The 121,896-nt window shown below is 29.4% G+C and overlaps 5 protein-coding genes and 1 long non-coding RNA gene across 7 annotated transcripts in view; 1 reads left to right on the top strand and 5 right to left on the bottom strand.

Annotated features, from left to right (window-relative positions):
- The window catches only part of LOC107443870 (protein O-mannosyl-transferase Tmtc3), a 41,422-nt gene extending 40,673 nt beyond the window's left edge, over window positions 1–749 (bottom strand). The window contains exon 1 of the mRNA XM_016057875.4: window positions 610–749. The gene's annotated coding sequence lies outside the window, so the exon portion shown is untranslated. The remainder of the gene's footprint in view (window positions 1–609) is intronic.
- Window positions 750–34,528: 33,779 nt separating this feature from the next.
- Window positions 34,529–56,490, bottom strand: LOC107443869 (galactosylceramide sulfotransferase-like). Its single transcript, XM_071184322.2, has 5 exons — window positions 56,184–56,490; window positions 50,556–50,704; window positions 39,725–40,167; window positions 37,685–37,949; window positions 34,529–35,324 (listed from the first exon to the last, which is right to left on the bottom strand). The coding sequence occupies exons 1-5, from the start codon at window positions 56,265–56,267 to the stop codon at window positions 34,913–34,915; spliced, it is 1,353 nt and encodes a 450-aa protein (XP_071040423.2). The 5' UTR covers window positions 56,268–56,490; the 3' UTR covers window positions 34,529–34,912.
- A 6,516-nt stretch (window positions 56,491–63,006) lies between these two features.
- On the bottom strand, window positions 63,007–71,111 carry LOC107439497 (uncharacterized). Its single transcript, XM_016052127.4, has 2 exons — window positions 70,888–71,111; window positions 63,007–64,536 (listed from the first exon to the last, which is right to left on the bottom strand). Exons 1-2 carry the CDS (start codon window positions 70,913–70,915, stop codon window positions 64,016–64,018), a joined length of 549 nt encoding a protein of 182 aa, XP_015907613.2. The 5' UTR covers window positions 70,916–71,111; the 3' UTR covers window positions 63,007–64,015.
- Window positions 71,112–89,109: 17,998 nt separating this feature from the next.
- On the top strand, window positions 89,110–94,844 carry LOC107439486 (uncharacterized). Its single transcript, XM_016052116.5, has 2 exons — window positions 89,110–89,280; window positions 92,474–94,844. Exons 1-2 carry the CDS (start codon window positions 89,277–89,279, stop codon window positions 92,965–92,967), a joined length of 498 nt encoding a protein of 165 aa, XP_015907602.3. The 5' UTR covers window positions 89,110–89,276; the 3' UTR covers window positions 92,968–94,844.
- Window positions 94,845–95,550: 706 nt separating this feature from the next.
- On the bottom strand, window positions 95,551–105,600 carry LOC107439472 (uncharacterized). 2 transcript variants are annotated; one of them, XM_016052098.4, is made up of 7 exons: window positions 105,437–105,600; window positions 103,600–103,710; window positions 101,647–101,713; window positions 99,659–99,757; window positions 98,082–98,168; window positions 97,549–97,602; window positions 95,551–95,689 (listed from the first exon to the last, which is right to left on the bottom strand). In XM_016052098.4, exons 1-7 carry the CDS (start codon window positions 105,457–105,459, stop codon window positions 95,654–95,656), a joined length of 477 nt encoding a protein of 158 aa, XP_015907584.3. In that variant the 5' UTR covers window positions 105,460–105,600; the 3' UTR covers window positions 95,551–95,653. The 2 variants fall into 2 exon arrangements, with proteins under 2 accessions (XP_015907584.3, XP_015907592.3); XM_016052106.4 differs by lacking the exon at window positions 97,549–97,602 and having other exon boundaries at window positions 105,437–105,599.
- A 5,720-nt stretch (window positions 105,601–111,320) lies between these two features.
- LOC147803138 (uncharacterized) lies at window positions 111,321–114,803 on the bottom strand. Its single transcript, XR_015429791.1, has 3 exons — window positions 114,776–114,803; window positions 113,790–114,028; window positions 111,321–111,439 (listed from the first exon to the last, which is right to left on the bottom strand). It is a non-coding gene; the product is annotated as an uncharacterized LOC147803138 (long non-coding RNA).
- Between the last annotated feature and the right edge of the window lie 7,093 nt (window positions 114,804–121,896).

The raw sequence follows: 121,896 nt of genomic DNA on the forward strand, positions 1-121,896 counted from the left end.
ATGTAGAATACAAGAAGTTGAAGGGTCAGTTTTCAGTTTAACTTTTTTTAATATGTTAGTAACAATATAAAAAATCTTAACTGCAAACATTTTAATAACTTAATGAATTAAACATCCTTTGCAAACATTTTAATAACCTAATGAATTAAACATCCTTTGAATCCATTTTCGCATCCCCTGAATTTAAATCACTAAAAATTTAAGATTTCAGATGTAAGATAACAATCAATTTTTTTGAACTGTGAAACTGAATTTTATTGTCATGAAAAAATAATAGATAACTTTTATAGTATGGTTCTTTGTTCTGTAAACTAAAATCAATAAAAGATATAAAAAATGTTACAACAGAGAATAAATATTCATGAAATAAATCATATTGATTTCTACACAAGAACAAATGATTTATTGCAAAATCAAAACACGATGTAAAGTTTCAATAATTCTTTCTATCTTATTGTATATATATATATAGATGTTTTTACACCAATCGCAAACACACAAAAGCAAAATAAAAAAGCATTTATTATGCATATTAAATAATGAGCTCTAAAAAGTTAACTAAAAATTTAGGAAAAAAAGAAATAATCAAAAATATTCATCTTATCTTACCTTTAAAAAATTAATAACCTATCACGGAAAATTGACTAAGGCACGTATAGGACACAACCAAAATATAATTTAGTATCATTTAGAAAGTAAACATAATTTGACAGCCATTAAATTTACTTGGCGATAGCGATGATTTTAATATATCGGTTATCGAGTATGGAAGATAAAGTAGACACTAAAGAACCATTTACACTGCAACCAGCATTTCAATGTGATCGTGCGACGAAATGAACTGATCGTTAAGAAACGGTTCCCAGTAGAACACTGAAGTCAAACATCACTGGCTGCTGTTAGTGTGAGAGTGAGAGATATGTGATCAGCCTGCAAAGGGACCAAGAGTGTGTGGTATCGATCCTCAATAAACTGTTCTATTGTGAAGTGCTCGACTTCACGCGTAGGTCATTGGGCTACCGCAGCAAAGGAGTCATCCCCTCTGCAGAGGATTAAAATTGTGATGGCATGTTTTCAGATCATCCTCAGAAAGGTTTTTAGACCATCAACAATAACCTATTGGCGACAGTCTGCTTAGTTTAGTGGGACGTAAACAAGCAACTACTATGTGATGGTATACAGTTCGAATGCTCCGTTAAAAAGCCATTCTCACTGAATACATTTTCCGTACTTCCGATCACCGTCGAGGGCAAATGCGAGCCAGTCGATTCGCGATCGCAACGCTCGAGTACGTCCTCTAGCGGGAGCCTGTAAATATCAGACATTAATTTATCACGTTTTCATTTAGTTCCATCAAAATCATTGGCAGAATCAGACGCCATTTTCTTAGCAGCAAATAAAAATAAAAATTTCCCTGAAGAAAAGCCGAATAACTTGAAAAAACTCTCCAGAATATTGGGATATCTTTCAGACGCAGAACACGCCGAATATTTGAAGAAAAATGTCTCAATAATTTTTAACTTCTATTATCAACAAACTTGCAACTGATAACTTCCGATTTCGCTATCGCATACTGTTACAGACGTGTGTATTAAGATAAAATGCATTTCTTCTGTCTTCAATTCATTACAAATTAAAGTGAAGTCAACGTTGTTTTCATTCCAATAAATAAATGTGAATTCAGAACGTACAGAACTGTAATAGTTATAAAATATTCTTCTTCGTTATAGAATATATATAATTCTTTATCCATATAATTCTAAATTAATATGATTCCATATAATTCTATAATTAATATGATTCCATATAATAATTCCATATGATTCTAAATTAATTTTTATCGTTTTCTTGGTAAGTATTTTTTAGTTTTGAAAGAATAATTTCAACTAGAATTCAGCTATTCTGTTTTTAGCTAAATATTCAAATTCATATCAAGATCTTACAATTGGGTATAATATAGCCTACGTCACAGGTTGTGTTGTTCCTACTAAATTTAACCCATGAACGGCATTTTCTGCGAGCCTAACTTCAAGCCACAAATAAACAAACGAAGTGTTCGATCGTTTAAATAGCTGCTCGCCAGATTTTATTGCATTATAAAGAAAAGTTACTGAAACTAAATACAACTAAATAAACAACAACAACAACTAAAACAAATAACAACAACTACTAATAACAATAACTATATGAACAACAACTAAATTCCATTCGTTTAGCATTGAGTCATATGTTGTTCCTACTAAATCGAAGTAGTTGTGTTTTTTTCATATTATACCCAATTATAAAATTTTGATGTGTAGTATGTTATCTAAAAGTAATGAAGGGATAATCTATGCATGTATTATTTGAAAGTAAAATTTTCAAACGAAGAACATTTCATTTGGAATTCTACGGATTTATAAAACAAGTGAGTGTTATGATTTTTATAATAAAAAATTTGCTTGTAAATATTTTTTTTTCTTATTTGATTATAGTTCTCTACAGAATGGTTTTTTACGTCTGATTAAGAACTATAAGAATAATAAAAAAAGAAACAATATGAAAGTTTTTATTTCAATGTGAAGAATTCTTAGAATTGTTTCTTATCCTAAGAATTCTTTATTTTCCGTTTTTTAGTTTATAATTTTTTGATAAAAAGTGTTGTCAAGAAACTTTTTTTGAAGAATTAAATGTTATAACATTATGTGTTTATGTATACTTTTTACATATTCTAATGTTTGAAGTAATATGATTCAGAAAAGTATGGAATAAAAATTCGGTACTTATGTGTTAGCGCCACCGCCGCTACAGATTTGGCGCTTTTTAAGTGCCGCCAGTCTACACTTAAATTTTTGCGACAAATCATAAAATAAAACGCTTTATTTAAAATCAAAGTAGTCAATCGGATTTCGGTGGAAAATGGCCGATATAGAGTTTAGCATAGATTCAAAACAATCATATCGCCATATGAACTCTGATAAATAGGATTCCAAATGAAATAACATTTCCAAAACGTACGTTTACCAAGATAAAGTTTCATGTCGTGGGAATTGGTACATTTTCGTTTTTTCGGTAAAATATTTCGCTCCTGAAAAAATAAAATTGCATTTTGTTTTGTTTTTGGCAAATCCCAAAGACGAATTTTCGTAGCACTAAAAAATGGCGACAAAAAAGAATTGTTTTTTTGTTTTTGTTTCGTCAAAATTCTTTATTTTACGTTTTTTAGTTTCTAAAGAATGATTTTTATTGAAACTTGAAATTTTTTGATAAAAATTGTTGTCAAGAAACTTTTTTTACAAAATTAAATCTCATAAAATTATGAGGCTATAGTATACTTTTTGTTCATTTTCATTTTTGAAGTAATATGATTCTTAAAACTATGGAATGTAAAGTTTAAATAGTCCTTTAATGTTACATCATTCAATTCAGTAAAATTATTTGTCGGGCATTAGGTTTTAACTCTTATAAAAATATACATATTTTTTTCTGTTCATGTACAAATATTTTTTCGATGTGTTTTGGATATTCCTTCTCTAATAAAAGGAGATACCATTTTGTTTTCGTTTGCCTAAGAAAGGATAAAAAACATTTTTCTTTTTTAAATTTAATAAGTCATATGATAAGGAAGGAACGTTACAATGTTACACGCTATATTAAAGACGCCTCCAGAGTAAATGAATGACTGTTCATATCAAAATCGCAGGTATTAGTCTCATACAACAACGCCCCCTATAGTTCGTTGCGATCGCGAATTCATTACAAATTAAAGTGAAGTCAATATTGCTTTCGTCGTTCCAATAAATAAATGTGAATTCAGAACGTACAGAACTGTAATAGTTATAGAATATTCTAATTTGTTATATAATAGTATATATTTCTGTATCCATATAATTCGGAAAACAACAATAAAAAATTATCCAAATTACTTGAAATAGTGCTTTTTGTGCTGATTCTTAATTAATTTTTATCGTTTTCTTGGTAAGTATTTTTTAGTTTTGAAAGAATAATTTCATCTCGAATTCATCTATTCTGTTTTTAGCTACATATTCAAATTCATATCAAGATCTTACAATTATAAAATTTTGCTGTGTAGTATGTTATCTAAATGTAATGAAGAGATAAAATATGTATCTATTATTAGAGAATAAAGTTTTCAAACAAAGAACATATCATTTTGGAATTCTCCGGAATTATAAATCAGGTAAGTGTTATGATTTTCATTATAAAAAATTTGCTTGTAAATATTTTTTTTTCTCATTTGATGATAGTTCTCTACAGAATGTTTTTACGTCTGATTAAGAACCCTAAGAATAAAAAGAAACACAATATGGAAGTTTTTTTATTTCAATATGAGGAATTTTTAAAATCGTTTTTTTATCCTAAAAATTCTTTATTTTAACGCTTTTTAGTTTATAATTTTTTGATAAAAATTGTTGTTGAAATAATTGTTTTGAAAAATTAAATGGTATAACAATATGTTCTAATGTATACTTCTTGCATATTCTAATGTTTGAAGTAATATGATTCAAAAAAGTATGGAATAAAAATTTGGTACTTACGTAATAACGCCACCGCAACTACAGATTTGGCGGTTTTTAAGTGTCATCAATCTACACCAAAATTTTTGCGATAAATCATAAAATAAAACACTTTATTTAAAATCAAAGTAGTTTATCGGATTTCGGAGGACAATGGGCAAAATATTTCGCTCCAGAGAAAATAAAATTGCATCTTGTTCTATTTTTGGCAAATCCCAAAGACGCATTTTCGTAGCACTAAAAAATGGTAACAAAAATCGAAGAACTAATCATTTTGGAATTCTTCTGATTTATAAAGCAGGTAAGTGTTAATTTTCATAAAATAAAAAAATTTACTTTTAAGTAGTAATTTTTTTCTTATTTGATGATATTTTTCTATAGAATGGTTTTCTGCGTCCGATTATAAATCAAAAAAGAAAAAACATGAAAGTTGTTTATTTTAATGTAAGGAATTTTTAGAATTGGTTTTTTCTTTTTTGCTTTGCATCGTAAGCATTCTTTATTTTACGTTTTTTAGTCTCTAAATAATGATTTTTCTTAAAACTTAAAAAATTTTTGATAAAAATTGTTGTCAAAGAACTTTTTTTACAAAATTAACTTATATAAAATTATGAAGTTTATGTATACTTTTTGCTTATTTTAATGTTTGAAGTAATATGATTCTTAAAATTATGGAATGTAAAGATTAAATAGGCCTTTCATGTTACATCATTAAATTTAGTAAAACTATTTCTCAGGCATTAGGTTTAACTCTTATAAGAATATACATATATTTTTCTGTTAATTTACAAATATTTCTCAGATGTGTTTTGTATGTTCTTTCTTTAAAAAAAAGAGATACTATCTTGTTTTTGGTTGCATAAGAAAGGATATCAAACATTTTTCTTTTTTAAATTTAATAAGCCACGATAAAGAAGGAACGTTACAATGTTACACGCTACATTAAAGACGTCTCGAGAGTAACTGAATGACTGCTCATATAGAAATCGCAGGTATTAGTCTCATACAACAACGCCCCCTATAGTTCGTTGCGATCGCGAATACCAATCATATTCTCCATTTTTCTCTGCCGCAATCAGTACGAGGGGCCCTGAAATGACCATTCTCACTGTATGAGAAAAAATTAATTATTCGAAAATGCAAGAGACAACAAACAAGTTTTTCGCAGGTAAATATATTTTACCATTCAAGTTTTGACTCGCATCGCCGAAATTTTACGAATTTGAACTGTCCCTTACAAGGCTTGTTCAAATTGCTTTATAATTAGGCATTCTCACAAAACATATCCATTTTTATTATCACCTCCATTTTTTTTAAGCCAATGAAGTTTTTATCTTTTCGTTTCACTTTCTTGGTATTATTCATTTAGTAACACAGTATTTAAAATTAAAATTCGTCCCGCGATATTAAAATAAATTTTACGTAAGATAACGGCATAAGCGACTTTCTAAGGAATCAATACTGTAAAATCTAACTTGATCTTTATCTAACTTGAAATTGTTTGAAAATTAATTATTTTCTTATGAATTCCAAAATTTATTCTAATATATTTCAGGGTATCTTTTAGACGCACTTCAATAGAGTTTATTTTTTAAGCCCATCATTTTTTTTTAATTTGCTTAAAATTTTTCAATGTGATTTCATGAATTCATACTACAATGGTAAGCGGGTTTAGCATTATATTATGCATTTCCTTATCTTCTTTGCCGCCATCAACACAAATAATTTAATAATTTTAAATTAATAATAATAGTTCAATTGTTTCCCGTTTTAGCTTTCAATAAAAGGTGTCGTTCAAATAGATTTCAATTCTGAGATTAACACAATTGTTCAACACAATTTGAGACAGTTCCTCGGAGTATTAGCCTTCTTTTGACAAAAAAAATTTACTAATTGTAAAAAGTATGTTACTCCTCTCCCTGCATAATTTTGGTTATTAAAATAGAAAAAGAAACATAATATAAATTTACATAAATTTAAGAATTAAAATGATACATTTTTTTTTTCGTAAAAGAGTTTAGATTATAAAAAAATGCTGTTGGAAAATGGAAATTGAAAAATAATCATATAAATGCAAATTTTAAAATCGTGGTCAAATTATGATTTATTTAATGAAATACAAGGGTAAAGCGTACATACTAATGAAAATATGCAAAATGCTCAGATAACATTTATTAGAAATAAAGTTTAGCACCGTAAACTTTTAAACAATGCTCGAAGCAAGGCCCTATCTTCTTCTCTTTGAAACTTGTGTTTCTTTACAAGTTTTCGAGTTTTCTTTTTTCTTAAAAAAATTATAAATAGCTCATTTTGAAAAGAGCCCTTAAAATGTGGCAAAACATGTATACTTAGCAAGGCTTATACTGCAGGCTTACATACTTGTATACTTAGCAAAAATATAGACAACTAGCATCATCGGTTACCTCAATTCAGAAAAGCCGAACAATGCAGAATTGCAGAGAAGCCGAAATGAAATTATGAACAAGAAAAGAGCGAGTTTTACAGTCAATAGGCGACGGAAATACATCGCCGTGAAAATCACGAGTTGCACCAATCTTGCTACTTTTACCTTGTATTTGGAAATCGCAGAATACGCAACGAGAGGGTTAAAGCTATTTACATACCTATTATGGATGGTGTTTTCTACACAAGGGAACGCTGCAAGCTCGGTACCGCATAAATTTCCGGGTTACTGTTTCCGTTGTATTTTAAAGCCACTTGGCATCATTGTGTTTTGAGATTCTACAAACAATGTATTTGATTACTTATTACTTGTGTTTACAATGCTAACAATACTGGTGTTTACAATGCTAAAAGTGTTAACACTAACGCAAGATGGTGCACAGCTTGCAACAAGAACAAACAGTAATAAACTTATAAAAAGAGGTCATATCAAGACTACCAAAAAAGCGAGTTATTCAAAATCTAGCAACCATGTCATCTTTTTTAACTATGTATGTCTAATAAACTAAGACAAATTTTCTCTTCAAACTCACCAGAATTACATATTGACATTAATATCTTATGAAATATGGCAGATTTGAGCTCAGAAATTATCTAATTTATTTCTTTTATTCAAAACAAAATTATCCGTTTGAAAACATCGCCTATCAGAATAACATGCAGTAAGCAGCTGCAAACTTTTTAACCGGAACTAGAGTAGGTGCCGAGCTCGAGATTGTTATTGTTTACATTTCTATTGAAAACACCATCCATAGCTATAGAATAGTTTTTTATCCAAAAATGTCTTAATATATCTTATTTTAGTAGGGGGGGGGCCTAAAAATAGAAAAAGAACAATTTTTCTGAAGTGATGATTCTGAAATTATCACGGCTTTGAAAGTTTTTTACAATTCTCTATTTTTAGATATTTGTGGCTTAACAAACTAAGGCACAGCAAGTCATTTTTCTGATAACGAACTATGCTTCTATAATATCTTTTGTATAGTGCTCAGGTTAAAAAATAATTATAACAGCTTTCTTAAGTAAATTTTTTTCACATCATCAAAATTTAAATGAACAGCTTTCTTAAAGTTAATGATGGAATAAAGGTAACCTCTGCGGTCAGTTCTGTGTCTTTAAAATGTTCAAGTTTAGCGAATCTCCCGCCGCGTATGAAGAACGGTCAGTGATGAGTTTTTAGTTGGCAAAAAACCTGTCTGCTGCATACATACACAGGCAGATTTGTGAAGTTAACGAAGCTTCCTACTAACATGTTGACAGGAAATTTTGCTACTCAATGACAATGACTCTCTTCAGAGCTCAGTCTCAAGTTTTATTGGAATCATTTGACAGGGAAGTTTTGGACCACCCCTCATACAGCCCAGACCTTTCGCTAAATGATTTTCCTCTTTTCCGATGATTCAAACATCATTTTGGCGGCAACAAGTGCAACGATGAAGAAGATGTGAAAACGATCGTGATTTCTTGGTTATAACCAAGAAGTCAAGTAACTTGTCGCCTACTATATAGTTCATAGTAACTTGTCGCCTACGATAGTAGGCGACAAGTTACTATGAAGAGGTTATTTTAAATCTATTTTTAAGGTATGATAAGTGTTTAAACAATCTTGGCAACGATTTTGAGAAGGAAAAAAAATGTATGTAGAAACAGAAAATAAATTCGCTTCGTAAAAATTTTCTTCCGTTTGGTTTTTATTTTCAAACAGCACTTACTTAAAAAGCAGTCCATGTATAATAAAATAATTGATTGAATAGCTTTACGAGACACGCGTAGAGGAAGGGAAAATGAAAAATACTGAAGATTTTCAAGAGCATCCACATGTTGCATGCGCAAATGGAAAGCCGAAGATCGGTAAGTGCAGTTCCTCTGGGCATAGGCGCCTTATCAACATGAAATTTTTTTCATTGATGAAGTTGATATTTGTTTAAGAATTTGTGCTTAAGAATTTGTTCCAGAGAAATAGTGCTTAAAAAATTTAATGAAGTTTGGAGATCTTTGAACAAAATACATACTCAATTGACCATTTGAATCAGATATTCTTACATCTTCACCCCCGATTTGCCCTCTTCGACCCTGCCGTTTTAACCAGCCGGCTTATGAAGCCGTTGTCGAGAGGTATGATAAAAACAGGTCTTAGACAGGGGAAGAGGACATCAATGTTTATTTAACCATAATTATCAGAGGACGATCATCAAAGTGACAGAAAATTGCTTCTGAATAAGAAATAGGGAAAATTTTACAAAGCAATCCCGATGATATCTTACATATCATGGAAAAAGGAAACACGAGTAATTATAATTAGTCCATTAAATAGGTCGAAAGAAAAATATAGTTCTCACACTTAGTAAAGCGAAAATATTAGAATGTTAATTCATGCATATTTGAACTGAAAATAGATTAAAAGACAGAATGTAAATATTAAAATGTGAGAAGGCACTTAGTTTTAAATAATGAATTAAAGAAAATTGGGAGATAGAAATAACATAAAAAGATTAGTTGAAGTTATTAATATATATATATATATATATATATATATATATATATATATATATACAGTGAACTCTCACTTATGCACCGGTGTAAGGGGCCAAGTGAAAAAAGCGCATAAGTGAAAAACTTCAAAATTCTAAAACGCAACGTAAATTGCAGCGACAATATGAATAAATATGTTTCTAAAGATTAAATGTTATTATTTATACTGTTTTGGTATTTACTATAATTATAAAAAGAAAATATTAAACATACCTTAAGACAATTTATTTTCTTACAAAATAATCTTAATAGATGTCTGTATTTGTTTTTGCCGACGTTATTCAAAAACAGTTTTTTCCTGTTCAAGTAAATGGGATAAGGGGGAGTTTCAGAAGCAAAATTAAATTGTAAATAGTCAGGAATAGCGTCTAAAGCTTTCAATACTGCTGTGTGATTTGGAGGAACTTTATCATCTCGTCAGTATCATCCACCACGTTCTCATCGTTCACAAGTTTTAGTTAGATATAAATAAACAGTTCTTCACAAAAAATTTGAATTTTATGGGAGGGGGTGAAACATCACATGATAAATTTCTAAGAAAAGTACTTGACGTTATAATACGCTGCACAATAAGTTGTTCAAGTACTTTTGTCACTAAACAGATCACTTCCTTTTATTTACTCATAATGTCCATCTGACTGCAAGTAAGTGATCGCGGTCTATATCATCTTATGTATTCCAGGTGTCTTTTTTTCTTTTTTAGAAAACAGCATGGGAGTAAAACTAACCTTTGGACAAGAGGAATGGTCATTTTTTAAAAGATGAATGGACCTCCATTGTTGTTGGTGTAACAGATAAGACACCCTATTCAAAATTCTAGAAAGAATGTCTTTCCAGAAACAGCAAAAAGGAAAAGGTCACAGGGGGAAGCAAATTCAATAGGATCTAACAACATATATTTCTTTTTATCTGTAACAAGGATTGCTTATTTGCTTCATTTTTAATTTAAAACATTTTATTTTAAAAAAGAAAAAGTATTTAAGGGATTAAAAAAATAAAATGTTGGCCTAAAATTTCGGCTCATAATTGAAAAATTTATTTTTAGATTGACGCATAAACGAAGGATGTTTATCATTCTTTTCCTGCTTAAGGTACTGGGACCTATAAAAAGCGTAGCGTCGTATAAATGAAAAAGGTGCATAAAAGAGGTGGTGCATAAGTGAGAGATCACTGTATATATATATATATTCAAAATGAAGAATAAAACAAAGACAAATAATAGACATAAGGGAAAAAAAGGGGGGGAAATAATAAGCAAAAAAATAACAAACAACAGTTTATTTAAAACGTAACGTCCTAAAGACAGGAAATTAGAAAAAGGAAATAAAAACGAAAACAGAAGAAGAATGAAAGAAATTTAATACTTGCAGCTTAAGCGCAATAAATGAAACTTATTGTTTTTCTTAACTTTCTTCGTGTTTTCTTGTATTTATATATATATATATATATATATATATATATATATATATATATATATATATATATATATATATATATATATATATATATATATATATATATATATATATATATATATATATATATATATATATATATATATATATATATATATATATATAATCCAGAGAAAGTACATTTTTGTGATTGATTTCGTAATTTAATTAATAATTGACACTAAATAGCACTAATTCATATTAATAATAGCATGCTATGTTCTGCAAGGTGCAACCCATAAATACTGGTGATATTTTACACAAATATTAGTCAAATAAAAGATAACACTCAAAATATGGCAAACCTTACACTTTATTTATTTAATTTCTGACATTTACTTCAGGTTCACAACAAGTTAGAATTTATAAATTACAGGAAACTCTTTCAAATGGTAAAATTACTCGCAAATTTAAACATAAATCACATTAATAAGACTTCCTAGAATATTAAGCCTGTACACACACATCGCCTTGTAAGTATAACATAAGTGGAGGGATACAACGGAAGTTTTCTAAATATCTTCCGGTTTGAAGTTTGTAATTGTTTCCATTCAGTCAACCATCCGTAACATTAGCCCATCCAACATTTTTCCATTTTCTGCAACTCTTCCCAAATATCGCTATCGTGCAAAGCGCTTGTTGCTTCTGTGTCGTTATGGCGCAGACATTTAAGTAAAAAAAAAAATTTCTTTAATTAATTACCACTTTATTTTTAAATTAAATATTATTAGCTAATTAAAGCTATTTAAGTTACCTCAATCACCAACCATTGACCATTCACCATTACCATGATTTTGGACTCTGCACTTGTGCGAGAAGGTTCATTAATATTTTTCTGTGCTCTCTGAGATAGTCGGACCCATCCGGGCCGGCAACTGCCTTGATACCGTGCCAGCCGGCACATTGGATTATAAAACAAAGGTCTTTTTCAAGACCAGAAATCATTCTGATTATTGTCTTCTTCTAGACATCTCATCTCATCATAAAACGTATGTTGTATTTTATATTTATTCGATTGCTCAATCTAATTAACTATTTATTTTTAATTATAATTTAAGCTATCACGGAGAAACTTTCCGCCACAAGGCTTTGCCTTCGAAGGCCCACTGGGCGCTGGAGTGACTGTGATCCAGGAGACTAGGCCTATCTTAAATAGGCGCGGAATATTATCTGCTCTCCCTTGTGATTAGCATATCATTTTCATTATTTTCACTCCCAACCCCATTAAATTGCAATATGGCCAATCTTAGTACCAATGAGCTGAAGGATTATTTTGGAGCAGATTCTCGTAGAGAAAAATATCTTAATGAGATAGCGGAAATACAACCGCAAATTGAAATGCTCAAAAGAGAAGAGCAATGCCCGTATGTCATATACCAAATTAAGCAGTTAATCGATAAGCGTGAATTTTTGCTAAACCTCACAAACAGCAAAAATGACACCCCTGAAATAACAAACCTCAAGAAATCCCAAATACCAAATATTTCAATGGGATTCTATGATGACTTAAACATCTGCAAAGCAGACAAAAACAACATGGCGACGAAAAAGACGCCATACGAATTAAATGCTACTCCCACGGGAGAGGATTTCACCCTAATCACCAAAGGAGCCAAACCAAAAACTCCAAAAATCCTATATCCTGTTGAATTAAATAATAAATTCAACAAATTAAAAGAGCATAATATCGAAATTCATCAAATTGAATCAAAAATTACTGAGAAAAATCCAACTCAGAAGCCCAGCCCACTAAAGATATTTTCGGCGAATCAGAGGTCCGAAACACCCAAGTCATCAACCAATGGCAATCAACCTCTGATCCCCAGAAAAGTTATGCTTGAAAATCTTAAAGAGAGAAATTCTAAACCTAAACGAAGAATTTCAGGGGAATATAATAGCTCCTCTAAGAAAATAAATGACAAAAATAGTGATAACGAAATAGAAAATGAGCAAAACGAATTCCCCCCACTCCCCCCAATGGGAAATGAGGAAATTATGGATATACTTACACCTGATAATACGGATTACCCTAACCCTACATCTTCCCAATACAACAATCAAAACTTTGATAATGGGACAAAATTTATACCAAAAAATAAAACCCCCCCAATCATCATTAAAGATACTGAATTTGTCTGGCTAAACTTTATCGAAGAACTAAAAAATATTGGAATCACAGACTCTAACTTTCACGGTAAATCATACCCTGAAAGTTTTAAAATCTACGCCCACGATAACGATACCTGTCAAAGGATCATTAACCTTCTTATAATTAAGCAAATTAAACATCATTCTTTCGTAATACCAGACAATAAAAAACTTAGAGTTGTTATCAGGGGAATACCCCGTAACATAGACATCATGAGAATCGAAAACGAACTTAAAGATATCCACGAATTTAATGTTACTGTCACTCAAATGACTAGGAGGAGAGAGGGTAACAAAATCTTACTCCCACTATTCCTTGTCACCCTCCCTGCTAGCGACTATTCGAAGAAAATCTACGAAATAAAAAGGATATTAAATCTCGATATAACAATTGAGAGATATCGTGGCAAACCAGGCCCATCGCAGTGTCACAGGTGCCAGCAGTACCATCATTCTGCATATTTTTGTCACCATGAGCCAAAATGCCTTAAATGTGCTGGAAGTCATTTTACATACGATTGTACTAAATCAACATCCACTAAGGCTACATGTGCTTTATGTAGCGGTGACCACACAGCCAACTATAGCAAATGCCCAAAACGGCCAACATTTATCCCTAAAAATATAAAAACGAACCCCCGCCCACAGTTCTACTCGAATAGAATCGTAACGGGTAAATCATACGCAGATACTCTTAAAAATCTCGAAAGAGAAGAAACTGAAACCCTTAAGAATCAGCTAGATGATACACTATCTGATGCAAAAACAATTATTAACCAACTTACAACACTGTTAAGCATCTTTAAAGATCTTAACATAGACCAAAAGTTATCACAACTAATATCTATCAGCAGCTCCATCCCCCATAATGTCTAATACATCCAACAAAACAAAAGCAATTACTATCACCCTGTGGAATGCAGACGGGCTAAAATTTAAAATTGATGAGCTAAATGATTTCTTGCTCGAATTGGACATAGATTTATGTCTAATAACTGAAACTCACCTCAACCCCCAAACAAAATTAAATATACCAAACTACGACAAATTTAGATGTGATCGCTCTAAATATAAAGGCGGCGGGGCCGCAATACTATCCAAAAGGCATCTAAACGCCAACTATTATAGCTCAAATAATAATAATGGCTTCGAACAAATAACATGTATTATCCAACTAAACAATAAACAACTTAAAATCACATCGTTGTATAATCCACCAAATAACACCCTGAAAGATATAGACATAAATAGCCTCTTTAATGATAACATTGAAACTATCATTGGAGGAGATTTCAATAGCAAGCATACCATATGGGGATGCCGAAATAACAATAGAAATGGCATAGCCCTACACAAAATAACAACTAAAAATAATCTAAAGGTGATAGCCCCCATATCAACCACATACTATCCTTGTTTTAATAATCACAGACCAGATATTCTCGACTTTTTTATCACAAACTCAAAAACCTCACTTATTGCGGATGTAATGAACGATCTATCATCTGATCGTAATTGCATCAATAAATGAAAATATCAACAACCCAGAACAAACCATAAAAATTACAGACTGGCAACTTTTTTCCAATATTCTCAAAATAACAGACCTGCCAGTGACCCAAATAAACAACCATATGGACGTCAATAACTCAATTTCAAATTTTAATCAAAAAATACTAGAGGCTCATAATGAGGCCACACATGAAAAAATAAAAATCCCACACTATATGAAGTTACCCACACATATAAGACAACTTATTCAATACAGAAATAAAATAAGGAAAAAATGGAGAAAATCCTATGATCCACAATTAAAAACTATCATCAATAATCTCAACAAACAAATCAAAAAACAATGCCAGGAGCACAGGAATGAAACCTGGGCAGAAAAATTGGAATCACTAAATACCGAAGACAAATCACTATATAAACTTACAAAAAATCTCAAAAATAATAAAATCATAAATAAACCCATTCACGGCAAACAAGGCCTAGTCTACACGGCCCTTGAAAAGGCCGAAGCCTTCGCAGACACGATGCAAGAACAATTCACTGATAACACTAATAACTGCGATGATGAATTTGAAAAAACTGTGCTTAATGAAAATAGAATTTTCTTTCATAATAATAAGCCCGACAATAGCCTTAAGCCCACAGATTTCAATGAAACAATTGCAATTATTAAAAAACTTAATACTAACAAAGCACCCGGGGGTGACTTGATAACAAACAAAATGATAAAAGCACTACCACAAAATTTCATAAACAAACTCATAATAATTTTCAATAAATGCCTAGCCCTCTGTTACTATCCAGATAAATGGAAAGAAGCAATTATAATTCTCTTTCCCAAACCACTTAAAGACCCAGTCATGCCACATAATCACAGGCCCATTAGTTTACTGCCCACACTTAGTAAAATTTTCGAAAAAATTATTTACAACAGACTCAGCGATAAACTGCATTTGCTTCCCGAAAAACAGTATGGATTTCGGAGCAAGCTAAATACTACAAAACAATTAACTAGAATCATAGACTTTATTGGACAAGGACTAAAAAATAAACAAAAATCTGCTTTTCTTATGCTAGACGTTACCAAGGCCTTCGATAGGGTCTGGCACGCTGGCCTTCTTAATAAATTAATTACCCTAAAGTTTAATCCAAATATTATTTTTCTACTTAAATCATACCTACAACATAGGTGCTTCAAAATCAGATTAAATAACAATACTCTCTCAACAAAAAGAATAATCAAAGCGGGTGTTCCCCAAGGTAGTATCCTGGGACCTATTCTATACCTTTTTTATACTGTTGATTTCCCACAGAGTTGGCCAAAAATGTAATCGATTACATTTTTTGATTACAGTAATCAATTACTTGTAATCATGATTACAATTTTCAAAAATTTTGATTACAGCTGTAATCATGATTACAATATTGATTACAGTAATCAATTACTTGTAATCATGATTACAAAGTTTGATTACAGCTGTAATCATGATTACATAGTCGATTACAGTAATCAATTACTTGTAATCATGATTACAATTTTCAAAAATTTTTGATTACAGCTGTAATCATGATTACAATTTTAATTACAGTAATCAATTACTTGTAATCATGATTCCAAGTAATTGCGATTACAAGTAATCACAACAAAAACGATTACAAGTAATTATGATTACAAGTAATCAAAATATATGATTACATGTAATTTGATTACATGTAATTTGATTACATGTAATTATGATTACATGTAATCTAATTACACGATTACAAGACTATTGTATTCTTTTAAATGATTATATTTTACAGTAGATAGTAGAATGTATTTTATAATGATACATTTTGCACGTATTAACATGTACTGCATTTTGTACGTATTTGTATACGTACAAATGAATGTAACTGGAATGTATGTACATATGATTTTATCTAGTGCATATGTTCAGACATTTTAGTATCACACACATGTACATACACTTATATTGTAGGTATAAAATATATGTACGTATGTATATAGATAATAATTACGTATGTATGTGCAAACAATGTAGGCATGTACATTTATACACAATGTATAAATGCATTTTATGCAAATATTTGTGTATGTAAAATGTATATCTATGTTCATGTACGCATGTATATACAAGTACTTGTGTTTGTACAAACATACATACATTGTCTGTACAATGTATGTCCCATGCATGTATGTGCAATTTATTTATGAACAGTACAATATATGTATGCATGTACAATATAGGTATATCTGTAGGATGTACAATATATGTACGTATACATGTTCATGATATGCATGTCCAGTGTATTTATGTACATGTACATAATATGTTCATGCTCAATGTAAGTATCCAAATATGCATAATACATTTGTGAACTATTGTACGTACATTGGGCGTATTTATATTTCACATATATTCATACATGCATTCGACATGCATAACGTACGTACATACACACATTTGAGATGCATATATTGTACAGATGTATATACATATAGCGTACAGATGTATATTCATATAATGTACATATGATGAAATGAACATATAATGTTCATATAATGTACACATGTGTGTACATATACAGTACGTATGAGCATAAATATATTGGGCATAATTCTTTCGTACAAATTTTACATGTGTACATGCATGCTATCCCTATCTGTGCATATGGTGCAATGTATATGTGTACAATGAATGTATCCACACATGTACAATACACGTATGTTCCATGTATGAATATACATATGTACCATATATGCACGTACAATACATGAATGTATGTACATACATTGTACATGCGTACATACATTAGACGTATACATATGTACATTACATTTATGTCTAAATATGTGTACAATGCAATAAATAAAATGCATGTAAGTTAACTTTTAATGACTCAAGCAAGTTAAATGACAAAATCAAACGATATTTAAATTTAGTTTTCAGCTTTAATTGTTCTATATAATTTTGAAATTCTCTGAATAAAAAATTATTTTCAGGTATTTTCATGAAATGTTTGACAATACAGATTTATTTTTTTTATAACATAAAGCATGATTCATAGAAATTTTTTAAATGGTAAGAAAAACGGTAAATTTTATGTGTGGAATTAATATTTAGAAATTCCAAATAAAATTATCGTTTGCTTTCTAAAAAATATGAGGTCGAGTTTCATATACCTTAGAATAATTTTAAAACAAATTTTAATAACTTTACTCATATAAATTTTTTTAATGTATGCACAATGTATGTGTATATTGTAATTACATATATTTAAATGTACGCACGTATTTGTACATTACTTGTAATTATGTACATGTATACGTTGTATGCACATGCATACATTGTGCATATAACTATTTTTTTGTACATCCATGCATTACATGCGCATAAGTATTAACAAAGTATGTAGTTATACAAGTACATACGTAAGTTGTACATATGTACATACTTTGCGTGCACATATATCGATGTACATATAAATATACATGTATACATGTACTCATTTTATTTACGCAACTATGTGCATATATTGTACCTTTAAATAACATTTTTACATATTGTACGCAAATACGTACAATTTTATATACAAACGTACATTGTATATACGTGCTATTATCGTAAATTTATACAATATATGCACTTAAGTACATAAAAGCATGCAAACGCATAAACATTATTTTCCTATACGTGCATACATACATTGTCTATGTATACAAAAATACAAAACATTGCCTTTTTGTACAAACTAACATACATGCGTACATGTATCATAAATGCATAATTATATGTACTAAGCATATGCGCATTGCATTAAGTATATTACAATATAATTATGAATATTGTACGTACAAACAACGTTTGTGCATACATTGTATGTATTGGAATCGCAAATTGTACGTTCATGAGTGCGTACATTCTATGTACATAAAAATATGTAAACACATGAATACTTGCATAAAAAATTTGACTATAGTATACAATCGTAATAACTTGTAATCGTATAGTTTGATTACAAGTAATCACAATTACATGTAATCAAATTACATGTAATCATGATTACATGTAATCATATATTTTGATTACTTGTAATCATAATTACTTGTAATCGTTTTTGTTGTGATTACTTGTAATCGCAATTACTTGTAATCATGATTACAAGTAATTGATTAGTGTAATCAAAATTGTAATCATGATTACAGCTGTAATCAAAATTTTTCGAAAGTTGTAATCACGATTACAAGTAATTGATTACTTGTAATCGCGATTACAAGTAATTGATTACTGTAATCAAAATTGTAATCATGATTACAGCTGTAATCAAAATTTTTTGAAAATTGTAATCATGATTACAAGTAATTGATTACTTGTAATCGTGATTACAAGTAATTGATTACATAGCTGTAATTATCTGTAATCAATTACAGTTGTAATCGATTACTGTAATCAACGGCCAACTCTGATTTCCCAGTGGATAAAACAGATTTTAACAGCCTAACGGCCTTCTTTGCTGATGATACCGGTATCATAGTTAAGTCAAAATCATTACCCAACGCAATAAACAAATTACAAGAAAAAATATACAACTACGAAAACTGGTGCTCCAAATGGAAAATAGATATAAACGCCCAGAAATCCAATCTACTCCTAATCAAAAAACCCAGAAATCAAGTAATAGATCAAAATTTAACTTTTTTTGAAAACGATATACCAATAGTAGACAAAGCAACTTATTTGGGACTCACTATAAACAAAAATCTCAACTGGAGCGATCACATTAATCATGTTATTGCAAAAGCTTATAATATTTATAACAAACTTAAATGCCTCTTAAACCCACATTCAAAACTATCCCTCAAAAATAAAAAATACTTATATATCACTTATATTAGACCAATTATAACATATGCTTCACCAGCCTGGTGCAATATAAATAAAGCACAGGCTAAAAAACTGAATATCTTCCAAAATAAAATGCTTCGCAGACTCTGTGGAGCCCCATATTTCATAAGAAACAATGCTATTCATAGAGATTTTAAATTAAAAACCCTAACTGAAACTATTACGGATCTAAATATTAACTTCTATAATAAAGCAATTAACTGTGATGTCGCAAACTATAACAAAATATTTCAATATGAAATGTTTATCGAAGATAGCAAAATCAGACCCATAGCTCACTTCCTTACGAGTGATGCAATTATGTCAAACAATTTTAAAATTACTCAATTCAAACCATGAAATCAAATTTTTTACTTATTTAATTGATATCCAAAAAGGCCTTTTTAAGGGCCAAAATTCAAATTAGATTCTCTTAGTTCCATAGTACACCACTATCAGTACTGGTGCTGCAAAACTACTTGCACCCAAGAAATCTAGCCCCGCCCAGATCCTACATTCTCGACCAATCAGATCACTGTTTCAACCAAATATGATTTTCATAGCTTTTTTGTGTCTAATCTTTTTCCCTTTTAGATTCCACTTCCAGATAGTAGCAACTGATGATGAACCAGATGAGGATGAAGAGGTAAAAGGCCCCTTCGGGGCCTGAAGGCCTCAGCCAAACCGAAGACGAGACGAGACGAGTTACCTCAATACTCAGATTTTAACAGAGGCTTCACAGCTAACACTCGAATCTTTTTTTTTTTTTGCTAATGCCAATTAGTCTCAATTGTTATTTCATATCATCAGAAGAAGGAGTGAAATGCCCGCTTCGCGGGCAGGTACTCTGCTACAATACATATCAAGTCAATGTTACCTCTGAAAATATTTGCCTATGTCTCTTCTTCTATGATTGAACGCTGTAGCGTAACAAATAATTTGGAATTCATCTTGTCCGAAATACATTTTAACGCACAATAATAAGATTTAAATAGTCTCTTGTAGACTTAATGAATGTGTAGTGTTTAAGGAATTGATATAAATTACTCTCGTTCTATAATTATTTTCATTTCTCTCAGCAAGTGTGCTTTCTATAATTGCAAATACATCAATTAGGATAATATTATTTAAACATCAGTGGTCGCTGAATCAAAAAAAAAGTTCGACTTGCTTTGATGATTTGTTAAAATATTTCAGGTGAGCCATTGACAACCCTGCAAAATTAATTCATTATATACAAATTTTATTCCATTTTCAGCCATGACGTATAAATGTTCGATTATTTATTGTTCTTATTTATTTATTACTATTATTTTTAATTTGTCGAAGAAATACAAGCTTATGAATAAAAAATATCTGCAAACATGAACAGATTTCTTTATTCGTTCTACAATAATGTGTCATTGTTTACAGCAAAAGATGAAAAGAAAATCCTGAAAGATAAAAAGACCAATTTAAAGTGCTATAGTGCTCGAAAATAATGATATGTAATATTGATAGAGAGTAGATGTCAATTATATCAACGAAAATGGCCATTTCAGCATGTCATATTTCAAATCCACAGCTGCATTTTTCTGACTGCGAAGTGGTCCGCGACGTATTTTCTTTTTACTACTAGTTTAACATTAAACAGTTCTCGACCAAATTAAAGAATGTTGGCGTTAATTTTTCCATTGTAATCCTAGTACATTTTTCACTCATTAACGGGGGTTTCCAATTTTAAGTAGCAAAACAAAATATAACGTACCATCGAACACACAAAACAACGGTTTGCGATGATGTTTGCGATTTTTTAATATAAAGAGATAAAATAAAAAGTAACATAAATTAAGAAAAAAATTGCAAATTATACACCTAACGAGGGGGGATAATTACTTAAGAGGTATTTGGAAGAAAAAAAATTGTAGTATATTTTTTTGAGTTGAAACTATGTATTACGCTTCTGATAATAGAAATAATAATAAAGAGCAGTAAAATATATTAAATTTATTCCTCATAAAAGTTTAATCATTTTCTACTTCTGATTCGAAAAAGCGTATTGAAAAAAAGAAAAGGAGCAATTGACAATCTTCGTGTGCTTAGTAATGATTTAGTCTATAAAGGGAGAGAGAAAAAAAGAAAAGAAAAAAAAAAGAAAAACGATTTAGAATTGTTCCAGTACAAATCGGAAAAGGGGTTGACATTGAATTCGAAATTATTATATTTCACCTTGTGAATACGAAGCAATACTTTTTGCTCTTTGTTTCATAAAGAATTGAAGTGATTTTTTTACGTGGACTATACTTTTGTGATAATGAACTAATGAATTTATTAAGCGAACGCATTGTTTCGTATCTAATGAAATACTAGACGTGAAGTTCACTTAGTTTTTCACCTCCCAGGTGCTTCGCTTGAATTACTTTTCATAAAATCAAAGCTAATTTATTTAACAATAAAATGGTGGTTTCCTTTTTTCAACTTTTAATATTAACTTAATGAATGATTATTTATGATAAATCAATTGCTTTTGTAAGCATTCCAGTAGAAACATTTCTAAAGGTTATCCATAATTATTTTGGAAATTTTGTATTTTTCAATATAATTAAATACATTTTTATTACATTTTGAAAATTTGTGTTTATTTTTTTTATTTTTCAGTGTATTAACATAATCATACTCATCAATATTTTTTATAATTTTTTTTCAAAAGCAGAAAATTTTAAAGCAAAATTTTTTTTTATAAACTGTTTATTTAAATTAAATAGCCAGACCATTTGTCAATCTACCTTTTTTATATATTAGTTTAAATTATTTATATTTAGTAGTGAACAAAATTCTTTTAATTCTAATAAATTAAAATGTATTACACTGGGTAATAAATTTTTTGGTACATTTATTCAAGTATTTTTCTTGATTAACTTATTGAAAATTGATTTCAAATTTGAAATAAGACCTAAATTAGGTAATAATTTGGGTATTATTTCAAATCTAAAATCAATTTTGTCCGAAGAGCTACAGATTTTTCCAGCATGGCATTTTTAGATTAGTTTATTTTTTATCTGAATATACAAGTTTAAAAAGAATCTGTAGATTTAAATACATATATACACATTTGCCTGTTCCTTTGAAAATAACCATGAAGACCTAAAGCATATGACCTTAATGTGTCATAGCATAGACTGAAATGTATTATCATTTTCTTCTTACCACTCCTAATGTAACAGAGAAGTGGGGACAGTTGGTATTCACTCGAGTGAATTTTGAAAAATCCTTTTTAAGAATATATTATTAAATTGCATAAAGACGGTAGCTTGAAGAAAGAAACCGATTGTAGATCGAAAATCAATGATGCGAAAATACCTAAGAACCGTTAAAAAATTTCAAGCAACAGAAAAAAATTATTCCCCTGTACTACCACTTTGAAAAATATTTTTTTAAACCCTTGAGGTTTTAAATTAATTATCATTAAAAGAGCATTCGAAGCCAAATTTCTACACAATTTGAGGAAAACTTTTCTAGTGGTAGCTAAATTTATACTTTAATGTGTGATTCTTTGTTTCGTAAATTTGAATTAAAATTATTTTTTACTGCACTAAATGTAAAATGTTCAAAAGTTCTTATTAAATTCAACTTTCTTGCAGCTCTGGGTTTTTAAAATGCTGGTTAAATTATTCAAAATTCTGAAAGTTTTAATCCATGACCACTCTATAAAATAATTTTCAAAAAAGCGTCGAGTTTTTCTGTCTTTAACAACTCTGTTAAAAGGCTGTCGCTGATCACATGGGTAAATTGTCGACATTTTGTAGACTAGCTTAAAAGGTGAAGTATGATTGCGACCGATCTGTTATTTTAATTTTCGCTTTTCTATTCTCTTTCATTGTTTCATACTTTTAAATTTATAATGATTGGTTGTTGCGCATTTGACGTGTTCCAATAAAACAGATTGAGGCTTCAAATTATATCGTTTACCTGTTACAGATGGAAATAAATAAAGACGGAAAATATTTCTTCATAGAATTTGCAGAAATAAATGGTATCCAAACGATAGTACCAGATTGTGTGAGGTAAGTTTGAAATTAATTTATTTACTCATTTGCTACAAATTTTTCATGATATTATTTATTACCTATGTAGAGCAAATATGTTCCGCTTTTTTTTCAATTAGAGGTTTAGCAAATTCAATTGTATTAAATATATACAACTGAAGGAAATACAAATAGACTACCAGTATTGTTTTAAACATAAACTTATTTTTTTTCGTTTAGCCTTTAAATATCATAAAAACCCGACAGCAAAAAAATTTAAAAACAAAATATATAACTTCAGAAAAAAAGAAAAAGAGTTAAAAGAAAAAATAGTAAATATTTAAGTTATCTTTAAGAATATGAAAATATTAATCAATAAAAAGTAGCGTTTAAGAATAGAAACTCAGTATTTCTACGTTGAAAATTGTGGTCACAAGAGAGTTGCAGTCACCAAGATGGCGGCATGTCGCTACTTTATCTAAGTATCTAGAGCAGTGATTCTCAACCTTTTTTTTGTGGCGGCACACTTTTTACAATTTCGAAATTTGACGGCACACAATGAAAAAAATTAATTTAAAAGTTGTTTACTTACCTATAATACACTGTGTTATATAGTTTGTGATAATAATTTTGAATGTGAAATAAAATATGTACTACAAAAGCACATTTATTAAGGGATTAATTACTTCTTTCGACTAATTTTTTATTAGTTAGTAACAATTTTTTTGCTAGTTATTAATTGTTAGCTTGTTTTCCATAGTTATTAACTGTTAGTTTTTTGACATTAATTATTATTTTTTGTGCTTTCTTGTTAGTTTTTTGCTAATTATTAATTGTTAGCTTATTGTTTTTTGCTAGTTATCCATTGTTAATTTGTTTTTATAACTATTAATTGCATAGCTTACTTTAATGATTAGCTTTTATTTTCGCTTGGAAGTTAGTATTTAGTTAGTATTAGTAAGAGATTTAGCTTGTTTTAGACTTTGTTAATTAAAAATTTTAATAGTCATTAAATTTCCTACTAATTTCAAAATTTTTTAAAATTGTGTGTCATATACAATTTAAACACTTCCTTTTTATTTTAAGATTGTCAGAGACAAGACAATCGCCCACAAAGAGATGTTCACGCGGTTAAAGCGTGGAAAAATTATAAAAAGTATATATATAATATTATATATCTATACACTTTTCTTTAATTTAAACTTTACTTGTAATAAAAAAAGCATTATATTTTGTATTGTATCATTTCCAATATTTGGCGGCACATTTTAAGAATTTGGCGGCACACAAAAGTGCCGCGGCACAGTGGTTGAGAATCACTGATCTAGAGCTTTACTTTGGAACACAGAGAGAATATTAGTTCATTTTTTCTAAAGGAGAGAGCTGCTCTGAATCAATGAAAACAATGTTCGCATCTTTTCTCTCGCCAAAATTTCAGTTTTTTTTTCTTTATTTACCCATTATCAAAATTGCGTGCTGATAAAATAAATATATATCATTAAAAATGAAGACCACATGTGACTTAGGATTTACAAACATTCATATAGGAAAATACAAGCAGACTTGCGCATGATTTCTAAATTGCATATTGCAGCGCTATAACTCTGAGACATCAGGTACCTCACGCTGTAACTCTTCATTTTTAACTACATGCATTTTTTTTAACAATTTGAATTAAAAATGTTTTTTTTTCTAACCTTTTGAAGCAGAATTTTAACTATAGGTATTTTTCATACTTTTTCCATTATTTTGTATTAATATAGGTCAAAATAATATTATATTCAGTATTTTAATAATTTATGGTTATGAAATACAGCGAGAAACACCTTTTTCTACGTTAAAGACAAATCTTTCAAACGCGACTCACTTCTAAAGAATAACCTTTCGAATTTGCACTTACTTACATCTAAGAGAAACAAAAATTCATCGTTTAAGTTTCTATAATTTTCAAATCATTTATTAATAAATTTTTGAATATGAAGGAAAAAAAATTCTTTCAAACTACTTTTTTTGAATTTTATACTTTAGTAAAAATATTATTTCAATAATCAAACATAACTTTTTAGTACCAATAACTCTGTTTTGTTTTTATAATTTTAAAAATACCAAAATATATTTGTGCTTGTAATTTAGGAAAATAAAATGTCCAATCTGAGTCAAAAAGTATTTTACACGCTTTTGAAAGAAATGAAATTTCCTGAAACAATCAATCACCTCTTTTGTGAAAACTGTTTCATGAATGATGAATGACAATTCATTACAGAATTCACATTACAGAATGGATGAATTCACATTGTAGAATTCACAGTATAGCTTTTAAAGCTAATAAACAGTAGTTGAATACTTTGAGAAGCAATGGTATAAATTTTATGATTAAAATAAATAAACAACACCATATTTTTATGAAAAATATTTATTTGTATTTTATTAGTAACAGCTTTCAAATCGATATACTATTATTTCATGCTAAATATATATTTTATTAACTATAATCAACACTTTAATATAAAGTTTATTTTCATATAAAATAGTTCAGATATAAAACCCAAACAATAAAAATATGCACATTTCATCTATTACAAATATCACTATTTTTAAACCTAAATTCGTCTCTACAAGAGTGAACTAGTGGCATAAGTACAAGAGTTGTAATTTTTAAAGCCAAAATTGCGATGAATCAACAAAACAATTTATTGAGAAATTATAATATGTATCAATAACAAAATACAGTATACTTTGTTTTTCAGGTACTTTAGGATTATCCCGACCACTTGGGATTATCCCATCTATCATTTTCGTACTTAAGGATTATCCCGTCGACCATTTTCGCCAAACCCTATATTATCGCCAAAAGGTAGCCAACAACCACACATTTTATATTTCGCCAACACAAAGAAAGTAGCCGAAAACACTTGGATTCGTATTAAAACGAATTTATGTGGCCAAGATAATAACTTGTCTGTTTCAACACCTCCTAGGAGGTGTTGGTTCTAGGAGGTGTTGTCTGTTTGTGCTTTAAAAGTTTTAAAGGATTTTTAGCCGATTTATAATAATATATATATCGCTGCTTCAAAACTAAAACGACACATCTTCAGGCATTACACGTTTGCAAATGTGTCGTTTTATTTTTGAAGCAGCGATATGATTAGATTTAAGAATAATTCAATGTTTAACTATTAAAAAATAGAGGTTTTTACTTTGTTTTAATTCTTTTTATTACGCTTTTTATAACGTGTTTTTACACTTACATTTTTTGTTATAATTATTTTATAACTATTATTATTTGATGAATTTAATGTGTTTCGAATGTTTATTTTGGAAATTGCTTTTCATTCTGAAAGGATTTGGGCATTTTCGCTAGCGTTGACAGGTCGACGGTATAATACCAAAGTACTCTTTTTCATGATAATGGTACCAAGATGTTTTTAAAAACTATTAATAAGTCCGAAAATAATGTTAAGTTACAATTGTAATGCGGAATAAAAAGTTTAATACTAAAATATTTATAAAAGTATTTACTAGCTACATAAAGGCCGTTTTGTTTCATCACTTTTTTTTTGGTGTTCATTTTCAACATAGTTTTTTAACAAGAACTACTTCGTTGTTAATAAAGCTCAATTAAATTAGCTAACAGGATTTATTTTAATGAAGCATCATAAACAATAACTAACCGCTGCTTTTTTACTCACTTAAATGTACATTTGGGCACATTTAACGTGTACATTTTTTTTGTAACTTGTATGTTACTGTGAATGACGAAATGAGTGGTGGTTGATTTCCACCGGTGAATGTTTGCAATGACATAGTCGCTTTGGTAAATGTCTGAAATATATACTAGGTCTAGCTAAGCGTCACTGCCCGGTATACATTTGCCCGGTATGCCCTACATAAATGTTTTTTTAAGATCAAGTGCTACTACTCAGTATATATTTAACCGGTACTCCGAACACTGATGTTTCTCCTAATATATCCTCAGCTGATATTAAAATATCGAATAAATATAATAATATCAACGAAAAAAGTAACATCAACGGATATAATAAATATTTCAGATTATCACCAAAGCGACTATATGATTGTTGCCATTCACCGGTGAAAGTCGACATTCTCTTGATTTCGGTAACATATACATCAATATGTATTAAAATGGGAAGAATTTATTCCTTTATCAACTTTTTTCGATTTTGCACCATTTTTTTTAAAATGAGTCTTAAGACAAGAGGAATCCCTGCATGTATATACAAAATATTGTTTTTAACTTATTCATAAATTTATTTTATAACTTAAAATTATTTAAGAATTTGAAATTGCTAAAAAAAAAAAAAAAAAAAAAAAAAAAAAAAAAAAAAAAAACAGATTTTATCAAGTTTGGAAACTCCATTTATCTATTAGTACATGTATTTTGTGGTAAGTAATTGTATTACCGCCGCTAACATTAACAGGCATGCAAGTATACTATTAACAGCTTAATTGAATTGAATATACACCGCATTCCAGAGAAACCGATAACTACGCACCGTTCAATTCTGATTAGTGAGGGTTATCAGTGATAATTCACTAGAAGCATTACACGAGTCTGCTAATGCATGTATGCCATGCATCGTTGATGATGATAATAGTAAATGATTATGCCCCATTCAAGGATGACATATAACTTTTCAGTCTATTAAATAGTCAAATTGTCTCCTCCCCCCTTCCACATTGAAATTAGAGTTAGAAATATTCTACTGCTGCTAGAAAGTTAATCGAATGATTTAAAGGTTCAGAATGATAACACGGTCAAATTCGTAATTTTCCGACTGTTTTTTTATTTATTTATTCAGCAAGAAGAACGCATTTGATATAAATTGTTTAATTTTAGAGAATTACAATAGATAATTGAATTATATTTCAGTAATTAGAACGTTTTGATTTAATTAAAAATAAGCAGTTAGTTTCTATTGCGATAATAAATACCAGATACAAATTTAAATTGTACAAGTATTTTCCATTATAATAATGACAAGCCTGTTTTTTTTTTTTTTTTTTTTTTTTGAAAATTCTACAATTAAATCACTAAAATAACTAGAGGAAGTTTATTTTTAAAATTCTACAAACAAATACAATTTAATAATTATGAAAAAAAATCAATCAAAATTCTGCAATTCGATAATGTTACAATAATTACGAAAAAAATATTTAAAATTTTACAAATAATACTAAAACACATTTAAAAAAATTTCTACAATTAAATATGAAAAATTCATTCAAAAATTCCCAATTAAGTTTTCATTCAAAAATCCACAATTGAAAAAAATAATGAGCAGCAATTGTTTTTATATTTTCTCTTACATGAATGAACTCGTCGTATTCTACAATTTCATAAATGGAAATTGATTCACTGTATTCTTACCATTAAAAGCGTAGATTTCTTAGCTTTGCTTCGAATTTTTTAGTTAACTACAAATTAAACTTTTTCTAAAAGGAGTATGGAACTATAAATGATTTCAGTAAGGCAAATAAATCTTGTGTTGACTGTCTCCTTTTTTAAAAAGAAAAAAAAACTATAAATGATTAATTCCAGATAGATTTTATATTTTTATGCTAAAAATGTACATGGCAGACTTAAATTTTACCCACATAAATACAATTAAAAAAAATTTGGTTTCTACCACTTTCTTATCAGTATGTAAATGATAATTAATTTTTTTCTAAAGATATGATAGACTTCTGATATTTGTACTAAATGCATCACCTTGATAATTACAATCGAGGGAATTGTATAATAACTTTTCATTTTTTCAGCTTAATTCTGGTATAAAAATATTATAAACCAAAAACTGAAGAATCTTGGAACGATAATAATTGCAAAAACAAAAATTTTTTTTTATAAATATCAATACCTTTTAAGTCGGTGAGTTTTTCATAACTGAGAAAACTGTTTCCTTACAATGTTTTAACAAAAATTATTCTTTTAAAAATAGCATGAAGCCTCATCACTTCTTACAAACAGCTTATTTTCATAATTATCTGTTTAACAACATTTTTGATACATATTAAAAAATAATTTTGACATTGTTTACATTGAAATATATATAAGGTACAATTGGAACACATAGTTGTTTAAAACTCAAATATTTCTTTAAAAAAAACTTAAAACAAGCAAATGTAGTACAAATATAATAGTTTAAGTAATATTTTAGTAATGCTAACTGTATGTAACTTATAAAACACCCTCCAGTTTGGAACTCTTAATTATAAAACAAAAAGGTAACTTACGCAAGGAAACTTACCATTTCTTAACAACTAAATTCATACCAGTTTTTTTTTTCAAAGTTCGTACGCATTTAGAAAGAATAAAACTACTTACGAATTACGTTCTCGATGCCTTTAAAAGTGATTGTCTTGTTCATATTTTAAATTAAAAAAATATTAGCAGCACCGAAATTCGTTGATTCTTTCGGTTAATAAGGCATTCAAATGAATCTAAGGAATCATTCAAAAATTATTAGTGTAACAAACATTTGGAATCGCTTCAAAACTATGATTAGTTTCGTTACCTTTTAAGGTATGTAATAAACTAGCAATCGACATGTTTTAATGCGTTTTAACTATTAATAATGCTTATTTAATCTTTTTAACAATGTCTGAAAAATTTCAACTGAAGATAAAGGAAATGGCTTCATGAAGCTTTTTGTTTTCAAAGTACTTTCACAGAAAAATCTTCTTTTTGTTTTATTATATGAACATCGTTGAAAAAGCAAACCCAATTTAGAGCTTGCGACTACTAATGTTCAACTCCGTAGCTTTGTAATTTTGAACCCAATCCAGAAACAAGGGAACTCCTGGATCAAGTACAGGGAGAAATTTGCCATCATGGAACACTTTTTGATGGAATTAACCCGCATTTGCGTTATATGGAGAGGAAAGCCACTAAAACCTTCCACGGTTAGCCCTATGGCAAGGAGACTTCAACTCATGTTCCGTCAACCACTGAGAATATTTTACATCAGCACTGTGGTTGGTGCAAGCCGGATGCTGAATTCGTATCGACCAGCAATCGCTGGGATTCAAAACCGGTTCACCTTATTGGAAGGTGAACCTTTTTTTTCTGAGCCACCACGACTCTCTTCCTTTTTTTTCCCTTCTTTTTTATCCGTGGTTGAACAGTCGACCCAATTTTGGGTTTACGACTACAAATGTTCAACTCCGTAGTCTTGTAATTTTGAACCAATCTAGAAGACAAGGAAACTCCTGGATCAGTACCCCCAGAGGTATTGATTTGTTATGAGAACATAGAGGGCTTTGCGACTCAGCAGATTTAACGTGCATCAGTCACCATTTACTACACGGGGAGTCTGCGGCCGGCGGGGATCGAACCCACGAACTCCAGAACATGGGCCCTTCTTTTTTTTATATTTGGAGTTTAAGTATCTGATACTATTGTATGTAATCATTTATTTACATAATCATTTTTTTAAATAATCTAATATTGTTTTTTATTCGCCAACAATAACAAGAAGAGCAAGTTGTATATTAAGTCGTTATTCTTACCCGATGCGGGCCATTTGATCACAGGCACTTTCAGCGTTGCTTTTTCCACTTCATGCGGCCATTACAAGCGCACTTTTATCTTCTTTTTTTCCCCTTTTATTCAATTAACTTTTCTTATTTTTGCATGATTCCTCATATTCCGAATTGAGCTTTAAAGATGATAAGTTACAATAAGCTGGACGGTTAAAAGACATACCATCCCTTCGATGTTAGTTACGTATAGTTTTAATATCCTACATTAAACATTATTCAACATCATTTCTTACTCTGTTTCAATGTTACATAAAAGTTTACTATAAATGTTATCGTCAATAAACAGATTATACCATAATGACCGCCATTAATATATAGTTTAAAAATCCTCCTCAAACATAAAGTCAAAAAAGTAGGCAAGTCAAAGGTTGCGATTCAACATTTGAACAAGAAAGAAACAAAACGCTATACAAATATAATTTATGGGAAAAAACTGACAGGCTTATTGACTCTTACTTAGGAAAACGGGACAACAAACATGAAAAAACGTTTGATTGCCGTAAGAAAAGCCTCGCATTTTTATTAGGTAATTAAACTGGTTTTGATTTTTTTCCCACCCGCTCTTCACACTAGTGATTCGACAGATTACGATAGCACTTTTGTTTCTTCTTCGATTAAACACTTGTATGAGACGAGACTATTTTCATAAAATTCATTTTAGATAAGGATTATTAAAATATATAAATTAAGGGCAGTGATTACATTACACCTTGTATAATAGAATAATCTTTGATGAATAATAATTATTTAGCAGAGCTTTAAACTACTTTCTCGTTTAAATCGTAGTAAAAGAAATGCACCAGAATATGCAAATCAAGTGATTTTAATAACGCAATTCATATCTTAAAATGCATAAAAATGTTTCGTTTTTTCCAAAATATAGGTATTTAATTTTGCAAAAATAGTTTAATGCAAGTTTCTTTTAGTTCAAGCAAAAAATTGCACAAATACAAGCCTTCTATAAAAAGGAAATAAAGAAAAACTTAATGATTATAAGAAAGTAAACACTTTCGTAACTTTTTATCGAACAACTGGATTTATGCGTGTTAAGATGAAATCTTAATAATTCGAGGGACTATCCTTAAAAATACTATGGTATTTATGCAGATGATATTTTAAGTTATGAAATAACTTAACGTACGTACTTTCTCTATGTCTCTATTTTTATGTACTTTCTCTGTATCTCTATTCTTGACTCTCAAAATGTAAGGAGTAGCAACAACCTGGAATACATTGTCTTAGATTCAGTAGAAGAGCGATTGAAGTTTTGGGCTCATTATTTTAATCTTATTTTTTTCAGACTAAATATTATAAAAAAGAAGTTTCTCTCAAAAATCATTGAACTAATTCAATTCCAATTTTGCTCTGTCATTTAAAATTACATTGTTAAAAATGATATAAAATTTGTATACCTTATAAAATTCTAAAATTATTTTACTATTGTTAAAATACAGGCAATGAAATATTTATAAAAAAAAACTTATTTTTAAGTTGAATTATCTTTAATGATAATTAAATATATATTTTAATTATCATAAACAGTTCCAGTTATATGCAAGAAGTGAAATTAACATTAAGAGGCTCAAAATTTTCAACCGCTCCGCTCTCCTGCCTTAACTATGGGGAAGATATTTTCCAAATTGTGGCTACTCACCATATTTTCAGGGTCCAGAATCCAAATTCATCGAAAAAACTTTTTTGTTTATTTAGAAAAAGTACGTTTGTATGTCCGATTTTGTACCTCAAAATATCGTCTGCACAAACATTTTAGGTCAGTCCTTCGAAACATTAAGATATCATCCTAGTTTGTAAAACTCCAATCATTCGATAAAAAGTTATTAAAGTGTTCTAATTTTATTTTGCGCACTTCACAATAAATTAATGATAAAGCAATTAATGATTAAACATTATTTAATGTGATTTTTTAACAGGAAAGATGTCAAAATAAATTGTAAAAATATTTTTTAAGAATTTTATTTTAATTTTAAATTTTTATAATTTGTTAGCTTCGTGCTTATTTAGGATAAAACATTCTCTTCAAACCCGAAACTGAGCAACAGGAAGCTACTTATGACACATAAGTTTTAAAGCATCTGTTTACAGAACATCAAAGGCACTATGAGTGAATTGCTTATACTTTCCTCTTCACAGTATCAGTACAAATTTCTTATTAGTGTTGTGAGACAAGCTTGATTGTGCTCATAAAAATAAATTGCATTAAAAAGATAAGCTACCTTTGTAGTTGATATTAATATTCAAAGGACAAAGTCCCACGCAACAAAATTTTTTCTTATAATTACTTATAAGTTGCTTAAAAAGCGATGTTCTCAACATTTTACGGATTTCTGCATGTAAGAACATTTAATGGATATCCAAAACTTCTAGTTCATATATTTAGCAAATATTCTACATATCATATTTTTAATATCTTACAATTCAAAATTGGACGATATCCTTTATCGATTAAATAGGAATACATTAGTAATAAATATACATTATTAGTAGAAAACATAAGTATTAGATATCCTAGAATTCATTATTAGTAGGTAATTTAGAATTCATTAATAGTTAGTATCCTAGAATTCATTATTACTATGTATCTTAAAATTCATTTGTAGTTAGTATCCTATAATTGATTATTAGTAGGTAATTTAGAATTCATTAATAGTTAGTATCCTAGAATTCATTATTAGTAGGTAATTTAGAATTCATTTTAGTATCCTAGAATTCATTCTTAGTAGGTAATTTAGAATTCACTTGTAATTAGTATCCTAGAATTCATTCTTAGTAGGTAATTTAGAATTCATTTGTAATTAGTATCCTAGAATTCATTCTTAGTAGGTAATTTAGAATTCATTTGTAATTAGTATCCTAGAATTCATTTGTAATTAGTATCCTAGAATTCATTATTAGTAGGTAATTTAGAATTCATTTTAGTATCCTAGAATTCATTCTTAGTAGGTAATTTAGAATTCATTTGTAATTAGTATCCTAGAATTCATTATTAGTAGGTAATTTAGAATTCATTTGTAATTAGTATCCTAGAATTCATTATTAGTATGTAATTTAGAATTCATTTATAGTTAGTATCCTAGAATTCATTATTAGGCAATTTAGAATTTATTAATAGTTAGTACCCTAGAATTCATTATTAATAGGTATCTTGGAATTCAATAGCAGTTAATATCTTAGAATTAATTATTAGTAGGTATAATGGATTTCTAAAATTACTGTTAAGTAGATATCTTTTTTTTTCAAAGGAAAATTTATTTGCATGGATCGTGATGTTTTTCATTAAAAATGCCCACAACTTTGCAATTTGGAAATGTGGCTTAACAGAATATTTGAAGCAATATCATTAGCCTAAACCCATATTTTTACGAATTTATCGTTTTACACCTTCCATTTACACATAATATATATATATATATATATAAAATGGGTTTTATTTTAATCACCATATTTACGATATTTATGAGTTAATATGAAATTCTGAAATTCACAGTGAATGAGACTCACTTTGTATTCAACCTTCGTAACAAATTAAACTCTTGAAAGGTTAAGAACTCTAAAATGCTTTTCAAAACTAGTTTCAACTTTTTGAACTTCTGATTGTATTTAACTTACACTTCAGTTTAAAAATATTACCCCGAAGGGTTTTACATTTATATGCGGTCTTAAGATATTTTAGTAGTTACGACTACTTTATAATCTTACCTCAGTTGCCGGTTTTAGACTGGGATGACTACAAAGTGATCGACCGAGGGTTAATAGTGTATGAAAACCCATCTGGGTGGCTTAATCAAAATCACAAAGCTCGTTCTTAATTAATGCCATCTATGCATGTGATATCTGTATCTTGATCTATAAGGCTTGGGTCTCGGAAACATGTATCGTTGTTTCCAAATTAATCTTTCTGTAAAAACCGGTTCCGTCGTTGTTAAATCGTCGCATGTGGTATTCACGTCTTTTTTCTTCACATAAGCCATCACCATTCGGTTCGAGTAATATCTCCTCGAATTGAGGAGTTTGGATTGAAAGTCTTGCTTCTGCACACATACGTCATACCACATGCGAGTACGGTTCCTCATTTCCTCTACGGCGATCCCCATTTTGTCTGTTCCGAAAATGTGTATCCTTTCTGATAATCTGTTTAGAAAATACTTATAAAGCATCATGTCTGCATTGTTGAACTTCAACAAGCGTTGATGCAATTCAGAACTCATTTTCTTTTTGTATCTGAAAGGAAAAGGAAGGAAACTGTGTTAAAGTAATGGGTGCAATTTCATATTCTTCAGCTATATAGGCAGGAAGACGCGTGACTTTCAGGGATTTCAGTTTCAAAATTATAAATGGCCAGAAAAAATATCATTGTTCTTTGGATTCCGTTTCTAACTTTACGCAGTTTGTAAGCTTTTTAAATGTTTTTTCTCATAACGATATTTATAGCCTCATGATGATATTTTCAACACGAATTGTAGGTTAGGAAAAATGTACTTTATAAATGGATGCGCCGACGATTCAGCTCTATTAAACGCGCTCTGGTGACTTCAGCAAAGAATCTAGAAAGCAAAAGAAGTACAGCTTTTCGAATACGTAACTAACGATAGGAAGTGCTCGGTGTGGTATAAATGGTTGACTGGATATCAACAATAGCAAGCTTCCTAAAACCAGAAGAAATTTAGAAAACTTCCGGTGTATCCCTCCGCTTACGTTATGCTTACGAGACGATGCGTAAACAGGCTTAATATTTTAAGCACTTTTATTATTGTGATTTGTGCTTAAATTTACCATTCATAAGAGTTTAAATTCCAGCAATTCGTGAGCCTTAAACAAATTTAAGAAAATTCAACATAAATAAATGGTAAAGTTTTACATGTTTTGAATGCTACCCCTTGTATGGCTATATTAGTGTGAAATATCGTCGTTGGTTATTTTTTGGATAGCATCATAGCGTTTCGAATTCATTTGTTGTTTGTTTCGTTGAAATTTAAATTAAAAGAACGCGTTATATTGTAAACGCTACAAATATAGTGATATAGAATGGCGTGCTTTTTCGAGCTTTTTTAGGCTTAAAGATCAATCGAAAGTAGTAAGCCAGAAGTCTTATGACGAATTTTAACACCTAGCGCCATCTGTACATTGCTTTGCACGGTCAACCATTCATGATATACCACAAAATAAACTTACAGGGTGAGCAACGTTCTCAGATTTGCTAAGATCTAGGGCATGCGCATAAGAAGTAAAGTGACAGTCACCTGTGAGCTGGTTGTTGGACAACTCTACAATGTATAGTTAAGTAAGTTGCCTCACGCCATTTTATTCGTTCTTTCTATGTCAAAATGTGTTAGATTTATTCAAACTGGATAATATAAATCTATTCCCTAAGAAATAACTTAATAATAGAACAATACTGTTTATCAATAGTATAAAAATCCAGAAAAAAACCCAACAATAAATAAAAAGAGAACATTTATTTTCTTCTCCCCAACCCCAATAGTGGTAGTGAGGAGAGGAGGGAGTAAACCCGTTTGAACAACCTCTGCTGCTGTGCCCCTGATGTTGTTTTTTCTTTCACACAAAGGGAACGCACCAAACCTTGGCACACTGGCTTTCATTAAGTCGACGGAAACTAGCCTTCTTTCCTTATGTATATTCTTTGACTTCAGGAAGGAAGCAGAAAGCTCAGTCATTTGTATTCTACATTTTATTCTCTCTGTCTCTGTCTAGTATTCGCCAGTATTCGTGCTAAAAAATTTCGAAATAATGACACTGTACCCGTAATCGTAGGAGCTCGATAGTCGTTTTCTTTACTAATTCTTAACCTTACCACACTACTAATTCTTAACGTTATTATTGCTTTGTTTAAAATTTATTCCGGTTTCTTTAACGGTAAGCTCCCTGACAACATTATTTTATAACAATCTATAGTCAATTTCGAGTAAAGATATTTTATAACCATCTATAGTTGTTTTAGAATAAAATTATTCTATAATCATCTGCAGTTACCTTAGAATAAAGTTATTTTATAGTCCTATATAGTTATTTTAGAATAAAGTTATTTTATAATTATCTATAATTATTTTACAATCAGTATACAAAATACAGGAAAATAAATTTTTTGCTGCATTTATACATGTATCATGCTTTGGGGGGGGGCTTTCAAAACTAAGATAAGTTTAGTTCGGAAAAATACAAACTTTTTTCAAAATGTTTTTTTTTTCTTTAACTCAGTTTGTTCTTTGTCTGAATGCGCAAGTAGAAGCTATGGGTTTATATAAACACATAGACTTGTTTGCTATTTTGAAAATAACACTTAAGACAAAAAACATATAACTTTAACGCATCGTATCATAAACTGAAATATATTATCACCTTCTTCCTACCACTCCCTACGCAGCAGAGAAGTGAGGACACCTAGTATTCACTCGAGTGAATTTAAAAAAATTCTGGTTTGGATTATATCATTAAATTGTATACAAACTGTAGCTTGTAGAAAGTAACCGATTGAAATCAGCAACGTGAAATATCTAAGATCCGTTCAAAAATCTAATGCAAGAGGGGAAAAAATTGTTCTTTAGTAATATCATGTGAATTACCTTTGATTTCTAGCATTCAAATGAAAAACAATGACGTCATCCATGTCCCAACAGAGAAGTTCCCGAAGTAGAACAAGAGATTCGTCCATCCTTTCTCTGACCATAACCAGATCGAACACTGAATCCAAGAATCTTATGTAATCCATGATCATTGTTTCATTAGTGAAGAGTTTGTCATCGAATCCAAGATCAAACAGCATTTGGTTGAAGCCAATTTTATTACCCATGCGTTTGTCGTAGAATCCTTTCGGCTTTTCGTGTTTGCCTGAAAAATGAAGAAATCTTGTTTATCTACTTATCCTAACATCTTAGCGAAATAAATGTGTGCAGTCTCTTTGATGGAGTTAATTGTGATTCACGCGTTATTATTAAAGAAAATTCTTACAATTATTAAATTAAATCATATTTATTTCTACTTATGGAATATATTTGAGTTTAGCAAACGTAATACGAATATGTATACTGATACTGCGATATAAATAATCACATAACAAATGAAGCAATGTTTTTATAATCGAAAGAATATATGAATGTAATAATGATCACAATGTGATAAAATGGTGTTATAAAAATGCATCGATGACTTTAATGTGATTCATGCATTATTATCAGTGACTCTGTTTAAGGATTTACTTTAAATAAGATTTCTATCATTGGAATACATTTGAGTGAAATACGTTGTTGTCATCGGCCATTAAGGCAGATTGGGTACGATTGTTCTTGTTTTCCAATTGAGCCATCTATGGCCAAGAATTCAAATTCTGCCACACACGTCACACCCGTTTATAGGGCGAACCCATTCATACATCCATTATCCACAGATCGTAATTTTGACCTGAGTCAGAGAACGATTCTCCTCCCATTCGGTACTCCAGAGGTATAATTTGTTACGGAAACAGGGAAGACTTTGTGACCCGGCAGATTTAACGTGCCCCAGACACTATTTACAACAAAGGGAGTTTTACTCCGGCTGGATTTGAACTCCCGTTCTCGCGAACGCGAGTCGAGCGCCCTGCCAATCAAATCCTGACCTCTATAACTTAAAATGAAATGTGTGTATAGATACTGAGATAAAATAAATAAATAAACAAAACAGATATAAAAATAAAAGTAATGCTTTTTTAATCTGAGGATTATAATGAAAACTCCCTATCAACGAAATAGAATGGTGCGTGAAAAATCTTCTAAAAGTCTTAAACATTCTACATTATTCGCAGATTCTACAGTAAATAGAATATGGATCTTAAGCATTAGATCAATAGAATTACTTTTATTGATTATCATTTCAATATGAATAAAAGAAAATGAAGTGAATGTTATCTTTTGTTATATTAATAAAAATGCGTTTCCATAAATATTTAATGTTTTGGAATGTAACTAAGCCTAATGATTTTTAATAAAATGATTTATGGAAAAAATTTATCATTCCTTATCAGTCGTTTCGTTATTTTTTCACTTGGGGGAATGATTTATAACCATTTACGTATGAACTATACAATAAAATAGGTTAACAGTTTAAAGTACCTCTACCTGTAAATAAATGAAACAGTCATAAAAATGTTATACTATTAACTAATATATATATTTACAGGAATGCCACAAGCGACTAAAAATGTAAAAAGTTGTGGAATTTTTAGTTTTTTATTATCTCTTTAATTAGTCAATCGTAACTGACACTATAACGAACAGGAATGCCGTAAGCGACTAGAATTGTAAAAAGTGGTGAAATTTTTAGTTTTTTATTATCTCTTTAATTAGTCAATCGAAACTGACACTATATAGAACTTACATTTCAAATGATTCATATTCAAAACACAATACAATTTATTTTTGAAAAAAAAAATAGAGTGACGAAATATTTTTTATTGACAAAATTTGTTTCCTCGAAGAAGTAACGATAGCTATTTCGTCATTTTGACAAAATGTTCGCTCTGAGCATATACCAGGAAACAGTTTCGTGAAATTTGAGTATCCATTTCTTACAGTGTGGTAATGCAAAATACAAATTCTATCATTTTAAATAATCGAAAGATACTATACCTAGTGTGTCAAATCTCTCCTTATAAAAATGCTGCAAATTATAGAATGAAAATAACGATTCAAAAAGATCCACGGGATTTCTCACTATGGTAACAAAAACGACATTATCCGGAAATTTACGACGGATTTCTTCGTAATTAAATCGGCAATGATGAGTCAGAATATTATAGTGGAGACCATATTTTCGAGGATTCGGCACCATAGTCCAGTTGAATGGTTCAGGGTGTCCTATGTAGCTCCCTTTCATTGGAAGAACAAAATTTAGTCCATGTCTATAGCCGTAACGAGTAAAAATGTTCTGAATGCTGGAGCTGGCGCATTTATGTGTTTTCAGAAAGACAATATTCTTCCTAGGTTTGCAGGAGTTAGTGGCTGATCCTATCTGTTCATCAGTATTCAGATAATCATCATCATCATCAGCGGAAAACATTCCTTGAAAGGCACTGGAAAAAAAAATCGATTTCATAATTTTAACAACTTTAGAGATTACAAGGGAACACTCTACGATGTATAAAAGAAATTTATCCTCAGACAAGTTTATTGCTTAGCAACCATAGGGGAGAATTTGTATCGATAGTATGAAGTTGGGTATGATATCAAATATGTCTCAGTTGCCCAACAACTGAGAAGAATTTGATAAAAATTTTCTGAAGAACAGCAAAATTCCTCTGAACGTTGCAGAGTGTTCTCTTGTTCGTAGAAGAAATTAAGAGACATTTTAAAAACATTCTTATTTCTGAGTTTTATAAAACAACAACAAATGATGACAATTTGGCAGCAATCAAATATGAGAGACGACTGTTATTCCTAAGGTAATATATTTTCTCAGAAAATACTGAATCAATTTTCTAAAAAACATTCTCTTTATTTTATTCCTATTTGTTATAGTTTATATTTTAACATGGAAACTTAGTATTTAGAATAAAATTTTCAACATTTAATTTATTTTAAGAACTAAATATAATATTCAATGGTTGAAATTTTTAAACCTAACAAGAAAAAAAAAACAGTTTTTTTTTTAAATAGATTCAATATTTTTGAAGAAAAAAAAACGTTAAAGTTAACAATTTTAGCATGGTCTAGGTCAGAACATCTAACTCTACTTGAAATTATGACAACTTACTTAATTTTAGTGACTTATCTTAATTTTTTGAGCTTTTAAAAACTAAAAAAAAGCAATTTTTTCAGGTTTTATAATAAGCGTTTTACTTAGAATGAAAGCAGGCCAAAAGTGTTTAAAAAAACCATGTTTAAATATCATATGCGAATATAAAAGTAAAGAATATAAAAATATTATATTTTACTTGCTCTTTGTTGGACTTTTTAAAAGCATATATTTCAATTTTTGATTTTATAAAAACTTCGGAAAATTCAAACATGTTGGTTACCTTTTTTAGATATAAAATTGCATTGTCCTTGCAAAAAGAAAACGTTTACAGAATAGAAAACAAAATACAGAAGCTGCGCATATTTAGGCTAAAATCGTTAACCTCTTCGAGACGGGCGAGTCATATATCATCATCATCATCAATATTTTTCTGGGTGCCTGGGGCCGTTAGCGGCCTTTTTCCCATTCGTCTTGAATTGTGATCTTTAGGGTGGTTCTTTCTGGTAATTGGAATGCAATTGAAGTAAAAGGAATTTAAATATTTTGAATTTTAGATAAAATTACGTCACTACAAAAGTAAGCTGCCATCGGCCTGAGGTTTACGTCTTCTCTTAAGTTTTCAAAAGTAAAAATTTCGTTGAATCCTGCGGTGTCACAATTTATGGTTTTTTCAAAAATTCTGAAATTTAGCTTTGCAATATGATGATCTAAAGAATCTATGTTGAGGTCGCGATATATGTTTTTATTTCTGATAAACCATCTTGCTTTTGTTATTTTCCTGAGGATTTTGTTCTGGCATGTTTTGAGTTTTTTAAGGAGTGATGTGGAGATATTGCACCAAGCTGGAGATGCATAAGTCAGGATGGGACGGATCATTGAGATGTAGAGTAAACGTTTAAGTCTAAGTTCCATTTCGGGGTTATGAAGAAGGATTTGTAATCTGTGGCAGGCTGCTTGTGCTTTGTTGATAACTGTTTTGATGTGATCTTTCCAATTAAATTTACTGTTAATGACCAGACCAAGGTATTTTGCGCTTTTGACTATGGGAATAATTTAATTAAAGAGAACAATTTGATTTTTGTGGAGGATGGTTTTTCTTTTATGCTGAATGATTAGTAGTTGTGATTTTTGTCCGTTTACTTTGAATTTCCAGTCTAGACACCAGCGAGTCATATATGCATTCTCAGGGTGTTGATAATCATGGTAAAAAAAAAGATAAAACTGGTAGCCAAACTATTTTTATAGCAGTTTATTTGTGGGCTGGCTGAGTAATAATAGTTTGCTTTATTTAATTCACCACTACTTAGTTCGAATTAAAAATTGTATACTTACGCTTTTAATTGGATGTGTTAGATTTAAAGAGAAAGCTAAAGTAAGTCTGTCAAATTATCTTTGCCCCAACTTAAGCTACCGCTTTTTATATTTTACTATCTTAATTCTGATTCCGTACGAATGCATTTATGACTCCCCCGTCCCGAAAAGGTTAAAAATCAAAATGTAAAACACATTCTGCATGAGTTAGAATAGAGAATTTCATAAGTGCTGTTAAATGTTGCTGCAAATAAACTTAAGTGGTCGCATATAGCAGGGACGCCAACTGCTGAAGTTGTATATATTGGTAGCGAATTCAATAGTAAAACTTGTAGTATAAGGACAATTACGCCTATTTTGTTAAGGTTTTACCTGGCAATAACTGAAGACTTAGGCTGAAATTGAGCACAGATTCCCTGCCCGCGACCTCACTCTTTTATATGTGGTAGAGCCCGTGGGCAGCAAAGATAATGGCAGTATAAGTGGTCAGCGTAATAGAAATACAGAAGCAATAGTAGACTTGAGTTTACACAGTTATCCGGCTTCTAGCTGTGTTCTAACCTATATCTAAAACGAAGCTGTGTTCGAACCTATATCTTTTAGAGTAAACTGTGTTTGAGTTTTGATGTAACTATGTTTGAGTAAACTCTGTACAAAACTTATTAATGGAGATAACGTACTTATTTTTATGGAAGACAGTAAAATATCTCCTTACTAGGAGGCTTCACCCCCTGCTTGCTGGCGCTCGCCAACCCCCGAAACTGCTTTCGCAGTTGCAGTTCATTTCGGATTGCTTCGCAATCCGATGATCGCTTTGCTCGCTCATTGGATACGTTCTTAACGTCTAGCTTTTGTATACTTTTTTGAACACTGAAGTTCCGAAAGCTTTTTATTGTAGAAAATTCTAAACCTGTGCATTTCAATATTAATTTGAAATTGCAAGCAGTTCGCATATTTTTCTTAATCACACTATTCTAAATTTCAGTTGTTGAGAAAAGTAACTGTTGTAAGTTTTGTTTTAAAGTCTTTCCCACCAGAGGGCTAAAACCATCTGTTGTAAGGCAATATGAAATAGTACTGAACGCCGGATGTAAAGCATCGGCTTCGATGAAGATAATTTTGTGAGAATTGTTTTGATAATTCGGTGAGAATTCACCCGATTAGACATATGATGCTCACTACGTGCTCTTGCTCGCCGAAGCCTATCAATTAAAACGTATTAGCGTTTTATCTAATATAGATTAGCCATATGATGCTCACAACGTGCTCCTGCGCGCCGAATCCTATAAATTAAAAATGAAAACTGTTGCCAACGCGAGAAAAGAAATATCATCGGTTTTATTGATACATACGTATTAGCGTTTTATATAATATAGATAGATTGACACCAATAATGCTTAAGTTTCGTAGTAGGCACTCTGGCATTATCGAAATGGATGCGGTTTTAATATGTACCAAATATACTCGTGTATAAGTACGAGGTATTTTATGAGTAAATTTAGTGTCCATTACTGTACTGAATACTGTACATTTTTATGATAGATACTGATGAAATAGGTTTTTACGGCTCCCGAACATATAAATGCATGAAAGTAGCTTGATTGTGGTAAATTTTAACTATCAAGAGTTGCATGGAGTAACAGCATTATGCCTGATGATACCGAATACAATCTTTATTATTCGGTTTGCTTTGCAGTTTTGTGTATGATTCTGTAATCTTGTATTACTGATTTATTGATTTTTTTTCCACCTTGGGCAAAGAACGGATATTCAGCTAGCAGTTTAGTAAAGAAAAGCAGAAGTATAATATCATCATGTTACAACATGCCTCTGAAACACTTCTTTATACACAATTATAAATATTGCTTTTCCGAAAAATGTTTTCTGAAAACAAAAGATTACAATAATAATTAATCCTGGTTTAATTTAATTCCCCAAAAGATTAGATAAGAGTTTAATATCATAGACACTTTTTAAAATATTTTACATACTTAATCTTAGACTTTTTATCATAAATTTCTTCAGACATTTGACAGCACATTTTAGATCATATATAGACTATTGTAACGAATCAAGCTATATTAAGAAACAGTTCTGTTTTTATAAAAAATATACATTTATTTCACAACAGCAAATACAGTAACGAAATTGAAGTACCCGTAATGGGTTAGCAATAATCTTTGCAAAAAATGTAGAAAAACCTGTAACGGGTTAGTATAAACTTCAAATTCAAAAACTATATTCTAAAAAGTCAACAACTCTCTGTTGTTTTAAAATTTGTCTCGTGCTTTTATTTTTAATGAATCTCTTTATGTGTTTAGTTTATTTTATTCATTCATATTTTTTTTAAATATTTTTAAATTTTATACCATATTTAGACACTTTTATATATAACTTTTATCATATTTAGACCTTATATAAATTGAATTCATATCAACATTTTTCAAATAATAATGATAATTTTGTGATTTATGTATTTCTACTTTAAAACGTATTTCAACTGTATCAACGACACGGCATCCCTAAAATGTTATGCCTTTAATATTTTTGTGTAATCGATATGAAAAATTAACCCTTTGCACTCCAATGTCGTCTCTGAGGCGTCATCAACAGTCACTAGTCTAAAACTAGAAATCTTTGTTCATTAAAAATGATTAACCACACTATATAAAGAATTTTAAAAATTAGATAAAATTACTGTATTACATATTTTCAATGCATATATTAGTTCAAACAGAGTTTTAAAGTACTCGGAGTACAAAAGCTTAACAGCATTTTTTAAACGAAATTCTGCACTTGGACATTTTTTTTAAAAAACAAAGCCTTTTTTTTCTGTTATAAATTATGACCTTTTCTACTGATGAGTATGTGGAAGGTGATTAGTAGAGCCCGGATTTTGATGACCTAAAAAATCTCAATTAATGCCCTTAAAAAGTGCAAAAAATGCCCTTATGAACTGCAAAATATGCCCTTAAAAGTGCAAAAAATGCCCTTAAAATGCGAAAATTGCGCTAAAAATGCCTTATGACATGACTTAAATAGAAGTAAAAATATTGAACTAAAACAATGTTTTACTCTTCAAAATTATTATGAGTCGTTTCAAAAAATATAAAGCAATGCAATACTTGTTCTACGTTCATTAAAGTTCGACAAATATGTTTTATATCCAAAAATAACAAAAAAAGGAAAATATATTGACTCCAAAACATTTTCATTTTGTATAGAAACTTAAATGAATATAACAACTTCCATCTCATAATATTACTAAATATCAGAATTACAGTGGATTATTAAATTTTTTCTTTAATATTTTGAAATGTAAACGAGCGTCTCCTGTCTGAAAGCAAATTTTTATACCAGGAGAAGCTTCTTTCAACGTCTACTGATGTTATTGGTGCGTACTTGAAAAGGACGGGCACACTTACTGACAATTATTCTTAAATTTGGAAAGATGTTGCTTCACCTGTTAATATCCTAGAAATTTTCTTCATTGTTTGGAAGCCAGTGTAATAATAAAAAATTATAAAAAATAATGAAAATTAGAAAAATTTAACAAAAAATTTAAAAAATTCTTTAAAATGCAAAATACGCCACTTTTAAAGAAAATGCCCAATAAATCTCAAAAAATGCTCTAAAGGACAAAGAATGTCCAAAAATGCAAAAAATGCAAAAAAATGCAAATGTCATCAAAATCTGGGCCTTAGTGATTAGATTTAAAAAGGCGTAACAATCGAGATTAATTATGTATCAGACGTCATTTGTATATACAATTTTAATTCATATATAAACTTTTGAATAATTCAGGTCTTTACATTTAGAATGTTTTGTGAAATGAAAATCAATACGAAAAGAAAGTAGGGCAAAGACAAAAATGCCCTCCAAGATGGTTTTCCCTTTCTTAACATGTAGAGTCAATAATTGAATTGCTGGCATCAAGCCATCATGAGGTGATGATTTGGCAAGGCTCATATTTCTTTAAGCAATACCTGTATTTGCTTTTACTGTACACTCTCTTAAAAATAAACCTAAAAAGAGGTTAGAAGAAGGAAAAAAGAAAACAGTATTTTATTGTGCTTGAAACTAGTACAATATTTTATTAAATTGAAATAAATGAATTCACAGAGCTTATAACTTTTCGTGGTTATGGGGAAAACTTTCTTCTAATGTCAGCTAAGGTTATTTTTTAATGTTTGATTCTTCGTTTAGTAAATTTAATTTAAAACTGTTTTCTACACCACTACATGTGAACGACACAAAAGTTCATATCAAACGCCACTTAGTCGTTAACATTATTCAATCCCTTAACTTCGAGTTAATTCGAGCTCGCTAAACAGACCAAATTGTGCACACTCGAGATATTCGAGCAGCTGTATATTTTATGCTGCTATAATTTTTCACACTCGAATATAATCGAGAATTGAAATTAACAACGTCAAAGCTAAGAAAAAAAAATCGTTTTATTGATATTTATCATTTACATAGGAGTGTAAGCTATAACACTTATTTATTCAAGAATAAAATATGCAGAGATGCCAACTTGCAACTTGCTCCGAACAGCAAATATATATTTTCAAGTGGTAGTTTATCAATTGTGATTCTTGGTTTGATAAATTCAATTTAGTAGATTTTGTCCATCACTATTTCTAAATAATTCGTAGACTTATATAATTCACCACTTTATTATACTTATGTCATGCTATACCTTTTAAAAAGCAAATAAAAATATTCAAATATTGGCAAAATTTACTATGTAGTTATTTACCGTTTTCTTTTTTAATTATTTTGGCGTGTCCGCAGCAGTTGGCATCTCTGAATATAGCCTTTTTCCATGGAACAAAAGCTCAGTATATCAAAATTGTCCACCAAAAGGAAAGACAATTCTTCTAAAGTGTGTTTTTACATAAATAAAATAATTTTTTAGGCCGGTTTTTTTCAATAAATCTGTGCGTTAAGAGGTTAATCAGGAGTACATTTTTTTTAACAAAAAAGCATAACACAATGAAAAGTTTTGCAACATACCATAAAGCTACAAATTTAAAGATTCCAGATCGTTAGCAGCATCCCACTCTGCAATGGATTCTACTTTATCATTAACTAATGAGACCCACAAAAAAATCAACTTCACCCCCATCCAAAGAATGAAAATTTCCATACCTTTTTAATAACATTTGAATTATGCCACGTGTCTAATGGTTTGAGACATGACGACTACAGGAATAATAATCGACAACAGACGACTTATACACCCGAAAATTTAATCAGCTTCTATGTTACAAGAAGAAATACATTAATTTATTTATTTTTTAAGTAGAAACAATGATGAAACAATTCGCTCTTTCTAGTTGAACCTTCTAGCTTCAACTAGAAAGAGCGAAGCGGAATTGTTTTTGGTTTCTTAAGGTGATGCTGCATTATTTTTTATATCCAAGATTTAGCGTATTTATCGACGCCTTGACAGGCAAAAAATCACTCCTTGTAAAAACTCCTGAAAAGATATCGATGATTGCGTTAAATGGAGGGGAAAACCACGAAAACCTCACACTGTTAGCCCACTGGCATGAGGACTGTTACCCATGATCCATCCACCACTGAGGATATGGTACGTCAGCACTGTGGTCGGTGTGAGTCTGCTGTGTAATTCATATCGACCAGCCATCGCTGGGGTTCGAAACCGGGTTATCTCATGGGGAAGCGAATGCTTTATTCCATGAATCACCACGGCTCTATGCAGTACTATTGTACAATCAATGTTAGATTAAAATTTAAGGATTTTTTATGTATTTCAATATCAATGAATCAATAAAAAAAAATTATAATTCAACGCCGTTGCGAGAAAAAAAAGCAGGCGTTCCTGAAAATAACTGAATCGAATTGCAATAACCTTTATCATAAGATACATTTTTTACTGTCCCGTTCAAAAATTATATATCCTGAATATATGAGGAAATATAGCATCGGAATTGTTCCATTTGTATAACAGCTGTGCACTCGGCGTTTCGGAATTTTCAATGTGAAGGAAGGTTAAAAATTTTATTATATAATAATAAAGTTGCTACCAGGAATTCCCTTTTTAGAAAATTATTATGCTTAGTATGGATTTTATTGGGAGCTGCCATAGACACTAAGACTTGCTTATGCTTACACCCATGGCAATTATTATTGCTAAAACAGATAAGAATTCATTTGTTAAATAGTGTAAAAATTTTAATACTTAAAAATAAAATATTTCTTTTAAAGTGGTAGGAAATGCTTCTTAAATTTATTATTATTTTAATACTTTGAGTTGTACGTAAACTTCCAAAAATTTCATGAAACCACAAATGCTCTTCTTAGCATACATTTAACATAAAAATGTATTTCTGCGATCATACAGTTGAAGAATGGTTGGAAAACTATTTCGTTTTCATTCTGTTTCTTTCAAAGAAGTAACCCATTCGTATAACTGCATTCATTTAGTACCAAGTTAATTCATTCGTTATTACCACATTAATTAAAAAATTTTCCTTTATCTCAAACTAAAAGATAAAAGAATGATATTTTTTATTATTATATTTAAGGGGGGGGGGCAGATCATACATATGCCGGATTGAGTGCTTATTTCCTTATTACTAAGGTAGTTCACAAACCCTTGTAAAAATTGAAATACATTTAGCTCAAATTAGAGGGGCTCGCAAAGATACTTCCAGAATTAAGGCGAGATTTGAATCTGCTAATTCGACGCTGAATGGCGTTTAACGGATCGGTGAGATCACTCGACCCGATTCGCCTTCCAATGAGATGAACCGGGTTCGAATTCCTGCGATGGCTGGTTAATACGAATTGCACACCCGGCTCGCTTCAACCACAGTGCTGACGTGAAATATCATCAGGGGTAGACGGCTCATGATTTCAAGTCCCTTTGCCTTCATTTTAACCGTTGGAGGTTTTCCTCTCCGAGTAACGCAAATGCGGGTTAGTTCTATCAAAAAGTTCTCCGCGAGGGAAAATTTCTTCCAATACTTGATTGCAGGAGTTCCCTTGTTTTCTGGATTGGGTTCAAAATTTCAAGGTTACTGAGTTGAACTTCAGTTGTCGTAAACTCAAAAATTGGGTCGCCTGTTTAACGATGGTTATAAAATAAAAATAAGTATTTAAGTGACCCGGGTTTCGAATCCGTGCGAATATTGCTGGATTTGATTTCCACACCCGGCTCGCACCGACTACAGTGCTGACACAAAATATATTCATTGATAGACGAATGTGTTGGAGTCTCTTTGCCGTTAGGCTACCCATGGGAAGTTTTCGGGGTTTTCCTCTCCATGTAAAGCAAATGCGGGCTAGTTCCATCCCTCACGAAGGCTAATTTCTCCCAATACTTGATCCTTTTCTTCTTGATTGGGTTCAAAATGAGAAGACTATGGAGTCAACATTGTTAGTCATAAACTCAAAATTGGGTCAGCTGTTCAACGACGGTTACAAAATAAAATTTTAAACAATTTTTCATTTTTTTATACATCGAACCACTGAGAGCTCTGCTTTCATATGTTATTTAAGTATAAATTTTGAGAAAATTCAACAACGAGGTCGAAGGGCAGGTTGAAAATAAAAACCAAACGAAGGAAACCTTTCATGAAGCAAATTTTTACGTTATAAATTTATACACACGTTTCTTTGTTTCTTCTTTTTTTTTTTTTAAATCGTTGTCAAGTTTGCTTAAACACTTATCATACCCTACAACTATATTTATCGTTACTTGCTCTTTATAATAACTTGTCACCTGCCTGCTTCGATAACCAATAGGTCACGATAGGTCTGTCTTTTTTTTGTATAGTCAGTTAGAATTTCACAGTTTAAAATTATCTAAAAATTTGTATAGCCTACAATTTTTTTCGATCACTTTATTAAATTAACTTATAAAAATTTATAAAAAAATGTAACAAATTATTTTTAACGTGGAATTATTTTTAAATGAGTGAATTAATAATGAAAATTTTAAAAAATTTAATTTTTTAAATAGGTCTAAATACATAACAAATTACGCAAAAATGTAAAACAACAAATAGTTTAAGACGCTCTATTGCCTAAACAAGCGAACTTATACTTCTTAAATTGTAGCTACTCATCATATTGTAAGGGTCAAGAATCCAAATCCATCTAAAAAAGACGCATTTATACGTAGAAAATACGTTTTTTCTGACTTATTTTGTAATTACAAAACATTGCCAGTTTAAATTAATCAGCAAAGGTCTATTTTTCAAACTATTATTGCATCATAAAATCAAAAATTACTTTTTTGCCCCCCAGTATTTTGAATCGTATCAGTAATAGATTGAAGAAAAAGACACACTGAACGATAAAACAACTTCTTATCATTATATTTACTAAAATCGTTCTCTCAAGAAAAATTGTTCTAGACAACTAGAAATCGCTTACCGTGGTCCCCCAGTCTGATCGAATTGTATTATGTAAACGACGAAACATGCACAGACAATTATGGAAACTAAACTGTAGGGTTGTGGTCTTGGTATCGGCCTTTTACTGAAATCTATTTCTTTCTTCGCCTTTTTGAATGTTCCATTTTCCTATAAAAAAAAACAAACAATCATTACAAAAAATAGGATAAATACTACAGAGCTGTTTCTTATTCAGACAATATAAAATAATGTACTGCACTAGTATTCACTATTCAGTTTATTTTATTTTATAACCGTCGTTTAACAGCCGACCCAATTTTAGGTTTACGACTACTAAAGTTCACCTCCGTAGCCTTGAAATTTTTAACCCAATCCAGAAGACAAGGAAACTCCTGGATTAGTACCCCCAGAGATATGATTTGTTATGGGAACATGGAGGACTTTGTGACTCGACAGATTTAACGTGCATCAGTCACCATTTACTACACGGAGAGTCTTCACTGACGAGGATCGAACCCACTCCCTTTTGGACGTGGGTCCAGTGCCCTACCGACCAGGCTTTCCCGGCCCTCACGTTGCAGTTTTTTTTCTATACAGTTTGCAATAAATAAGTGCATAATTCGTTATTTGCCCTTTAAGAAGAAGAAGACCTCCCATATCCACACGTGTGACTTGTGACGTCAGCGCTATATAATCTTTACCAACAGTTGAGCTAAGTTTTTCTACATAAGTTAGGATGTTAATTTACGATAAGCTCAGTTAAATACAGAGTTCTATCGCACATTTAATTAGTTGAAATATAATTCTTTCTCATCTATTTCTTTTACTGCACTTAGATTTATTATTTGTTCATGTATTTTGTTGTAAGCGGGATATATTTTTGTTATGTGTACCTGGCAACTTCGATGCATAATTATTTTGTTTATTTTCTACATGGCTTCGTGCCTGGCTTTGTGTTAAGTCTCTGTGTAAATATGTAGTTAAAGAATTTAATTCTCTGAGAAAGAATTGAAATCTTTAAGAAAGAATTTAGAATGTATCACTTAAGAGAATTGATACTTGACGGGCTTAGCTTACTCGAAATAGATTGGAAAGAATAGTTGCTAACGTACAACAACCAATCAGGATCGAGATGCCCCCACTGCATCATTTGCAGATATCCCATTAAAGAGCTGAATGAATGAAAAGTATAAATTGCATTTATCAAAAACGTGAGATACATCGGGTGAAGTTTTTTTTTTACTCATTTTTACTACACTGTAAATAATTAGTGTGTGTCTAATCATCAAAAGTGGCGATAATTACTCTACACCAAAGTAATAGTATTCCACTACATCAAAACCAAGCATTGTTCCAGAAGTAGTGAAATACTTAGAATTAATGAATGTTCCATTGTACTAATTGGTGTAAAGAAGCCACCACCCAATTTGTTATTTAGTAACATTAAATTAAATAATTACTTTAAATCGTGATACACTCTTTAGAAATACAATACAAAGCAAAAATCGTAAATTTAGGATGCATGTATACAATGTTTCTAAAATGAAAATTAATAAGTTAACTAACTATACACATAGAGAAAGGTAAATATTAATATGAATCCGAAGTATGTTTAACAAAACTGGTCTGATTAGAAGTTTAATGTTATAAAATTATTTTATACAATTGACAGAGATTTGTGTAAATCTTCCTATGAAAGCATAAACATCCTTATTATAAAATTAAAAAACATACAGACAACAACTTACAAACATTTTATAACAGTTTGCATGATCAGTTTGCCAAATCAATCCGACTACAAGATTGAAATTACTTGGTAAATAATCGACCACAATGAGTTTTAATCCCTTTTACTGACTCTACTTGAGTCAGTAAAAGGGATTAAAACTCATTTGGTATTATAGGAAATATTTTGATGGTAAATTAGTTTGTCAACTCAATCCGACAAAAAGATTGTAATTGCTTGGCAAATAATGGACCATGATCTTGGAACTTGCACTCCCACAGTTACTGGGATCAATAGCTTGGTCTAGTTAGGCTTCAATGATTATAGATCCATGGATGATCGAAATTTTAAAAAAAAAAGTTCGTCTTCAGAAATGCAGTAAATTAACCTCTTCAGACCCAAGGTACACATTAGGATACTTCACCAAATACTTGTACACCAATACAGGATACTCACTTAATTAAAGAATGGTAACAAACTTTTCTCAAGTAGTTAACTTCTAATTATTTTTATGAAATTAGTTTTGAAATTCTCACACTATGATAAACGAAATTAAAATATTTTTAGCAAATATAAATTCTTCAAAGTATGTATATTTTTCAAAATGAAGCTACCACTTTAAAACAATTTCCAGGAAGTGCCACATGAAGACTGAAGAGGTTGAGAAAAGTCATACCTCTAAGTCATTTAGTAGATACTTTTCAGTCTATAAAAATTCAATTTTCAAAAAACAAATAAAATGGAATAAAATAAAATGAATCAAATGGAATAAAATAAGATAAATAAATAAATAAAATAAAAATAAAAATTGCTTTTTGCAACTACGGTCAAAAGTGGAAGATTAGGGCTATTTTTGGAGTAAAATATTCATATCAAGTACAGAAAATTGACATGTTACATGAATTTTAATATTGCATGTATTGTGCCTCTTAAATTAAAAGCTTGTATGTTATTCGTTTGTAAGTTTGTTCATATTTCAGTTAGAGAAAACTTTAAATAACCTCGTTTCTATGTTAATGTTAAAAGGAAATATACTGAAATGTTTTATAAAATGCAAGTGTAAAATGCAACTGTGAATATAAAGGCGATTGTCAAATGTTAATTTTCTGAACTTGCTATTTCTATTTTATCCCAAAACAGCTTCATCAGTGGCTGTCTTCCTCGACATCGATAGGAAGACAGCCACTACTCTCATCAGATTAAGAACAAAACATCATAAAAACATGAAAATTTCTACAGATGGGACTAGAAAATATCAAAACTGTGGCAACTGTCTTAATGTGGAACTGACACCTTATCATGTTTTTAACTGCCCTGCAGTCGCTGCAGGCCATCATCTCTTAAACTACCCCACAGAAGAGGATTTGTATTCTTTTAATACCATAGAAATAACAAAAACTATTCAAGCACACCATGAAATATGATTCAATAGAGGATACGACACCAACCAACCAACAGATTCATCATTTTAATATCTCAAAATAAAAAACCTTTTCTTAAAAAAAAATTATTATTATTATAATTTAAATTGTATTCACTGCAAATTTGGTCGAGTTAGGAACGTCAATTTTCTCCTCACCGTACTTAAATCACCACTACTTTAATTGTGTTCCTGCCGTATTTTAAGACATCAGCAAAGTTTAGCGTTTAATTTTCTACGACTTATAAAATCTTATGGAGAAAACGACCCTCTCGGTTAAAAGTCTCATTTAGTTAAAGTTAATCAAGAGTTAGTCAGGGTTAGTTTAAACCCCCCGAATAAAATATAAATCTAGTCAAGTTTTTTACCCAGAAAGAGATAGGTTTTTTCTTGACTTTCGTAAAATATGATTCGGGGTTTTTTATTTAAAAAAAAAATTGGTTGCACAATTATTTCAATTTCATGATTAGTTTTTATCTTATTAAAGCTTCTTGTACAGTTTTAATCTTTTTGCATTGTATTTTAGCTTATTTTGTCCTACCTCGTGAAGTTTTTAAGCGAAACGAAACATTTCTGCACACAATTATAAAATTCATTTATACAAAGATATTTGTGTTAAAAAATAAATAATTACAAACAATTCTTTTTATAGGAAATTATTTGCAGATAACCAAATTTTTCAATTGTGTACAAAAAATTCTCGATTTCTCTAATTTTCCCAAATTATTCAAAAAATGAAATTTAAATTGAGGGGCCCACAATTTTGATAGCTCTTCTGACTAAACTTTAAGAATAATATTTTCCAGATGGTGGTCAAATGTTCCAGATTGCTACCCCATATTTTGATGGTCAAAAATTCAAAATTTCTGTTCTTAAAATATTAAAACGGAAAAGTAAAGCAGAAATTTTCGAATAAACTTTACTAGCAGTTTTTTTTATTTTTCCGAGAATGCTGGTCAGGTTACTTTTAGTTTAACATAGTTTTATCTAGAAAAAAGTTTTTTTTGGCTAGGGTTTGGTCTTCAAGACTAAAATAAAAAAGCGGCTCCCGCCCTCGTACCATATTAGATCTACTACTGAAAACCGACTATACTGTAAACCGAAGATAACTTAATAACATAGATGGTACTAAAATTACGTAAATTAAATTGTAAAAAAAATTGAAATTATTTTGAAGTTTAAAAAAATTAAGTTTCAATGCGAAATTCGAGTGATTTTATTGATTTCAAAATGTTTCGCCTCTTAAAAAAACTCATTTGTGTTTTAATCAATTGTTTTGTTAAATGTATTCATTTTGATTAATTGATTAGTTTGTTTAATTTATTTATCAATGCCTTAATTTCATTTATTTCTTCTTTTTATTTTGGAAAAAAATATAAAATCAGGAACTTTCTTCACATAGCCTAAGACAAATTTCTATGTTATTTTATGTAGTTTAATCAAATAGTTTACTGATAACAAGTTTTCAAGCACCCTTTGTTATTTTTATAACAACTAACAAGTTGTTGTTATTACTCATCCCCCTGGTCTAGGAAAGCCTACACTAGGTAAACAACTTACAAGATCGCTATATTTCACACCCTGTAATGTATGATTTATTTTTAAAATCGAAAACAAATAAAAAAAATTGCTTTCCTTCTTTTTAGATGAAAAAATTTAATGTCTGCTTAAACTGATTGGAAAAAAAATTAATTACACTTAATATTTAAGCCAGTAACACTCTTAAACGTCTACACAATTCTTTTTTCAGTACGCATTTTTTGTGAAATTATTAACAATTAAAAGATTTTATTTTAATTTAAGTAGCAATATAAAATATAAATTAAACTTATACTATACTTACTTATTGCATTATTAAGGTAAACAAACGTACGTTTTAAACTTCTTTTAAGACGGAGAAAAAACAAAAAAAATTATTATATTAGTTAATCTTTAAACTGAACTGATTGGCATAAACTTTGTGCATTATTATAAGTTTTTGTTAGTTACCGGGAAAGTTTGAAATCTATAGAATGTCTAAAACTTGCCAACAATGCATGAAACTATTTATATTTCACACATTTCCTAGGCATTCTATAGAATGCCAAATGAGAAACCGACAAAATATAAAATTAATGAGATGTTAAATGATGTTTTGTACATTTTTCTTTACGCATTTTAAATATATTTTTTTTAATGGAACTCTCATTATTTTTTCAGAATAACATTTTTATTTTTGAGAAATGCACATCATTTAAATAATAACCTCATCGGGACGTCTTTTTTCATACTTTGGCTAAACAGCATTTGGCATTCTATAGAATGCCGGTGTTTCATACCTTGCCGGTAACATAAACATCACATAATGTTAATATGTATAACAAGTCTTATTTAACAATGCATGTCATAGTTAAAAAAAACTACAAATAAAACCAATTTCCTTTTAAATTAACTAACAATATAAGATTTAAATTAAAATATTATGCAAATTATTAATCTATAAAATCATTCTATCAACTCACAGGTAATTTTCTGTATCCGTTAGTGGAGTTGTTTTTATAGATACTGCTACCCTGACGAAGAAGAGGTCGCTTTTCCGAATCCATGAGATGCCGAATTCTTTCGATGTTGGTGAAAAAATAAGATAAAAATCGGGATAAAATGTGTTACTAAATACATGTGCATAGAGGGGGTGGAGCGCCCACCTTTCAAACGATCGATGTCCGATGCATCTGCTTGGGGCGGAGAGAGATACTGAAGCGAGACCCATTTCCCTGGTAACGGCTCCAGAAGTTTGACCATGAGCACTATGCGACACTACTTGGGAGGGAAAAAATTCTTCCAGTTTTTTTTTTTTTTTTAAAGAGAACTCTAGAGGTATTTTTTTCTTAAGTTCTTTACACAACAGTATGATTGCTCTCGATAATTTGAATAAATTTCTTATATTTAAAAACGAAAAAAAATATTCAGAAAAAAAATCGATTTAGAGAGGTTTTTTCCCCACTTTTTTAAAAAAGAAGTAACGTTTTCTTAAGGCGAAAATTCGATTTTTTTTCCCCGAGAGATTATGTAATTATTTTTTATGCATTATGTATCAATATCAAAAACAACAAGAAAAAAATTCATTGTTTTCAATATTATATTTATAAAAAGTATATTCGAAACCATAAAAGTCAAACTTGTATTTGAAATGTTTGGGCATTATGTTTTTTGTGAATACATTCAAAAAAGGTTGTTTATTGGCTTTTTTTTAATAATATAATGCTAAAAAATATTACATTTAAAAATAACAAGAAGTTAGAATAAGTTTATGTGAATACCTTTTAAAATACTTTTTTTTTCCTTTGAAGTTTATGTGAATACCTTTTTTTTTCCTCTATTCATATATAATGGAACCGTATTTTGTTCCATTATATAGAATAATATATCACATAAAGCAATGGAAAATATATCAGAAAATTCGATAAATAAAAATAAGCAAACTTTCAGCTTAAAATAATGTTTAATGAAAAAACGTTTTGTTTTACAGAAAAGATTTGTTTTACATAACACCTAGACATAATTGGGAGTAAATGTAATTAAATTAAAAAATTGACGTTCAGGAGAAGTTAAATTATAAATTATTTTAAAAGAGTGGTAACATTATCCGTTTTGCAGAATTTAAAATTAGTCGTAAAACTATTTTGTAATGGAAGTTTTATTACACTTTGAGAGAAACCGAAATCAAGCATTGTCCTGATAGAATTTATAAGAAAAGTCTACGAAAAACTATTGCTTAATTTCTTAATTTAAAAACGTTAACTATTTCGTACTTAAAAAAATTTACTTTAATATTTCAGTATTTTTCCAATTTCCAAGGTTGCAAATCACTTTTAATAAGCATAAAAATTTCAGTTTGAACTCAAACAACATTGGCAGAATGATAATTCTAAATGACAATTTGTTAAAGTAATGATGAATGTTGCTAGATTGCAACAATAAAGATGAAATTATGTATACTTTGTTTACATTGAATCATGCATTTTAAAACCATTAATTTCGTTAAAAAATAGAAACATCAATAAAAGAACTTTCAATATATCAATTCACTTTAACCCTCTTCATCGTCGCAAATAAAGCTATTAGAGCTGTGATGCCTCAGGGGATAGAGCGTTCGCCTTCCAATGAGGTGAACCGGGCTCGAATCTCACCGATGGCTAATCGATACGAATCCGCATCCGGCTTGCACCGACCACAATGGTGACGTGAAATATCCTCAGTGGTTGACGGATTGTGAGTTAGAGTCTCTTTGTCATCAGGCAAACCGTGTGAGGTTATGGTGGTCTTCCTCTCCATTTAACGCAAATGCGGGTTAGTTCCATCAAAAAGTTCCCCATGAAGGCAAATTTCTCCAATTACTCGAACCAGGAGTTCCCTTGTCTTCTGGATTGGGTTCAAAATTACAAGGCTACGGAGTTGAACATTAGTTGTCGTAAACCCAAAAATTGCGTCGGCTGTTCAACCACGGTTATAACATTATAAAATAAAGCTTTTACCAAATTATTTAGTATCATAAGAAAACGTGTGGTTAGTGAAATCTTTTAAATGAAAAAATATTTTGGAAAGATTCGTCGGCAGATTTTTTCTGCTTAGTATTTTCTACATTTGCACGAAATCTTATAACTCCAATTTATATTTTTATTGAGTTATACTTATTTTTTTAAGTCAAGTTTTATTTAGGCATGGTTTATATTTTTAAGGCTTTAGAAATTGCAAATGTCACAATATTATTTTTCCCAATAATTTTTAAAATCCTTGTCATATATATATATATATATATATATATATATATATATATATATATATATATATATATATATATATATATATATATATATATATATATATATATATATATATATATATATATATATATATATAAGTTAATAACGAAGAATAAAACAAAGAAAAATAATAGACATATGAAAAAGGGGGGGAAATAATAAGTAAAAAATAACAAACAACAGTTTATTAAAAATAATAATAAATAAAAAAAAAAAAATAAAAAAAATCATGAAATGTTAATTAAAAAACCGGAAGAAAAAAAAAAGGATATAATCTTTTCTTCAGCCCACACGATTATATCCGCAAAACAGAGTGCTTTCTGATATTGTATCAATAAAGCCAAAGCTAAATAAATTAATACAATAGTGTGAGGAGCACTCAAAAAATTTTTTTAAAAAATAACAACAAATGAAATAGATCACAAAAAGTACAAATAAGTAAAAATAACATGTAAAAACAGATAATAAAATAAAATAAAAAGAAAAAACATTAAAAAGGGGAGACTATAAAGCGAGCAGCAAAATCAGTTCAACTTACATGGACGGATATTTTTCAAGAATGATTTAAAAATGTTTTCGCAGAAAGATTGCCAGATTACAAAATATGAAAACAAAAGATGAAAACAAAAGCGCAAATTGAGTGTAACAAGAGGGTTTTAAAGTGTCGTTCTTACTGCACTGTTGAAGTGATTTGTTATTCTGAGTTTTGATTTGTTAGTTACCAAGGATGGGCCCGAAATGGATGTGCGCAAGGTAATATTATACTGGATAATTTTAAAAATTGATCATAAATAGTTTTAGAAGATAGATGTTTATTTAAGAAAAAGTATAAAATAGAAAAGAGAAACATAAATTGCCTGTTTTGCAGATAATTTCAGCCGCGGATTTGCACGATATGGATTAGCACATAGAAAAATTATTTAAATTATCAAAGAAAAAATTCTTTCAATAGATAATTTTGACACGGATTTGCCCGTAATGGATTTGCACATGGAAAAATTAACAAAGAAAAAACCTAAGTAGATAATTTTAGCCACGGATTTACCCGAAATGGATTTGCACATGGAAAATTGTATAAATTAATAAAGAAATTTTTAGCAAACAATTTTATCCACGGATTTGCCCGTAATGGATTTGCACATGGAAAAACTGTATAGATTAACAAAGAAAATTATTTAGTAAAGGAATTTTTAGTAAATAATTCTAACCACGGATTTGCCCGAAATGGATTTGCACATGGAAAAATTATACAAATTAACAAAGAAATAATTTTGGCAATGGATTTACCTGAAATGGATTTGCACATGGGAAAATCATAAAAATTAACAAAAAAATGTTTAATAAATATATCTACCAAAATATACGATTAATTCAATGATTTTATATAAAATTTTATTACATTAGTTGGGTATCCATTGTTTTTTATCAGATTTTGAAAGAGTTTATCGATTTGTTTTTTGGATAAATAAATATTACTACATATTCTTTTAATTCTGTTCATTTCATTAAAAGTGGTATTTAAATAGATGCTCCTAGAAACATTAGAATTCCAAGTAACTAGTTTATTAATATTAAAATCATTTCTTTTATCGTATAAATCAACAAAGCAGATATTTTCAACTTTCATAATACCCAAATCCAAAAAATTGAAATTAATATATATGTATAACATGAGTGATTTCTACAGTGTTTATTGCTCTTTCTTAAACACGACACGTCATCCATATTTTTGTTTCGTTTTGTCAGATAAATTCAATATTCATCACGAACGTGATAGCGTAAGCGGACTACGCTATCAAATTATTTCGAAAGATATCCACGTGTTATTTTTGTTTATATTTATGCTTCTAAAACGTGTTTCTGTAAAACTGAATAATTTAAAATCAACAACAAATAAGCAAAACTAATGGATAAACATAAAAAATCACCATATTGACACCAATGATGCTTGATTAATTTTGGTAACAGGAAATACTTGACACAAAAAAAGTATAATTAGCAGGGCTCGAAAAACCACCCGTTCGCGGCTGTCAAAAATTCCCGGCGGACAACGAATTTCTCGAATCCGACGTTCGTGCGGACGGCCATTTTCCCGTTAATGTTCGTGATATATTTTCAATATTTGTTATCTTACAAGAGTCTAGCGCCTCACTTCTAAAATGACCCAGTAATCTAGAAATACAGCAACATACTGCGTATTGTAGAATTGGTGTTTTCTCTGTCTGAGAGTACTGCAGCGGTTGAAAGGGGCTTTTCAGCAATGAACTTAGAAAAAAAAAAAAAAACCACATCACGTATTGGTCTTAAACAAGAAGCGTTAAACGCAATTATGAACATCTACCTAAATGGAAAATCCCTTTCAGATTTCCGTGCAGAAACCTCTGTAAATCATTGGCTTGATTGTGGAACTGGCAAACGTCATATTTGATTCATTTAAAAAACGCATTACCCTCGGATAAATTGACATTCCAGATAACTTGACCTTTGTCATTTAAATTATTTCATGAAATAAATAAATTATTTCATAAAATAAATAAATTATTTCATAAAAGAAATAATAGGTTTTACTATAAGTAACTTACCATTTCTTTTATTACTATATAATGTTATCCTAGTATTTGTAATCCTAGTAACAACTAATTCATTATGCAAGTTATATAAATGTTTGTAATAAATAAGAGAAAATTATATTTTTCTTTATTTAGAAGCTAAGGGTTAGTTTCAAAGGAGGACGGGTACATTGTTGGACAAGCCGTCCTCGTGGACGGGTAAAATTTCTGAGTTTTTTCGAGCGCTGATAATTAGTGGAGAATTGATACTGATTCGTTAAAAAAACATATAATTATTGACCTCAATGATACCTAATTAATTCTGATAATAGGAAATACTTGGAATAAAAAAATATATATACTTAAGGGCAAAATTAGTTGAGAAACGATACAAATTCGTTTTGCAGCAAAGTAAAAAATTACCATATCATTTCTGATGCCAATGATGCTCAATTATTTTTTAATTGAAACAAACAAAAAAATAAGATATGATACTAAAAACCAAAAGAAATTTTTAAAAAAATTCATTTAAGAGAAGCGTATAAAATCGTCGAGCTTAGTACTGACGCCAAGATCCTTAATTATCTTTGGTACAGGTTACTAGTTGAAACAAAAGACAATGTATTTAAAAAAATACTGAACTGGTACTAATTCGCTAAGGATACAAGTGAAAAATCACCTTGGTGTTTTTGGCGCCAATTGTGTTCAAATAATTCTGTGATAACAAGAGTTAATTGAAAAAAAAATATTAAGCTATGTATTAAAAAACCGAATTTTTGAAGAAATAATAAATTCGTTTAGGAAAAACGTAAAAAAAAAGTGTTATATTATCCTTGCCACCAATGAGGCTTAATTATTTTTGGTAATATGCACTACAGATATTATTCATTATTACAGGTTATTAAAGTATTACAGGTGCAGTTTAATAGGTACTAAATATTCTATTTAAATTTGGTGCTTATTAAAACTGTACCAATATTGTGCATTTTTATTACAGATAAATAACTTGAGCAACAGCATTATGCTAGAGGATACTGAATAAATTTAATCTTTATTTTGATAGGATGAGCTACTAAAAACGTGTTCTGCTAAATCTAATAACTTAAAGTCACCGAGAAGGGAAACGAGTAATAAGTACTGATTTTGAATACTTGTACTGTCTCATAGTACTGATTTTGGTTTACAATTTTTTTTAAACGAAAAACAAGGATTTTGTTAAAGATTAATAAAATAAACAGGACCGTAAAAATAGAATATTACACAGGATAAAAAAAATTTCATCAACTTAATATGATAAGAATAACGTTTTCATTAACTTAAAAAACAGAGAAAATATTTAATCTGATTTCGTTTCTATTGTTCATATTTTTATTTCCAAGATGATTGAAAAGTAATAAAAATAGTAATTATTCGAAATATTATTTATCTTTATTAGAAAAAAAAGCTTTAATATATCTTTTTCTTCTGTTATTATATAGAAAAATAAAAACATATTTTTTTATAAATGATGGGTTTAGTTGAAAATTGAAAAAAAAAAGTAAAATATTAAATAGTAAATATAAAGAAAAAAATTAACGTAAAAGAAAAAATTTTACATTTATTTAAATTGTTGCTTGATAACCATTAACTAAGCCTATGAATTTTCTTCATTTTCGGTTATTATGTCACACTATTGAAGAATACAAAAATTTTTGTTGATAATTTAAACAATTGTTCGTTATTATTAAACGTTATCATGTGTTTCATTTTCTTGGAATATTTCTTCCTATGCATTGTTTTCCCTGAATTAAAAGATAAAATGATAAACGACTTTTCTATGATTATTGATAAGTTAAGGGGTTTAAACAATTATTGAGAATAATTATGGAAGCAAACTGAACGATTTCACTTTCATAAATTTTTGCGCAAATGTCCAATTGCATTTTTACACTTTTTTTACAACCAAAAATTATACCAAAAAAAATTATTACACATTTTACGAATAAGTCTTTTTATTTACAATTTATCACAATGAAAAATAATAACACTAACAAATATGATTCATAAAATCAATAACATATGAATTTAAATTTCATTAAAAAATAATGAAGTTAAATTTTAATTATGAAATTAAATATGAAATAAATACAATGAAATGCGACAGGGTTTTCGCGAGTCTTTAATAGTTGTTGCGAAAAGGAGACTAAGCTTGATTATTTGTGGCCACTACTATTTGTTTTTTTTTTGTAAAACTATAATTTATATATTGTTCTACATAGATCAGCAGTTCCCAATTTTTTACTGCTACGGAACCCTAAATAATCGGTCATCTTTTGGTGGAACCCCAAACATATAAATTAAATTTATTAGCAGCTGTGCAATAAAAGAAAGTGTGGTAACTATTTTTGTAATATAACAAATACAAATAAAAAACGCAATAAAAACAAATGTATACTCTTAAAAATAGTTTATATCCTCCATAGATAGTGCTATAGAAAATTTTTTTTCACGTATTAAATTATTTGTTATAGCTTAATGTATGTTAAGAAAACTGTATGTTTTTTAGTATGAAAACACTATTCAGATTTCTATTTTTATAAATAGATTAACTATTTAGTCAGAGGGGCAGACTTGCTTCTGTTTGAGGGCTAAATTTTCTTAGTAATAACTAAATTTATGTTTTAGGTACAATTTTTACCACTTTACAAAACTAGATGCCGAGAGTGGAGCAGTTGGCATCATAACTGCTTAGTTATGGTGCCAAATATTAATACCAGATAGGTTATTCAGTATGTAAGAAAAGTTTGGCTCTTCATTGTGACAAGAGTTAATGGTTAGAACATAATTATTTATCACGCTAACTAGTTATAAAAAACAACATATAAATAGGTTTAGATGATAATTTCATAAACCATCTTTTCAAATATAAATAACACTTTCATCTTCTTGGACTTTCATCTTGGACCATTAGCCATTATAGCGATTAAAAAAGTTCTTTTGTCATCAAATGACGGTGCTTTTTTTGCCGAATATTGACGGAAATTTAGAACTAAGTTGGGCTGAGAGTGAACGACTTCGACTTTCAGGTACTGTCACTTCTTGACTTTTTGTATAACTATCCTCGAGTCCAACCACGCTGTTCCCCAGAGATGAACAGTCATACTCAAAATCACAATCATCACGCTCCAAGTTCACGCTGAGAGACGCTGTGTTGATATCAGCGTCATCAACGCACAAATGGCAAGTGGAATACAAATGATTTGGATGATTATCTTCGAAATCAGTCAACGAATCGTCTTCGTCGTCATCATTCGATTCCAAATGAGCATACAATTGAGATTCTTCTTTTTGGCAACATTTGCCTCGATAAGATTTAAGAATTTGGAAGGCAACAGCAATTATAAAAAGCAAAAGAAAGAAAATGATTGTTCCGATGACAACATATTTGTCTGAGAGAATGTCACCGTTTGAAAAACTAGTGTCATTCCTCGTTGCGTTGATGGGTTGAAAAATTCTCACAGGACCTGAAATGGAAAGAAATGACAAACATTAGATAAATTTTGTATAGGCAGGTATAAAATGAAATATAAGTGGGGGAAAAATCTATATAACATTTGAAAACAAAAACATGTATTTGTGTAGCTGCCAACTTGTATGGTCACCTGGACGGAATTTATAAACTGGAAATAAAATATTAATAAAGTAAAAAGAGTTTTCTAAAATTTAATAAGCTACTAAGCACAACTGCTTATAAAACTGTTGGTCCAATTGGAAAGATCATGCTGCAAGTTTTTAGAAATTTACCTTATTTTGAAAAATTTGGATTTTTGACTATCAAAATTTAATAAGCTACTTTGCTAACAAGTAAAAGTACATGTTCTAGTGATCGGATTTACACGAGCCAAAATCTAATCTTAATGGTTTAAGGGAGTGACTTCAAATATGCTAATTAATAAGTGCTACAGAAGTCGGACAAAAATATAGAAACACTTCTGTACTAACTCTATGTAAGCAGTTTTTTCTCTAGCAGCGAATGCTTTGAAAGATTTTACATGACAAAACTGTTGGCACAATTCGAAAGATCGCGCAGCAAGTTTTTGGCAATGGTGTCAATTTTAGACATGTAAAATTTCCCTCGTCTAAAATGAGTGAAGAAAGTTTAAAGCTTTTTTCTGTTTTAAATACCACTATAATTAAAAAAGCATGCTTATATAAATATTACAATCCTACAGAATATTCTCAAAATTTCCCAGGTTCGAATCCTGGTCTCGGCAGTTAAATATTTTTACAATTGTTGTTATTAAAACTAATAGGAAGTTCTTAACTTCCTAAAATTAAAGCCTTTTTTCCTTTTTCAATATCACTATAATTAAAAAAGCATGCCTATATAAATATTACAATCCTACAGAATATTCTCAAAATTTCCCAGGTTCGAATCCTAGTCTCGGCAGTTAAATATTTTTAAAATTGTTGTTATTAAAACTAATACAAAGTTCTTAACTTCCTAAAATTAAAACCTTTTTTCCATTTTCAATATCACTATAATTAAAAAAGCATGCTTATATAAATATTACAATCCTACAGAATATTCTCAAAATTTCCCAGGTTCGAATCCTAGTCTCGGCAGTTAAATATTTTTAAAATTGTTGTTATTAAAACTAATACAAAGTTCTTAACTTCCTAAAATTAAAACCTTTTTTCCATTTTCAATATCACTATAATTAAAAAAGCATGCTTATATAAATATTACAATCCTACAGAATATTCTCAAAATTTCCCAGGTTCGAATCCTAGTCTCGGCAGTTAAATATTTTTAAAATTGTTGTTATTAAAACTAATACAAAGTTCTTAACTTCCTAAAATTAAAACCTTTTTTCCATTTTCAATATCACTATAATTAAAAAAGCATGCTTATATAAATATTACAATCCTACAGAATATTCTCAAAATTTCCCAGGTTCGAATCCTAGTCTCGGCAGTTAAATATTTTTAAAATTGTTGTTATTAAAACTAATACAAAGTTCTTAACTTCCTAAAATTAAAACCTTTTTTCCATTTTCAATATCACTATAATTAAAAAAGCATGCTTATATAAATATTACAATCCTACAGAATATTCTCAAAATTTCCCAGGTTCGAATCCTAGTCTCGGCAGTTAAATATTTTTAAAATTGTTGTTATTAAAACTAATACAAAGTTCTTAACTTCCTAAAATTAAAACCTTTTTTCCATTTTCAATATCACTATAATTAAAAAAGCATGCTTATATAAATATTACAATCCTACAGAATATTCTCAAAATTTCCCAGGTTCGAATCCTAGTCTCGGCAGTTAAATATTTTTAAAATTGTTGTTATTAAAACTAATACAAAGTTCTTAACTTCCTAAAATTAAAACCTTTTTTCCATTTTCAATATCACTATAATTAAAAAAGCATGCTTATATAAATATTACAATCCTACAGAATATTCTCAAAATTTCCCAGGTTCGAATCCTAGTCTCGGCAGTTAAATATTTTTAAAATTGTTGTTATTAAAACTAATACAAAGTTCTTAACTTCCTAAAATTAAAACCTTTTTTCCATTTTCAATATCACTATAATTAAAAAAGCATGCTTATATAAATATTACAATCCTACAGAATATTCTCAAAATTTCCCAGGTTCGAATCCTAGTCTCGGCAGTTAAATATTTTTAAAATTGTTGTTATTAAAACTAATACAAAGTTCTTAACTTCCTAAAATTAAAACCTTTTTTCCATTTTCAATATCACTATAATTAAAAAAGCATGCTTATATAAATATTACAATCCTACAGAATATTCTCAAAATTTCCCAGGTTCGAATCCTAGTCTCGGCAGTTAAATATTTTTAAAATTGTTGTTATTAAAACTAATACAAAGTTCTTAACTTCCTAAAATTAAAACCTTTTTTCCATTTTCAATATCACTATAATTAAAAAAGCATGCTTATATAAATATTACAATCCTACAGAATATTCTCAAAATTTCCCAGGTTCGAATCCTAGTCTCGGCAGTTAAATATTTTTAAAATTGTTGTTATTAAAACTAATACAAAGTTCTTAACTTCCTAAAATTAAAACCTTTTTTCCATTTTCAATATCACTATAATTAAAAAAGCATGCTTATATAAATATTACAATCCTACAGAATATTCTCAAAATTTCCCAGGTTCGAATCCTAGTCTCGGCAGTTAAATATTTTTAAAATTGTTGTTATTAAAACTAATACAAAGTTCTTAACTTCCTAAAATTAAAACCTTTTTTCCATTTTCAATATCACTATAATTAAAAAAGCATGCTTATATAAATATTACAATCCTACAGAATATTCTCAAAATTTCCCAGGTTCGAATCCTAGTCTCGGCAGTTAAATATTTTTAAAATTGTTGTTATTAAAACTAATACAAAGTTCTTAACTTCCTAAAATTAAAACCTTTTTTCCATTTTCAATATCACTATAATTAAAAAAGCATGCTTATATAAATATTACAATCCTACAGAATATTCTCAAAATTTCCCAGGTTCGAATCCTAGTCTCGGCAGTTAAATATTTTTAAAATTGTTGTTATTAAAACTAATACAAAGTTCTTAACTTCCTAAAATTAAAACCTTTTTTCCATTTTCAATATCACTATAATTAAAAAAGCATGCTTATATAAATATTACAATCCTACAGAATATTCTCAAAATTTCCCAGGTTCGAATCCTAGTCTCGGCAGTTAAATATTTTTAAAATTGTTGTTATTAAAACTAATACAAAGTTCTTAACTTCCTAAAATTAAAACCTTTTTTCCATTTTCAATATCACTATAATTAAAAAAGCATGCTTATATAAATATTACAATCCTACAGAATATTCTCAAAATTTCCCAGGTTCGAATCCTAGTCTCGGCAGTTAAATATTTTTAAAATTGTTGTTATTAAAACTAATACAAAGTTCTTAACTTCCTAAAATTAAAACCTTTTTTCCATTTTCAATATCACTATAATTAAAAAAGCATGCTTATATAAATATTACAATCCTACAGAATATTCTCAAAATTTCCCAGGTTCGAATCCTAGTCTCGGCAGTTAAATATTTTTAAAATTGTTGTTATTAAAACTAATACAAAGTTCTTAACTTCCTAAAATTAAAACCTTTTTTCCATTTTCAATATCACTATAATTAAAAAAGCATGCTTATATAAATATTACAATCCTACAGAATATTCTCAAAATTTCCCAGGTTCGAATCCTAGTCTCGGCAGTTAAATATTTTTAAAATTGTTGTTATTAAAACTAATACAAAGTTCTTAACTTCCTAAAATTAAAACCTTTTTTCCATTTTCAATATCACTATAATTAAAAAAGCATGCTTATATAAATATTACAATCCTACAGAATATTCTCAAAATTTCCCAGGTTCGAATCCTAGTCTCGGCAGTTAAATATTTTTAAAATTGTTGTTATTAAAACTAATACAAAGTTCTTAACTTCCTAAAATTAAAACCTCTTTCAATATCACTATAATTAAAAAAGTATGCCGATATAAATATTACAATCCTACAGAATATTCTCAAAATTTCCCAGGTTCGAATCCTGGTCTCGGCAGTTAAATATTTTCAAAATTGCTGTTATTAAAACTAATACGATGTTGTTAAATTCCTCTCCTCATATTCGTCGATCCGAAGATCGCATAAGTATATATGACATCATTTCTAAAAGCTACAGTCTTTCAAATTGCGCCAACAGTTTTCCCAAAACATTTGCTGCCACACATTTCAGCCAAAACATTTGCTGCGACAAGAAAGTATAGAAGTGTTACCAGTTACCTTATTTTTCTCCAACAACTATATCAAGAAGCGAAATTAGATATAAAAATATACTTTGTCTAAATTTGTTTTTACTTTTATCATATTTCGGGAACGTTTTCCACACACAATTGTAACTTTCATTGATTCAACTAATCCCATCATTTATAAAAAAAGAATGTTTTTATTTTTCTATATAGTAACGGAAGAAAAAGATACATTAAAGGTTTTTTTTCCTATAAAGATAAATTATCTTTCGAATAATTACTATTTTTTTTTAACTAATTAATAATTTTAAGTAATTCCAAGTAGAAAAAAATTTTCTTTTGTAATTTTTTATTGATTCATTTAATAATGGCCGAAAAATATTTCAATTGTAAGGATAATTTTTTTAACATTTTAAGCCATATAATTTAAATGGCAAAATCCAAAGCTTGAATGAAAACTGTCAAATAGTTTTTGAGAAATAAAAATTTTCATGTACGGGTGATTTTAAAAAATTTTTTTACTCAAGGATGTCGTTCACATTTTTCGATTTGTCATTTTAAATTACTTAGTTTAAAATGATGAAAAAATTCATAAACTTTATTATTAAAACAATTTTAAATCACAGTTAATTATAACAATAAAAACTAATAAATAATTATGAAATTTTATAATTGTTTGAATATATTTTTCGATGTACTTATAAAGTTCTTTCGGTTTTTGTAAGAAAAAGCTAAAAATTGAAATTAACATTTTGGGGACCAAACTTTCCAACACTCTGCAGACTAAACTATTGGAACCATATTTTCCATAGTGCGACTATCCCTTTTATAACGATAGTCAAAAGTTATAATTTAAAAATGTTTTATCAATTTTTAATATATTTAAAGAAATTAGCCCAGTTTACTCTTTATAATATTATATATTATAAAGAGTATTTACGATTATATATTTATGATTACTAATGTTCTACTCCGTAGCCTTGTTATTTTGCACCCAATCCAAAAAATAAGGGAACTCCTGGATCAAGTATTGGGAGAAATTCGCCTTCGTGGAAGACTTTTTGATGGAACAAACCCGCTTTTGCGCTTCATTGGGACGAAAACCCCGCACGGTTAGTCTGGCTGCAACGGGACCTTAAACCACGATCCGTCTACCACTGAGGATATTTTACGTCAGCACTGTAGTCGGGGCATGCCGGATGTGGAATTCGTATCGACCAGCCATCGCTGTGATTCGAACCCAGTTCACTTCTTTGCAAGGCGAAAGCTCCGTCCTTCGAGAATGATTTAAAATATTTTCGTAATAACATTTCCAGATTACAAACTATGAAAACAAAAGCGTAAATAGAGGGATCTTTTATGGCTCGTTCTCACTGCAGTACTGAAGCGCGTTTGATTTGTTAGTTACCTTGGATTTGCCCGAAAACCGATGTGCGCAAGCTAATAGTATTATACTGGATAATTTAAAGTTTATAATTAATAAGGGTGATATTTTAATGATATTAGAAAATTCACGTGTATTTTTTTAAAAAAAGAAAGAAAAAAAAGAAACACGATTTTTACTATTCAGATTCATAAAAATTGGCTCAAAGAGCAACGTCCCAAACAAGTGAAATTAAAAAAAGGGAATTGAAAACGGAAACAAAAGGAAAACGAAAGTAAGTTAATAGTAAATAATATTAAGTGCTAGAGCTGCATTAATTTTGATCACTAAAACATAGCACAAAAAAGACAAAAAGAAATGAGAAAAAAAACGAAAAAATTTAAGAAAATTAATAACATTATAATAATTAATATACACAAAATTATTAATGCATGCGTCAGTTCTGATGAATATTATATATATATATATATATATATATATATATATATATATATATATATATATATATATATATATATATATATATATATATATATATATATATATATATATATATATATATATATATATATATATATATTAAAATATATGCATCCCAATACATATATGTCTAATATACTTCTTGTACGCTTAAAATAAAGAAAAAATTTTAGAACTTTTAAATTAGAAAAAATTAAAAACGTTATCCTCCTACCTTTTTCCGAAATGTCTAAAAATTTCATTTTTACAAAGCACAATTCTGTCAACTATTTAATCACAGCTTTTCCATAAACGAAATATCGCATTTTCTCTTGTGAATCGCATGCAGCATTTTGCTATATTTAATTATTGATATAAAATAAACATTAAATAAATCGTGTGACAGATGAATAATATCGATTATCTTATCGCTCGTCCGCTGCGATCAGATAATGGCCCTAACGCCTCAAATATTAATGTTTTTAACCAGTTGTTTCAGTTCAGATTAATGCGAACAGAAACTTTTTTAACAACTTATCTACAAATTAGATTGATAAGGAAACCAACAGCTATGAAATGAGTTTCATTTCCACGGAAATAAATTACGCTTTAGTATATTGAAAATGAAAATTGCAATCTCTGTTCAAATGACAAATGCATAATAGACACAATATTTTTAAATGTTTCAATAAGAGATAGCTTGAATTCTAAATATGATTCTATTTTTTTATATCGCACGTCATAATATTTTCATTTCCTAGCATCCCGCTTTCGCTTGCATGTTAACACTAAAGTACGGAAGCCGTTAGTATGAACGTTTAGCTAACAGGTTAGATAGGTTAGCTTGGGAAATCTATTAAAGGGGGGGGGGGAATTAAGAGTTTCCCACAATTTAAGTTAATTAGTTGATGAGCGTGTTAACGGTTTCTGTATTGTTTCTCTCCCTCACTCTATCAACTTAAACTTGAACTGTATAAAATATGTGGGAACCTGAGGCCGCTTGCGACCCTTTTCCCATTCATCTGGAGCTTGATCTGTGCGGTGTTTTGATGAGGTTGTGGAATGCAAATGAAGTATTCATGTAGACCTTTGAGGTTCTGACTGTGTAATTTCATGCAGTAGAGTGATAAGACTAGATTGTAAAAGTATGAACTTTAGCTAAGCAGATATGATGAAAATGAGGTTATGTATATGCTATTGATGTAGGGATTAACACTGCAATAGTATGCTGCTATTGGTCTCTTGTCTTCAGTTAAATTTTCAAATAGGAATATTTCTTTGAAATTTGCTGTAGAGCAAGAGGTGGCTTTTTCGTAGAATTTGATGTTTAATTTAGCTATATGTTTGTCCATTGCATCTATTTTGAGGTCATGGTGTATTGTATCATCATTTCTTACGAACCATCTGGCTTCTATTATCCTTCTTAATATATTTTATTCTGGCAGGCTATTAATTTATTTAGCTGAGTTTGTGTTATATTTGTCCAGACTGGTGAAGCATATGTAAGAATGGGGTAGATCATGGATAAATAGAGCAATCTTTAGAGTTTTAGTGCCATGTTGGATTGATAGAGTAGTACCAGGAGTTTACTGCACACTGCTTGTGCTTCACTGTTTATGCTTTTGATGTGATCATTCCAGTTGAATTTGCTATTAAGGATGAGTCCAAGGTATTTGGCTTTGTCAACTATTGGTATTGTTTCATTAAATAGAATTAACTTGTTTTGTGGTAGTATTTTCTTCTTCTTTTTATTTCGGATGATTAAAAGTTAAAATTTTTGGTCGTTTAGTTGAAATTTCCACTCTAGGCACGACTTTTCCATGTCTTGTAATTTTTCTTGCAGTTTTCTGAGGGCTATGTTTGGAGTTTTGGATTTTACTATTATCCCGGTATCATCAGCATAGAGACCAGTTATGCTATTGTATTCTTGTCTGTCTATGGGAAAATCATATGTGTAAACAATATATAAGATTGGCCCTAATTGAAACTGACAGTGTAACTTATAAACTTAGAAAACGCGATTTCTTAATTAAACTGTAAAACTATGGCATCTCTACCTCTATACATCTAAACAGGTAAAATATAATGCATCAGTTGTGACAGGCTTATGCTAACCTTTTCTAAAAATATTAAATTTACAATGAAAACGTAACAGGCGTGTTGCACTTTCTACAAACTTAGATTTAACATAATGCCTGTTTGCAAATGGAACTCCGCCAGTTTCATGGGACTTAAAGTCATACAAAACAGACCAAAATAATGACGTAAGAACTAATGAATCATGAAAATAAATTATGAACTGATGTGATGTGTATATATATTATTCTGCTTACTTGCAGCTTAAGCGCAATAAATGAAACTTATTGTTTTTCTTAACTTTCTTAGTGTTTTCTTGTATTTATTTATGTATGTATGTATATATATATATAAAATATTTTTTAAAAATATTTTTTTCTAATAATTAATTTTTCTTTTCATTAATCTTTATTATATAATTTTGCATGTTTTCTCTATATTTTTAACTATAACCAGGGTATTTTTCTATTTATATTGTTACATTAACGTTAAGGATTATAAATACTTAACAGAAGGATATATCGTTACGTATTATTAATATTCATTTTGTTAGGTTGTCTTACGTAATAATTTAAGTAGTGTTGCGTAGTTAGTTACACATTAAATATTTATTTAGAATAACTTTGTATTTTTATAGAAATGAAATTTTAATTACGAAGTAATTATTCAGATTTTATTTTATCCTTACTAAAATGGCTAAAGAAATTTAAAGCATCGACGGTGTTATGATGCCGCATACTGTCATATTAATTATTGATGACGGTACTTGTCTTTTTCGGACAATAGCAATATTATACACAAGTTTTGGCACGAAAGGTAAACGAGGAAGTAGTACTGAACATAATGAAGCATTGGGATGAGTTTTCTATCTTGTCTCACAACAGAGATGGAGATCATTTTAATACTTTTTGTTGCTTTCTGTGCTGAAGTATCAGGGACTCATACTTACAGTGGTTTGTGTGATTTGATGGCTGTCGGACAGATTTTAAATTATTACTAAAATTCAATTCATAAAGAACTTTGACGATAGAGCGGAAATCTCTTGAAAGTAAGTAAAATTGAAGCAAAGTCGCATGCAACAGCTAGGCGCAAAAAAAGATTGCTAATAAGGTGTTAGAATTGGAGGCGGGGTTGATAAATCAGAATATTTAATTCTGTGTTATGAATTCGTTTATAATTAAAGTTCATATCTATTGCAAGTTAAATTTTAAAAAATCTAAGGAATATTCAATTATTGAGATGTAATATAAATTTGATACATCAATTTTGATGCATCAAATTTTAAATTTTTTTTCTTTGTGATTTGATGTATCAGTTTAGATAGATCAATTTGAAGTTATGAATTATAATATTCCATCCTCTAATTTTGATCTGTTCCTGATTAAAATATTTTCATAACTTTTACAGTTTAACCCCCACCCAACTCCCAATATATTGGACAACAAACTTTCACGATTGTCCAATATTTGTTCAATATAATTACGATTGACAACAAACTTTTACATTTAAAAGACAGGGTGAGTAGCCAAATTATTCAACAAAAAATAAGCACTTTTCAAGCACTCAGAAGATATTTTTAAGCACTTTAAAAAAAATATAACTGGGCAAAGGTTGGAAAGTTTTTGACAATTGACAGTTTTATCTTGTTTTAACCATCATGTCCAAAAAAAAAAAACTTTTGGCATTGTTTTTGACAATTGTTAAAAATCATGAAGTATTGAATCATATTAAACGAATGGCGTTTTCATACGCTACTGCAGGGCTCGAAAAACAGCCCGTCCGCCCGTCCTCGACGGTCAAAAATTCTCCGCGGACAACGAATTTCTCGAATCCGACGTCCGCGCGGACGGCCATTTTCCCGTTAATGTTCGTGATACATTTTCAATTTTTGTTATCTTACAAGAGTCTTGTAAGTTACAAGGCAGCAGAATGGCCCACAATACAGCAACATACTGCGCATATATTGATGTTTTCTCTGTCTGGGAGTACTGCAGCGGTTGAAAGGGGCTTTTCAGCAATAAACTTACAAGAAAACACAATACGTACTGTGTGACATTAAGTCACAGCCTAATTTCTAAATATCCCGTTTTATTAATCAAAATACTAATTTTTCGGCTTAATTTATATTTTTAGATACAGTTTTTATTGTCTTCATCTTTTTCTTCTCGCCCCTTAACGCGTTAGCGCAATGAGGACACTTTCCCCAGGAGGCTCCTTGCACATTCTTCAGACACTCCTTTTTCTTGGAAAGAAGGCTGTCGGCGACCTTTGATGTCAACACATGTTTGTGGTTACGGTACGGTCGCCGTTAGTATTTAATTATGCTTAAATTTAAGGAGTTAGTTAACTCAGTTCAGTTCGCTCCTTAAGCTCGATTTTTTTGGCTTTTTAGGAAGTTTAACTTCCACTTCTTTTTTTCTTTAAATACCGCCCATTTTCTGGGAGCGGACACATTCGAAATTTAGTTGTCAACACCATCTTACGATCCCTTAACAGGGGTTTTTCATTTTCACCCCCTCCTCTCTTTGGAGAGACGGAGTTTTATTTTTGTTTTAAATATATGGCGGTCATATTTCTCCGACCCTCTGAGGTTGCCCTCTGCGGGCTGTGATTGTTTTGTTTTTTTGTTTCCTCGCCATGAACATTTAAGTGATTATTCGATACTTTGATTTTTCTCAGTCACCTCGCTCGCGTACTGAGCGTTTATTTTGCTTCGGTTTTCTCTCTGGTTGAGGGAAGGAACTTCACTCCCTTTTAAATGGCGTAATACCTGCCCGCCGACTCCCCAAGGATGCGGTTTTTTTTCGACAAGAACGAAAATCAATCTATCGACATCGTAATTTTTTTGGATCGCCCTTCCAGAAGCGAAATGTTTATGTGTCGACTGAGACAACTGCCAGCCGCCACTGATGCTACTAGGAGATGAAAAGATGATCAATGTTGAAAAATATGCCTTATGACCCCTAACTGGACATACTTGTGATTCTGATGCCCCAACGATTTTATTGGTATGAAGTGATCTGCAGTAATAAACTACAACAAAAAAAATGAACTCTGGACTTTTCCTTGTGTTTTTCTTTATAAATTATTGCAGCTAAGCCAAATTGTGTGTCGTCTCCCACCTGCAACAGGTATGTGAAAAATCATTGCAAAGACATCTTGATTTCTAGTGTGTTTTCTTCTATGTTTTTTTTATTTTTAAGGGTTATTGCTCACTATTTTTAGTTTCGGCCATCCTTTAAATTATAACATTCCAATATCGAGCCAGTAAATATTATAACATATGGCGCCGTTGACCAGCCACATTGCTGTGGTACTTGTTTATCAAAATTTTTTTTGTTTTCTAAAAATGATTTAAGGTTTAATTATAATTAATATATATAATTTTAATTTTGTTTAATATAATAATTCTTTTGATTAACAGTAATTGAAGATTTAAGAAATTAATTCCTGGCATTTTGTTGTTTTAATCATTAAATGATTGAAGATTTTGATTTTTGACCAAAATTTCTAGCTACCTACATGTTTTTTTTCTAAAAAATAATCAGTACTGTAATGCTTTATGTAAAAAGTAGGTTTTCATTTATTACCTACATTGTTGGGCTCAATTGCTGCAAATAATAAATAAATATATGATTAATTTTGACTTCAAGCTGGTGTTTATATATTAAGTTAAGTATGATTTTTGAGTTGATTTAAAATAATAATAATTACTATATGCTGTAAATTGATTCATGCAATTGTTTTGTGATATTGATCAGGGTAACTATTTTAATTAATAGTATAACTTTAAGTGAGAAAATGCAGTTAACTATTTCTTCATAAATCATCTAGAATAGGATTTGATTTTAGTATTCAAAATTGATGTTCAATGTTATTGATGTTTACACAAATGCCATATTGGTTGAGTAAGAATCGCACAGCTCTTATGTATTTGAATGATTATAATTTTAATTTTGTTGATTTAAACTTAAGGTTCACTTATTGAATAATTTCATTTTGAATAGCAGTAATGCGTATATTAATTTTAGAGGTCATTGTCATTTGTTGACGTTAATCATTAGTAATAATAAGTAATTTGTATTTATATCAGTCTTTAAAATGTTATTTTTTCAATATTTAACTAGTTCACATAAATTCATGATAAAATTCATGGTCACAGGTTAAATGAGTCATGTTTATGAATGTTTTATTTCTAATACTTCTTTAAATATTTAATTGTCAGTATTATTTAATACTTGTTTTTCAAGATGTTTCATATAGTTAGATAATTCAAAGTAATCATTTGAGTCATATCATAATTCCTTTTCATATGGCAATTTTTTTAATTGTGATTTGTTGCATACAATTTTTCTTAAAATTTAATTTTTAAAATATATGGTATTGTTGTAGTAATGGTAATTTTATACTATTTTTTTATGTAAAGGTTTTTTTCAATGATGCTAATCAATATAAAATATTTTTGGTAGATGCCCCCAATTCAAACCCGCAGGACCAATTTTAATTTGGCAATTATGCCTGATAATAGTAATGATGTAGATGCTTGTAAGCAAGCACCAAAGTTTAATTTTACTATTCCGGAATTCTCCGGGAATTCTCAAAATGTCAGTTGGTTTTTGACTCAACTTCAAGAGTTGGTCAAGTTAAATAAATATGAAAATGAGGCAGCTTTATACCTGCTAAAATCAAAATTGTCGGGATCTGCTCTTACATTTTTTCAGAATTCTCCTGAATGTAGAGCAGTTACAAAATTTGAGGAAGCATGCAAGCTACTCTTAAACTTTTTCCAACAAGATGACTCTTCCTCGGCTGATTTGGCAAAATTTCAGGCAATTATCCTCTTGCCCTCTGAAACAATCAAAAATCTTGAGTATCGTATAGACACCCTAGCCCATAAAGCATACAGCTTTATCAATGATCAAACTGCCTTGTCTAAAATAAAAGCTATGCAGTTTTTGTCCGCTATCCCTTTGCATCTCAAGGAGACCATTCTCATTGAGGGGATACAGGACTATCGCGAGATGGTCAAACGGGCTAATCATATTGTGTCAATTCAACAGTCTTTGGCTGGTTCGACTACTTCGTTAGTCGCTGCTCATTCAGTAACTCAGTGCACTTCTGCTGCACCTGACCAGCTCACCTTAATTGCTAAACAACTAGAGTTTTTGACTACCAAAATTGAGACGATGCAATCTAATTGCAAAATTTGTAACGAAGGACATGATACAAAAACTTGTCCCCTTTTACGTACACCTGTGCAGGGTCAGGATCGGGTTAGACAAGAACAACCCCGAACAACCCCACACCTTACCTGTGCTTTCTGTGGACGCTCTGGCCACATCATGAGTAATTGTCGCACATATCAAAGGCAATTCAGACAAAATTATACGGGTCCCAACATGGCGATGCATTATTTTCCGCCACAGCTCCCCGTGGCTCCTCCCCGATTTACTGCACCACAGTATCCACCACCACCTATTCCGGTTCAAGGTGAACCATTTCGACCTAGAGTTAATGCTAATAATAACAGGGGAAATAATCCTTTAAACTCTCGCAGGAGGCAGTAAGGGATGGACCTGTCTCCTCATCCACCAAACCATCCAAAATTTTCAATATTAATGATTTTATGTCAGAATCTATGCATAATGCAAATGTAACAATTCGGGAGTTTTTGACTAATTGTGATTATAAAGAGAATATTGAGCATATAAATATTGTGTCAGACGAAGTGAGTCTTCCAACCATTGCATCTAATTTTAGTAACGTTAAAGTTAATTTCTTGCTGGACAGTGGTTCCTCAGTGTCATTGTTGACTCTTGATACTTTTAATAAAATCAGGACTAGTAATAAAGTAAAATTTTTATCAAGAAAGGTACAAATTAGGACTGTCAACTCTCAACTTCAATTTACGGCGTGTGCTGAAATTTCATTTAAGATCAATAACCAGTTTTTTAGACACCAATTTTTTGTAGCAGATATTAGGAGTAATACCTTTCAAGGCATTCTCGGTTATGATTTCTTAAGAAAGCATAATGTTATAATCAATTATAAACGAGAGTGTGCAATATTTAGTAATTTTAGTATTCCCTTAAATAATTCTCATGAATTAACTTATAATGATAACAATAATGAACAGGTGCATGTTGTTTTGAGGAATAAGCTCAATATTGAGCCAGGCGAGACTGCTATTGCCCATTTAAGAATTGATTCTTTTGAAAAACAAACAAATAAAGAAGTGTACTTCACCCCTACTTATAATACAAACATTTTAATTCATCCCTCGATTAATGTTATTGACAACAATTCTTTTAACATAATAATTCTAAATAATTCTGATAACACTGTTCACTTAAATAAAGGTTTGAATATAGGTAATATAAGATATAATTTTGTTGTCAAAAATAGTAATGATAGTAATAAGGTAAATGTGAATGAGATTAATAATATTGAACAGTGTAATTTAATTACTGCTTCTCAGGATATTTTAAATTTAAGAAAAGATGAACTAAAATCTACTGATTTCGATTTAGCACATTTAGACACTGATCAAAAGTTAATTCTTCAAAACATTTTATTAGAGAATTTTGCTGCATTTTCCAAAACCATAAAAACTTTAGGATGTACTGATCGTGTGGTTCCCTCTTTAACATTAAAAAATGATAATGCAATAAAAACCTTACCATTTGAAATTCCATATGCTTTAAGGGATGACATTAAACAAGAATTAGATGAATTAGTGGAAGCCGGTATTATTCATAGGCATGTTAGCCATTGGGCTGCTCCACTAGTCTTAGTCAAAAAGAAAAACTCAGAAAATAGTCAGGGTAAACCTAAGTATCGTTTGGCTTTGGACTTAAGATTACTTAATGCAGTGGTAGAAAGCTCCACTTACCCTTTGCCTAAAATAAGCACTATTATTAATGAAATTTCTTCTTATAAATTTTTCACAAAGTGTGATATACGAGAAGCCTATAGGCAGGTTATGCTTCCTGAACACCTACAGGACATACTAACTTTTACTACTCCTTTTGGATCATTCGCCAATAGACGACTCGTTTTTGGCCTCAAAACGGCAGCGAGTACTTTCCAGGCTTTAGTAGACCTAATTATTGAGGAATTAAATGCTGATGGGGTAAAAGGTATCCATGCTTATCAGGATGACTTCCTCATTGGAGCAAATTCATTTGAGGAGATGCAATCTAGGCTATCAGCTTTACTTAAAATTTTAATCAAGTACAACTTAACTTTAGCTCCTAATAAATGTTCTTTCTTTAAAGATTCTGTTGAATATCTCGGGTTTGTAATTTCTCATCAATGCATAACACCAACTGAGTCTAATATTTCTAAAATTACTTCTTTTGCTACCCCTCGTAATGCCAAACACGTTAAAAAGTTTATAGGTGTGTGTGGCTTTTATCGCCATTTAATTCCAAATTTCGCTCAATTAATTGCTGTTTTGACTAAGGTTGCTACAAAGCAATCAAAATTTAAATGGACGGATGAACAACAAAATGCATTTGATGCTTTACAACAAGCATTTTTCTCCAAACCGTTTGTTAGGTTACCAGATTTTGAAAAACCTTTCTTTCTAAATACTGATGCCAGTAAACTCGGCATTTCGGCTGTATTAATGCAGGAGCATGAAGAGTCTCTTCACCCTGTTTCATTTTTTAGTAAATCTCTATCAAAAGCTGAGCGTAATTATCCTGCAATTAAACTTGAGTTGTTTGCCATATTTAAAGGTGTTACTGCCTTCAAATCATATTTGTACAATAGAAAATTCACCGTTTTAAGTGACAGTAAACCTCTAGCACATTATCGGAAAATTACTTCCCCTGCAGATATAATTACTCGGTGGCTTTTAGCCTTAAGCGAATATTCTTTTGATTTTATTTATGTACCTGGTCCTGACAATGTGTTAGCAGATTGGTTTAGTCGGTCTCCGGACCCTAATTTTCATCAAAATGCAATTGATAATAAGGAGTCTGAATTAATTTTACCCTTTACGGATATTGATGATGATCATGTGCTTAATAATTTAACGTGTAATGATGCTCCCCTGGATATTTCTTTAGATACATTCAAGAATGAGCAAAGCAAAGATCAATATATTCTAGAAATTATATCTCTTTTAAATAAACCAACATTAGTCAATCAGTCCAAAACTGAAAATTTCTTTCTAATTGATAATGTTTTAATGTATGCCACCCAGACTTCTCCCCACAATCATAGAATAGTGGTCCCTAATTCTTTAAAATCTAAGATATTAAATATTTGTCATGTTTCTCACACTGGAATTCAAAAAACGTATGAACTAGTCTCTAACAGATACTTTTGGAAAGGATGTTATGCTGATACTCTTAATTATGTCAAATCCTGTGAATTATGTATTAAACATAAACAATCTTCGAGCAAGCCTGCTCCTTTAAAATCTATGTGGTTACCGCAAAGACCTGGTCAATTTGTCTCAATGGACATTGTTGGGCCTATTAAAAATTGTGGTTACATTTTAACATTTATTGATCACTTTTCTCGTCATTTAATCTTAAATCAATTACAAAATTTAACTTCAGAAACAGTTTCTAAACACTTAATTACTTACATTTCACATTATGGTAGAATGCTATATCTTTTAACCGATCTTGGTACTCAGTTCAAGGCTGAAGTATTTGAGTTAATAAATAAAAAGTTAGGAATTAAATTGGCACATAGTAGTGCAGCTCATCCCCAAAGTAATGGAATGAGCGAACGAATTAATCAAGCAATAAAATCTTCTGTTTTGACTTTGCATGAGAAGGGTGTATCATTTGCAACCAGTTTAGTAATTCATCAAAATATTTATAATGGCACAATTCACTCTGCAACAAAATTTACCCCTAATATGTTACATTTTGGCCGTAATTTGGCGTTAATTTTTGATTGTTTTGAGTCTAGCATAGAACCTGTACATTTAGATAAATCCCATTATTTGTTAGATACATTAAATCAACTAAATATTGCATATGATAATGCTTATAGTAATTCAGAAAGGGCTCAAGTTAAGCAAAATTCTAGACAAATTACAAAAGCCAAGTTAAGATCACTTGATATAGGTGATATTGTTTATTTAAAGCACACTAATGTTTTTAAACCCAAATTTGACGGCCCTTTTACCATTGTTTCAAAATTTAATGATGTCGATTATGTGGTTCAGATTTTAGATAACCCCAATGCACCTAAACAAACTGTACATATTGATAGATTACGTCTGTGTCCTCATAGGAGACAAAACTTGTTGTTTCAACCCGTTGATACCTCGGATAATGTAACTGATACAAGTATCACTTTTCCTAAGGCTTGTCCTTATAATTTGAGAAACAAATAATTGTTAGTTATAAATTTAACATTTAAAATTTTTATTGGTATATGTATGATAAGTGTTGTGGTGATACGTTCGTATGTGACGCTGGCCGTTGCATGTCCATGGAACGATTGTGTCCCATGCCAGTTCTGATGCAATGCCAATAGGTTGTTTTGCATAATGGTTTCAGTAATTTTTATATATATCATTTGTGTAACTTACTGTGTAAATTAATTGTTTTTATGAGGCTTTTCATACGGTGTTTTTACAACTGGTGGATGATGAGGGGGGTTCTCCTTACAGTGACCTTACCATTTTAGGTGCCTGTTTCTTTGGGTTGGTTCTTGTCTAACTTTTACAATTTTTTTCTAATGATTGTTAGGTCATGTTTTAGACATTTTTAACATTAGTAAACACTTAATTTAACTTTGAGGATGACACAAATTTCGAATGCCAATTTTTTTCATTTTTTTGATCCTTGCTCCTGTACAGTATTTTTTTTCTTTTCTTATGTAATGAATAAAGTTTTATTACATAACTTTTGGATTCTCAGAACGTAGTAAACGGCTACAGCTCTGTGTTTTAGATACGAAATTTTTTTGTATCTGTAGTGTTGATGATTTTAATTTTGTTTATGTCTGCTTGCAAGCACTTTTTGTTATTTTATGTTCATCAAACTGGTTTTATTCTTATGTTCATCAATTTTTTATTTTTATGTTCATCAAGCATTTTTATATTTATTCATAATATGTGAATTCATGAATTTTCATTTTTAAGCATACTTTATAGGCATTGTTTATGGACATTTTAAGTAATCATTAGTTACCAGTATTGGTAAGCAGCGTTTTTGATCATTGTTTATAAATTTTGTCTATAGATAAATGTTGTTTGTGGTGTGTGTTTGTTATACATAGTTGTGTGTAGACTATGATGCATGTGTTTTCAACATATTTATGTGATCAATTTTTTTAGTGAGAAAAATGTCTGTAATTTTTTAAGGTGTAATTTCTAACTTAGTTTTTGCAGGTGTTAAGTTCAATGTTTTTGCCTAGGCGTTTCTATTAATTTAAGTTTTTTTATTTTTAATCTCTCTAAGTTTTAACTTGTTAATTTTTTGTGCACTTAATTGATCTCACTAATGACTTTGATTTCTGAACCCATGCATAATTCATAGGTTGTATACTAATTTTTGTCGTTTTAACTCGGAATACTAAATTATCAGTCGTATTTGATTGGTCTTAAATTTTTTTTCAATAATTGAATTGTACAAAACTTTGTTGTACAAATTTTTTTTCTTCATTCGTTTAAACTCGGAATACCATCAGTCTACAATGTTAGCCTGATTTGTTTTCATTTGTTTGCAATTCTCAATTTTTTTAATAAGCATAATTCAGCAAACAAAATCAATTTTTTTCATTCCTTTTTATAAGGAACCATTTGAGTTAATGAATTACCTCATAAATTTTTTTTCACATTTATTGAGTGAGTTATTTATATACTCATTGAGTCACATTTTATCTCTGTAATTTTATTGTCTATGGAGATAATTTTTTAATGTCAAGTGAACTTTATTTTGACTATCGGGTAGGTCAAAAGTTTTTAGCAAACAATTAAGATTGTTTACTTTGTTATAATCAAGATCAGCTATGTACAGCTGTTACTGTCTGTTTGTGTGTTGTTGATTGCTATTGTAACTATGTTGGGGCACAGCATTTCTACTTGAGGCCAATTTACTGTCAAAATTTTTGAGATCGAATGTTATGTAACATCTGAATGTTCTGTTAAGGCTGATGTGGTGGACTGGAGTGGCAGATTGTTAAATTGTTAATTTTAATGCTTTTCGGTTACGAATACTTTAGGCCTTTCTGCTAATTTTTTAATTTTAATTTTAAAAAAAAAAAAAAAAAAAAAAAAATTTTCATTTCTTCAAAATTTTTTTCACCGGCTGTGGGTATAATGTGACATTAAGTCACAGCCTAATTTCTAAATATCCCGTTTTATTAATCAAAATACTAATTTTTCGGCTTAATTTATATTTTTAGATACAGTTTTTATTGTCTTCATCTTTTTCTTCTCGCCCCTTAACGCGTTAGCGCAATGAGGACACTTTCCCCAGGAGGCTCCTTGCACATTCTTCAGACACTCCTTTTTCTTGGAAAGAAGGCTGTCGGCGACCTTTGATGTCAACACATGTTTGTGGTTACGGTACGGTCGCCGTTAGTATTTAATTATGCTTAAATTTAAGGAGTTAGTTAACTCAGTTCAGTTCGCTCCTTAAGCTCGATTTTTTTGGCTTTTTAGGAAGTTTAACTTCCACTTCTTTTTTTCTTTAAATACCGCCCATTTTCTGGGAGCGGACACATTCGAAATTTAGTTGTCAACACCATCTTACGATCCCTTAACAGGGGTTTTTCATTTTCACCCCCTCCTCTCTTTGGAGAGACGGAGTTTTATTTTTGTTTTAAATATATGGCGGTCATATTTCTCCGACCCTCTGAGGTTGCCCTCTGCGGGCTGTGATTGTTTTGTTTTTTTGTTTCCTCGCCATGAACATTTAAGTGATTATTCGATACTTTGATTTTTCTCAGTCACCTCGCTCGCGTACTGAGCGTTTATTTTGCTTCGGTTTTCTCTCTGGTTGAGGGAAGGAACTTCACTCCCTTTTAAATGGCGTAATACCTGCCCGCCGACTCCCCAAGGATGCGGTTTTTTTTCGACAAGAACGAAAATCAATCTATCGACATCGTAATTTTTTTGGATCGCCCTTCCAGAAGCGAAATGTTTATGTGTCGACTGAGACAACTGCCAGCCGCCACTGATGCTACTAGGAGATGAAAAGATGATCAATGTTGAAAAATATGCCTTATGACCCCTAACTGGACATACTTGTGATTCTGATGCCCCAACGATTTTATTGGTATGAAGTGATCTGCAGTAATAAACTACAACAAAAAAAATGAACTCTGGACTTTTCCTTGTGTTTTTCTTTAAATTATTGCAGCTAAGCCAAATTGTGTGTCGTCTCCCACCTGCAACAGGTATGTGAAAAATCATTGCAAAGACATCTTGATTTCTAGTGTGTTTTCTTCTATGTTTTTTTTATTTTTAAGGGTTATTGCTCACTATTTTTAGTTTCGGCCATCCTTTAAATTATAACATTCCAATATCGAGCCAGTAAATATTATAACATACTGGTCTTAAACAAGAAGCTTTAAAAGCAATTATGAGCATCTACCTAAATGGAAAACCCTTTTCAGATTTCTGTTCAGAAACCTCTGTAAATCATTGGCTTGATTGTGGAACTGGCAAACGTCATATTTAATTCATTTAAAAAACGCAGTACCCTCGGATAACTTGACCCTTGTCATTTAAATTATTTCATAAAAGATATACTAGGTTACTATTAGTAACCTAGCATTTCTTTTATTACTGTATAATGTAATCCTAGCAACGACTAATTCATTGTGCAATTTATATAAATGTTTGTAATAAATAGGAGAAAATTATATTTTTATTTATTGAAAAGCGACGGGTTAGTTTCAATGGAGGACGGGTGCATTGTTGGACAAGCCGTCCTCGGGGACGGGTAAAATTTCTGAGTTTTTTCGAGCCCTGCGCTACTGACTGACAATACGCCGAAATAGATTGGGGTTGAATGAATTGTGAAAACATTGAATGAATGTGAACTGCGTCTTTTTGCATAATTCGCAGCTAAAATCAACATGGGAAAGGAAAAATCTTATTTTGAAAAAGGGAAAATTAAGTACTTTTTAAAAACACCCAATGAAAAAAGCACCTTTAAGGGCTTTTAAGAAACGAAAATAAGCACCTTTAAGCACTTTTTAAAAATGCGACGCACCCTGAATGATAACATTTTAAGAATATTTTTTTCTGTCTGTGTGCCGTTACAAAGCGATTGTCTATACCAGAGGTCGCCAAAGTGGTCTATATAGACCCCCAGGGGTCTATTTAACATGAGCGGGGGTCGATCTGAGCTAGGGGGCCGAACGGGGGTCGATCCGAACCGGAAGGGTCGATTGGTCGAAGGATTATCAGTATTTTTCAGATATGTGACAATTATAAATAAAAGAAGAAGACCTGGAAATATATACAGGTCATCTTCAAAAATTGAGCGACGGTTTTAAACTGCGTTTTGTTGATTTGGAAAACATTGACATCCCTGATTGGATTATTGTGTCATTTTCTGCTCAAATTGAAAACGTGGACATCAACCTGCAAGATGAGCTTGCTGAATTATTATAGGGATTTGAAGCAAAGACGCTTTTTAAAAATTTAACACTAAGTAAATTTTAAACAAATATAAACATAATCCAAAAATATGTAAGACTTTACGAAATAGCTCAGTCATTTATGATAGCATTTCCAAGTTCCTATATGGTTGAAGCCGGTTTCAGTCACGTAAATTCAATCTTAACTAAGAACAGAAATAAATTAAATGTGGAATTTCGAGGGGATTTAAGATTAAAATTGACCAATTTTGAACCCAATATAACGAACCTTGCAAAAAAAAAAAAAAAAAACAGGCACACCCATGTCATTGATTAAGAAGCAATAAATCCGTAGTTACTTTACTTATTATTTCTACTTACTTATAATTACTTATTATTTCATAAATATTAAGGTATATTTTATATTTCATAAATATATTTCAACATTAATATATTTTTCATAAAACTATTGTTACACTATGTACTATTACTTTAATAAATATTCAAAATCATAAAATAAATGTACAAGCACAGTATCTAATAGAGTTTTATTTTAATTAACAGAAAATTACTTTTATGGGGGTCGATGGAGATTTCGAAAAATTATGTAGGGGTCGATGATCAAAAAAGTTTGGCAACCCCTGGTCTATACAAAAATACAATTGGATTCAACCCTAATTGGTTGGAGTTTTTAATTACAATGAAAAATCATAATGTTATAAATTCAAGTAACTAGTCAGTAATTTTTATGCCATATAAATATCTTATTAGGGAGATTTCGCAAATTTACATTAGCTTCCGTACGCTCCCGGACTTAAGTAATTGCGCATGCTCAGTTCTTGTGCGATACATCAGGTCGGGTTAAACGCGCATGCGCAAAGTATCAAACTTATGATAGGGAAAATAAAGAGATTTTGCAAAAATCCTTTGGTTAAAAACGCTAACGTAGTAGAATATCATTTTAAATTTGAACGCGAAATCAAAGCAAATATTTACAGTGAACGTAGACGACAAAGCTTTGGCATACGATTCAAGATGCTTTACTCAACGTAACACTGTGGTTCTGTGAACAGAAAAATTTGGTAGATTTTGAAGAATTCAGCGATAAAGAATGCAGCTTATTATTTAGATGTGCGGCCGAAGATCGCTGCATGGGGTCCACGTCCCGCAGTGGACTGATAGTTAAGACACGGTTCCCAGCAGATCACCGAAGTCAAGCATCACTGGCTGCGGTCAGTGTGCGGGTGGGTGACCACTTGGATCAGTCTGCGCAGGGATCGAGGGTGGGCGGTATGGGTCCTCGTTAAACTGTTCTACCATAAAGTGCTTGACATCGCGAGTAGGTAGTCGGGCTACCGAAGCGGGGGTGCCATCCCCTCTGCAGAGGATCAAAATTGTGATGGCATGCCTTCGGATCATCCTCAGGGATGTTTCCCAGACCGTGGTCAATAGCCCATTGGGCAGCTCTAGTGTGACGTAAATGAACTACAACAACAACAACAGCATGAGGTCCACAAAAAACCATAACTTATAGTAGTTTGCTATAAACTACAAAGGTAAGTTAGTAGTAATATACAGCACGATTCATTTCCAAACTTCATCAATACCTTTCTTCAAATTCGCATTCCATGTCTAAGTTTTTGTTGGAAGTTTCGCTTAAACAGAAAACAACATTTAACAGCTATAAACAGGGTGCTTGAAGCTTTGTCTTTGGCCAACATTGCGTAAATATATGTAGCATCTAAAATTCAAGCTAGCATGAGCAAGTGCTCGAAATCTTGCGTACAGGAGCGTACGGACGCTAACGTAAAAGTTCGAAATCTCCCTATTATTCAAGTTTAGTGGATTTTGTTTTATAATCAAATTGTACAGAAATACATTATAAAATTATCCTACAACATACAAAAAAAAAATACTAAAATTTCACAATTTATTAATTTTGTTCTGTAATAAAAATAAATTAACAAGTTAAGGAATTTAATACAGCGACCCAGGCCTATGGGCCCATACGCCAAATGTAAGAAGCCTCATAGCCTTGACAGAACCCAGCCCAGTCCGAGAACCAAGCAATACGCAGACACCGGGCAAGGCCAACACCTCCTAGAAAAGAGTAGGCCTCTGCACGGGTTACCATAAATATCCTTTAGTAGTCCAAACGTAATGACATATTTCGTATTTTCAACCACTGCGCAGCTTAGTACCCCGAACGTAATGACATCTTTCTTATTTTTCATCAACTGCGCTGTTAACTTCGTCACATCGGACTACTAAATTGATCCGTGCTGAGGCCTTCCTTATTCTAGGAGGTGTTGGCAAGGCCCCCGAGTCACGCAAGAAGGAAATGCACCATAGTTACGATCGAGAGCAAAGGATGCCCGACTAAGACCAAGGAGCAAACTTCTGATCCAAAACCTGATGAGCGGCAGCGCCAAACACCCTGCAGACGCAGTCAAAACTGGATCGAAAGCAGGAAGACTGTAAAACTGATTCAATTAAATTAACTAGTTAAAGTTAATTTATTTGAATCAGTTTCAAAAATATTTTTATTGCATTTATGTGTTTACTTTCGTCTTAGCTACTTAGAAAAAAAAATCGTATTTTCTGCCGTTACTTAAAGCTTGGACCACAGGAGGTCCCCGATATTAGACCAAGAAATCAACAGTTTTTTTTTAAGCCACGATAAAAAGAAAATTATGAAGTTGCCTTCAAATTATTAAAACATTTTGATCTTTATCGAAATTTTGGAACACAAAAGTATCGATTTATCGGAATAAAAAAAAAAGATGCTTTTATTTTAACGTCTCTGGAAATAGATTATCCGTTACCCCAGCTACAGAGATAACGTCTGCTGTCTACTTTTATTATTTTTTTGAAACTCTTCATCCTGTATACATTGACGCCTTTCCACATTGCGTTGTGAATTAAAATACTAAATATGTTGATTACATAATTGAATTTTTAAAGAAAATACGTATTAAAATGGGTAAGTATTCATTTTAATTAGTAATATATCCATTTAATAAGCGTGTAAACTGTTAATCTTTTATTGATATTTAAAACTTGGCATTATCGGGTTTCGTTTTATCAACACGTGTAGGCAATTCTAAAACAAAAGGGTTATTTCGAAAGATTTTTTTTCTAAAAAAAGGTGCCAATGTGGCTAATAAAAATAATTGCCCATGTGAAATATCAAATGATGTAAGCAAGCAGAGAATAAGCTGAGCAAAATCGTGATGTATCGTGAAATAACTATTTTTTAAGTATCGTGTATATAAATGCGTGTCCTTTTCATAAATTATTCAATTCATTAATTCTTTTCATTTTTGCTATTTTATTCATTATTGGCTACCTATTATAGTCGTTCTAATTCATTTACTTTCATATAATAAAAATAACTATAATTTTAAATTAATAATGACTTATTGATTGCATATAAATGTAATTAGGTATTTCAAAACGCATTACTCGTTTAAAAAGACATTGTTAATCATGGGAACCCATGTGACCCTTATAAGGGATCTTAGGGTTGGGGGAAAACACCTTTTGGGAACATTCAGCGTTACGATTGAAGTTACAAAATTGCAATTTAAAATTAATGAATAAATTTTTTTATAATGTCTTAAAATCCTTAATATTTCTACAAAACTGGTAACAATGATTTAATCTATGTAAGGACTCGCTAAAGTGACAGCAAAACAGGGTTTTGACGAAGGGAAATTGGTGACGCTAACACTAACAAAATGAATGTTTTAAAATTTTTTAGAAACAACTCGTTTTGCACGAGGAAATATGATTGCTAAGTATTGACAGGAGATTCAAGATCATAGGCAAACTCTCGTTTGTTTTTTTCGTAGGAGTAGAAGAGAATTTTCGTAGATGGAGTAGAATATAGGAGTCATTTAAACAAAAAGAAAATATTTACTAAATGATTAGTTGAAATTGATCAATCTCAATTCAACTAAACAATTTTATTACGCAAAATAGGTACGGATTTAGAAATTCAGAGCATCTAGGCGCAGAACTGTCAGGAAGTCTGCAAAACACGCAACTTTTTATTAAATATGCATCTTGTTTACGTACAAAATGATCTTTAAAAAATTAATAACGCAAGAAAGTTCACATAATAAAAGAATTTAAGTTCAAATTTTTTTTAACTTCTAAATTGCAAGAAGAATATCATTAAGAAAAAAAATATTCCGATCCTCCTACTCTAAAGGACCGTTCAAATATCCTGTAAGAATATTCTCGACATCTCCCTTGTGCCCCCAAAAGCCGCGATGGCAAAGGTGATACAGAGTTCGCCTTCCAATGAGGTGAACCGATTTCGAATCCCAACAATGACTGGTCAATACGAATTCCGAATCCAGCTTGCACCGACCACAGTGCTGACGTAAAAATTCCTCAGAGGTAGACGGATCACGGTTAGAGTCTCCTTGCCGTGAGGCTTACCATGGAAGGTTTTCCTCGTCAAGCAACGCAAATGCGGGTTGGTTCCATCAAAAAGTCCTCCATGAAGGCAAAATTTCTCTCAAACAAGGAGTTCTCTTGTCCTCCGGATTGGGTTCAAAATTACAAGGATAAGGAGTTGAAAATTAGTAGTCGTAAACCCAAAATTGGGTCTGCAGTTCAACGACGGTCGTAAAAAAAAAAATTCCCCCTTTGTCAGCAAAAATAAGCAAGTCACACGCCCCTCATACTTGCGTAAGAAAGCTGCAACACCCATCCCTGATTTTTGCGCCAACTTCGACATTTATTTCAGTAATATGAGTGTTGGGATTTAATTGAAATAAGAAAAAAATGTAACTTTGCATCAGACAAAGTTTACGTTTTGATCAAGTTAAGAAAATTTTTAGAAGAATATCATACTTAAAAAGATCGATTTACGAATCTTTAGTGTTTTAATTTTCTGTTCAAAACTGTCGACCCCTGAAATTCCTTTGAAGAAATTTTTTCTTTCCCTGAATCTAACGTTTGAATTTTTTTTACATTTTATTTGTTTTGTTACTTTTTAAGTTTGCTTTCTAAGAAAATTTTGAAAATAAGGGCATTCATTAAGCTACCAATTAGGTTTAAAAACACAGCAATGTTTCAAAATATGGATTTCTTATTATTATTGAAATAAGATGAAAAACATGTGTATGTTTTACTAACAATTAAATAATTGAGTAACCAAGGTAATTTGAAAAAGGGACAAGTTCTAAAAAGAGAACACGGCTGACAGGCCTCGTGAAAATGGGGTGAAAGCAGTGGTTCAAAAAACTACATTATTTTTGTAGTTTACTATAACTACAACTACTTTGTTACAAGTGTAATTAACTACAACTACTTTGTTACAAATGTAGTTAAATACAACAACCTTTTATTTTTTAAATGCACTGACTACAAACTTCTATATAATTGTAGTAACTACTTAACTTACTTTAAGAAGACGAACTTTGCTGGAGAACTTGATTTACACCTATGTTCAAAATGTTTTCGAATAAGAAATTGGCTTACATTAAATATAAGGGAATAATTACGAATTATTTATTCATGTTTACATAAGCCAGTTCGTCATTCAAAAAAAAACATTTTTCGAATTCGTTCATTTGACCTTTAACTTTTTATGCCTTTTTCGGACAGTCAATATTTAAAGGCGAAACTATCAAATACTAGCAATTTTTCAATTGTTTAATGCTCTTATATTTCCTCTAAGAAATTAAGTACATCAAAAATACTTTCCCTTCCTTTGAAATAACATCCATGTTTCATGAGTGTGCATTCGAATGAAAGTGTGGCCGAAGTGATTAGTTATTAATTTTTCGTAATGGTTAGTTTGTATATAAGTTACACCTGATTTTAAATACGTAATTTCTACTAACGCTCAGCTGCAGCCATAGGGTCATTTTTATTTACTACTGTTTTTTTGGGTCGCACTACTCACTACACTACTTTTTTAAAAAAAAAAAAAAGAGTAGCACGCTACACTACAAGAAAAGTAGCGACTACAGTAGTTTCATTACTTGTAATGAGCTACTTCCGACCACTGCGAGTAAAACTAACTTTTGAGCAATAAGGATTGAATTTTAGAATGAATCTGATTATCAAGTCAAAAGTTATGATTGGTAAAACTTTTTATGAAACCCATATCCATTCTTGTTTGATTCATATACTAATTTCTTTTTCTTTTCACACAGATATACTGTCTGAAACAGCAGTACTTTTCTCATCGTTTTACAACCCTACCAACTACTCAAAACTGATTTGGGACAATGAAACCAAACACATCTTTAAAGATGAGCTTGTACAACAGAAATACCCTTTCTTTCTTCTTGGTTGGGTGTTTTTCGGAGCATTTATGACTGGATTCTTTATCCATATTTTTTACGCGTTCGTCATCAGGCGAGTCTTTCTAGATGACAATGACTGGGACAGCACAGATGGGCATTTCAACCCTGCTTACGTTGATGACGAATCACGACCTCCGGAGAATGACCATCCTCCTGATTACGACTCCGTAATGTCCGCAGCTAGTGCTAATGAAGTCACACGAAATCAGCGTTTCGTGGACTTCTTGCGTAAATTAGTGCCAAAGAAGGAGACAGTTAAAGAAGATACTCATTCAGAAGAAAGCCCTCCCAGTTATTCTTCAGCTCTTGCTAATTTGCAATGCGAGATAAGCAGTTCATAAACATGTTGAACTTAATTTATTTATATTTTACATGAATAAGCCGTGATATTATTTGAAAAATGTGAACTATGTTAAATAGACGTGTTAAGTTACATTTAAAATATAAACTTCCGCGCCAAAAGTGTCCGGACACCCAGTAATATGGACTTAAAACGTCCTGAAGTACATATTAATATGATGTTGGTCCCCTTTTTGCATCGACGACAGCCTGGACACGTCTGCACCTGATTTTCCACCAGTTTTTGATAAGTGGCCATAGGAATTGACTTCCAGTATTCCATCACAGCTTAAGTGAGTGCTTGCGGTAAGGATGGCTGATTTGGCTGGCTACGTAATCTGAGGCTTTAATTCGTCCGAAAGGTGTTCTATGGGATTTAGATTGGGGCTCTGAGATGGTCAGTTCAGTTTTGGAATACCCATATCGTCAAACCATGTCTGTGCAAGCCTCGGCTTGTAAATGGAGCAGTTATCCTGATGGAAGAGAAATGGGCCATCCCCAAAATATTGCCATAGAGTTGGGAGTGCAGCATTGTCCAGAATGCCCACACACATCTCAGAGCTCATGTTTCCAACCACAGGAATGAACGGATCCAGGCCAAACCATGAGAAACACGCCCACACCATTATGATTCCACCACCATAACAACTGGGTGACCGGATACTTTTGACTCACTAAATATTAGAATATGTTGAAAAAGTTGAAGTACATTAAATACACTAGTGAAAACAAGAAAAAGTTGTTAACTATAATGATTAAGTAGTCTTCAAAATCTTATAACTCTAAATTGATATCTTCTGCTGTCTCAATAAGTCAAAAGTTAAAATTTGACATCAAATTCATAAGACATATATTTTTTTGCAATATGCTTAAAAATTACCATTTCATAATAAGAACAGTTATACACAATTTTAGAATTGAGTACTTTTTTTTAATTTTATAACCAGCAACCAATTCTGAGTTCATGACCATCAATGTTCAATTCTGAAGCCATGTAATTTTAAGCCTGATCCAGAAGAAAAGAGAACTCTTGGATCAAACTAGCCTTTGTGGACATTTTGACGGAAGTAACTCGAATTAGTATAACAGGGGAGAAAAAAATTAAACAGCCCACGGTTAGCCTGACGACAAGGAGATTCTAATCCATGACCCGTCTACCACTGAGGATATTTTAAGTCAGCACTGTGGTTCGGTGTGAGCCAGAAACAGAACCAGCCGCTCTCAGGATTTGAAACGGCGTCACCTCATTGGGTGGTGCATACTATATGCCCAGAGACACAGCAGTGCAGAATTAGTTACTTGTAACTAATCAAATAGTTGTGTCTAAGTACGTGATTTTGCTGACCTGTTAACATAACAACTTTAAAGCTTTGGCTCATCATCACAATGAATAAATTTTCAGATTCGATTCGATTGAATATCTGCAAGTGCTGTCGTGCGTGTGTGTCAAACTTGATTGCTTGGCCCCCGTGTGACATTGCTCGCAAGAATCCAATTATAACTTAATATTTTGTGCCACAGCAACAGCACCAAAAGTTTGGATTGATTCATTGTAAATACAGAATTGTATTTTCTGTATTGGTATTTTCAGTCACCTCGATGGATCAATCCACACTTGTTGAAACAACAGAAGAAAATAAGCTTGGTTTCCAAAGTTCTACACAGATGTATTTATTAAAGCTAGATTAATAAACATTTGTTTCACAAACGGCGCCAAATATGTAAAGACTTGTAAGTTTAAAAGTGAAACTAAGATGAACTTCTAAGAACCTTTGTAGATTATTAAATAATTAGTATTGCGCTTGTCGCATTTTGCTAGTGTTCAGTGGCCATTTTTTAAAACATATAGCCCCTTAATAAAAAATTCTTTACACTTCTAGATTAAGTCATGACTTTTGAAGCATTCTAAAAATGTGGTAAACATTATAAGGCTCAATATTGAAAAAACAAACTTGAAATAAAGGAATATTCTGATTATAAAATATTCATAGTAATTTCATATTTGTTAAAAAAATTTAAAAATTCATTTGGGGTGCATTTTTGACTAAAAAATGGCAATTGGGTGGCAACTGGCAGACAATTTTTTAACCGCCACTCACTATATTTAGTTACTTTGTGGCTGGTAGCAGCAGCTCATTTTGCTCGATATGAGTAGGTTGTCCCTCAGACGAATAAAACATTTTCCATTCATGTTTATAAACATATACAGATTTTTAATTTAAACTGTCCAATTCATAAGCATATCTGTGAGACGAATGTTCGCAAACTCAGGGTTAAGAAACAGTACTTTTTAGTGTCATTGCAAGGCGATCAACAAAATTTTAAACTTTTTGAATTTTAAGCCTTTTTAAAGAAATTTTCACACCTTTTGACTCATTAAGAATATCAATTCATAATTATAAAATTTTAAATATTTCTGCATGATGATTGTTGGCCATTCTTCCATATTACGATAAAGAGATTTCAAACACTTCCATTTTTTTTATCCATCCCATTAAATATGCTAATTATATAGTTCAGATATTTCTAGTACCTCCCTCCCATTCTTTTATATTACGCTGAGATTTTTCAAAAAATGAAGCACGTTTAAATGAATTTTTTTTTTATTTTTCAATATATTTTGCGATAAAGGAATATAATATTTGTAAGGCGAAAATATAGTACAAATGGGGTATTGAAAATCACATATTAAACTTTTTCTTCTTCATCATCAGACTCAGAACCCTACAAAAAAAAAATAATAATAAATACAAAGTTTAAAATACCATGTATAATGCAATTAGATTTTAAGTAGGATCAGTCACAATTATTAACATAAAGCTTGCTGAGTATGTTGTTATTGCTAAAAATAAAAGCTTAGTTTACACAATTAGAAAATAAATGTTTTGTAAGATAAGACACAATTTTCAAGAAAATAAAAAGTGTTTATTTTTCAACTTGCACAAATAGTAAGAAACCTTTTTCTTATGAAAAATTAATAGATCTTTTCTTATGAAGTTAAGTTTAATAACTTGTGAAACAAAATACTAAATCGAGGTTATTCAATTGACCATTTAAGTGAAAAACTACAATGAAAAAAATCATTATCATGAAATGACTTTAGTCACTCACATTTCAAATGAAAAAAAAAATGTAAATAATATCACATGACTTCAGCATTGTAAATAAAAAACTGTAAATTACTTCAGTAACCCTCAATGTAAGTGAGAAACTTACACTAACAGCACATGACTTAACACCAAATTTTCAATGTAGTGGGGTTATTAACAACAACTGAATTAGTAATCACCAATGCAAATGGGAATACTACAACTAACAAAAAATGACTTCAGTATTCATGAAAGTAAATGGAAATACTAACAACAAATGACTTTAGTAGCCTCCAATATAAATGGGAAGGATATAACCTCGGCAGCATAATTTAAAATGCAAATATAAAAATCATCTTCATGAATTTAAATTTGTCAGTGTTCCTAACACAATCAGACAGACTTATTATAGTAAAAAATAGACTTAATGCAACATACAATAAAATTAGCAAATATAAGGTAGATAAAAATTATACACAAAATAAATATTGTTAAAGACTTATTATTTGAATTAAAGCTCTTATACACCTTTAAATGTATTTAATAAAGGAATAATTGATAGTCTATATAAAAAAGTCTATAGATTTTAGAACTTATTTCTTAAATTTTTTTGTCTTTTAAACTCTTTATTTTAAAAAAATTCTAGTTAATTAAAGAATATTATTTGGAAATTTTGAAAGAAAGTCATCAATTTTCTTTTGCTTATGTATCTGAAAATTGACAAAAAAAGTTTTAGGAGCCTGAAATAAGTAGTAATTATGCAAGTTTAGGAGCTAAAAATAAATTTGCAGTTTTTCCTCTCAGAAATATTTTGAACTTAATTTTTAAATCTGAAAAGAAAAACAATAGTTCCCTTAATAAAAAATATTTCCTTGAAGTTTTTCTATAATTTTATAAACATAATAAACATAAACACATTAAAAAGGCAACAAAAAAAACTTTAAATAAATTTTTATCTATTTATATTAATTGATTAAAAATAGAACATCAGAAAATATCTTTTAGAATTTGTAAAAAAATATTGAATTTTAATGCACCTCAAATGGATTTTTTTTTTTTAAATTTCGGGTATTTCAATTAAAAATTGACATTTTCTATGATGATAAAATTGACTTTTACATGTTCTCCTTTTCTATGGTTACTTTTGTAACCTGGATGCATTATAAAAAATCTAATAAAAAATCATTATAAATAAATAATAAAACTAATAACTTGAATTAAAAAATTAGTTTAAAATTAATTAAAAAGAACATTTTAACGAACAGATAATGGAGATAGTTAACAATAGATTGGAATATTTAATTTTATATTCCAAAACGGATATTAAAAAATAAATAATGTTTCAGTTGATATTAACAGTTTTAGATTCAGATTTAAGTCAGTGTTATTATGTTAGTCAGATTAGTTGATATGCAATCATAAAAAAAAGCATCCTAAAGTAAAAAGAAATGTTAGAAACAAGCAGCGGTTAGTTAAACAACTCTAACCACTCACCAAATCATTTAAATCATTACTTGTTGATTGTAAACCACTCATTCTTTTCATCATCTAAAACAAAAATATGTTATCCTTTACTTGTATATGACCCAATCTCATGATTTTGGCTAATTTACACTTGGAAATAGCTCTAGAAGTTTTCATTTTATTAACATTAACAATTTATTATAAAAAAAAAACTTATGATTTACTTTTATGGAGTAATAATATGCTGTTAATATTGCATGTCAATTTTTTTTTTTATTCTATAAGATAATATTAAAAGTAATAATTTATTCATTCAATTGCCTAATAGGAAAACTTATTTGAAAAAACTATTGAATGTAATTGAACATACAAATTAGAAATGCTGTCATAAAATTATATTTTTTTAAAATATTGTACATAAAAAAGAATTTTAATTTTTTTAAATGAATAAAAAAGAAAACTTTATGATTTTAATTCACAAAATAAAATAAAATTCATTTAGTACTTGAGTAATTCATAATAATTTCAACGTTAAACATATGTGTACAAAAAACTAAACCTACCTCTTCAAAATCTGATTCATCATTTAAATCTATATCTGAATCATCTTCATCTCTCCAGCGATTAAAGTCTATTTTTAACCATGGATACTGAAAATACACAAGAAATAATTAACTAAATTGCTTAAAGAAATATGCAGTAAATGTGAGTTGCAACAGCTATTCACAATAGCAAATGGAATTATTATTACAGCAAGCTTGATGTTATAAACGAAAACACAGAATTTAATGTTAAAATAGCAATAAAAAAGAATGCAACTAAAGTACAATTGCATTAAAATTCAAACAAGTTAAAAACAAAAATTTCTTGAATTGTCCCAAGTTTTTGCAAGATGCTTTTGACATGGTTGGTAAAGTAGAACATTGATTTTAATGATAAATTGTCAAGAAGAAAAATGAGGATATATGATCAACAAAAAGTGTATTTTTCGAAAAGTATCAGAGAATTCCTAAAAATAGCAAAGTGTTTCTTTACTTAAGAAGAAAATAACTCGGCCAGTGGTCTTCCACGTATAAAGAATTAAGATTGTAAGAAAAAAATTAAGTTGAAATGATGTTGTACAAGAAATAAAATAATTATCTCGATTTTTCCCATTTATGTATGATATTGCTCATTTAAACAGCAGGACAATTTATTTCCCTCAACATAAATTTGTCTTAATAGCTCATTTGATCAGATTTTCTTTTAGTTAGAAACACAAAATTAATAAATTTGGACATTTATAAGCACAAATGTTCATGTAAGCGGCAAGTTCTTGATGATATTTTTTTCTTTTTAAATCTCACCCACTTGCCACAAAAGAAAGAAAAAGGTTATTAAAATCAAATTAACTTTATGTAATAAGCAAAATAAATTTATTTGTATAAATCTAACTCAAATGCAAAAAAAAAAAAACATTTAACATTACAAGAAAGATATGGCCATACAAAAAGTTTAAAAAAAAAAAACAATTCTAAAAATTAAAATTGATTTCAGACACTAACACTATCTTTATAATTAACAACATGAAATTCTGTGCAATATGTGAATCATTAATTTGAAGGAAATATGCACATAAAATATTATTATTATTTTTTTTTGGTGTGTGTTATAAAAAGATTAGAGTTGATATTTATTCAAACACTTTATTATAATAATTATTCCCAAACATTAAAACATATACCATATCTGTACAATCACTTAAAATAGAAGAAAAAAAGAAATTAAAATTTGAACTTTTACTCTAGAAGAAAATTACATTATTTTAACCTCAGTATCATTTTACATCTTATAAGACACAAAGTATTTAAAATGTTTCAATGTTTAAATAAGTAAATAATAAATAAATAATGACTAAAAAATAAAATTTGAAATGATTTTAATGTTTTAAAAAACAATTTAAAGTTTTTTTTTTTTTTTTGATATTCTGAATGTTTTTAAAACATTTACCATACAATTCATTGTGTTTGTTATAACTTATTACAGCATTAGATAGATAAAATATGTGATTTTTATTGCATGCATTGAAACACGCGACAAAGAAATACAATAAAATTTACTCTAAACAAAGATTTTTAAAAAAATAATCTGGCATAGTTACTTTTTTGTTGTCTTTCAAAAGCTTGTTCCAGTAAGGGCCAGCTTCTACTTTCTTAAGAATAAAGTCAATGCCTCTGTCAGTCACTGAATATTTTGAAGTCTAGAATACAATTTATTAAATTATATGTTGATAAATCAATTATATTCTTAATATTAAACAAACTGTTAGAAGAAAATTAGGACGAAGTTTATTTATATGCATGTGGTCAATAGCGTAAATATAAAATAATACAAGATTTACAAACAAAAAATCTAACAATATAAAAAAGCAATGTGACAATGTAAACTAAGGAAAAGAGAAACAGACATGTTTGTAATAAGTACAGACTTCTAGCAGTTTAGAAAAAAGAAACTTACTCCAGATAGAGAAAAGTTATCAAATGATATAGCTCATAAATAGAGAGAATTTGTGCAATGTAATAGGATTGCCATTAATGCTATTTGAGATTCATCGAACAAATTGCAGCATCACTGAGGGGTTGAAAATAAAATTAGTATTAACGTTAATGCGTAACATGTGCTCTTAAATATATGTTTTTCGGACTCCTCAATGTTTGTGATAATGATGTAAATGATATGTTTTTCGGACTCCTCAAAAAACTTAGTTTTTCAAATGGGGAAATCTGCAAGGAGATTAAGAGAATGTTCTTTGAACCTTCTTGGAAATCTGGATATTAAAAAGCCTGCAAAAGAATTATACATTCTGAAAAAGTTCTCTTTTTAATTTTTTCTTCTCATACTTAGCTTTTTAGTTACTAGGTGCCTTTTTATAGCTGTTTTTAAATAAGATAAAATCAAAATTTTAAAATTTGAAATATACATAAATTAATTTCATTAAAAGTCTTACAGTGGCATATTTTTATTCCTCTATAAAAACTATTTATGAGCTATTCTCTCAAAATACTGACCAGTTGATGATTATAACTTTATGATCTATCTTTATACGTCAAATCCAATCAAGTTTTCCAGTAAAATAATTATTTCCCTTTTGCAAATATTCTGTATTAATTCAAAATGCATTTCTGACATTTGCAAATTAGTTTTTTTAACTTGTAAGACACATTATACTTAAAATTACTACTAATTATAGGAAAAACTGTATCAAGGTGTCTAAAACCTGAACTTCTGAAAAGAGTTTAAACACCTAACATTCAAAATAAACTTATTGAACATAAAAAAAAATTACTACATTTATTAATATTTAATAAATTTCTGGAAAAAAAATTAAATTAAAAGTACAGTATCAATTGAAAATTTATAATTCTCTGTATTTTTAAGACTATACTGATAAATATATTAAATGTATAAATAGAATAAACTCAAATATACTATACAAACCTACACTAAAATATGATTGAAAGCATTAAAAATGTATAGCACAGTGTATCAGCTTCATTACATTAAAATGGTTATCAATATTATTGGAAAGTTTCATCATAAACAAAGATTAAAATGGGACAGTTAAAAACGGGACAAGTAATTTCAGCATTTTAATAAAATACAAAAAATAGAATCTTTAATACCGTTTAGATTGTTTTTCATAGTTATTTTTAGTCTATTTGAATTAAAAAAATCCAGCAATATATCAGAAAAATTCTATGAATTAACTATAAGCACAAGATAATTTTATTTAACAATTGTCATTACCATTATTTAAAAAATATTACCATTAATTAAATTACCATTAATTAAAAAATTAATTACCATTAATTAAAAAATATACATGTTGGAATCTTTTACCTTATGTATACACATTACATCAAAATAAACTTTCAATTCAATTTATCTTACAGTTAAACGGGTCATATTTCAAAACAATAATTAAAGATTAAAATAAATCAATTTGATTTCTTTAAAAATAAGAAACAATCTAACTTTTACTCTAAGATGAGAATCAAGAAAATAATATCATTAAAAAAAAATTGATAAAATAAAGTTAAAAAGGAATGAGTCACTTAAAGGCTTAAAATATACATTTAAAAAACTTACTTCCACATTTACATCCTTGAAAAAATGTAGTGTTGTTTCAAACTCTTGTCCTTCACCATTTCTAGCCCTAAAAATATTTTGAAAAATGGAAGACAAAACTTAATGGAAGAATACACTAAGCTTCAAGGTAAGTCAAGTATTTTTCATTTTGTTAATTTTTTACAGTAGCTTCAAAATCATATTTAAGTTTACTTCAATAATTAAAAGAAAAAAACTAAGGATTTTTTTACTTGAATGCTATCATAAACAGGACGAGTAATTAGATTTGATCTCAGTATTACTTTTAGAGGCTAAATGAATTATAATTAAGATATAAAATAAAAATTTAAAAACAAGGAGAGCTAAATGAATTATAATTAATATGACTGATTTATGGTTTAATAGATATATTTTTTTTTTATTTGATAACTGAACCAAAGAACATTTTGTGTATTTGTTTAGTTAGAAAGTAGTAAGAAACTAGATGCTAACTTAATCATAAGCCTGAAACCATATTAGGTTCATTCTTTCGCTGACAGGAGTAAGTAGTTTAAATTAAAAGTGCTGAAAAAAATATTAAAACTGTTTAAAAAGCTATTTTTGTTATTATGATTTTAATAACCATTTTTTTTTCTTTACATTTTTTGCACTGTTTATAGTTTTAAAGTACATTAATCAAATACAAAAACATTGTATGGACCAAACAAAAAGTTTGCTTTTTAGGAAGCTTTTTTTTTTTTCTACACAAGAAATTTCATTCAAAAGTTAAAATATTTTTCATACTTTAGTTATTAACACTTAAACGATACCAAAAAATTATTGCAATAATTCCTTAACTAAATTTTTTTTTTTACTTCTTATCATTTACTATATACATGAAAAGATTCAATCTATTTAACTATTACAGTGTCCTCCCTAAGCCTTTTTAGAAAGTAGGCCGACTTTGCTTGCCCTCCTTACTCTTTTTGTAAAAATAAGCCACCATCCTTTATAAACACTGCCTTTTTATTATTTTCCCTTAAAAAAAATTAATTCATTGTTCAAATAACAAATACACATTGGTAAAATTATCTGTGTTTAAAGATTTAATTCTGATTACCAATATAAATATTTATTTTGGCAGGATTATTCTCAACTTGTTAAATTTTCATAAGTTTCTCCTTTTTCGGAAGGTATATTAATGAATTTTTTTAAGTGATTTTAAATTTCAAAATTATTTTTTTAAATACTTAAAAATAAGCCATCTTTAAATGTTCATTTGCTCATAATTTTCAGTTTAAATTACAGAAAAAGTTTTCAAGTTTATTTTTTATCAATAATCATTTCTTTTTTAGTTTACTTTTTTTGAAAAAAAAAATTGTGCACAGTGATCATCTTTTAGCGTGCATTTAAATATTTTTATAAACTACACTTTTTTCCCTTATTTTAATAATGAGTGAAAATTACTTTTTGAGATACACACATGAAATAGTGTCAGAGAGTAATTTAAATATTGCTCAGGGTCAAATTCAGTTATTACATAATATTACACATTTTGATAAATTTTTATGGTGTTAAGTGAGTGCTCTTTCAAAACTGCTCTTTTCTGTTAGGGAGCGCCCTGCCTTTTTTTTATTCTTAGGGAGAACTCTGCTATTCCACTCACTAATATGAGTCTTATAATGCAATAAAGAGTCAAGGGCAAACATCAATAAAAGTGACATGGTCATTATCATACAATAATTTTATAACAATTATTTAATGCAAAGTTAAAAAAAATAAATAAAAAAAAAACACTTATTAGACAAAATTCAAAAAGATTTCAGCATAAACATGGCAAATTTATTTTTTTGCTTTTCTATTTAATAATATAATTATAATTTAACTACACATAAACAGATTATGTACACCATGCTTTTCTAAACTAGTATTCATCATAATTATAACTATTTAAACGGATCATTTTTGTCAAAGTTATTTTAATTATAAGTATACCTGAAATACAGTTTATCTGTATCCAATTTGATTTTCGGCTTCTTTGTATCTGTGACATGAAAGAAGACATAAACAAGATTTTTCCTTTCTGCCCATTGCACAGGTGGTGAACTGCAAGATTGAAAAAAAAAGAATAAAATATTACAAAATATTCAAATAATTTAAATCTAAATTTGCTAGGTCTCAAATGAAATGCAAACATACTATTTGTTTTTGTTGAACAAAACTATAAGGAAAAAATTAAAGTTCTTAAAATTTGTGAATTTTTTATTATCTGCGCACCTTTTCTATTACAATAAGGCCGAGAGTGCACTTTTGATATTTTTGATACACCAAGAGTGTATCAGAAAATCAAAAGTGGACACTTCAAAAATTATATTGTTACAAACTATGAGTAAAACTATTGACTCAAGACAATTAGCAAATGCTGTATTAAAGTTTAACAGAAGCTCTTGTTTTTAATTCTCTATTGAGAATTAATAGAATTTGATAGAGATAAATTTTTGTTTTCTAACAAAGCTTTGTATTCCAGCAGTCAAACTTTGGAAATGTAGTCACAAGAGTAATTCATTTTAACTGAACAAAATTGGTTGGGTGGAATAGTTGCGCAAAATCCAAAAATAAAATAGCAAGTGTAGACATCAGCATTAAAAATGAAGAAGAGTAAGAATGGTGTTTAAGAGTATCAAAATGGTCAAATTTTATTAGGCCATTTTGATACATTAGGAAAAGCCTAATTTTTTATAGCCATGAACATTAACTCTTCAATTTAATAAGAAGGAAAAATAATACTTTCTAATCTTCATTTTTTGTTTTTAAATATGATCGTGATGCATTTATTTAAGAGCATTTTTATTTCTGAAACAATATTAATATGTGTTTTTTCGTGAAATATATATACTAATTTTAGAACTATACACAGTATACCCCACTCTGGGAAAAAGTGGGTACATCGAAACATATTCTTTTGAATGCAATACTGTAAGAAATCAATCAAACAAAATAAGTAAGTTATGCTTCAGATTTAATCTATATGAATCCAATGTATTTAAAATGCATCAAAATATTCAGAATAAATTTAATGGTTTGGTCCATAGCCTTCTTTAAAAAAAAGCTTGATTTTATACTTACCCCACCTGACCCTAGTTTACAAACAATGAAATTTATCAGAAAAATAATTATTATACTAAAGTTAAAACAAACAAATAAATATATAGTAGCATTTTAATTTTTTTCTGCACTATTGCAGTAAAGCCAAATTATTTTACATTAATAAAGACTGTTGTAATAAAATAATACTCAAACAACAAATTTTCTGAACAGGTTTATTTCTTATTGAGATATTGTTAGCACACTATATTGCGGAAAATAGCATAATACGATTAGGCCTACTTTTTTTTTACTTCTTTTTTTTTGTCACTTTTAATGCAGATCTACACGGAAAACATTAATGATTCAAATATTTCCTATGATGAAAGATACATCTAAGAACGATACGAATGAACAGATAAGCGAATTTAAGCGATTGTTTAATTTAAAACATGGCTTTTCAAAAACTTTTTAGCACAGTACATTAAAAAAATATAACCTCAAAAAGTCATAAACATCTCTGAATTTTGATGCGAAATTAAAAAAAATGTAATTGCACTTCTAAAAAAAACACAATTTTTATAAGTTTATGAATTTTGAGAACTAAAAAAAAAAAAAGAAAAGAAGAAAAAAAGTTTAACACTACTAATTTAAACGAAACAATTGAAATAGAACTAAAGTGTTCTATTTAGAAACAAAGAGAAATATTATATAAAACAATTCTAGATATTATAAAGAGATACTTAACCGAACTTTTACTTCCTCTCCCATCTCTTAATTCTAGTGTTACACAAGGTAAGGAAAATACGGCACTGTATAAAAAAAGGATGGTTTTCCTCTATTTTTAATCACTTTTCTGGAGCTTTCTCTCTTCACCGCCGGTAAAAATAAACAAAAAACCAAATAACGCGTTACAGGCTTCCAGCTACCTATTTCTGTGCAAAATAATATCTAATATAAGCTTTCACACCAAAAAACGAATATTTAAAATGACAAAACTACTAGCTGAGCAATTGATGCAAAAAAATTTTCATCTAGAACTATTCTCATTGCATGTGGTTCATACACCTCCAAATGCCGTCAAGGAAATATAAAAACCTGATTGGTGAAATATATTTTCCAGCAAAAAATTAACAATGTTCTTGGTGTTCTCTCAATGGTGATCTTCGCGCGCAGGTCGTCGGGCTACCGAAGCAGGGGTGCCATCCCCTCCGCAGAGTAGTGCCGTAGATAGGAGGAACCCGCAAGAGGAAGTGAAGGTCCTATCTTCCCGATGGCAACGAAAAACCGGTTTTCAGGTTTGCCTTATTTTTGTGGTTTATCTTATTATTGGCGTTTAAAAAAAATTTACTACCATCTTTTTTTGGTGAGTGTTTAGTTGTACTAGGTCTGATTTAGAATATAACAATATACTAAAATATAAAAAATGGATAATAATTTTTTTTTTTTTAAGGTTAATAAATTTTTAACTCGATTTAGAAATATGCATTAACTTAGTTAATTACTTATTAATAATTAATTTGATAATTTAATTTTACAATTCTAAACTACTGACAGAGCCTTTAGTGGAGTGTATTTTAATGCAGAGCTGCCATCTAGTGTTGGAATTAGTAAATCCCTTCAGAAATGAAATGAAAATAGAAAGTTATTATTATTGTTATTGCTAATTTACGTCGCACTAGAGCTGCACAATGGGCTATTGGCGACGGTCTGGGAAACATCCCGGAGGATGATCCGAAGACATGCCATCACAATTTTGATCCTCTGCGGAGGGGATGGCACCCCCGCTTTGGTAGCCCAACGATCTGCGCGCGAAGTCGAGCACTTTACGGTAGCACAGTTTAACGAGGACCAATACCGCACACCCTCGGTCCCTACGCAGACTGATCTAAGTGCTCACCCACCCGCACACTGACAGCAGTCAGTGATGCTTGACTTCGGTGATCTGCTGGGAACCGTGTCTTAACGATCAGTCCACTGCGGGATTTTACTATACTTGAATATTATTTCAAGAGCACAATAAGCTTGAAATCAGAGATTTTCTGCCCACGCAGAAAATACCTTAAACCTTCTTAGGAGAAGCATTATTGACATGCAATTGCATTTCTGTGAAAATAAAAAAACAGATTAGTCGCATATACATGAATTGGTTTTTGAATTTAGATATTTAAATTTAAGCAAAAGGAGGGAGCACATTATTCTTAATCTATAGCTTTAAAAATTATCTTGTGTGTGTATAAAATTATCTAAAGTTAATGTTAGCCTCTTCTGAGAAAGAATAGTTCTTCGAAAATTCGTTGTCTTGACGCTTCAGCTTTTTAACTTCGTCTAAAGAAGGAAAATAAATTATAGTCAATAAAATTCAAGCGAGAAAAAAACAATATCTGTGAAAACCAGCAAATCCCAGTTTTGGGGTAAATAACGAAACATTATAACGATTTTCGGGTGGAACAGAAGGAAATTGAAAGGAGATCGGTAGAACTATATCTAAGAATCATTAGGCAATCAAATTGGTTTTGCCGTTTTTTCATCTTTTCTTCTTAACTAGGAATTCGATAGTTTCCAACTATCTTTTTGTTACTCCTCGCATATCAGTTTGCGACCTATAATTGAGTATAATATTTAGATTAAATTATTAATATACATTTATATAAACAATTTATATTAAGAATGAGAAAACGGAACACTCTGTTCACATATTTTAAGAATGCTTGTGGCACTTGAAGTCGCAATTTGATTAAAAACTTCATGTTTGGTGACGCAAATAAATGTTTCAGTCAGAATTTTATCAAAATCTAAGGAATCACTGTTGAGCATATTAATTAGCGTTAAAATTAATTAGAAAAATAGCAATAATCCAATTTATCAAACTAATAAATTATACCAATCCAAATAATCAAACTAATAAATCTAGCAATCCAAACTAACTAATAAATCTAGCAATAATCACTTTACATCCCCATTTAGTCTATGGCATACAAACTGGTCTTCATACATGCTATCTGTGACTGAAATAAATTTTTTTTTTTCCGTTTAAGCATAGGCGTAGTAAGCATATAATTTTTCAAAGTCCTTTTTTAACACCCTAAAAGATAACCTTTTATGAACAATTTAAAAATTTTAGATGGTTTTTAATTTAAATCATTTCACGATTATCACATTCATGTAAAAGTTACTGTAAATATCATTTAAGGATTTTTTTTTTAAAAAATACATAATAATTCAAATAACATTTTTTAGTGAAACAAAACAAAGTCTAAGTATTATTGGTAATTTTTAACTACATTTGAAAGTTCGGGGGAACCACGCAAAAACTATGCAACTTTGGCAATTAGATTCGTTCGTGCAGGGTGAAAATGTTTTAACTGTAATAATTTTTTTTTCTCTCCGGTTTTTGTTATTTTATTTATTTTTTTTTTCTTCTCTTTTTTTATCATTGTTCTGTAATTTTCCCCTTGTTTTCTCTACATTTTGAATTTATTTTATGAGTTCTATTTACTTACAGCTTAAGCTCAATAAATAAAACTTATTGTTTTTCTTAATTTTCTTCGTGTTTTTTTTTTATTTATTTAGTATGCTATATATATACATAACTTTCATAACTACTTTTTCTTTCTGACAAATATTTTACAGCATAATTGTTATCGTGAATGACTGAAATCAAGAGAATGTCGATTTTCACCGGTGAATGTCAACAATCACATAGTCGCTTTTGGTGAATGTCCGAAATACTTATTGTATCCGATTAGATATTACTTTATTCGTCGATATTATTTTATTTATTCTCTATTTTAATATCTTTAACCTAAGAAAGTACGTGCCATAACCCAAAACTTTTGATTTTTTAAAAAAAAATTCTTTCTTTAAATCCATAAAATAATACTTTTTATGAATTAAAAAGTTATATAATTTATATGTAATTTAGCAAAGTAAAAATTTAACAATGCAACAAAATTTAAGCATTATTGTTAATTGTTGTATTTATTTAGGTTATAATTATAGTTATTTGCTATTTACGAAAGATAAATTTTCTTTTAATTACCTTTATTTTCCATTAATACAGTGACATAATTTTTAAAGACACCTTTGTTAAAATCAAAAGTTCAATTTTGATTTTTTTTTCTTTTACAATTTGAAATAACTTACAGCATTATCGAATTCAAAATTTAAATTCTGATTTTTCAAGGATTAATTTCTTGATAAAACGTGATAGACTATGATGAATGTTCTTAGAATTTTTAACTAATAAGTTCCATTTTATACGATATATCCTTTTTTTTACTATGAATTAATGTGAAATATGGCGCAAGATTTTCTTATATTTCAGCAAATGGTGGTGCTTAAAATTATTTTATTTCATTATCAAATAACTTTAAAAAATTTCATTTCGACCTTATAAGACCGGATTGAGTCAAATGCATAACAATATTAAGTGGCAGATTATGCAATTTTATTCTTTTAGCTTTTAAGGACATTCCATATCTAATAATTACAAGGTTAAATAATAAATGTATGTTATAAAATGTCTTACTTTCTCAAAACTGTACGGAAATAAGTTACGAATGAAAAAAAACTGTATTTAGCTTTTTTACATTCTGATTGTTCTGGGCAAAGAGATTATTTCGCTAAATACAAGCCTAGACAAATTTATGTAAATACCCAGTTTTTCTATTGTATTTCATAATAATTCACGCTATTTTTCTATCAAAACTGAATTAAGTTAAAATAAAGTATTATTTGTTATATTTACTCTTACAGGAAATAGAGTATTTAAAAGTGGCATTTTTGTGTATACAACACTTGGATTGGTAATGACGTCAAGCTTTTCTTAAGAATCTTAAGCTATTACTGAAACTAATTAGTGAGAAACTTTGTGTAGTCTATTTTTTTTTTTATAAAACAAAACATCAAAATTGAGGCTTGCTATGGCTTCTCAACATGCCCTGAATGCCTTAACTTATACTTACATCAACATGTCTTATTACTTATACTCGCATTAACTATTGCCGATGCTGGCAAAATTTCTGTTATTTTTTGGGCTCTAAAAATTTCAAATTTTTAACATGATTTGTACAAACATATATCAATTCAGAGCATTCTTATTAAGAAAAAATTAAGATTATAAAAATCATTAAGTAAGTAACGGCGAGTGTATGCCTTTTAGTTTAGTATACTTAAAAACGATGTTATAAATTTTCATATCAATTATTTTCTTAGGCTCAACGATTGGAAACTTTTTGTATTCGTATAAAAATAAAACATTATTAAGGAATATAAAAGAAATAGATGCCTCAGGGAAATTATTTATCTATTTAATATCAATTATAATTTATCTATTAAGACTTAAATAGTCCAAAAAAAATTTTTTTTTCTTACCCTTTCCCATCCAATCATATAAATTTTCGGGACGCTTAATTAGTATTTTAGGATTTTTTCAATTTATTATTCTCATTCTCGTAGAGGTAAAATACATGCACCGGAAATTTAGGGTAATACAATTTTCTATAAAATGCATGACTTATTGTTTAATCTAAAATTAACTAGTTTCTAAAATAAATAAATAAAAATAAATGTCTCTATGAAAAATTGTTCCCGCTGCTTTTAATATTATATTTTTTAACCATTGTTGAAATAAAGTTAGCATGAAACGAAATATCTATTTTATTTTTATTTACTAATTAATTTTATATGTCGCGTGAAATTTTTTGACATATTTACATCGAATGCATTCCAAAATACTTTTTTAGACCGTCAAATAATTTGGAAAAACAGCGGATTTAGAGAGGATCAGATTGCAAAATGCTTCAAATACAAAGGATGATAGAAAAATGTAATCCATGACCATAATTAAGTATTTTATCTTCTTAGTTTTTATTAATATCCGAAATTTAATAAGTACAAATATAAATTACGATGCGAATCTTCTACACGCTTCCTCAATGATGATTCATAAGATTTCGAAAAGCTTATTTTCTTCCTTGTCATCCTATTTCTGGGTTACTTTAAAAAATTCCACATCCATTATTTTACAAGAGAAAAATAATTTTTTTGAAATGTACCATAAAAAGAATAACCTTTATTTTCTGACTATATTATGCTTTTTTTTTTATAAGTATTTTGTGTTCTAGGTGTTAATAGCTCAGAAATTGTTCCAAGTAGAGTTATTGCTGAGGAATTGTTCCATCTTAATGGATCTGATAGCATTTCGTATGGAATTTCCCAAATTGTTTCATTACCTGAAGATCAAACGTTTAAAAAATGTACTTAATATTGATAAGGAAAATAGGACAGAAAATTTTTCTGAAAAATTGCAATAAAAATTAATTGAATTTAAAAGTGTAGAATTTTAAGTTGGTAGATATCGCAAATTGATATTTACACACTGTTTTCATATTTCAAATTGATAACTCAAAACATATTCCAGTAGATTTTTTTAATGAAATATTTTAAGCATTATAAAAATAAAAAATATCTTTACTAATTTTATTTATTTATTGTACAAAGGTACTGTAATCAACTTCTTGTAGCTGCATTGGGTATGAATTTTTACTTAATAAATAATTTCACACTTAAATAAAAATTTTTTTAAGTATGAAGCTATAATGAATGAAAGAAGTCAAAATTACTACTGGTCATATGAACAATTTTAAACTTTATTTAATAAAATAGTTGTCACAGTTTTCCATTTTTCTGAAATTTCAGCAGACAGACATCACACTTTCGATAAGACTTCAACTTAAATACACTTCACCTAAATTAATAATCTCAAATAAATGTATTAATAAACATACAAACAATAGTTTTAGATACAAATATAAATAAGAATTTTGCACAAAAGGATTCTTTCCTTCATAGAACGGTTTTAAAAATTATTAATTAGTGGTAGCTTCTTCAAACATGGGAATTATATTCAAATACATACCAGGAATGGTACTCTTGTCAGGCTAGAAAAAACTGATTATGTAAATCTACCCAATACAAGAAACTGTCATTTACAAGAAAGATCTAATTTAAAAATAGAAGTTTAATATAATTCACTCAATAATTCTATATGAAAATCTATTTTATTAACTTTTAATCTTATATTTTACATGCTTAAAGAAACTAGTTTAGAAGAAAAGAAAAAAATATCAAATTTCGTTTGGGTCTTCAAAAGAAAAAAAATTTAAAAAAATTCACAAACGAAGTGCCATTGAAAATAAAACAAAAATTCAGAATAATATTTGCCATTCATTTAAAGCCTACTCATAATTTTAATTAGGTATTCACAACTCTAAAATATTACTTATAGGTTTAATAGTAATTTTTTCAAACTTCATTAAAACAATATATTTGAAAAAAAAACTTGAAACATGTGTCTTAGCATTTTATAGTATTTTGTTTCAAACAGAACATTGGACATATCTTTAAACTTACCTACTAAGCATGGCAGTAATATTAGTTTGAGAAAGACAAGCTATAAATGCTTAATATAATTTTTAGATTCAAATATTTAGACACATAAATATATGGTTAAGCATTTACAGAAAAAAAAATTTAAATTTTCGAAAGCATAACAACTAATATAACACAATAAATTTATCAACTTTAGTTTGCTTAATCAAGTAGAGTAGACTTAAAAATAGAAAGACATTTAAGGAAATACATTTACCTAAATATTGTTCTGAACTTAATTGCCTAAATAATTAGACAAATTATGAAAATAGTTCATTGTTCTTGCGTTATTGCTGCAATATTCTTAACTGCAATTTTTATTGTTTACACCAGTGAAAGTTAATGTGGTTTATAGAATTTCATTGCATAGATTTTCTACTTTAAATAAATTACCAGCATATGAAAAAAAAAGTTTCACAGACATAAGCAAGTATAAACCTTAATAACTATATTTGAAATTGACGAAACTCTCCTCTGAAAAATTGCGAAATCATAGCTGACAACACGGATAGGAAAAAAATCCAGTAGATTTCACGAAATAATATAAATTTCATAACTGTTGCAGAATGTACTAAATAATTGACACAAAAGGGAATTTTAAAGATTTTTCTAGTTATCAAAATAGAAAAATTGCAATATTTTCCAGTTAAAATTGATGTCATACTTGAAATTTTATGTGTTACATTTACTCATAATTTTGAATATTAATAGACATTTAATTAATCAAATATATTTAAAAGATTCTATTAATATAATATATTTAAAAAGAAAATTCTGAATAAATTGAACATTTTAGAAGAAAAAAAGTTTTGACCCGATTTCTGACAATGAGGTTTGCTTCATTATGAATTACTAATACTTATGCAAATGTGCTTACTGACATCTGTTCTGATAGATGTCCCAATAACTAGCTTTTACACAATTGTTATAACTTTCATCCCATAACACAAAAAGGCTATATAAGAGTTTATACACAGGCTGTGAAATTAATACATAACTTAAACAGCAGACAATAAGATCATGCATATGTTTGATACATTATACCTGCTTTTTTCATTTCATACACAAAATTAATTTTACTTTTAACAAACTGTACTTTTACCCTACAATAAAGAACTATAAAGAACTTAATTTATCATCAATGACTTGATCATTTAATCATGTGCAATTTCAAAAACAATACTTAAATTTTAACAAATTAGAAACAATAACCTTACTCCCAAACTACCGATTAAATTTTGTATAATTACGAAAAATCAGAACTTTGGATTACATTTCATGATATGATTCATGTACACAACTAACAAAAGGAGAATAATGAAAACTCCAAATGCTTACAAATATATCCACATAAATGTGAAATTATAAATAATTGACAATATAAATATAAAATTTCTAGAAGATAAGCTGATTTTATATGCATTACAGAAAACTTTCATATCTTTAAAGATCAAAATTAAACTAAAAATATTTTGATAAAACTGCAATGTTTTACTCGAAAAAGGGAACTTACCAGTTTCGGGAGTCTGTAAAAATGGCACGTAACTTTTATTGTTGTCATCAATGCAAAATTAATTGCAGTAAGAGGTAAAAAATACAGCTAATGTAATAATAAGTTTTTTTAGAACAATCTTAAATCTAGAATTACAATCTAATGAATGACTTACCCTAGAAAGTAATTAACATCTAGTTAAGTTTGCAAATAAGCTTTAGTTGTTATACCGAGCTTGGAAAAACAATAAAAAGATAACCATTTTAAAAACATCTATATAGAAAGTTTAATAAACTATCTAAATAGGCAGTTCTCTAGCTATTGTTTCACCAAGTTTATCTTCTCCACAATCAGCTAACTGTATTTGGTACATAGAGATGCTTCCAGTCTTTCCTGTACATGAATCATGAACCACTAGAGAAAAAAAGTATCATTAAAAAAAACTATGCATTAAAGAATTACAATGTCAAAAGGGATAAATTTCTCACACAGACAAAATTTACAGAGTCAACTAATTTATTTTGAATACATAAATCTCATCTATCAATTTTGAAATATATAAAGATAATTTGAAGATCTAAAATACTTGTAACTTTAATCACCACATCTTCTTAATACAGCTATCCTAAAAAATGCAACCTTCATATTTCAACATTCCTTATTATAAACTAGACATTATATAAATTTTAGCATCCTACCTTAATTTTAATGACAAACAGTACAACACACAAGCATTTCTCTCTATATAAGTTCATTTATTATTATACATAAATAACAGACTATATAATTTCCAAAAATTTATGCAAGCTCATTTTTGCTATATTACCGCTGATTTAACTAAGACATTCTTAATGATCAAAACATTTATATTTTAAACAGAATAAATATTCCAATATGAAAACATTTTTAGGTTATCAAAAATTTTCCTCTGCAAAAATTATCCAACAAATGTTTTAAACAATAACCGCTCAATCAATTTAATGCATATAAAAATAAATTTCTAGTAAAGTTGAATTATAAAATTCATTCTCAATGGAAAATAACACGTGAAAGATGTTTACGTTTTATAGAACGTAATATATTGACATTCATGCAATGTTTTAAAATTTAATTAGTTAAAAATAAATGTATAAAACTAACATATTAATAATTTTTACTTACCACAACAGATTAGATTTCTACTCCATGCAATAAAATTTCGGTAGTGTATAGCGTGAGGATGCCTGTGAATCCTCAGGAAACAGGATGACCCTTCCAGGCATGTTTTCAAGCATGCGCAGTATACTAATCATAATGAGTAACGCCTCCTCCCTGTCCCTCTTACAGACGTCTACAGAACAGAAAATGGCGCGCTCATTTCCAGAATCAAAGCTCATTTCAAATCAAAGCTTATCAAGAAATAATAAAAGATTATCAAAAGGGTATGTAATTATATTTTATTCGAAGTATTGATTTTCTGCCTTTTCATTAGAAATATGTATTTCCTTAATTGTTGAATGATCATCTTTTTTAATTAATTAATGAACGTTGAATAAATAAAAAGCTTTGCATGAATCTATGTTCAGTTTCTTTCCTATTTTCTTTATTTGATGTTAAATGTACAATGTAATGACTGGTGATTAAGACGTTAAAATGCAAAAATTGCGAACAAAAATCCGAATAAATTATTTATAGTTTGTAAGTGCAAATATATTTATACAATCCTTAGTATTTAACGATCATTCAATGTAAAGAAAAGGCAGCATTTCATGTATTGAATAAAATATATTTACTGCTCATAATAAGATCTCTTTTGTTCACTCGTTTTTCATTGACTCAAGAGTCTTCACATGATTATTTAATAAAAAATACAAAAGAAATATTTCATAATCATAACAAAATGTGACCCAAGCATACTCGTGATACAATTGGTGTGACTAATATAAAGCATGTTTCCTTAATTAGACTAAGCAATAATGTAAAATTCGAGGCACTTATTTGTTGAGTGTAGGTAAATTTTCCGTCATATTTGAGGGGAGTATGAGTTCATGACAAAGTAATGAATTTAAAAAGTTTGGGCCAATATTTTTAACTTCAATGCGAAATAGAATAGACTTGATTAAAATCATCGACAAAATAAGGAAATTTTTGCATTAAATTGACTAACATAATTCGAATTAATTAGCACATAATTTCTGTATTCTTTTCCCAAACTCAATGTATTTAATTACAAATTTACACAAATCATTTTAAAAATTTCTTATATTTCAATAACGCCTCTGTAGATGGCACCACCACTATCTTTCTATCTAAACTCTTTTTTAACTGATGCTTCCCTTCCCTTCACCAACCTTTTGAGAAAGGATACGCATGAACGAAAAACTTACAAAATAGGCTGTTTACTCGACAGTTGGTAGCAATAAATTATGAAAGATAAGATGATTGAAAGGATCCTAAATATTTCAGATTAGAGTTAAAAAAATTAAACTTATAAGCATTCAAAAATGAAAAGTATTTAGGTGCACCTAAAAAAAGCAATCACAGGACGTAGCATAAATAATTTATGTAGTTTCATTATAAATATGTTTTGTGATAAAAATTGTTTAAGATTTTTGCCCTATTGTTCAAGTAAACAGCTGAGTTTGAAAATTGAAATGAAATACATGAACAGTAAGAATAATTAATAAGTTCGAAAATAGGTACAACAGTTACAGTTGAAATATCAATATTAAGTTTTATTGTGATAATAATGTTGTTCGACTAACACATTTATTCTTTAAACTAGATTGTATTTAATAATTATTTGCATTTTTTTCCCACGTTTTATTCATTAAAAGTGATTAATTCTTACACAGTTGAAAATTCAAATGTAACGTAATCTTTAAAAAAAAAAAATTCCAATACAAATTTTACAATTTGTTTTCAACTTCAGAAATTCCATTTCCATCCATCTGTACACATGCCATATTTATATCAAAAATAATTTTTCCATTAAGTTTTGTTTTAATGATCAAAAAAAATTCCTATTGTCCATATTTTCTTGCTTCTCAATTACATTTATTATTTTAAAGTTTTGATGTGAAAAAATTCAAAATTGATATACTTTTCTAACAGGTATTTTTGTAATGGAAATGTTTACATCCTGGCTTAAAGACTGAGAATTAATATTATTTGATTATGTTTTAGACTTAGGCGCGCCCCACCCCCACAGCAAAAATTATAAATGCACTCAATCTTAGACTAAACACAATTTTTTGAAAAATATATTATATGAGACAAGAACACTGTGAAGAGATAATCGGGAATTTATAGTCATTCATTTTATTTTTAATTTATAATCATTCATTTTATTCTAATTTATAAAAATTTATAGATTTTAATTTAAATTATTTTTATATGAATTAGCAAAGAATTAATAATCACGATGAAAAGGCGAAATTTAGAAAAGTACATTGTTACTGAGTAACAACATTGAATTCATCTATAGTAGAGTGCACTACCATTCTGAATGAAGGGCTACGTTCCAAGTATTTGAATAGATTAGATATAATTTTAATGTAAACATAAGTGTTTTACACACAGTTCTTTTCATCAGTCACTAAGTGATAAATTTCTATTAAATTAAATTCTTTTAAATAATTGTAATTCTTTTTTATTATCTTAATTCATTCAACTAATTCTTTCTTTTTTATCAGTTAGCTTTGTAATATATTTGCATAAAATTAAATTCTCTTAAGCATTAACAACAAGAAAACCAAAATAATACTCTCATAAATAAAAGTATTTCCTTTTTATCAAAAATAAATGAATAAATAGATAGATTTATCGAAAAATATAAAGATGGGGAAAAAGTGGCGGTTTTATATCACATCAAGTAACATAAAAGTATAATTTAAAATCAATTAACTGTAATGTTCTTGAATGAAAGTAAAAAATAAAGAGATAAATATTTTTTGAGAACATAACTGCAAAGTAAATATTTTAAGTAAAGAAATCGTATGGGGTAATTTAAATTTTAAAATAAAATTTAAAAAAAAAACACGCATAATTGCTCAAAATAAGATTTAATATTAATTTAGGATTAAGTTCTATATATTCTTAACCTTAGGACATTGCTAATTAGTGAATTATAAGAGATTTCATGAATATTAAATCATAAAAGCTTTTTCTTCTTATTCTTTTAAACTACCAAAAATTAGAAATTAAGCTCAAAAAATTAAAAACGCATTAAATCCTACAGTCGAATTTTGCGTTTTGTAATAATGTTATTGTATTGAAAAAATCAAAAAAGGGAAATAATGGCTATTTTAAAAGAAAAAAAAAAGATTGTAAAATAACATGCTGGATGGAAGATGAAATCGGCAGTAGTAAAACACATCAAAATTAATGATTAAAATGCCTCGAAAATTGCAAGTCGTTTTATTGCCGGATTAAAAATAACAGGATTTTTGAAACCCTGTGGAGAAGCCTAGCAATAACAGTTGAAAGAACAATAAAAAATATCTTAGATTTTTGATGAATTTGGCACAAATCAAGTGCATATTCGCGATTTAGTGTCGTGTTAATATATATTAAAAGTATGGTATTTTCAAAACCAAGAGAAAATGCGTATTGCCGAAAACAAGCAATGGAAAAATAGCCTGTTTTTACGATAAGACTGACGTAAATAACGTACTTCAAAAGAGATTATTACTTGCCCGATTTGAAAGTCTCGAGCCGTTATAATATTGCATTTAAGAGATCGGACAAGAAACATTTGGAAATCCGACTCAGGGGGGTAGGGTAGCTCTTGAAAATTTTACTTCCGATAAAACGCGATCGAAAATAACTTGAATTAACTTTGAAATGGACTGAAATAAAGAGCTTTAAAAGCATTACTAAAATTCGAAATTCACGCATTAATTCTGCCGAGGTAAAATTATCGGGATTTTAAAAACTATGAAAATTTGTAGTAAAAAACAACGAAAAGAGCTATAAAAAAACTACAATGATTTAGATTTGGCGCGTTCAAAGACTCATTTGCAATTTAAAATTCCTAATCTTTTTTTCTTCCTTTTTTTGTGAAAAAAATGTATAGTTTTTATTTTATTCATGTTTTTATTTTATTTATATGTTTAAGAAAGACCGCAGGCCGTAGAAGGCTCATCAATATAGATTAAATTTATTAATTCTGGAATCGTGCGTCCTTTAAACCTCGTGTATTCTCCCCCCCCCCCCCGCACCGCGATGGTAGATGAGGTGTTATTAGTTAAAATAATTAGTATTTAAGAACATTTGTTATTTTATTTCATTTACTGAAGTGTGTATTTGCATAAAACAAAAACGGCGGTTTATTTTTTTAAAGATTTGACAGCTGCAAAGAAAATGCCATTTAGAATGCTTTAGAACATACAAGAGCATTTCATGTACTTTTATTTCTTCTTCTTTTTTAAATTCTCTTTGGCGCCTGGGGTACCAGGCAATCAGGGGGGGGGGGATTAGCTCTTGAAAATTTGAGTTCCAATTAATTGTATTAAAACAAAAATCTACGAAGAAACACATTGCCTTGTAAATATTTTAAAATAAATATATTATACTGAATAAATAGTATATATTTTTTTCTTTTTTCAAATTGTGATACTCAAAAAGTGACCGGAAACCAAATTCTCTACATTTCAATGAGGTGTTTAGGCACTCAACTTTCATTTCCTTTTCAATTTGCTCCCCTCTTTTCCTTTGATTGTTCGCACTTCCAAAAACATCATGAAGTCCCAGGGGCGCCCTTGGGCAAGTAAAAGGAACACGGACCATAAATTTTACTAGTCTAAAAGGCTATTTATAGAAAAGCGTGTCTAATTAAAAGAGTTTTATTCGATTGGTTTCTGTTAGTTGATTTAAGACTGTTGGCATCGTTTTTAGCTATAATCTACATCCATGTTAGTTTATGGGAGAAGTAATTTTCACTTTTCTCAAAAACTTATTACCGTCTGACATCTTAATATACGTATCATATTAAAAGATCTCATTAAAACTTAATCACCTAATGTTTCAAATTATTTTAAATTGTTATTATAAATTTTTAGAGCAATATCCATGATGTGTTTATGAAGTTATTTTTTTAGCTATTCATGAACTTGAAAAAAAAAACATAACACAAAAAAACATAAATACATAATTGATTTCTGTTGCCTACAATAAGAAAGAAAAAAAAAACTTCTGTGACTGAAAATTACCACATGAGCACTTAGGGTGCCTTGGGTGAAGTAACTTTGGGATATCTAATTTATAGTTTTAAAATCAACTAAAATACATTCAATTCTAGAGCATAGCAAATTTTTTTGATATCAAATATAGACAAAAATTTTAAAAACATCCCTAGAGATTTCTGATAGAAATTATTTGTGAAAAACATTTTTAGAAGGGGAATAAAAAAAATCTGAAATCAATTCTTTAGCTATACTATATAGAAATTTCTAGCTAGAACTTATAATAGTCTAGCTATATTAAGTTCTAGTTATAACAGTTATAACTCAGATTCGCTGATTATTATAAAAAATGGGGACTTTAATGAGATATTTAATTCTTTTGCAGTGTTATTTTATGTATTTTTATGAAATATTTTCTTTAACATTTCTTGCAACGTAAATCATTTTAACGATAAATTTCACAATATAATAATTACTTATTTTAGTTTGGGCATTTTAATTTATCGTTTTAGTTATGTTCTAATATATTAAATGACATTAAAAATATTAAATAATGCATGAGATAATTTTAAACTATTTTGTAATAATATATTGATCAATATTTTACTTTATTCTAAATTTAATATTTGTTTTAGTTTAATTTTTATGAAATTTATTTTGCTTATAAAGTTTACTTTAGCTATAGAACGAATAGTTCAAAATTCTCAATCAAGTATAAAAAAAACTACTCTTGACGTTTACTTATTCACACTTTTTGCTTCGCTATATAGGGGCTATCTGAAGACATTAGATACATTTTTTGATCTAGTTTTTCATGCTTAATTGCATGAGATAAAATTCAAGTGTGTGGCATAATTGGTTTTAAAGCTGTAAGAAGTTTCTTTTAAATAAATATACTTTATAAAAAAAAACGCATTTTAAATATTAGTCCATTAGAATAAGCAAGAAAAAATGCATTGGGAACAATATTTATAATTAAATAGGATTAGGAATAAGCAATGTAAAATGCATGAATAAAAACTTAAAACCCTCTATTCGATTCCTGTTACATATCTCATTCTATTCAACACACATAGGAGGGGACATCCTTTTTTTTTCTTAGAAAACTGTTAGTTTATTTTAAGTATTTATGCATATACGTATGCATACGCATTCATATTTGTATATCTATACACATGTATACATATTTATGGATACGTAATATGTTTACGAACGTAATATGTATATGTATGTATATTTATATATAAATGTGTTTATAAAACTTAAAGTAGACAAACAGTTTTCTAGAAACAAAAAGTGTGTAAAAATTTCTTAAAAAAAAAAGGTCGATAGATAATGCCCTTTTACAATTAATATTTTCGGAGATATCAATAGTTCCTTCTCAATGTAAATATTTTTTAACTTTTAAATAACTATTTTTTAAAATAATTTAAAATCAAAGATCAGGAACAGATAAATTCTAAAAAAGAAAAAGCGAAACGAATGAAGCCAACCGTTACCAAAAATTCTAATTAAATAGCATTACATAAGCTGAAACGTAATTTGCCTTTTTCAGGCAGACACTGCAATTGTCTATCCATCGACGTTGATCATTTATGTTTTGACGTATAATGCGGTTTTCGGAATTTTATGTTATGCAATATTTAATTTAATTATGAGCATACGATTATTTTAAGAAATTTCATATTTAAAATTTTTTATAGTATTTAATTTTTTAATATTTTAGAATTTATACAAGCAGAAATTCAAATTTGAACCATTCGAATTCGTGGCTTCAAAAATTCATCATTTTACAGCTAATATTTTCACGTTCAAAGCAAATAAAAAAATAAATTTAGAGTTAAAATAACTCTTATAAAACTTATTTCCGCATCAATAACACTTTCAGAATATTCCTGATATATTTCACTAAAATGGGCAAATTTTCCTATTTTACTATACCCTTGTTTCTCTACGGGGGCGGTGGGAGTATGCTGAGGGTTGGGAAATCATGTTGGGGAAAATGCAGAAATCTGTTCTTAAATATCTTTTAGCAACTTTGTTTTAAATTTTATTGCCAAAAAAATGAATTAATTTTAAATTATAAGCAGTTAAACCCAAATAAAAATACAGTTTTAT

Source organism: Parasteatoda tepidariorum, chromosome 10 (assembly GCF_982258835.1).
Source record: "Parasteatoda tepidariorum strain Cologne lab strain chromosome 10, Ptep-v5.0, whole genome shotgun sequence".
In the NCBI taxonomy this organism is placed as follows: Eukaryota; Metazoa; Arthropoda; class Arachnida; order Araneae; family Theridiidae; genus Parasteatoda; species Parasteatoda tepidariorum.

What these genes read in the sequence shown, in the direction of transcription:
- LOC107443869 (XM_071184322.2), bottom strand. Translation starts at nt 56,267, where the DNA reads ATGGATTCGGAAAAGCGACCTCTTCTTCGTCAGGGTAGCAGTATCTAT. An exon ending in ACGGATACAGAAAATTACCT is followed by an intron (nt 50,705 to 56,183) that starts GTGAGTTGATAG and finishes TTTTTTTTATAG; the next exon opens with GAAAATGGAACATTCAAAAA. An exon ending in GATCAGACTGGGGGACCACG is followed by an intron (nt 40,168 to 50,555) that starts GTAAGCGATTTC and finishes TTTTTTTTCCAG; the next exon opens with TGCCTTTCAAGGAATGTTTT.
- LOC107439497 (XM_016052127.4), bottom strand. Translation starts at nt 70,915, where the DNA reads ATGAAATTTTTAGACATTTCGGAAAAAG. An exon ending in TTTAGACATTTCGGAAAAAG is followed by an intron (nt 64,537 to 70,887) that starts GTAGGAGGATAA and finishes TTTCCATTTCAG; the next exon opens with GTCCTGTGAGAATTTTTCAA.
- LOC107439472 (XM_016052098.4), bottom strand. Translation starts at nt 105,459, where the DNA reads ATGGGAGAGGAAGTAAAAGTTCG. An exon ending in ACAGATAAACTGTATTTCAG is followed by an intron (nt 101,714 to 103,599) that starts GTATACTTATAA and finishes AAATATTTTTAG; the next exon opens with GGCTAGAAATGGTGAAGGAC. An exon ending in ATGAATCAGATTTTGAAGAG is followed by an intron (nt 97,603 to 98,081) that starts GTAGGTTTAGTT and finishes TTTTTGTTTTAG; the next exon opens with ATGATGAAAAGAATGAGTGG.